The 132,897-nt window shown below is 41.6% G+C and overlaps 11 protein-coding genes across 14 annotated transcripts; 6 read left to right on the top strand and 5 right to left on the bottom strand.

The window, feature by feature from the left end:
- Nucleotides 1-19,441: 19,441 nt before the first annotated feature.
- LOC308288832 (C3a anaphylatoxin chemotactic receptor) lies at nucleotides 19,442-20,767 on the top strand (the record flags this gene model as incomplete). The annotated part of the gene is made up of 2 exons (XM_080730309.1): nucleotides 19,442-19,576; nucleotides 19,805-20,767. 2 exons carry the CDS (start codon nucleotides 19,442-19,444, stop codon nucleotides 20,765-20,767), a joined length of 1,098 nt encoding a protein of 365 aa, XP_080586435.1.
- A 2,133-nt stretch (nucleotides 20,768-22,900) lies between these two features.
- On the bottom strand, nucleotides 22,901-27,262 carry cenpq (centromere protein Q). The gene is made up of 8 exons (XM_080729512.1): nucleotides 27,014-27,262; nucleotides 26,465-26,513; nucleotides 25,635-25,740; nucleotides 25,224-25,292; nucleotides 24,931-25,060; nucleotides 24,379-24,498; nucleotides 23,840-23,917; nucleotides 22,901-23,176 (listed from the first exon to the last, which is right to left on the bottom strand). The coding sequence occupies exons 1-8, from the start codon at nucleotides 27,116-27,118 to the stop codon at nucleotides 23,021-23,023; spliced, it is 813 nt and encodes a 270-aa protein (XP_080585638.1). The 5' UTR covers nucleotides 27,119-27,262; the 3' UTR covers nucleotides 22,901-23,020.
- A 4,760-nt stretch (nucleotides 27,263-32,022) lies between these two features.
- Nucleotides 32,023-40,575, bottom strand: mrpl16 (mitochondrial ribosomal protein L16). The gene is made up of 5 exons (XM_080729745.1): nucleotides 40,366-40,575; nucleotides 39,168-39,239; nucleotides 37,998-38,146; nucleotides 37,517-37,810; nucleotides 32,023-32,554 (listed from the first exon to the last, which is right to left on the bottom strand). Exons 1-5 carry the CDS (start codon nucleotides 40,433-40,435, stop codon nucleotides 32,363-32,365), a joined length of 777 nt encoding a protein of 258 aa, XP_080585871.1. The 5' UTR covers nucleotides 40,436-40,575; the 3' UTR covers nucleotides 32,023-32,362.
- Nucleotides 40,576-42,746: 2,171 nt separating this feature from the next.
- Nucleotides 42,747-48,772, top strand: LOC308288331 (tyrosinase-like). 3 transcript variants are annotated; one of them, XM_080729742.1, is made up of 7 exons: nucleotides 42,747-43,508; nucleotides 43,955-44,165; nucleotides 46,337-46,379; nucleotides 46,527-46,747; nucleotides 47,065-47,175; nucleotides 47,280-47,320; nucleotides 47,537-48,772. In XM_080729742.1, the coding sequence occupies exons 1-7, from the start codon at nucleotides 42,768-42,770 to the stop codon at nucleotides 47,711-47,713; spliced, it is 1,545 nt and encodes a 514-aa protein (XP_080585868.1). In that variant the 5' UTR covers nucleotides 42,747-42,767; the 3' UTR covers nucleotides 47,714-48,772. The 3 variants fall into 3 exon arrangements, with proteins under 3 accessions (XP_080585868.1, XP_080585867.1, XP_080585869.1); XM_080729741.1 differs by having other exon boundaries at nucleotides 46,238-46,379; XM_080729743.1 differs by lacking the exons at nucleotides 46,337-46,379; nucleotides 46,527-46,747.
- A 223-nt stretch (nucleotides 48,773-48,995) lies between these two features.
- Nucleotides 48,996-51,518, bottom strand: txnl4b (thioredoxin-like 4B). The gene is made up of 3 exons (XM_080729932.1): nucleotides 51,335-51,518; nucleotides 51,076-51,227; nucleotides 48,996-50,412 (listed from the first exon to the last, which is right to left on the bottom strand). Exons 1-3 carry the CDS (start codon nucleotides 51,464-51,466, stop codon nucleotides 50,247-50,249), a joined length of 450 nt encoding a protein of 149 aa, XP_080586058.1. The 5' UTR covers nucleotides 51,467-51,518; the 3' UTR covers nucleotides 48,996-50,246.
- A 470-nt stretch (nucleotides 51,519-51,988) lies between these two features.
- On the top strand, nucleotides 51,989-53,708 carry trmt10c (tRNA methyltransferase 10C, mitochondrial RNase P subunit; the record flags this gene model as incomplete). Its single annotated transcript, XM_080730308.1, has 1 exon — nucleotides 51,989-53,708. Exon 1 carries the CDS (start codon nucleotides 52,092-52,094, stop codon nucleotides 53,706-53,708), a length of 1,617 nt encoding a protein of 538 aa, XP_080586434.1. The 5' UTR covers nucleotides 51,989-52,091.
- A 265-nt stretch (nucleotides 53,709-53,973) lies between these two features.
- On the bottom strand, nucleotides 53,974-62,715 carry blzf1 (basic leucine zipper nuclear factor 1). Its single transcript, XM_080729575.1, has 7 exons — nucleotides 62,658-62,715; nucleotides 59,856-59,943; nucleotides 59,040-59,530; nucleotides 57,837-58,036; nucleotides 57,162-57,290; nucleotides 56,363-56,585; nucleotides 53,974-55,357 (listed from the first exon to the last, which is right to left on the bottom strand). Exons 2-7 carry the CDS (start codon nucleotides 59,878-59,880, stop codon nucleotides 55,172-55,174), a joined length of 1,254 nt encoding a protein of 417 aa, XP_080585701.1. The 5' UTR covers nucleotides 59,881-59,943; nucleotides 62,658-62,715; the 3' UTR covers nucleotides 53,974-55,171.
- A 478-nt stretch (nucleotides 62,716-63,193) lies between these two features.
- Nucleotides 63,194-79,741, top strand: ercc5 (excision repair cross-complementation group 5; the record flags this gene model as incomplete). Its single annotated transcript, XM_080730306.1, has 15 exons — nucleotides 63,194-63,294; nucleotides 63,985-64,160; nucleotides 65,147-65,262; nucleotides 65,366-65,467; nucleotides 65,602-65,662; nucleotides 66,794-66,937; nucleotides 67,324-67,534; nucleotides 67,687-68,619; nucleotides 69,045-69,268; nucleotides 70,476-70,595; nucleotides 71,162-71,375; nucleotides 74,209-74,353; nucleotides 75,831-76,031; nucleotides 76,478-76,562; nucleotides 79,169-79,741. Exons 1-15 carry the CDS (start codon nucleotides 63,207-63,209, stop codon nucleotides 79,739-79,741), a joined length of 3,393 nt encoding a protein of 1,130 aa, XP_080586432.1. The 5' UTR covers nucleotides 63,194-63,206.
- A 1,167-nt stretch (nucleotides 79,742-80,908) lies between these two features.
- Nucleotides 80,909-89,169, top strand: mettl21e (methyltransferase like 21e; the record flags this gene model as incomplete). Its single annotated transcript, XM_080730305.1, has 5 exons — nucleotides 80,909-80,954; nucleotides 81,605-81,762; nucleotides 81,899-82,016; nucleotides 82,114-82,211; nucleotides 88,828-89,169. The coding sequence occupies 5 exons, from the start codon at nucleotides 80,909-80,911 to the stop codon at nucleotides 89,167-89,169; spliced, it is 762 nt and encodes a 253-aa protein (XP_080586431.1).
- Nucleotides 89,170-94,787: 5,618 nt separating this feature from the next.
- Nucleotides 94,788-103,612, top strand: mettl21ca (methyltransferase 21C, AARS1 lysine a; the record flags this gene model as incomplete). The annotated part of the gene is made up of 13 exons (XM_080730304.1): nucleotides 94,788-94,881; nucleotides 94,980-95,128; nucleotides 95,255-95,366; nucleotides 95,513-96,283; nucleotides 96,418-96,575; nucleotides 96,702-96,822; nucleotides 97,278-98,102; nucleotides 99,773-99,909; nucleotides 100,042-100,159; nucleotides 100,530-101,357; nucleotides 102,369-102,526; nucleotides 102,667-102,787; nucleotides 103,176-103,612. 13 exons carry the CDS (start codon nucleotides 94,788-94,790, stop codon nucleotides 103,610-103,612), a joined length of 4,029 nt encoding a protein of 1,342 aa, XP_080586430.1.
- Nucleotides 103,613-104,256: 644 nt separating this feature from the next.
- On the bottom strand, nucleotides 104,257-126,404 carry tpp2 (tripeptidyl peptidase 2). Of its 2 annotated transcripts, XM_080729739.1 has the most exons (29): nucleotides 126,230-126,404; nucleotides 124,605-124,733; nucleotides 124,109-124,204; nucleotides 122,757-122,861; nucleotides 122,510-122,634; nucleotides 121,721-121,884; nucleotides 121,444-121,598; nucleotides 121,222-121,298; nucleotides 120,981-121,108; nucleotides 120,455-120,703; nucleotides 119,913-120,028; nucleotides 119,583-119,754; nucleotides 118,640-118,797; nucleotides 117,988-118,064; nucleotides 117,716-117,822; nucleotides 116,810-116,964; nucleotides 116,459-116,575; nucleotides 116,262-116,362; nucleotides 115,251-115,347; nucleotides 115,027-115,164; nucleotides 114,549-114,793; nucleotides 113,259-113,337; nucleotides 111,078-111,116; nucleotides 110,530-110,681; nucleotides 110,335-110,431; nucleotides 109,695-109,825; nucleotides 108,877-109,141; nucleotides 107,980-108,099; nucleotides 104,257-107,787 (listed from the first exon to the last, which is right to left on the bottom strand). In XM_080729739.1, the coding sequence occupies exons 1-29, from the start codon at nucleotides 126,392-126,394 to the stop codon at nucleotides 107,698-107,700; spliced, it is 3,849 nt and encodes a 1,282-aa protein (XP_080585865.1). In that variant the 5' UTR covers nucleotides 126,395-126,404; the 3' UTR covers nucleotides 104,257-107,697. The 2 variants fall into 2 exon arrangements, with proteins under 2 accessions (XP_080585865.1, XP_080585866.1); XM_080729740.1 differs by lacking the exon at nucleotides 111,078-111,116.
- Nucleotides 126,405-132,897: the final 6,493 nt, after the last annotated feature.

Raw genomic sequence — 132,897 nt, 5'->3', positions numbered from 1 at the left:
ATTGAATATAACAAAAATACGAGCATATAGCCTAACGTAAAATTAAAGAAAAAATAGACAAACATTTTATAGGCGCCTATTAAGACAGACAAGAATGCATATAGGCTAGTTACAGGCTTACAACATGTCATTTTAGATTGACAGAACATGCTGTCAGAATTTCGTTTAAAATGGATCAACGCAGCTGCACTGGCACATCATCACCACCAGTCCAACACTAACCCCAGACAGTCCCCAACTGTCCCAATTCTAACCCACTCCTAATCCCTACCCATAACAGTGGGCACTGGGCACTGGGCCAAGAACTGGGCAGTTTTCAGAAGGAAATCGTGTAGCAGCATTAGTTGTAGCCAAGGACACCTCGTTATTAAGCTATCGTTTTTCTTTGGATAACTTCGTCCTCCCATTAGTGTCGAATTCCTATAATTGTTGAAAAACTCTGCTCTGATGTCTTTAACCCGGAGGATTTGTCTAATATATTTCTAAAATGGTAGGCCAGGCAGCCTAGCAAGTAGTAGCAACCAAATTTGGAACTGGAAAGCTTAAATAGTTTTATCCTATCTCCTGATTGGATGAACCACACTGGGGTGCGTTCGGATACGCACTGCGGCACTGGCCAATACAAACCTCCAGGTGCGCATATTATCCGAACGCACCACTGTGTCCAACCCTCTATGGTCCAACCTGGACATTATATTTTCTGTTTTAAGACAGAGATGGAGCTCTGTTACTGAACAAACATAGGCTATTAGCAATGATGATTGCTATCAGAATTAAAATATTTGAACCAAAAACAAATCACCGAAAAAGGCTGATCAATTTGGTGTTCTTTGGTGTAGGCTATTTTTTAAGTATAGCCTATCACCAGGCTAACCAGCACTGATTTGTCTCAATGTTATGTAGGCCTAATAGCCTACATTTAAGTTGACAATAAGAACACTTACTGTAAGTTTACCCCAATACCTTAATTTCTTCATACATTCAAGTTGTCTACATGTAATTTACTGATAGAAAACGTTTTTTTTTTTACATTAAGTAATCAGATAAATGTTATGTCATTTCATCATCATATTACCACTGACAAATTGGGAATTTGTTGCAGTAGGGTAGCAGAGGCTTATCAAGATCCATCAAATTAGCCTACACTTGCATAAGCTATGGCAGCTGCCATACCTTGGCTACAGGGGGAAAAATAAAATGTACTGTAATCGTGCCTTAATTGCTAAGGTATGGCAACATGACTGGTGCCCCACACCAGTCATGTTGCCATACCTTAGCTTTTTCTGAACTGACGCCGCTGTGCATACTGTACTGTTACAAAAAAAAAATTGATGCAGGAAAATCTTTCACAGGGGAAAATGAAATACACCTTGGGGATTGTTTGGTGATGCTCTGAATATGTAAGTGTTTCAATTCTATTGAACATTGGCCTAATATCTAATGCTTTTAATATACTGTAGTATAGTTTCATTTTGTTATGAAGTGTCATTTGTATATAGAGGGTATGCGCATGCATAAAGTGAATGGCAAATCGAGTGGCACATCGAGTGGCAAATTGAGTGGCAAAGTGAGTTCAACGTTGTTTAACGTTGCTTAATGCAATCAGATATGACTTTTCTGTATGGTGTATGGTCTGTCAAGTCCAGAAAGTAGTTTTTTTTGCCACTCAGTAGGCGTTCCCACATAACTTCCTGGTATGATGATGATGTCACGCGCATACCCTCTATTGACCCGTGTATCTTTGTATTGTTTCTGTATGTTTTTTTTTTTTTTTTTTTTTATTTCCAAAAGGAAAACAAAGTCATTTTAAGTTTGAAGTTCAAACCATTTATTTTGAGAGATGAAGATATTCATTATGGCTACATCTATGTTTAAAAAAATTGCACCTGACTTTTATTATGTTCATATTCATCATGTAGAATGAACTTTACAAAGATCACATCACAGATACGGACATGTCACAGACACAGGCACCTATAGATATCATCCCTTCATGTATCATCCATATGTTTACCTGTATACTTCTTGAAATTGGGAAACTATGGATATCGACAAAGAAAAGGTCTGGACAAAGTCTCAGTTGCATTAACAATGTATATACATTGAACATCTAAACACACATACATTCCCAAAGTCCCTTGGGAATACAGATACAGGTGCTCATTTAATGTTGAAAATACCAGTCCTTATTTCCAGTTTAGCTGCCATGCTTTCCATCATTTATGCATTTTAATAAAGTCTGAGGTGCACTATCAGTGTATACATTCAAAATCTAAACACACATACATTCACAAAGTCCCTTGGGAATACAGGTGCCCTTTTAATGTTGAAAATACCAGTCCTTATTTCCAGGTTAGCTGCCATGCTTTCCACCATTTGTATGCTTTTTAATCTCTCCCTCCATTGTTGGACAGTTCATCAACACTCCAAGAAAATATGTCTGTTTTTTTATTATCTGTTTCCTCTGGAGTCTCGCCAAGTATAAAGAATTCTGTCTCTAGAGAGGTAGCTACACTATTATATACTCCCATGATTTGTTTCATCTCCCCCTGATTGTATCTCCAATATTGATATAATTTGTAGTTCGCCGTGGATGCAATTAAAAGTTGCTATTTGTTTATTTCAGCGCTAACAAAAATCAAAACAAGGAAGAATTGAAACTGCATATAGTTGATTGTTTCTTGGTGTTGGTCTGTAGCTGCTGTGTTGTCTCCCAGAGTGAGGATAATGCTAACATGTTAGGTGTCTGTCAGAGAACAACCCCTATCACGATTAGCATTAACCTCAATGTGGGAGTAGATGATGCAGTGGTTTATTCAGCACTCTCCCACTCACTTTAGTGCTGGGCATTTCCATTGCTGAGGAAACACTGTTGGTAAAATGTCAGGTTATTTAAAAGGCCTGTAGGAGGTGACAAATCCAAGTATCACAGTTGCATTTAAGGAATGAACTAGTGTTCCAATCTTCACGCAATGGCACTATCCAATACACTAAGTTAACATTATTATAAACTCAGGATGATCCAGGGAAGTTAATATAACAACATAGGACTATTATAGGATGTATTTTATAAAGGAAAAAAGGATGAGAGAGACAACTTTTTGTTTATGTGTCAAACAAGTGAGGGCTTTCTCAAAGGACCAATTATGGTGTAGATTTACCACAGATTAATTTATAGCAGGCCTCTTAAGGGCCAAATGTGGTTAAAGCTGTTTAGTAAGCATGTGGTTTCCTTCAAAATGTATAACACCTGTATTGTGTATGCATTTCCTGTTTTCTTTCTAAATGTGTTGCCATTCTGAATCCATTGTATCACAGTATCAGACATACATTTTGCATTCACTAGCTACAGCATGTATTTGAGAAAACATAATAATAATATTATAAAATAATAAATAAGCCCAAAACACAAGGTGATGGGTAAATTACACTGGATATGACCACTCAATCGACCATACACCTTACAGCTATAAAGCAGAATAAACATGAAAGAACTGTGAAAGGCATTAAAGACACAAAACTCTGGATTTAGTTACCAAGTCTGTCTGTCTGAATGTGTGTGTATGTGTGTTATAATAGTTATGTGCCACGAACCTGCCTCAAGAACACTTCCTCTTTCGATGACTTTCTGCATGTGGCTGTGACACTCTCCCTCTTTTCTGTTCACTTTCCTCCGCCCTCTCTGTGTACGTCTCCCCACAAGTAGTAAGCTCAAGTGTTGCTTGGCGTGTCTTTTATATATTTGTATATGAGTCATGTAAAATCCCCTTCTAACAGAATGAGTATTAAACCAAAAAGAAAATCACGCAATCAATTTAATCTATTCCATAATGCTAATGCTATTTACAAGAAACAAAATATAGAAACTTCTTAGACACTTTATCAGGTTGTCATTATTTCAAATTTCAAAGGTGACGGTGGCATGGGGGAAGATCATTTGAAATACAATCAAGTTAAATTAGGTTAGATTTCCAAATCAAACATCTGGCATGATGTGATGACTCCTTTTTAACGTGATATTACCGGTATATGTTATTCGTCTCATTTCAAGTGATGCTAGATGAATCTAGGTTACAGGGGCAACCACAATATTAATGTAGCTATAAATCCTTAATTTAACTTAAATCAAAGCAGTTTTGTGCTAAAGTAATGTTTAAAATGCATTGTCCGTATTTAGCAGCTCAGTGGCCTTGTGAGTTAGGGTTACCCTCAGTCACCCTGAGATTGAGAGGTTGGGGTTCAATCCAATCCCTTGCATAGCAAAGACTATACAAATGGGACCCAGGATTAGTTCCCGCAACATAGTAGCATCATCGTGTGTTTAGATATCTGTCTCCAACATTCAGCTGGCTTTTTATTCAATTACTCTCAAAAAGACAGTCAGTGACCTTGAACTTTGACAGTTCATCTTTGAATCCGAGTGGACTTTATTGGTGCCAAATGTCATGACATGTGTCATTGAGAAAACACATTCACAAGGTTGGGAAGGACAGAAGGAAGGAAACAAAGTACTGAACACATGAACCCTTGATATCTACATAATATAGGCTAGTAGCCTACAGTTGTAGTATTTTTTCCAACCCCTCATTTTCTTTCATGAAGCTTCCTCCATCTGTTAATTTAGATTTAGGATTAGTTATTTAATCCTTGTATGGTTTACATATCTATCAACTACTAACATGATAAACTAATCGTCATGGGGCTAAATATGGCAAAGAAGAGGCTGCATATTTATGGTTTTGATCAGGTATGATCATTATTCTACAGAGTGAAGTTATGAAATAAATGTGCTTTCTGTTTCTGTCAGTTAGAGGTGTGACAACTCAAATCAACGACCCCTCACACTAAATGACTGTTCACTGTTGCATTTCTCAGTTGTTCTCTTGAACTGACCCAGAATCTACCACTGTTTTTTTGTGGTAAGCGGTAACCTAGTAACCCAATAAGAAAGAAATAGCCATATCTTCGGAGAAGATGAACGGTGCCTCCCCATCCCCAACACACCAGTCATCATATACAGCTTTGAGAATAGCACTCAGGCATAATGTACAGAATCAAGGGAAAACCAAACTGTGAATGAGTTTCGTCGAGTCAAATAATGCAACCAACCATTTCATTGTCATCTCTTGGGACTAAAATCGCATAGCATTCATATTCCAGTAAATGTGTTAAAAAGGAGAAGCTGGAAGGGAGAGACTGATTATACCAAGGGAAAAGACTGAAAGACTGACAGAAGGTGGGGGAAGGCACAGTGACATACAAAGCCATGGTGGGGAGCCCCCCCCATCAACTGGAAATTTTGAGGCAGTATTAAATGTCTCATGACTCTCATCCATCCCTGACTCCTTTCTGTTTGTCTCAAACATATGGTACAGTAGACTATATTAAAAACTATACTATGAGGTCAGTTACAGGTTATTAGGGGTTCAGAATATAATTATGACATAATGGGTGATTATGGTAACACAGAGTCTAATGATGGCAAGACTGTAAATCCTATTTTTATTCATCTTTCAATAAAGAATATCCTTTAAGGAGCATCCTGTCAACGATCACTAGAAGAAAATACACTTGTCCATACAGTCTTGCGAATAGTTAAAAACATACAAATTAATGTGAAATGTGTTATATAAAACAAATAAAGAATACGAAGCAAAATCATTAGGAAGACGGTGATTTTAGTTCACCTTTTACCCAGCTCTGTGATGGAAACTTTTGTCTGAAACAAATTGTTTTTATTTGTGCTGCTTCCTATATTTGCAGCAGATTTCCCTTGAAAAAGAGGTTGTTGATCTCAATGGGACTTTCCTGTTTGAACATTTTATTTTATTTTTGAATATACCCAAGTAAAGACTGATAAAACTGAATAATCTTTGAAAAATCTTCTTCACCCTATTATCAAGACTTTCGATTCTTTCATGATATTCTACAAAGGAAACTAGTAATGAAACCAACGTGAAAGCTCATTGTGTACTGTGTATTTTCTTTAAGTCACACAAAAAATGAACTTGTTTCTTTCTTTCTTTCTCTGTCCCACCTTTCACTGTCTGACGTGTTTCCACGTGGGCTCATTGAGTTAGACTTTCCTGTCACATGTGGGATGTGCAAGAGAGCAGAGACAGACATGATATTATCACACAGCATTTCCAGCTTCCTATGGCATCATACGTGTTCTTGATGAACGACAGTTGCAGTACCACAGGGACATTTTCAGAGATCAAAGCTGTGGCTTACTTTTACTCCACTCCCATAGCTTTTTTCCCACACAGAACACAGAAGGCATTTTTAGACTGAAGATATACAGTAGGTATATGATTTCAGTTTAAAGTGGAAACCTTCAAGGCATGTGCTTGAACCTGTGACTGTACAGTACAGTAGATATTACATAAATACGTTGGCATACCTGTGCAAATATACAGTGGCATTAGAAAGAAAACAATAGAAAAAACGTTTACCGAATCACAAGCAGTCACTAAAATTAGCAATGCGGTTAAGGGAAGTGTGGGTGGAGTTTAGAGGTGGAATTAGCAAGATTAGTTTTTGTTTTACAGTTTAGTGAAAATACTATTTTCTGTTCAAAGGAATATGGTCTACATGACCTTTCCCCACGAAAGCAATAGATAATGTTAATCAAGTTAAGGAGACAAAACAATTTAAGAGATGTATGATGCTTATTGTACTGATTGCCTGTTAATTATAAAACATATTAATATAAAGAAGTGTTTAAAGAATGTTTAAACTGGTTCATAAAAATCTGTTATACTATAACATTCATAATTTTACAGAAAACCACAAACATCTGTTGACCTATATCTATAATTTGTTAAATAAGTCATTTTAAGAGTTTGTTCCCAAAACAATATACTGTACACACAATATAAATTATTATCGGATACAAATTACTGCTTGAGTTTTGAGTTCAGTTTTTATAATATCTATAAAACATTATCACACAACCAAATAAAGACCTTTAATACCTTTAATGCACCATCATTAAACGTTTTATTCTTTTTTACAGTCAATGATTTTCATTTTATATAACTTTTTGAAAGGCAACTGTTCATTGTTCACCTCGACTGAACTATACAAATATTAACTATAAACTAGAACTCGCCTGTGTAAACTAAAAATAATCCACATAGTCCTATATTGTCATGAATCTGCATAGTCCTATATTGTCAACAGTTCATGGTATACTTGTATGCAAACTAAAAACATGTTTGCTAGTAGTTTTTTCTATATTCATGATTAACCAATTAAAGGTAGCTCTACTGTGTATTCCCATAGTAATCATGGAGTGTTTGTTCAGTAACATAGGTTTACTCTCCAGCTCTTCTGGAAGCAGAAAAATGCATTTTCAGGTCAGGTTACAAATTGTATCCATTCAGGAGAGAGAACTCATACAGGATACAGTATAAATGTGAAATTGGATTTGGAAGTGATGAAACAACACAATGAGAAGACAAAACTGTAGCATTACAACATTTAAAATAGCATTTCAGGAGATTTGGTATCCCGACCTGAAAATGTATTTTTTATTCACGAAAGGGCTGGAGAGATGGGGAGCAATGATTAGCCTGAATAGCTTTAACTCTAAACAAAAAGCTTTTGAGCGGTGGTTACACCGTCTCCTATACGTGGCCGTGTGTGTATGCGTGCGTGTGTGCGTGTGTGTCTGTATGTAGCCTGCAGGCCTGCAGTACCTTTTATATGGAGCCAGAACAGTCTCATAATTCACAAATGCGTACCTCCAGTTTTGTAATTTTTGAAATTTTGTGTTTCCACATTTTGAACTCACATGCCCAGATTTGAAACTCACAAGGTCAGATTCTTGTGTATTTTGTATCTGTGATTTGTATCTGTGTTTTGTATTTGTGTTTTGTATCTGTGATTTGTATTTGTAATTTGTATTTGTGTTTTGTATTTGTGATTTGTATCTGTGATTTGTATCTGTGATTTGTATTATTATTTGTTATTTGCATCTCTGATTTTTATCTGTGATTCAAATCCACAAAATACAAATCCACAAAACACAAATCACAGATACAAATCACAGATACAAATCACAAATACAAAACACAAACACAAAACACAGATACAAATCACAGATACAAATTACAAATACAAAACACAAATACAAATCACAAATACAAATCACAGATACAAAACACAAATACAAATCACAAATACAAAACACAGACACAAAACACAGACACAAAACACAGATACAAATCACAAATACAAAACACAATCACAAAACACAAATACAAATCACAAATACACATCATATAAATCCACAGATCATGCACGTCTGCTGTGAGGATTTTTTTTCCGCCACTAGGGGGAGCTGTTTTGCAGTGGATCTGTTTTACAGTGGATCTGTTTTGCAGTGACTTTATGAGACTCAGTCTGACGGTTGAGTGACAGGCCTCCCAGACCCAGTTGTTGCCATGTCTGCTTATTATAAGCGACTTTATTATTACCATTATTATTATTAATATTAATAGTAATTCTTCATCTCCAGAGGCGAGGGGCCGGCGGCCGACCGAGGGGCCTCTGGAGTCGGGGTCTGACCACCCGGGGACCCCCTGGAGCCCTGGGGACCCCCAGCGGACCCCCTGCTATCTAGTCCCATGTATTTAAAAAATGTTCGGCTCTACAATGGTTTCAATGGGAGGGCCGACATTTTTTTGGGGAAATCCGGGACTTAACCCGCACGGACACCCACCAGGGGGCCCAGGGACCCCCGCAAAATTATAGCGCCGCCACTGCAGCGCACATAAACTTCCATAACTCGGGCTAGGAGCGACCGTTCGAGACGGGACCGGTACCCACACGTCCGGCTCGGGGCCCCGGAGCCGGCCGTGCCACTGCGCCGCCTGGCGGCCGACGCCAAACAGGAAGTGCCTCTATATCTCATGAACCGTTTGTCGTACAGACGCGTGGGTGGCGTCATATGACTTGATTAAGAGTCCTTGACCTTAATTGGTGCAACAGGAAGTGCCCTTCGCCAAACAGGAAGTGCCTCTATATCTCATGAACCGTTTGTCGTACAGACGCGTGGGTGGCCTCATATTACTTGATTAGGAGTCCTTGACCTTAATTGGTGCAACAGGAAGTGCCCTTCGCCAAACAGGAAGTGCCTCTATATCTCATGAACCGTTTGTCGTACAGACGCGTGGGTGGCCTCATATTACTTGATTAAGAGTCCTTGACCTTAATTGGTGCAACAGGAAGTGCCCTTCGCCAAACAGGAAGTGCCTCTATATCTCATGAACCGTTTGTCGTACAGACGCGTGGGTGGCCTCATATTACTTGATTAGGAGTCCTTGACCTTAATTGGTGCAACAGGAAGTGCCCTTCGCCAAACAGGAAGTGCCTCTGTATCTCATGAACCGTTTGTCGTACAGACGTGTGGGTGGCCTCATATTACTTGATTAGGAGTTCTTGACCTTAATTGGTGCAACAGGAAGTGCCCTTCGCCAAACAGGAAGTGCCTCTGTATCTCATGAACCGTTTGTCGTACAGACGCGTGGGTGGCCTCATATTACTTGATTAGGAGTCCTTGACCTTAATTGGTGCAACAGGAAGTTCCCTTCGCCAAACAGGAAGTGCCTCTGTATCTCATGAACCGTTTGTCGTACAGACGCGTGGGTGGCCTCATATTACTTGATTAGGAGTCCTTGACCTTAATTGGTGCAACAGGAAGTGCCCTTCGCCAAACAGGAAGTGCCTCTATATCTCATGAACCGTTTGTCGTACAGACGCGTGGGTGGCCTCATATTACTTGATTGAGAGTCCTTAACCTTAATTGGTGCAACAGGAAGTGCCCTTCGCCAAACAGGAAGTGCCTCTGTATCTCATGAACCGTTTGTCGTACAGACGCGTGGGTGGCCTCATATTACTTGATTAGGAGTCCTTGACCTTAATTGGTGCAACAGGAAGTGCCCTTCGCCAAACAGGAAGTGCCTCTATATCTCATGAACCGTTTGTCGTACAGACGCGTGGGTGGCCTCATATTACTTGATTAGGAGTCCTTGACATTAATTGGTGCAACAGGAAGTGCCCTTTGCAAAACAGGAAGTACCTCTATATCTCATGAACCGTTTGTCATACATGTTTGGGTGGTGTCATATGACTTGATTAAGAGTCCTTCAGCTTAATTGGTTTAACTAGCCCTGCATCTCTTCTGATGGCTGCTGCCCCTTTTGACGTGGGTAGAGCTGCGAGGGCCCGGTCATCATTGCTGAAGGACTCTTAATCAAGTCATATGACACCACCCACACGTGTACGACAAACGGTTCATGAGGTATAGAGGTACTTTCTGTTTGGCAAAGGGCACTTCCTGTTTGACGAAGGAAACACCAATTAAGGTTAAGGACTCTCAATCAAGTAATATGAGGCCACCCACGCGTCTGTACGACAAACGGTTCATGAGATATAGAGGCACTTCCTGTTTGGCGAAGGGCACTTCCTGTTGCACCAATTAAGGTCAAGGACTCCTAATCAAGTAATATGAGGCCACCCACGCGTCTGTACGACAAACGGTTCATGAGATACAGAGGCACTTCCTGTTTGGCGAAGGGAACTTCCTGTTGCACCAATTAAGGTCAAGGACTCCTAATCAAGTAATATGAGGCCACCCACGCGTCTGTACGACAAACGGTTCATGAGATACAGAGGCACTTCCTGTTTGGCGAAGGGCACTTCCTGTTGCACCAATTAAGGTCAAGAACTCCTAATCAAGTAATATGAGGCCACCCACACGTCTGTACGACAAACGGTTCATGAGATACAGAGGCACTTCCTGTTTGGCGAAGGGCACTTCCTGTTGCACCAATTAAGGTCAAGGACTCCTAATCAAGTAATATGAGGCCACCCACGCGTCTGTACGACAAACGGTTCATGAGATATAGAGGCACTTCCTGTTTGGCGAAGGGCACTTCCTGTTGCACCAATTAAGGTCAAGGACTCTTAATCAAGTAATATGAGGCCACCCACGCGTCTGTACGACAAACGGTTCATGAGATATAGAGGCACTTCCTGTTTGGCGAAGGGCACTTCCTGTTGCACCAATTAAGGTCAAGGACTCTTAATCAAGTCATATGACGCCACCCACGCGTCTGTACGACAAACGGTTCATGAGATATATGTTTGGCGTCGGCCGCCAGGCGGCGCAGTGGCACGGCCGGCTCCGGGGCCCCGAGCCGGACGTGTGGGTACCGGTCCCGTCTCGAACGGTCGCTCCTAGCCCGAGTTATGGAAGTTTATGTGCGCTGCAGTGGCGGCGCTATAATTTTGCGGGGGTCCCTGGGCCCCCTGGAGGGTGTCCGTGCGGGTTAAGTCCCGGATTTCCCCAAAAAAATGTCGGCCCTCCCATTGAAACCATTGTAGAGCCGAACATTTTTTAAATACATGGGACTAGATAGCAGGGGGTCCGCTGGGGGTCCCCAGGGCTCCAGGGGGTCCCCGGGTGGTCAGACCCCGACTCCAGAGGCCCCTCGGTCGGCCGCCGGCCCCTCGCCTCTGGAGATGAAGAATTACTATTAATATTAATAATAATGGTAATAATAAAGTCGCTTATAATAAGCAGACATGGCAACAACTGGGTCTGGGAGGCCTGTCACTCAACCGTCAGACTGAGTCTCATAAAGTCACTGCAAAACAGATCCACTGTAAAACAGATCCACTGCAAAACAGCTCCCCCTAGTGGCGGAAAAAAAATCCTCACAGCAGACGTGCATGATCTGTGGATTTATATGATGTGTATTTGTGATTTGTATTTGTGTTTTGTGATTGTGTTTTGTATTTGTGATTTGTATCTGTGTTTTGTGTCTGTGTTTTGTGTCTGTGTTTTGTATTTGTGATTTGTATTTGTGTTTTGTATCTGTGATTTGTATTTGTGATTTGTATTTGTGTTTTGTATTTGTAATTTGTATCTGTGATTTGTATCTGTGTTTTGTGTTTGTGTTTTGTATTTGTGATTTGTATCTGTGATTTGTATCTGTGATTTGTGTTTTGTGGATTTGTATTTTGTGGATTTGAATCACAGATAAAAATCAGAGATGCAAATAACAAATAATAATACAAATCACAGATACAAATCACAGATACAAATCACAAATACAAAACACAAATACAAATTACAAATACAAATCACAGATACAAAACACAAATACAAAACACAGATACAAATCACAGATACAAAATACACAAGAATCTGACCTTGTGAGTTTCAAATCTGGGCATGTGAGTTCAAAATGTGGAAACACAAAATTTCAAAAATTACAAAACTGGAGGTACGCATTTGTGAATTATGAGACTGTTCTGGCTCCATACTTTTATGACCACACATGTTAAGGGAGGGGCGCTGTTGTTCAGGCCAGGCCAGACACACACACACACACACACACACACACACACACACACACACACACACACACACACACACACACACACACACACACACAGGGGGAGGGGGGGTGGTTGGTGGGTAAACCACCGCTCAGTTCACACGGGTGTGATTTTTTTTAACCAAAAGACACACCAGCTTTGATCTTTCAAACACTTTCTTTATCTACGTAACATGTATGAAACATTATGCCAAGTTTGCAAGGTATTCTTTTTTCTTTTCTCTTTTTTAACATCAATTCAAAGTCAAACTTTATTTGACACAGATGGTGAAACACCCTCTAGGCCTACTTTTGGCATTTGGCCTATGTTTTTTCTTTTTTTTAACTCCAAAATTGGAGGGGATATAACTAATTAAGTGATTCCCAGACTGTAAACATTTATTTAAATGCATATCATGCATGTCATATGTGTCTCAAAACGTATATGATATTTACTTAACTATTGTCTTGATGTTACATATTGGCTATTTGATTTCTTTGCCTTTATAGACCTAGGCTATAGAGCGAAATGATGGTCTTAATTTAGCTACTCAAGAATACCTTTTTAAGCCTGTTTTGTTTCACTGTCAAAATTATGATATACTTAAAAATAGTTTAATAAGCTTGTGGGTCTGCTATTTAGGCAAGTCACGCCAGTGAAAAGCAGAGCATAAATTAGGCTTAATAAACAACCAAACAATATGGTATAGTCAGAGTGCTTTCTGAGGGCACCTATATGGTAGCCTATAGGTAGTGATCGCAGGTGCAATAATAAAAAGAATATAATATGGAACTAAAATATGAGTATATAACATACTGTATAATATATAATATAACACTTTCTATGAAGCCCACATTTATAATGCATTATGAGGCGAGGGCATTATAATGCATTCATAATGCTTCATAACTACACTCATAAACATACATAATGCTTTATGATGCACTGGGGGGGCGAAACCATGTTATTTGACATTCATTCCCATAATAAAACAGATTGAGGCAGTGTTAAGTGCCCAGAGCAAACCAAATAGCCTACTAGAAGACCAGTATCGCCATCTACTGGTAGTAGTAATCAACACTCAAATGAGAGTCAAGTATTCACTAGCAAAATAAGGAAGGGAATAACCACCAATCCGTGGCCATTCTCTTTCTGGCTGCAGGCCAGAAAAGGTAAGGATTAATAAGTCAGAGTTGGAAAGGTAGTGTCTGTGTCTTTGCACCTGCACCTTCACAACCATGCTTGTTGCAATTCAATTCAGACACTAGGCTAGTTCACAAGCTATATTCCATGCATTAAGTTATTGGTTACTGGTAATACACTAAAATATGAATACAACTGTCTGTGCAGTACTCTATTCCAGTGCTTCTCAAACTTTTTTCATGTCAAGGACCCTCAAATTATGGCCACGGAGCCCCATCTTGCAGTGTGGTATTTGGTGGTTTATATGCATTTATCCATTGATTTTACATTTTGGTTGTGGAATAGGTTTAGGGTTTTTGGGCACCCTCACTTTCTCTGTTCTCTAGATTGAGTTGGTTTGGTTACTGCCACAATAAAACATCATCCCCTTTGAGAAATGTTGGAATGTTTATTAGTGTGGTTGCCCAACTGGGCAACACACTGTAGTCCTGGGGAAACTTTATGTATTCTAGATAAACTTTTATTGTGAATGGGTTTTTACCTTGAATAGGCAGGTACATGCATTTGTGGGCCATTGAGAGTGGTGCTAGCTCAAGTATTGGTTGAGCTTCACATGACAGTTAGCATGCTGCAAAATATAGTCACGTCGGCAACCACACTTGCAATTCCCAATTGCAACTTTCTAGTTAAACTCACTCTGGTGTCAGAAGTGGTGTCTTCTATCGAGGAAATCACTGCTGCTCCAGAAGCACCAGCGTAGCCCAAGAGCACCGGCAAGAGCGACTCAGCTAGTCAACTCACTGGAATCTCGCTCCTGACATATCCTGACCGGAATAAGAAGTACATTGTGGACATCGAAGCAGTTGACAGGGGCCTGGGTGTAATCCTGTTTCAGGAGGAGGAGAGCAGAGAGTGGTCAGCTGCTCCCTGAAATATGCTTAGAGGAACTACTGTGTGACCCAAATGAGGGCCGATGCAGGTGATTTGGACAATTGGGCGATGAATACTTTTCTGCAGTTCCTGCTCCAGACTGATCACACATCCCTGACTTTGTTCCTAGATTTTAAAGAATCCGTAGGAAGAGCTGGCCTGGTGGCCAGCTTTCCTATACGGACAGACGGCAGCCATGGTTTCAGAGCACAAACTGCTTGCCATGCCTTTCATGTAATATTTTGGTCGATAGCCACAAAAGCAAATAACATAAAAGGGCATGATAACCAACCTATCAACCTAAAACGTATCTGAATGTTTGTGGGGTTGGCTATTTCTTTGCTATTGTCTTCTAATGACTGCTATTTACTTGCACCAGCAGAGTGCGCAAGTACTGCGTTCAGCTGCATATGTGGTGTCTGCCCCTAGCCCAATCAGGGACGAGCAATTCTGGCAACGTCATCATTAACAGCCAATGAGGGACCAGCATTCCTGGTGATGCCAGTGGTGGGTGCACCTCATGGCACGCTCTGCAGTAGTAGGCCATAATTGGCCTACTTGTGCAAAAGTAGCAAGTTGGCACCTCGACAGAGTGCAGTTCTAGTTAATTCTACATTTATTGCCAGACCCATGAAATGGGTAGGCCTACATAAGCAAATGTCGGTCTGTCCGGGTTTTCTATATAAAGGGTATATATGATGATGACATGATGATGACATGCCTACAAAAGGCATGATGTCATAAATGATGATGACAGACAGGGGGTCTGGCACAACCAGGTTGACCTGGTCTAGTTTTTATTCTGTGTAAGTTTGAAATGTTTTATTATTATGACTCGTTTACATGCAAGTACATTAGGGCACCACCCTTCTGAAAGGCTTTGCACAGTTCATTACAGTATATTTAGATATGAGACTTCTACCATGGTAAAACAAGTTCACATCCTGCACATGGTATGGTATTGGTGGTTAGAGAAAGTGAAAGTGTTTGGTGTTACAGAGTCAGTGTGGCGTGTGGGTGTTCTGGTGGTGCAAGAGTAAAGTACCTGTCCACTACTACAGCTAGGTAGGTTAAAATCCCCCTTATGGTTTGGCAGAGTGTCTCCATGTGGAGGGAAGCCCGGCGGGGACCTATAGTCTGTGGGGGGTGTTGAACAGAAGGAGTTGGACGGAGGGCTCCTGAGAGGACTACTGTGAGCCTGTATGGCAGGGGTCTTCAACAGGGGGTCCAGGACCCCTATGGGGTCCTCAGAGTTACTACAGGGGGGCCGCCAAATCTTTGTGTGATACAGGATAATTCTTTTAAATTAACAACTTGAATCATCAAATCCCTATTCTGAGGAGAACTAGAAATAGCTGATCTACTGCGAGGCGTTGAGAGTATGTAGAATTGTAGATCGGCTATTTTCGGCAAATAGGTATGGTGCAGAGGTAAAAAAGAGCAGACCAAGTACAGAGTGAAAGGTCAGTTCACTAAGTATCAACGATTTAAGTGGTTAAATGTCTGAAAAAACACATTAACACAAATCCAACATAGACTGATGACAGTGCTGTCAAACAAGTCTATGAATCTATCTATGAAATCGATGAAAATCTGCATCACACATTTATACAATATGTAGAGGGTCCCTGCTTCATCTCTCTCTCAGCTAAGGGTTCCTTGGTCTGAAAACGTTGAAGACCCCTGCTGTAGGGTGCTGGGTGGATTATTTTGCATAACAACTGAATTAGGAGAAATAATTAAAGATTAGGGGCGCTTGGGTTACACAGTGGTAAAGTCCCTGCCCACCACCACCACAGAGGTTGTGGCTTCAAATCCCCCGTGGTGCATCTGGCTTTGTCTATGTGAAGACAATTTTCCCAGGCAGGGACTGCAATACTGGTCATTGCAAGTACTCTTATGAGCTGGGGCAGCATAACCTGACTCTGCCAGATGGTGGCAGCATCACTCCATGCTGCCACCATCTGGCAGAGTCAGGTTAGGGGCAGCACCTGTCAGCAGGGAGTGTTGCTAATGCTCTATGTCCTCCCGGTGGGGGCTCCTCAGTGGTGAGTAAATAAATAAAATCACACCTGTGTGAACTGAGCGGTGGTCGTGGAGGCTGCACAACAGCAAAACAAATATATATATATATGGGTAATAATAATAATAGTAATAATAATAATAAAAAAAAAAATGGGGGGGGGGGGGTGCGTGTGCGTGTGTGTCCCCTCCCTGCATGGGGCTCTACTCCCCGTGTGTGTGTGTGTGTGTGTGTGTGTGTGTGTGTGTGTGTGTGTGTGTGTGTGTGTGTGTGTGTGTGTGTGTGTGTGTGTTGCAGTTGATTTTCAGGCTAGACGCAACAGCACCCTCTTTGGTCAACCAGTGCCACTCCAGGCTACAGACCCACACACAGACCCACACACAGACATACATACATACATACACTGATACACACATGGCCGTGCGTGCGTGCGTGTGTGCGTGTGCGTGCGTGTTTGTTGCAATTGATGCTCAGGCTAGACTCAACATCAGGCTACAGACACATGGATACACACTCCTGCATACACCTCAGGCTACAGACACACACACACGGCCATTCTAAGGAGCGGCGTCACCACCGCTCAAAAATCACACCCAATGTGAAGTGAGCGGTGGTCGTGCTTGCATAACGTCTTCAATTGGTAATTGGTGATGTAATACAGGCTACACACACACACATTGCTATGGCAAAACGCTGAGGAAAAAGACTAGGATATAGACGGGTTTCTGGTCCACGTTACACTGATAAAACTAGATGCGTGCGCAGGGTCCGTACCAAAATTAGCCAATGAAACCAGCGCTCCCCAAAACAACAGGTTTGGGGATTGGACGGAATTGATTACATGATACAGTCAGCTGTGCATTTAGTCTCAATGTTTGTAAACAAGAAACCCGTCTATAGGTCTAGGATATAATTGGTGATGTAATATGGCTACACACACACATATTGCTATGGCAAAACGCTGAGGAAAACACATTGCTATGGCAAAACGCTGAGGAAAAGTGTCTACAGACAGGTCTAGGATGTAATTGGTGATGTAATATGGCCACACACACACACACACACACACACACACACACACACACACACACACACACACACACACACACACACACACACACAGTCACACACACACACACACACACACACACACACACACACACACACACACACATATTGCTATGGCAAAACGCTGAGGAAAACACATTGCTATGGCAAAACGCTGAGGAAAAGTGGCTACAGACACACGCACAGCCACTCTATGGAGCGGTTTACCACCGCTCAAATACAAAAATGTGTGTGGGAAGAAATTAATTGGCATAACAACTACATTGGTTAGAAAATTGGCTACTCTAAATTTAAGAAAGAAATCAATATTTAAAGATTGGAGGGGAAAAGAAGTGTGTGGACCACACTTCAGCTACTTTAAACATAGTAGAAAGTGGAAACAGTGAAAGGAGGAAGCAGTGTGCTCAAAGACTGAAAAAGGAAAACAGGTGTAGTTGAAGAAAGTGTTAAAGATCATCTCTTAAAAGACATACACGGTGGTGGAAAACGTACTCACATTAGTTACTTAAGTAAAAGTATCAATACTGCAATGTAGATATAGGCCTACAAGTAAAAGTCCGGAATTCAAAATGTACTTGAGTAAAAGAACGAAAGTGTTGGCATCCAAACGTACTTAAAGTACCAAAAGTAAAAGTACAAAAATGTTTTAAAATAGCAGATCTACAAGCTAACAACGCGTCCGAGATTGTAGATCAGCTATTTTTAAACAGCCAAGGTATAAAATAGGGCTAAAGACTGGTTTATGTTATACTATCAATTATAAAGTATCTGTAAAGTAAATTGCAACTAAAGTTTTCAATAAATGTAGTGGAGTAAAAGTACAATATGTGGAGTAGAAGTAAAAGTAAAAGTATTGGAAATTGGAAATACTCATGTAAAGTAGAAATACCTCAAAATTGTAATACTTAAGAAAAATGTACTTGGTTACTTTACACCACTGGACAAACTTTCGGTTCTTGCTCAGAGCAGGACAAAAATACTAGGAATTTAGTGATAGAAAACCTTTATTCTGACACGGCTAGTTATGGAAAAAGAAGAGTAAAAGTGAACCTTGGAGGACCAATTATGCCAGTAATCACCCATGTGTTGTTTGTGTGCTTGTTGCAACAACTGTTGCAATAAAAGAATTTCAGGAAACAGAGAGGTAAAAGAGAGAGAGAGAGAGAGAGAGAGAGAGAGGGGTAAAGAGAGAGAGTTTTTCTTAGAGCATTTACTCCTCCCTGTGTTCTCTCTCTAGTTCACCACTGTACAGGATCACAGGGCAGAGGTAAGCAGATATATGATTTATTTTCTTTTTTTACATAGTTATAAAGCAGCATACAGTAATGCTGACATAAGTTCTGCTCAATAAGACTTTATATCAATAATAATATTAATAAATAATCTCAAATAGAGATGTTTAAATGTGCGTTTCGCAATAAAGGAGTGCTTGGGTGTGTAAGTTCCTGGAGTGCCACTCAGCTCCATTGTGAGCATGTAGATAAGTGCAGGCATGGAGCCAGGTATGGAGCACTGTGATAATGGGCAACGCAGCATTCATTATTATGGCAGTAATGTGTGTAGGTGTGGGATATTGAGGGTAAGATCAATACCAAAAACGGTTATAAAACTCGACAAGGTTGGTTATAATGTACCGTATAATGCTACAAAAAGCAGGCACAGACGTATTCCAAACTCAATTATCATAAAAGGAACTATGTTACTGTTGCGTAATAAGTGGAAGGAAGAAAGTGTGTCTTAATGGTCTTTAAAAGTTGTGTAACATCTGCATGAACTGTCAAGTCAAAGCACAGTGTCAAGTCAAAGCACAGTGGGCCTCATTCTGTTGTGTTTCATGTTCCATTACCTTCCTTTTTCCTCAGCTCCAGCTAGACATCAAACGAAATGGCTGTTGAGCATGCTGGGACCAACAACCTGTCCAGTGCCAGTAACTCCAGTGGTTCTGTGGATTCACCGCCTTGGGAGTCGACAGAGGCAGGCAAAGGAGTCCAAATAGTAGTAATTCTCTTCATCTTCCTGGTAAGATTATCATTGACTTTGTCAGCTTTAAGATGACCTGAAACAAGTTAAGTTATGTGCCGTCTTCTATGCACATCAGTATTTGTATTAATATATATTATTATATTATCATAAACAAGCTGCATTTGAGGCACCTTACATTTGTAATATGTCTCTTTACTTTTTAGTTCAAAAGTGTTAAGTCTTCAGATTAAATTGCATCAGCTAAGAATTTACTTTTTCCTTTAGGTGGGCGTGCCTCTAAACGGGCTGGTTATTTGGGCGCTAGGCTGGCGATATAAAGGGCGCATGGCACGTCGAGGCAGCTGTGAAGAAAACCGTTCAGCCAACAACTTCCGTGTGTATGTGTTGAATCTCTCAGTGGCTGACCTGTTGCTGGTTCTACGTACACCCCTCATGCTAGGCTTTATTGCCAACAACTACAGTTGGCCATTTGGAGGTGGCATCTGTCGCCTCACTATGTTTCTCAGAGTCTTTGGTTTGTATGCATCTGCATTCCTGCTCTGTGCTGTCGCCTTTGAACGGTGCATGTGTCTACTGAGACCTGTCTGGTCGCGATTACGGCGTCCTGTCTGGGCGGTCCCTCTGACCTGTGGCCTGTTGTGGGTGGTAGCCACAGCGCTGTCTGCTCCATACCTCCACTTTGCCATCGTATACAAACACCCAGTGTTAGGAAACTTGCTGTGCATACAGAGTGATAATATTAAAACCATCAAGGGATTGTTCGTGACAGAGACTATAGCAGGGTTCTTTCTCCCCCTGGTTGTGTTCTTGGGAAGCAACACAGCCATCTTGCTGACAGCTAGGCAAGCAGGGGCCACAGTGCAGAACACGCCCAACTCCTCTCCCGCCACTGCCAGGAGGATGGTCAGACTGTACCAGGTGCTGTTTTTCACCATGCTTCTCTTCATCACCTGCTGGGTACCTTATTTTGTTATCCGTTTCCTTGCATCCTTACTGAAGGACGTTTCGAAGGAGTTGAAAGGCCAACTGCAAAGGGGCAGTTACATCTCTCTGTACCTGGTGTACATCAAGAGTGCTCTTAACCCTGTACTGTATGTATTTGCTGGCCGGGGCTTGGGCCGTACTGTCCGAGCATCTGTCGTCTCCACCATTGGGAGAGTTTTCAATGAAGACTCGGCAGGGTCAATACGAAGGAAGTCGCTTGCGGCTAACAACTCGCTAATCTAGCCTAGATAAGGAAGTAGATGTGATCATAATTCCCTTCAGACCAATGTGAGACAAGGCGGGAGTTGGATTCGAACTCGGTTCCTCACACTCACAAGCCAGGAGGCCAAGCCACAAGGCACCCCAATATACTGTACACGATAAAATGTTTTAATAAGAAATACATCATCATTGGGTTACTTAAAGGGGAAGACCACCCATTTTCAATATTGAACTATGTCATTAATATACCTTAGAGGAGTTGTGTGGAAATAGAAAAAAAGTTCCCCCCCCTTCTGATTTTGGGGTTTGTATTGTAAAGTACAATGTGATGACATCACACCGTTGTACTTTACAATACAAACCCCAAAATCAATCCTCCAGTTCTAGGCAACACAGAAGGGGGGGGGGGGGGGGGGGACTTTTTTTCTATTTCCACACAACTCCTCTAAGGTATATTAATGACAATATTGAAAATGGGTAGTCTTCCCCTTTAAGTTGGAGGAACATGTTTTAGGTTTCTATAGGTACGGTACATCCATCTTATTTTGTGCCCAAGCAGGCACACTGGTTTAATGATAAACCCTAATTATTAAGGACCACTTTGCCCTGTTTTAAACCGACCTTCATATAATTGGTCCTCACTAGTCCTCATCATAATTATAATATGGTACATTGTTTTCCTACTCAGTCTGTGTCTCAGAGGAGGGCTGTACTGTGGACAGTTCAAAAACCTGTCTACCAGTGACATCATCGATTGGGGATCCGAGCCCTCATCTGAGACACAGACCAAATAGAAATAAAATGGTACCAATGGCGTTTACACAAACCACTGTGAAAGGTTCTAGTATTACTGTATGGATTGTTTGAAGAGCAAAACAGTACTGATAAAAGTATGAAACAAACCTCACATTTACAACATAATTCTCAAAGGAAACGGTTAACTGGGATGTATATACGGCGACCTTGAGTGCCTTGAAAAGTGCCTTATAAATAAAACATATTATTATTATTATGTGTGTATTACTAATGGATTATTTGTATCAAATTATCAATTATTTTTAAAATCGACTACATTAATTATTTCAATTAACTGTTGCACCCCTAACAATAAGTTACACCCCTGTGCTGGGGTTTCTCTTTTTTTCTTCAAGGTATGGTCATTTACTTTAAAATCGGAAGTTAAAACTGTTTTGACTTGTACATTGTGAAAATGTTACAGCTTTAGAAAAAGGAACCTGCATTATGCTTGCACAGGTTTTTACACAAGCTGTTAGGCAAGCAAAAAAAGGTGAGGACCAGGTATAGAGCCCTGGGGGACCCTGGTCAACAAAGTATATAACTTTGACTTCCCCGTCCTCATTGCGAGATGGTTCTCAGAAATTAACAGTTGTGTTCCTCTTGAAAAGATTTCTTATCTTTTGAGAATTCAATCAGGGTTTGATACTTTCTTGAAAATGTGGCAACCCTATTTAGACCATATGGAAACATTGTCATTACCTGTGTCAGAGATGTTATCTACAACAGTGGTTCTCAACCTTTTCAGGCCGCGACCCCCAAAATAATCATATTTTAACTGGGGACCTCCCCACCCTGACGAGCACTAAGAGTTGAGGCATTATATTTTGTAGAACACGGTTCTATTGTGTTCTATTCTATTATAGCCGATCTACATGTAGAGCTGCTATTTTCACCATTTCTGCCTTGATATTTGACAAATTGGACAATGTTTAATTTGTCATTTTAGAAGAATTAAAGTCCTTAAATTGTCACTTGCACTAGAAATGTACAGACATCCTCTATACACTTAAACGTTATTGTGGTTTGTTTACTGTTGAGTGAGAAAACAATGTTGCACATTAAGTTAATCATCTGGGGACCCGACCCACAGGTTGAGAACCACTGCTCTACAGCTACCTCAGTCTGGTCTGTTTTTTTTTTCTTCTTCTTGAAGCTACTTAATGTCTATACAGTATATTTGTCTCTTCTTGTTTTTTTGTTTGTTTTTTGGACCTTTATCTTTATTATGTTTTAATGTGCTGTTTTGTATGTATGTGGGAAGGGAGGGGGGATTTATGTATGTGTGCTTTTTTGAAAACTGAAAATAAAAACAGAATATAAAAAAGAAATAGCCACACAATGTTTTAGCCAAGTTATTCAGGTATATTTGGTAACGTTTTAATGACTTTAGAGAAAATATAAACCAGTCTAAAAATAAATCCATTATTAACAGGAAAATGTTCCGGGCAATCCAAATGCACTGCTGTACATGGTTTGCTAAACGCTACCGATCATCAACTGATCAGCATGTTTGTGCGCATGAATCAGCAAAGCCTGAGCATCCTGGAGCTGAGCTGATTTCAGGAGGATTCTTCCCAACTGGCGAGCAGTGGTCTCCGATTCTGTGTTTGGTATCATTCTCATCATCTGCTCCTAAGTGAGACATTGGCATGCAATACTACTGTATTATTTATTGCAACCAATTCCTTGTGAAAGCATAAGATAAGCATAATTAGGCTTGTGGTCACTTGTACCATGCCACAGAACAGTAATAGTGTTATGAAACATGTATCATGCTTCAACATATCTCTGACTAAAGGCTTGAGTTAAAGAACATCCCTAATTAGACACACAATATTGTAGTAATCCCATGAACCGGAGGCAGAGACGTGATCCACGGTTTAGTGTTACGTTTATTAAAGGCACATTTCCAGCGTAAACGTACATGTGTAGCTCTCATATCATAGTCCCAACAGCTCACACAGCAATACCACAACAACAACGTCACTTCCCCCAAAACCCAGGAAAACGCTTACGTCACAAGACATCCGGCCACACTTAAAGGGGCCGTTACAATATCATTGTGCCTTTTACAAAATAGCTTTAGTTGGTTTGAAATATAGTATTTCATAATGATGTTGCATTATTGAGAATCAGAATGTATGTGTGAAACTCTTCCTCTGAGGAGGAAGTGTCTGGCTAGCCATTTTAACCACATCCTGTTCTCAGTAAAACTCCAGACCAGAACCAATCACAACACTGCCAAGTGATATCACTATATGGAGTAAATGCCTGGGTGTGTTGTGCTCAAATCACCTGTAACGTTGCTTCTTTGGGTTTGAGTGGAGGCAGAGAAGGCAGCTTGAGGAGTCCTTGCTCTGGTATGTGGAATACCTGGAGAAGATAAAGAGACATACAGATGAGTAAATGTATTGCACAAGTCAGCATGATTACGAAGATTTCAGCCAAACAAAAGTCATTTCCCGTTGCTACAGAGACAGCAAATTTGTTTCCAGATGTTCCTAAGAATTAACAGTCATGAAATCCCTTACACGTTCACACATATCAATGTGAGCACAAGCTCAAACAGGAAAGAATGCGTTCAAATGAGAAAGTGTTCCAGTGAAATCTACAGGAGTTAGAGGTAACCTGTAGAACTATCATCCCGACAGAGCTTCTTTTTACCTTTTACCTTAATTATTTGATAAATAATTTGTCTTCCTTGCACACCAGGATGTGACAAATAAACTATCCAAAGATGAGCCTGCGAATATTTCACATCCAACTATTAATCTGGTTCTATTCATCTACAAACGTTGGCCAGCCTGGTGGAAACCCTGAAAAGCCCACTGTACCTCTTTTGCCCTCTCCTCTTCCTCCTCCAGCTGTTCTAACAAGTTACTACATTTGTGATCCAGAGAAACCTTTTCCTCTTCCATTGTCTCCAGAGTGCTGATCACCGTCTCCACGCCCCTCTGGAAACACAGAGGTCACACATCAAACTAGAAGCCATTACACAATTGTCTAAATCTTGTGTGTACTTGTAATAGTGAGCAAAACAAATTTTGGCACTGCAATGTATTTTATTTAAAGAAATGTTATCTTATGAAGACTTTGTGCTACGTTATTCATATAGCTAATTCCATATGGAATTGTGACGAGCAATTTTGTGGCACCATTCATCATATCATTTCTACCCTTGTAAGCTACTACCACTAGTAAAAGATTACTTGTTAAAACTTTTCAAATGTGCCTGTATTCACCCCACTTTCTGTGACTAAACTGTCACTTAATATAACTTTTTACAGGTGATTGTAATGTTAATGATACAAGTTACAACTAATCCAAATCTCAGTTTGAGTAAACCAATGGATCATTTGAACATTAAGGACATTTCTGTCTCCCACCTTTAGCAAGCTCAGATTACTCTTGTTAGCCAATGATTTGTTGGTATGTTCCTGGTGCTGACGAGAAGAACAAGAAAAGTCCCTTGGTGTCTGGATCGGGACTTTGAGCTGCTTACATTCAGCAAGAAACCTGGAATTTGGACAAAACAGCCAGGTTACTGACCCACTCCCCACTTGACGTAGCTCATACTTACATATAAATAAATAGCAAAAATCTTCAGAGAATAATTTGGAGTTAACCATTATGTTACATGTAGCCGAAATGTGAAAAATATAACTGTAGTCATTTTTACCCATTTTTAACCGCATTCAGATGTTTCTGGATGTCTTTCACATCAGTCTTCCTTGTGTAAAGGGCAGATCTGTGATAATATATCAGAACAGAGGGTAGGTTTATCATTAGCCTACAAAGCCAATGACAGTATTAAGAAGCTCCTGTCGCAATTCTCCTAGAAAAGTTGTTTTACCAAAAATAGCATACCTCAGTATACAGACAAACATGCAAACATGTAAGCAGCTTCTGCATTCAATTCAAGGTCCCATCTCATATGGTAAAAATTACATTTTTACACTCAGAGGGGTTTAGAAACATGCAACAAATAGATAGTCGGGAACAGGACTCGAATCCGTGATGAACTGTCAGGCTACATTTAGAGCCTTCCTGTGGCCAAATTTCAAAGTGCACTGCAGGCCAGATCACTCACAGTATTGACATGTCCAGTATGCTGTCCAGAGCACTGATGGAGGATGCAGGTATTGGCTTCCATCCTTTCTGACCTGTTATCTTTCTAGGGGCTGATGACGCATCTCCTAATGTTCAACACACAAACACATTTATTATGAAGACTGACATGAAGACTGACCAGGGACGTGCTGAGAATGTTAGAGAGGCAGGGTCTAACATTTCCAAAAGGGCCTTTTGGTGAACCTCCAAGCTCCAAGCGACGCTCACAACGCGTCGCAGCGCGACGCATTATGAGCTTGGAGGTCGGCTATTTTCAGTACTTGATACCACACTAAACTAAGCATAGAAAAGGCAACATGGCGTACGGCATGGATTTCTACAGAGAGAGGGCAATTATTTCAACATAAGATGCTGCATTCAAGTTCAGGAGAGGTTGAACAATTCTCTTGAATGCTGCTTTCAGGTATGGCATGGAAAGATACCATAGTGAAAACTGAATTCATGGTCTGGAGAGGGCACCTTTTACAGACGGATAAAAGGGCAGGAGCCTTTGATGTCTATGTGTGCACGTGCCTGAGACTGACATATTCTGAACATAGCAATGAAAATATTTCTGTCAAATCCTAAATGGATGTTCTCTCTCTCTCTCTCTCTCTCACACACACATAGTTTTATTTGAATCTATAATATCCTCTAACTATCCTTATATGTATTATGTTGCCTAAAATGTTCATTCTTGCTGAGTTTTGCAACCTCAATTCCTCAAGATGCCCATGTTCAAAAACAACACAATAACTTAACATTCCTTTAATATGTGTACGGATTAAGACACTTAAACCCATTCCCCACCTTCTTTCCTCTTTCTCTTCGTGGGTTTGAGAGTGCTGGGTCCTGGTTCCTGAAATAGTCAGGAAGATTAATACATGAATAAAGTGAACGATAATACCGATGTTATTGCCATGCAGTGGTGTAAAGTAACTGTACTGTACTTAATTACAATTTTGAGGTATTTGTACTTTACTTGAGTTACTTTACATTTACTTCTACTCCACTACATCTAGGAGGCAAATATTATACTTTTACTCCACTACAATTTGTATTTGTTAACTTTAGTTACTGGTTACTTTGTAGATATTATTATTACGAAATATACAGTATACAAAATATACTACCAGATTTCAAAAGATTTGTATACATTTGAAAACTTGAAATGGGACATTCTGCACAAAAAGAGTACTTTCGAATACTTTTGGTACTTTAAGTACATTTTGATGCCAACACTGTCATACCTTTACTGAATTAACCCCTGGACTTGTACTTGTAATAGAGTATTTCTACATTGCAGTACTGATACTTTTACATAAGTAAAGCATTTGAGTACTTTCCCCACCACTGCACCTGAGTCGCTGTGTTGTGTTGTTTATTCTTTTGACTCTTCTTGCTGGTGTTCTTCACGCTGGGCTGTTTGGACGAGGCCCGCGCAGAGCCTCGTTTGGGACCCATGGTGGCTGAACAAACTGGAAGAACTGCCGCTAGAAGCAAGACATGGAATGCAAACAACAAGGGAAATCCTAGTATTTATTATATTACGTTAAACGACTTGTTTGTTTACTTCTCGCGGGAGACGTTTGAAAATGACGCGTGATTCCTAAACCCACCAGGATTGAGTTAAGACCCGCCTCGCAGAAACGCAAGGACTTCCAGGAGTGGCTGAAATCCTCTTGGAGATCCCTGCCTGACTGACACATGGAGGGTGGATAAAGTCAGAGGCATGAAGAGTTGTACTTGAGAAAAGCCTGCATTTGCACAATGCACAACTATTAATTTCTCACTACAGTGCTCAAAATAAACTGTGCTAAAAAAAACTTGAAACAGACTGTGCTTAATAAAGGGAAAACTTTGTAACTTTGCTAAAGAGAAAAACGTACTGAGAAAGCTATTAATTTGTCACTACTGTGCTCAAAATAAAAACTCTTTACTGATTATCAGTTACATTGTTATGGTTTGGATATGGCTTTGGGCCTATTATGCTGCGTGTATTATTGTAATGGATCAGTACTAGGTAGTAGGTACTTTGCACTTGAGCGAATAACGTTCATGCCACTTGCATACTTAAGATTAAGATCCCCACCCCCTTAAGATCCCCACCCCCACCCCCGCTCCCCCACTTCAGCCTCAACTACAACCGGACTATGATGACCACCTCCCCCCCACGACAAACTTTCCTGTCTCGGTCATAGACAATGAGCCCCCCAGCTACGACGATGGCTCGATTACTACAGAGAACATGCACTCTGTTGTTTTTGCCAAACCAGGACTTCATCATGTCCATTTGAACATCAATAGCTTGAATCCCAAAAAACTGGAGTTAATTAAGGGAATGTTTCATGACGGTAAGGCAAAGATTTTATCCTTCTCTGAAACTAAACTTGATGACTCGTTTACGGATGCTAGCATTGAAATTGCCAACTATACTGTAATCAGGAATGATAGAAACAGGTATGGAGGCGGAGTTTGCATGTATGTACACAATGATGTCAATTTTGTCCCCCGTCCAGACTTACACCACAGTTCACTTGAAACTGTATGGATTGAGGTAATCTTTGAACATGCCAAAAACATACTAATATGCGCTGTCTATAGACCACCTGATCAGAATGATTTCTTTGAGCTGTTTGATGAGAGCTTAGCAAAGGTGGACGGTACCGAGTGTCACATTTTGGGCGACTGGAATGTGGACATTTTGCGTAAAGACGCACCCATGTTCAAGTCCTTTGATGGGTTATGCAAGCAATACAGCCTCACTCAGCTTGTCACAGTACCCACCAGGGTGACAGAGCACTCTCAAACCCTCATAGATCTCGTCGTAACCACTGACAAGTCCAAAGTCACCGCTAGCGGGGCTATTGTATGCGGTCTTAGTGATCATTATATGATCTACTCTACCCGAAAAATACACAAACCCAAAGCTAGTGGCCACAGAACTGTCGTTGCTAGAAGCCTGAAGAACTACTCCAGTGAGGCTTTTAATCTCAAACTAGCGGGTGTAGACTTTTCCCCAGAGCTGCAGTGTACAGATGTCGAGGAAGCATGGTGCGGTTTTAAAACCAAATTGACCGATGCTCTAGACGACGTGGCCCCCTTGAATACCACCAGGGTTAAAGCCCGCCAAGAGCCATGGTATAACTCAGATATTGCAGAATCAGCTAGACTCAGAGACAAAAAATACGATGAAAAACGAAAGTGCTGCAAAAAGCTCAAGAAAAAATTCAACCATGACCTCAAAAAACACATTGAGCATCTTACTGCTCAATGCAAGAGACTTAGAAACCAGACAACCGCCCTAGTTAGATCCGCCAAAAAAAACTACATCGACGACAAAATCGATGAATACAAAAACAACCCACGAGACCTATGGAAGTTGCTTAACAACCAATTAGGCTTAAAATCAAAAACCATATGCCACAACATAAACATCAAAACGGACGCCGCTCTCATTTCTGACAAAGGTGAAGTGGCTACCCATTTTAACAAAACCTTTACCACCACAGCCCGTTCACTGGTCAAAAGACTGGTCGCCCCATCTGGGCGGTATGGTGAAGAATTTGTTAATACATTCTACAAAAAACTGGGCGTCAGTAAAGACAGCTTTAAACTTTCCACAGTGACAACTGATGAAGTGTTTAAAAAATTGAGCGCCCTACCTCAACACAAGGCCACTGGCCTTGATAAAATCCCAGCTAGATTTCTCAGAGATTCAGCCGCCACCATTGCTCCAATCATTACCCACATAATTAACCTTTCCATCGAACAGGGTCATGTCCCCCAGGACTTCAAACTAGCAAAAGTAACCCCCCTACATAAAAAAGGTAGCAAACTAGACCCTGGAAACTACCGCCCCGTTTCCATTCTTAGCTCCATATCCAAAGTCATGGAGAAAATAGTCTACGAACAGATTGCAAGATATCTCGATGAGAATAATCTGATTTACGAGTTCCAATCTGGATTCAGAAAATCCCATTCCACTGACACATGCCTTCTCTATTTGACTGACCAAATCAAACGCGAAGCGGATCAGGGCAAGTATAGTGGCATGGTCATGATGGACCTCCAGAAGGCATTTGACACCGTGGATCATGCTATTCTGATTGAGAAACTAAAAGCCATCGGTCTTGACAGCGCAGCAGTGAGCTGGATGCAATCTTACCTGGTGGGGAGGGAACAGGTGGTGGAGATTAACGGTACCCTGTCCCCCCCCCTCCCAGTAAGCTGTGGAGTTCCCCAAGGTAGCATACTGGGACCTCTGTTGTTCCTAATATACGTGAACGACATGGCATCTGCTTGCGACTGCAACCTGTTCCTGTTCGCGGATGACTCGGCTCTCCTAGTCTCGGGCAAGGACCACTTGCAGGTTGAAAAGACACTTAACTCTGAACTGAGTAAGATCTGCACATGGCTTAACGACAACAAATTATCAATTCACCTGGGCAAAACCGAGTCCATCCTCTTTGGATCAAATCATAACCTCAAAAAGGTAGAGAACTTCACAATCAAAGTGGGTGACAAGGTCATAACACGAAAAAACGAAATCTCCTACTTAGGATGTATCCTTGAAGCTAATCTTTCCAGCGAAAAGATGACTTCAAAAGTAATACAAAAAATCAACCAACGAACTCGTTTCCTACAGAGGATCGCCCCAATGGTCAACTTCAACACACTGAAGACCATAGCTGGTGCAATAATCCAGCCCCTCTTTGACTATGGAGTCCACGTATGGTATCGTGACGCCCCACAAGCCCTAAAAACTAAACTCCAAACAGCCCAAAATAAACTAATTAGGGTCCTGCTTAACCTTCCCAATCAGACTCACCTCACCGCTACTCACCAGTTAAGAGTGGGGTGGCTCAGAGTAGATGACAGAGTACAGCAACTTGCAATGGGCCTGGTGTACAAGATACACTACACCACTATGATACCCAAGTACCTGTCAAAATACTTTAAAAACGTTAAGGATGTCCATAATTACAACACCAGAGGCAGTGCCACAGATCACGTTCAACCCAGAGTCAACTCAAAGAAAGGGTCGAACTCGTTCTTCTGCTACACCACAAAAATGTGGAATGCCTTACCGAAGGCCATAAAGGAGTGTGGATCACTAGCATCCTTTAAAATTGCCCTAAAAAACCACTTACAGGCAGCAGCCGTTCACAACTGGTAAAAACCTAGCCCAACCCTACCCTCCCTGCCCCTTCCTTGTATATACTGTACATACTGATTGTTTAGACTTACTGTTACCTGCCCCTTCCTTGTATATATTGTATATACTGTACTTACTGATTGTATAGACCTACTGTTTTCTTTTTTTCTTTACATATCTACTGCATAGTACTGTGTTCTATTTGTCTGTCATTCAATGTTATATGAGATACTTTAATGGTTTCCTGTTGAAATAAGCTTAGTCTTTTCATGGATCTCCTTTTAGTAGACCTTGTACCAGTGAACTGTACCGTCATGAATCTGTACATTTTCCTATGCAAACTTCTAATAAAGCCTTCAATCAATCAATCAAAGATTATCGAGAGGAGGCGGGTCTTAACTCAATCCTGGTGGGTTTAAGAATCACGCGAAAATGACACTAGAGCTGGACGTGACGTCAGTGGTTTGTTGTTCTTCCTGGTTGGCGTCAAGGAATTGGTTGGCGTCCAAAGGACAAAGTTGGCGTTACCGCCACCTACTGTAGCCTTACGACTGTAGCTGACAGCATAGACCTGTAATGAATTGTGAAAATTGGGGTTAGTAATACATTTTTATTTATGCTTTAACTTCTTGTCTGGTGTCCACACAAAGGGTTCAGCGCAGCATGTCTCCAATTAACCAGTGCATGGTTGGAGCTGGAGTCTGGACGCAAAAGGAAATTCTTAAAATTCATAATAAATATTCATAATAATGGCCCAGGGGGTAAAATTTCAAGAAGCTTTGAAATGAAATTTGTCATTTCGTATTCCTCAGATACATTTTTGATATCCGACCAATTTTGGTCATTGTAGTTTTTGCATTGTGCATCGATCATGAGAAAGCTAAAAAGAGAACTTCTGGCGACTCAAATTATGAGAAAGCAGGTGTGTTTCTGCAAAGAAAGTGTCTCTGTTTCTGACCTATTTTAAGTGTGTTGAAATATCAACATTTGAGGAACTGTGGCAACGTTTATTCCCAAAGCTTGTTGCGTAAACAAGCAGCATATGTCACAACATCATCCGTGCTTACTTCAGTTTGTCCTTGAGGCAAACAACGGTTCCCCTTTACTGACCCAGAGAGCATTTAGATGTCAATCTTCATTGATACAGAGACGTGGTGTATACACATGCAACCCCAATGGGTTCAGGAGCAGGGTAAAAAACAAAATAATGATGTATCACAGAAATTATTTTTATTCCAGTATCAGTACAGTATGGTACATTGCGTGAGAGAGTTTTAACCCCTGAATACAAGACAAAACTGCAATGTATTTGTTCAAATTAATTTTTCATTTGGAAGCAGTAAGAATTCAAGAAATCCACAAAAAAAAGTCAAATATTTGAGTAAAAAACAAACAAAAAAAAGGATTTTCATACTGCATACTGTACACTTTGAATGATATTTTCCCCATTTTCAAGAAGAGGAAACAAATAATTTACACTCAACATAATTATAATATGGGGATGGCACAGGTTGATAGATACACTGTATCAACTTTCCTAATGTCCTTCGTCACACCCTCCAAGGAAGGTGAAATTTTCCTGTGAAGCGTCCATTGGTTTTCATTTCATAGGGGCTAAGCACCTTCCTGATGCCCAACATGTTGCCCTGTACAATCTGCTTGTAGGTCCAAGGATTCTGGTTGTTCTCTTCCCTCTCTGCCTGCTCCTTCTGCATGGCTGCAAAGCTTTCTCTGCTTACCACCTGACAGACAACAAAGCAGAAATAACAGAAGTTTTCCCCTCCAAAGTTAGATAACTGTTTACAATTATCGATTATTGTCTAAGTGATTATTTTACAGATTACTTTTTCGATTAAACAAAACATTTTATACATCAACAAATTGATTCACATACTTCGACACCCAACTGTGTCATGCAACAACTGTGAAAATAGCAGAACTACAAGCTCACAACGTGTTGCATCGCTTCATTTGTAGTTATTTTCCCAAAAGTCTAACACTTAAACCAGTAAGACTCCCTAATCGGGAGATAAGCGACCGTTGGTCGCTTATCTCCACAAATAGGCCAAAAGTTTGTTTTACCAATTATCAAGACATACGGGCAGTTGACAGTTTGCCATGGTTACTCATTGAAGTTGAATCTCCATATATGGAGATAACCTACGCATCACACTAAGTCTGACCTCACCAGCCCATATTTGGGCATGAGCAACTTATGTCTCCATATATGGAGATATGATGACATCACACAGTCCTCAGCCGATGATGTGGCGTGATGTCATACAATACACAAACAAGCCCTACAGTATAAAGGGGCAATTCTTGCCAGGAAAGAAGCATTTCTTCGACTCAGACCTTATCGCCAGGGTTGGCTTATAGCAGCTGTCGGTAGGACCATATATGGATTCTGTTAGTGTGGATCTCCTAACAGGGCATCATCTGGGATACAATCCCTTTTATGCCCATATATGTAGATCCCTAACAGAATCCCTTTCATGCCCATATATGGAGATCCCTAACAGAATCCCTTTTATGCCCATATATGGAGATCCCTAACAGCATCCCTTTTATGCCCATATATGGAGATCACTAACAGCTAACAGAATCCCTTTTATGCCCATATATGGAGATCCCTAACAGAATCCCTTTTATGCCCATATATGGAGATCCCTAACAGAATCCCTTTTATGCCCATATATGGAGATCCCTAACAGAATCCCTTGTATGCCCATATATGGAGATCCCTAACAGAATCCCTTTTATGCCCATATATGGAGATCCCTAACAGAATCCCTTTTATGCCCATATATTATGGAGAAATCCCTGCTCTGAGTATCTGACATCAGTGTGATGTCACCTGTTTATGCCCATATATGGAGATCCCTGCTCTGCGTATCTGGTTGCTATGGTAAACAGTTGGTTGCTAGAGTAAAAAAACATGGTTGCTATGGTAAACAGTTGGTTGCTAGGGTAAACAGTTGGTTGCTAGGGTAAAACCATGGTTGCTAAGGTGGTTGCTAACGTACACTAACAGACCAGCAACAACAGACTGTTGCCACAGCAACGTACACAAAGGTTTGTGTACACATGTGGTGTGATGTCATACTGATGCGGAGATATGAGCAGGGCAAAGGTGTGACGTGTGACCGACGGACGGACGGACGGACGGCCGGTGGAGGTTTTCATAGTAAACTGCTCCCTGACGGTCGCAATAACACATTTAAATTCATTTGGGTCGGTCTGGTGCCTTTCAAATCTCTATCAAAAATGTCCCTGTGGGGGGCAGTGGACGGACGATTGGGTGGACGTCACAAACGCAACATGCCTAATTGCCCATATATGGAGAACACTTAAAACTAGAATTGTAGGCTGCGTGGCGTCCTGAAAATCAAGTAATTAGTGTGGTGTGGTTGCTAAAACCTTTTAACTGAAGTTATCTGGGTTGTAAGACCAGATACTGTATCTTGGACAATATAATGTCCAATCAGACAGGATTGGTAATGCTTCACTTGACATCACAATATAGTACTGTACCAGTAAGACTCCCTAATCGGGAGATAAGCGACCGTTGGTCGCTTATCTCCACAAATAGGCCAAAAGTTTGTTTTACCAATTATTACACTCTATGTGAACATTTACATCAACAAATCCCAAGTACTATGCAGAACGACCCATTTCAAGTTTTTAATGTACAACAATATTTAGAAAATAGATCTACAAGCTCACAATGCTACGCATTGTCCTCGTCCCTTATATTCCCATAGGTTATATGGAGATCTCAGTGTTTGTCAGTCCTTGTTCATGTATGCCCATATATGGACATCTCTATATCTACTGTAACAGTCCTTGTCCCTTTATGCCCATAGATGGAGATCTCTTAACTGTAAGTCCTTGTCCCTTTTATGCCCATATATGGATATTCCTGATGTCATCAGTATATGAACATATATGGGCTTTCTGATATGCCCATATATGGAGATCTCTTAACTGTAAGCCCTTGTCCCTTTTATGCCCATATATGGATATCCCTGATGTCATCCGTATATGCCCATATATGGGCTTTCTAATATGCCCATATATGGAGATCTCTGTATCTCCATATATGGGTATAAAAGGATACTTCAGGTCTGACATCAGGTTTGTTTATATTGGGTTGCTAGGTTTGACATCACAAACTCCATGGGCCATCTGACCTAGTAATCTATATTTGGGCATAGATGACTCATCGTGACCTCATCATGATTTCAATCGCTATAAAAGGACTCTCAGTGACATACACTCTCCACAGATAAAGCAGTCAACCAGCCTACCAGTCAACCCATTCTTTGATTACTTTGTACAACTAGATTAACTTTTCAATGGCATCCCCACTGGAATTGACCGAAATGTACGACAGACAATGCCGGTCTTATATAGGGGTCATTTGTGTACGGTGTGATGTCATACTGATGTCAGCAGTGTGATTGCGACCGTTAGGGAGCAGTTTACTACCAAAACCTCCACCGGCCGTCCGTCGGTCACACGTCACACGTCACACCTTTGTTTGTGTACGGTGTGATGTCATATATCTTCAGTATGACATCACACCACATGTGTACACAAACCTTTGTGTACGTTGCTGTGGCAGCAGTCTATTGTTGCTGGTCTGTTAGTGTACGTTAGCAACCACCTTAGCAACCATGGTTTTACCCTAGCAACCAACTGTTTACCCTAGCAACCAACTGTTTACCATAGCAACCATGTTTTTTTACCCTAGCAACCAACTGGGCATAAAAGGGATTCTGTTAGGGATCTCCATATATGGGCATAAAAGGGATTCTGTTAGGGATCTCCATATATGGGCATAAAAGGGATTCTGTTAGGGATCTCCATATATGGGCATAAAAGGGATTCTGTTAGGGATCTCCATATATGGGCATAAAAGGGATTCTGTTAGCTGTTAGTGATCTCCATATATGGGCATAAAAGGGATGCTGTTAGGGATCTCCATATATGGGCATAAAAGGGATTCTGTTAGGGATCTCCATATATGGGCATGAAAGGGATTCTGTTAGGGATCTCCATATATGGGCATAAAAGGGATTGTATCCCAGATGATGCCCTGTTAGGAGATCCACACTAACAGAATCCATATATGGTCCTACCGACAGCTGCTATAAGCCAACCCTGGCGATAAGGTCTGAGTCGAAGAAATGCTTCTTTCCTGGCAAGAATTGCCCCTTTATACTGTAGGGCTCGTTTGTGTATTGTATGACATCACGCCACATCATCGGCTGAGGACTGTGTGATGTCATCATATCTCCATATATGGAGACATAAGTTGCTCATGCCCAAATATGGGCTGGTGAGGTCAGACTTAGTGTGATGCGTAGGTTATCTCCATATATGGAGATTCAACTTCAATGAGTAACCATGGCAAACTGTCAACTGCCCGTATGTCTTGATAATTGGTAAAACAAACTTTTGGCCTATTTGTGGAGATAAGCGACCAACGGTCGCTTATCTCCCGATTAGGGAGTCTTACTGGTGTCATACTGATGCGGAGATATGAGCAGGGCAAAGGTGTGACGTGTGACGTGTGACGTGTGACTCAGGGACGGACGGCCGGTGGAGGTTTTGATACTAAACTGCGACCTTACGGTCGCAATAATATAAATCATCACAATATACTGAAGGCTTAGGCCGGGGGTCAGCAACCCGCGGCTCTAGAGCCGCATGTGGCTCTTTAGCTCTACCCAAGTGGCTCCCTGGAGCTTTTTCAAAAATGTATTAAGGGAAAAATATATATTTTTTGTTTTAATATGGTTTCTGTAGGAGGACAAACATGACACAAACAATCTTAACGCTTTCCAATGCTGTAAAAGTGTGTAGAATAAATATTAAATGTAATGCTCATTATGTATTTGTAGCCTACTTAGTCATTTTGACAGTAGGCTAATATAGCTAATGTAGACTTTTAATATATTGTCACTGTCGGGCAGAAACCTTGTATCTCCAAGTTTCAAATTTGTATGTTTTATTTTCTCGCAAAGTAAAGTCCTGCTTCATCATACAAGACTGATGCACAAAAGTAGTGAAAACAGCTGATCTACAAGCACACAATGCCTCGCAGAGCGAGGCGTTGTGTGCTTGTAGATCGGCTGTTTTCACTAGTTTAGTTCATTTTGTAAATGATAAATACAAAACGAAGTTTTGGACATACAAGTTTCCACCCGACAACGACGATGTATAAGGCTTTTATAATTTTTTGCGGCTCCAGACAGATTTGTTTTTAGTTTCTTTGGTCCAATATGGCTCTTTCAACATTTTGGGTTGCCGACCCCTGGCTTAGGCTATAATATAAATGTAAGACAGAATTCATTTCTCAGTGGATTCCTCAGGACTTGCATCAGTGCAACCTCCACAATTGCAATTTCTCAGAATTGAACCTTTCTAGTTAATACTTGTGGTGAGGCCGAATACATGGAGATGTTTTAATGCATCAAATTCTCCCACCTTCAAAGTAAAAAAATGTCCTAACTTGACACATAATTGACACGCCATTGAGGCTTTCCATCAGTCAGGGCCTTGAGAGTATACATAATTATGTAACCAAATGGACCTGTACACTCTTGGAGTTAATTAAGACTCATTTTATATCCATAGTGTCTTTACACATGGTTGCTAGGATGGACAAGGTATGAATGAATGATCTGTAATCTCACCTTGGCAGGGAATGGCAGCTTCTTCGCCACCTCCTTCAAGATAGGCTCCACTTCTCCAAACTCCACCTTCCCTCCCACTTCCACAATAAAACGGCCATAGCGGACAGGCGTCACATAGTGGTCAATAGCACCCTTCCCGCCACCCATGCGCTGACCTAGGCCTTTACGGGTTATGGGCTTGTAAGGGCCATTGATGCGCCAGCGGGCAAATGTTGTGCGGGGGTCCATCTTGCGATTGACGGTCAGACGCATCATCTCTATGTGACCCCAATGTATGAAGCCCCCTCCCATGGCCTGAGGAACAAACACAAACCACACTGAAAAGTTAAAACTAAATCATGTAGATGACTTTCCTTAAGTTGTGTTTATCGTTACATCTTGGGTATACACACACACGCACACACACACACAGCTGGGATTCAAACTGGCGTCTCCCGGCAGCCAGCCATCAACGGACCGCAGGGTTAAAAGAGCTACTTACCACAATAGCATACTCTCCAGTAGTGAAGGCATTTGCTGCATTAGCTGGACCCTGGATATCACGCAGTCTCTTTCCCTCCTTTTTAGGCTTCTTAAGGTTGGGTATCTTGTTCAGGAACTTGAGCTTGGGACGTTGAGGGAGAACCACATCTTCAGCAGAGGAATGAAGAGAACAAGGGTGAGATGAAATGAATGAAGAATGTGGGAATAACTCAAAGTACAGACAGTATTTACTGTAAATATTAAACATGCAGCCCAACATAAGCATATAAAATAGAGATTTATCCAGATTCGAATTGCAACAGATGTAAGTCATACTGTATATAGGCTCCCTTATCGACAATTTTTGGAATTGTCCAAGACTGGCTCCTCATTGGAACTCTGTATTTGAGACTTTTACTGAGATATTTCAATTTGGAGTATCCTTCTCCTCTAAAACAGTAATTTTTGGGGTGGTTCCAAAAGATTTATCTTTATCCAAACAACAGTACGTAGCGTTTGCTTCATTGAATGCCAGATGTCTAATTCTGTTCAATGGAAGCAGGAATTGTCCCCCTCACACTCTCAGTAGATTAGCAATCTTATGCAATTTCTCCAACCCAGAAAGAATTAAGTAGACTCTTAAGAGGCTCATCTGATATATTCTTCAAGCTATGAGAGCCATTAGATTCAAGCTTAATTAATTCCTTACTTTGAGGGAGTTTTTGCTGATCTCCTGTTGAACTGTGTAAAACATATTGATTAGGACTATAGGAATATAGATGGATGCATGTTCTCTTACTATTGCAATCTCTTCAGCTATTTTGTCTTTGTTTTCCTTTTAGTGTTTAATGTCGATTGCCATTTTATGGTTTTTAATTAATTATTATTACGTTCAATGTTGGATTTATCAGTCTGAATTATTATTTTCACAAGAAATTAATTTAATTTTGTCACTTGGCATTTGGCTTGGCTCTGTGAAATCTTGCCTCCATATCTTGTGCACTATGGCAACACCCATAGAACGGTTCAACCACAGAATGTCTTGTGGGGGTGGGGGGGAATAATGTGACACCTAGATCAATGATTGTGTTGATGAGTGTTGATGATTTTGTCCCTCAATAGAAACATTTTATTTCTATTGAAAAAAAAGTAAATGTAAAGAAGGTTCGGTATTTAAAAGAATGATTACCACTGTAGTCTGGGGGTATCTCAAATGACTTCAGTCCAGCTGACAAAACCTTCAGGTGGGACTGCAAAGTACCTACAGAGAACAGAGAACATTTCACAGCTTTGCTTTAGTTAATCGTGCTTATTCCAAGTGTGCTTGTGTACCCGGGTCGAACCCGGGTCTCCCGCGCGAAAGTCCAATATCTTAACCATTACTCCAAAGGGATATCCCTATGGAACGAGGGCAGATACTAGACTTTTGAGGCTTCAGGCTGGGGCTGCGACTCTCTCTGCCACACTTGTACAATATCTTTGTCAAGCATCAGCAGTTATGTTACCAATATTGTGAGGATTATAGGATATTATACTGACTGCCTGATCCTGCCCCAAAACATTAGGTCAAGGTTACACAATGAATCAAAGCTAGTCTGAAAATGTCATAGAACAACAACCTGTTGGTAAATGGTGCTTCTTACAGACCTACAGACGAAAGTAGGCACAAGAAGCAAGAAATGTGACTGCATGTCAGTCTGTATAACAACACTAATATCTCAACTAACGTGCAGTGGTGTAAAGTAACTAAATACATGTATTTAGTTACTTTACAAGTACTGTAAAATGTTGAGGTTTTTGTACTTTAATTGAGTATTTCCATTTTCCAATTTTCAGTACTTTTACTTCTACTCCACTACATTTCAGAGGAAATAATATTGTACTTTTACTCCACTACATTGATTGATTGATTGATTGATTGAAGACTTTATTAGAACAGTTTCATGACGGTACAGTTCACTGGTACACGGTCAACCAAAAGGAGATCCTAGAAAAGCACTTGGCTTATTTACACAGGAAACCATTGAAGTATCTCATATAACATTGAATGACAGACGGATAGAGCACAGTACATTTATCTGAAAACTTTAGTTGATTGTTACAAAACATGTATTAGCCACTACTTTTCGGCCATTTGATAATAGCACATGTACAAAATCGCATTTTATACACTTGAAAACGGGTGAAATAGGACATTCTAGTGATTCTACAAAGTGAGTACTTTCTACTTTTGGTACTTTACTTAAAGTACATTTTGATACAAATACTGTTTAACAACGGACTTGGGACTTGTATTGTAACAGAGTATTTCTACATGACAGTATAGATAATTTAACTTCCACCATAGCTAACGTCCACCACTGCTCATTCTAACCAGAGGAGGCTACCTTGTAGATGTCCGCTGGCTCTACAGATGCTGGCAAACCCACCGACGCTGTACTTGATCAATGAAATCATGGCTGTGCCTTAAAATAAGAAAAATGTGGACACCAACCAACCCGCAACCACGAAAACATTCATTTACAACATGTTAGGCATAGAAACGGGAGGTTACATATTCACACGCTAGAAAAGGTCGCCGCCATGACAGCTTAGCATCAACATCCGGTTCACTGGTTTGTGTCCTCCGTCTGACTACAAAGATGTGTTTTTCAATAGTTCCTCTTGACGCACGGGCGGAGGGTTACAACCATGGTTACAAATTACAGAAGGTCCAAAGAAGCTAAAATGATAAACTGGCTATAGGCTCCAAAAGGATCCTTACGGATCTGTAACTCAGAGAGTGTTTGTTTGATTCAATGTTATATGAGATACTTTAATGGTTTCCTGTGGAAATAGGCTTAGTCTTTTCATGGATCTCCTTTTAGTAGACCTTGTACCAGTGAACTGTACCGTCATGAAACTGTACCTTTTCCTATGCAAACTTCTAATAAAGTCTTCAATCAAATTGATTGATTGATTGATTGATTGATTGATTGATTGATTGATTGAAGAATTTATTAGAAGGTTGCATAGGAAAAGGTACAGTTTCATGACAGTACAGTTCACTTATATGAAATATATAAAGTGGTTCCAGTGTATATAAGCCGAAAAGCTTACTAGCATAAGCATCCCCTTTTAATTGACCTAGGTCAACTAAAAGGACATCCTAGTAAGCTTTTCAGCTTATTTACACTGGAACGACTTTATGTATCTCATATAACATTGACAGACGGTTAGAACACAGTACTATGCATAGGATATCATCAATAACAAAAGGGGGAAAAAGCAGTCATAAAGAAGAAAAGAAAAGGAAAATAAAATAAACTAGTCCTTACCCGTTCAAAGATATGAGCTCTGAAATGATGTGCAGTGTGTGGGTTATGGGTAGCCCCATATAGAACCTCACCCGTCGCTGCGTCCTGTTGTGCTCCGAGATGAGGTCCTAGAAAGGTGGCCACCGGAATCTTGCGACAGCCTCCACATCACAGTTGGAAAACACACAAAACGAAATTTTGTCCAAAAAGTAACGGCAGTTCCGGGCTCCCAGGTTGTGAAAACCTAACAGCGGTACATAAAACTTGAACCGCGGCATGAAACAACCCCTTAAAATCGCTAGTTTTGTCAGCCGGTAATGTTTACAAGCCTGGAAGTTGCAGCCGGAATGGCAGCATTAGCGCCCTCTCTGGTCGAACGTAGCCCCAACCGTCGCTGCATTCGAACAGACATTCGACCAGAGAGGGCGCTAATGCTGCCATTCCGGCTGCAACTTCCAGGCTTGTAAACATTACCGGCTGACAAAACTAGCGATTTTAAGGGGTTGTTTCATGCCGCGGTTCAAGTTTTATGTACCGCTGTTAGGTTTTCACAACCTGGGAGCTCGGAACTGCCGTTACTTTTTGGACAAAATTTCGTTTTGTGTGTTTTCCAACTGTGATGTGGAGGCTGTCGCAAGATTCCGGTGGCCATCTTTCTAGGACCTCATCTCGGAGCACAACAGGACGCAGCGACGGGTGAGGTTCTATATGGGGCTAGGTTATGGGATGTGCACTGTGCACACAGTATATGAGGGATGGAAAGTAACTTTAACTGGTGCTTGCATGATAATATGTAGGAGCATCAATGTAAGAAATACCTGTTTCGTTTAATGGCTACAGAGATACTGTGTACCGATCTGCATGATTTTTGGACAAAATATGTAACAGGGCCAGACAACAGACCCCCCCCCCCCCCCCCCCAATTACTCAATGTATTTGAGTAAAAGTACAAAAGTATTGGTATCAAAATGTACTTAAAGCACCAAAAGAAGAAAGTACTCATTGTGCAGAATGACCGATTTGGAATTACTCAAGTACAAATAACTCAAAATTGTACTTACAGTACTTGAGTAAATGTTTCTTACATCACTGTAAACAGGCAATGGCCTACACTAAAGGACAATGATCTATAGCCTACCCAGTTGAACTTTGGGATCATTATTTTGGCTCTGTTCAGTGTTGACACAGCCTGTCTCTACAGGCATCAGTTGATAAACCTATACTCTGACATTTTTTCAAGCTGCAAAATATTGAACACTAAGTGTTCTAAACACTAATTCCAGTTAGACAAATATTGCAAAATCAAGATGAACCCAGGAGCCTTTTTACAATTACGTCACTTAATATTTAAAAGGCAGCTTGCAAGTGGTTTGCAGTGGCTTCCCAGAGAATCCCACTCAAATGTCTTTCAAATGTAAGTGATCTGTCTGTCTCACTGTACAATGCTGCTGTCACATCACTGCAGAGTCCCACTGTGGTCTTGGCTGTTTTCCATGCTGTGTCTGTTTCCAAGTGTCCTGGAGGCTCAATTTCCCCGGCCCTGCACCACTCCAGATACCCTTGAGAGACGAGAGTGTTGCCCCCTCTGGAAAGGTTCCCCTTGTGGCTTCAGCTCTGGGAGAGGAGTCTGTGCACCGCACCCCACTAAAGACCTCCCTATGCCAAATGACTACAGAGTTAACTGGCCCCGTGCGTTTTACGATTCGGTCTGCACATGCTGGGGGAACTTTGATGGATTTGACTGTGGACAATGTCTTCCCGGCTGGAAGGGACCCCTCTGCATGCAACGTCACCATGTGGAGAGGAAGGAAATAACAGATCTGACAGACCAGGAGAGGGACACCTTCCTCTCCAGGCTGCACATGGCCAAACATAGCATTAGTGAGCGTTACATGAGCCTTACCAGCAGTGACACCACTGTGGAAGATAACTATGATTTTCAGAACACAAGTTTGTATGACCTGTATGTCTGGATGCACTACTATTCAGCTAAGAGCTACAGTGGCTCTGAAGACAATGCAGCACACAGGGGCCCTGCTTTTGGCTTCTGGCATCGGGTGTTCCTGCTCTTCATTGAAAGGGAGGTGAGGGAACTCACTGGAGACCTGGGCTTCTACATTCCCTACTGGGATTGGACCAGAACCAATCACTGTAACATCTGCAACAACCAGTACTTTGGGGGAGTTGGACCAGATGGGCACATAGATGGTGCTTCGCCTTTCTCAAAGTGGAAGGTGAGACTGTGAGTGTGAGATGCAAGTATGATTGACAGTGAAGGAATAGCGATTCTGTCCAGAGGAGGTAAATAAACCATGTTAAAAGGATATTCCTTTTGTGCTGGCTATTATTCATGTCATTATTGAGCCGTGCACCATAAAGATATTAAAGATATTTAATCTGGAGTGTTGCAGGCTTTCTGCTGTATTGCATCTCTCTTTATTATGTGTGACTGTGACAACCTTATGAGCATTCAGACTGCAAGCTGCAGTTCAGTGAATCTAATAAGAGCTATTCAGAACGTTTAATTATAATTCTCATGAGTCACTATAAGCTTTTTTCTCCCATATTATGTTTACTTTCTGGTTCAAGGAATTATTTTACATTATACTTTGCAAAATGAAACTAATTATTTTCAAGCCCCTTTCTCTAATGTCTATGCTCCTCTCTCTTCACCACACAGACTATATGTCCATTCCAGGAATCACTTGGTCTAATCTGCATTCAGTCCAATAGCTCTAGACCTGAATATCTCACTCGCAACCCTGGCAAGGATCCAGCGTACGCAACACTTCCCACTGCTGAGGATGTCAAAAACATTATGTCAACAGAATCTTTTGACACCCCTCCATTTGGCAAAACGTCCAGCAACAGCTTCCGAAACAAGCTTGAAGGTACATGAAAGTGCATCAAATGTAATATTTAATAGTGCACTATATTTAATATTTCCTAATAAGACAAATCTGTCATTATGAGTTCAACAATTTAATATTTGAATATATATATCCACAACAACTTGTGCCAGCATCTATGCACATCTATCACAAAAGCTTTGTTTTAAACTCTTAGACCAGGGGTCTTCAACAGGGGGTCCAGGACCCCTAGGGGGTCCTCAGAGTTACTACAGGGGGGCTGCCAAATCTTTGTGTGATACAACTATACATAAATTAACAACTTGAATCCTTAAATCCCTATTCTGAGGAGAACTTTAGCCAAAAATAGCAGATCTACAAGCTCTCAACGCCATTCCCTAGTCAAAAAATCCTTTAGGACTCCGATAGAAAAATCCTATAGAAAATCCTTTAGGATTCCGATAGAAAAATCCTTTAGAAAATCCTATAGGATATCTTCTTATAGTATTATAAAATCCTTTAGAAAATCCCATTAAGAATCCTATAAGAATCCTTTACAGTTTTGGAACAGATCCTATTGGATATTTTCTTATAGGATAATAATCCTTTAGAAAATCCAATTAAGAATCCTATAAGAATCCTTTACAGTTTTGGAACAGATCCTATTGGATATTTTCTTATAGGATAGGTGCCTTGCCTGGCTGCCACCTACCAACAGGGGGTGGTGTTGTGCTGACTGATTCATCAGGCTATCAGTGTTAAGACATACAGTATTAGATTTGACATTATCATTGACATCTTGAGTGAGATTCGAATTTACGACCTCCCGTGCTTGAATCCTGCCCTGATCCTCTGCGCCACAGCTCCTGTTAGTAAGGATTGGTTTTTGGTCCTATTTGACATTTTATAGGATCCAATAGGATTTCCCCTACACAAATCCTATTGGATTTTTTCTTATAGGATTATTATCCTATAAGAAAATATCCAATAGGATCTGTTCCAAAACTGTAAAGGATTCTTATAGGATTCTTAATGGGATTTTCTAAAGGATTTTTCTATCCTATTGGATTTTTTTCTTATAGGATTATTATCCTATAAGAAAATATCCAATAGGATCTGTTCCAAAACTGTAAAGGATTCTTATAGGATTCTTAATGGGATTTTCTAAAGGATTTTTCTATCAGAAATCCTACAGTTCCAATAAAATCCTATTGGAACTTTGAAAAATCCTATTGGATTTCCAAAGTTAGATATAACCCGATAGGATCCTATTGGAACTTTACAAAATCCAATTGGATTTTGCAAAGTTCCAATAGGATCCTATTGGACTTTACAGAGTTAGATATAACCCAATAGGATCCTATTGGAACTTTGCAAAATCCAATAGGATTTTGCAAAGTTCCAATAGGATCCTATTGGACTTTCCAAAGTTAGATATAACCCAATAGGATCCTATTGGAAATTTGCAAAATCCTATTGGATTTTCTAAAGTACCGATAGAATCCTATAGGACTGTATTGGAAATTTGTGAAAAACCAATAAGATCCTATAGGATTTTCAAAATCCTATAGGATTATATTGGAAATTTCGAAGATCCTATAGGATTTTTTGACTATAGGGTTGTGAGAGCTTGTAGATCGGCTATTTTCGGCAAACAGGTTTGGAGTAGAGGTAAAAAAAGAGCAAACCAAGTACAGAGTATCAACGATTTAAGTGATTAAATGTCTGAAAAAACACAAATCCAACATAGACTGATGACAGTGCTGTCAAACAAGTCTATGAGTCTATCTATGAAAATCTGAATCACACATTTATACAATATATAGAGGAGGTCCCTGCTTCATCTCTCTCTCAGCTAAGGGGTCCTTGGTCTGAAAACGTTGAAGACCCCTGTCTTAGACTATAGGTAATGTTAATGTTAAGTTACAGCTTTTGCCAACTATAGGTCACAAAATATGGATGAATAGAATTGTAATATATAGGTTTAAATGATTATTGTACATTTTATTTAAATTCTAACTTTAATGATTTAATGAAAAGTAATTATATTTTTTAAAATACAAATATTTATACATTATTTAAATACATTCATTATTAGTATTATCGCCCTCTAGGGTTTGATATTCCTCGAGACTCCCGCCATCTGAATGCCTCTATGCACAACCTGATCCACAGATATCTGAATGGCACCATGTCTCTTGTCCCTACTGCAGCCAATGATCCTATATTCATGCTGCATCACAGCTTTATTGACAAGTAGGTTTGCGATTTTTAGTTTACAGGACTGCAGAACAAATAATGTTTTAAATGGTGAAGGTAGTACATAAATTCAAATAAAATAAAACATAAATATAATATTAATATGAATTCTGTTTGTCGCTTTTATGTTTGTTTGGGAGCCAGGCTTCTAGAGGACTGGTTAAAGGAGCACAGGGATTTTACCTATCCTGACAGTGATCAGGTCCCTCCAGCCCAGAGGTCCCAGGCCTACATGGCTCCTTTCTTCCCCCTCAGAGCAAATAGCTTCTACCAGAACAGGCCCACCAAGGACCTGGGATATTGGTACAAGGAACATAGCCTCAACAAGTTCAAAGCTGGGAAAAGCGCAGCAAGTGAGACTGCAGGTAGATAAAGCCTATCTATATTTGTTATGCAATGCTGATATAATGCTGATATATAGGAATACTTCTGTTGGTATAATAACAGGAGGTAGATCATTTGTTGTTGTCGGGTGGAAACCTTTGATGTCCAAAACCGTTTGTTTTGTATTATTTATCATTTTAAAATTATTTAAAATAGTGAAAATAGCCGATCTACAAGCACACAACGCCTCGCACCGCAAATTCGAAACAGGTTTCTGCCAGACAGTGACGATTATTGGTCATATCATGTATTTAGTATATATGCTATTATTCACACTATAAATCTATTTCACTGTTAGACTTTGTAGAAAGATCTACAGGCCATGATATCACATGGCTTTGGGCGGTTCTGGGCGTTATTGGTGTGGTGCTACTCTGTGTTGGCACGGTGGCTGCTGTGAAAAGTAAAGGTATGAGTTTGTCTGCATCTCGAAGGTTACCATGCATATGAATGTCTAAATCCATTCTGGTGATTGTGAAAGCTTCAGTGCCTCGTCTCTCTCTCTCTCTCTAGATAAAAGATCAGGAGACCAGAAACTGGACACAGAGAAAGATGTGAGTCATGACCTTTTGTGACATGTTTATGATGTATACACTTAAGAGGTGTACTTTAAGGGGGAAACCAGCCATTTTCAACATTGAACCATGTCAGAATATACCTTTAGAGCTGTTCTGTGGAAATAAGAACAATGTTTTTCACTGAATGTTTTAATATCGACTACCATATTCCAGAATATGACAGAATAGTGATACTTTGTCTTTGCTCTACAGTTGAGCCAAAGGACCAATGCCCTGTATGCAGTCTGGGTTGAAGAGAGGAACGGGGACAATGACAGATCATCAAGTTGTTCAGTGCGCTCTCTGGAGGCTACTGGTACAACTCCCATACCATCCTCACAAATAGGACACGCATTGGAGCACTCTGCAGATGTGGAAATACAGCTCTAGTCTTAAAAAGGGGTGGAAGATAATTATTGATCATAAAGCAGTCATTCTTAACCTTTTAAATTACAAGGACCCCCACACATACACACACTAAAGGACTAGTTCACCCCCAAACAGACTTTTCCCCCCCTATTGATTACTCAGACCACGGAGACTTGGGTTCAATAAAAAAAATTGTATTTGTCGCATCCCTAAGACAAAAATTAAGATTATAGTAAATTTACATTTATTGTAGTCACATTTTTGTCTTAGGAATTTAACAAAACCATGAATATATTATTGAACTCAAGTCTCTGTGGCCTGGGTAATCAATAGAAAAAGTCATTTTGGGGGTGAGCTACTCCTTTAAGGGCCCATTTGTATATTCTGAGTTCTAAACGCAAAAGGGTCCACTAGGTTCCTATCAATCTACAGGCATGAAAACAGCCCGGAGGTGAAAAAGGTGACTAAAGTTTTGGGGGGACTGTGTGCTGTAATGACAGCGTGCACGCAAAATGTTTTTCTTTTTTTTTTGCGTCGGGTTGGCTGATTCTAACTCAGTTATATGCAGATTGCAGGTACCAAACCATTTTGCAGAGTTGTATACAACACTTGAGTCAATCAGTACACATCTACTGTATAAGCTCATTATTGAGCAAGATATTAAAATGAATTACCTGATCATAGAAAGAAATTACAGATGCTTATGATAAATGAACGGCTCAACATTAGCATTCCAGCAAAAAAGTATAATCCCACTGCTGAACTGGCAGTGTGAGTTTTTTTTATTTTAAAATTAAATATTAAAAAAATATATAATCAGTTAAATCAAGTCCCCTTACATCTGTATGCAAATGACATCATGCACTTAATTCTACATACATTCAAACTCCTAACTCTGACTGGGGAGTAAGTCTGAGAGATAGGTGGGTTATTGCTCCAAGTCAATGATCATCATTACATCCTGGTGTAAAAGAAACTATTCTTAAAGAAGAAAAAATTAAAGTTATGTATACCCGGTCCCTATCTATTTTCTGTCATGTGTTCATAAGTAATAATGATCAAATAATTAACAAGACAATATTTCCATTGAATTATATTCTGAGAGAGAAATAAGGTACATTGTACTAATGTAATTTATTAAGATATTCTTCATCAATAAAAACACAAATTATTATAATTTAACAAAAAGTATTGTGAAAAATAAAAATAAGTAAATCAGCATCAGATGCATTCTAATGTATCACTTTATTTCCATGGGAAACATAACACTGAATTGTATTCAAAAGGCCAGTAAAAAGGTTGAATAATGGATATGACTGCAGTAAGACTTCCAAACTTAGCATTCTTATAGTAATGAGTGACATCAAGTGGCAAGGCAGTAGAACTACAAATTGGAAACACCTAAATGAATCCATCTTATAATAAAACTAGTCCTTTACCCGGGGGTGTGCGATCAGGGGTTGAATGTAGGAGTCTCAGAAGTAATGTTGGAGAACCCAGAGCGGTGCCCGCTGGGCAGAATAGTCACCATTGATGTCCAGTTGTGCAATACCTTTTGTATCCGTCTGTCTGGCTGGTACTCTTTTATGCCCATATATGGATTTCCGTGTCCAGGCCAGTCTGTGATGTCATCTCCAAATGTGGGCACTGTAGTGATCTCAGTCAGTGATGTCAGTTGGGCATTGTTACCATGGTGGCAACACTGTTTGTTTAGTATCAGTGAAGTCAGCATGCAGACAGACGGACAGCGGACAGACATTCGCTAAATTAAGATTAGATAATACATAAATAAAAACAAAATCCATGTTTTAACATTTAAATCAGACATACACATTTCTGAGCATTTTGGGTGAATAGGATTCTGCAGCACATATTCTGACAAGGACCGGAAAATGACAAATCATAATATAGTCTTATCTATGCAGGCAGCCAGGCACCTAGCATGAGAGTGCAGTCTGCATATTGCTTCCTAGAGAATTAGGAAGTCAAAAGCAACAAGTAAACAATGAGGTCACAGTGTTATGTGGGAGCTCAAAATGTTTAACCACTTTCAACCTGCATCCCTATTTTGGGCAAACATTTTGCAAAGACACACAGATCAATAAAAAAAAATGAATATTGTGTAAAAAAGCATTGCAATGCCATAGAACCCCAAATCATAACTGACAGCAGAAACCTCCCACTGGACTTCAAGCTACTCTGACTTCAGAAGGTTGACATTTCTCTATTATAAATCCTTGTTTTGAGTGGTCTCGTGTAATATTGTAATATTTTGAAAGATGACTTTTGACTTTGAGCTCTATGCCATATAAATTCAAAATTTAAACAAAAAAGGTTTGAAATAATTCACTGAATGTGCAATGTATCTAGAATATATGAAAGTTTCAACTTTTCTACTTTTACACAATATTCTAAATATTCTTCTTTTTTAGATTGATCTGTAAGCCTAAAATAGGGCTCAAGTGGTCAAATTGGTTTTGTCAACAGATCATTATGATCAGCAGTCATATCATGGAAGTAATCTGTAACCTCACACAGTGATAAAAGGTCCAAACTAAATTCCATGGTAGAGGAGGTCAAATTTGGGAATATTTTGAGGATCAATAGGACTCTGGACAATCATCTTCCCCCTCATGGCTCCTCTGTATATGACCTCAATCAGATCCATGAAGTCCTGTTTGGTCTTAAAACTGCCCACAAATTTGGTGTGATCTGGTGAGCTGAGAGAGAAAAAAAAACAGTACATTAGGAGATGTTGGTGGAGAATTATGTGTGGAAAATGTACTGGAGTAGCCTATGAACAATTGTTGCCCACGATAACAGGAGGAGTGGGCACCAAGTTAGAGCGGGCACATCGATGTTAAAATTGGCAATTCTTTTCCAAAATATATATATATATTTAACAGAATTGGTTTTAACTAAAGTACACTGACTGGCGAAGGGTCGCACTTAGAATGACATGATCAAAGTTTCTTTACTTTTGATATCCGAAATCATTGACTGTTGATTTTTGAGGAAGGAAACCACCAGATTAGTCAGAGCGCAATGGTAACAAAAACAATTTGTTTAAAGTAAGTAATGTAAAAGTATACATGATTAGAACATGATTTAACTTAATTAAAGGCCTAAGATGTCTACAATTGCTACAATATATAGCCAGTCATTTTGGGCATAAACAAGTTGAAGGGTCAATTTAAGATAATGATGTACCATGCCTGTTAAAATCAAAATCATGTATAATTTATATTACTTAAAACCAATTTCCTTCCATTCTTGGTATGTGAATTATGAGTGACTATTAAAAAAGCCAGGTTTCTTCATACATGTCAGAACCAGGCAGAAGTGAACAGAAAGGTGCTCAACATTACATTAGAATTTCTCACCCATAATCCACTTTCATATGCTGTCCATTGAAGAAGAAGACTGTGGAGGGGATGTAGCTGATGTCGAAGTATCTGGTGTAGATGGGAGCTTTATCAACGTCCACGATGTAGATTGATGCCATGTTACTCAAGTCATGAATGGTTTTGGACAACTGGCAGAGGAGGAAGACAACAAATACATGAATAATGACAAAACTATCTTAATCGTGTGTTTGTTGAGATCACTGACAGACCACTGGTTGTTAAGAAAGTGACTTACTATTTCGTCAAGCTGGAGACAAACGGAATCCTCATCTCTCCCAAATCTCAAAACTAAAACCTTCTCCGCGACGGCCTTGATAACCTCATCTATGTCTTTTTTGCACGACAATTTAGGCAAAAATAAACTCATTTTTCAAAGAACGAATAAAGAGTAATAACACAGAAAAGTCCGTTTTGCTCTCGAAAGCAGGAAACGCATACATACGTACTTGTGCAACAATTTTAAGCGTCCGTCTGGAAACAAACAACAAATCTCATAAATCGTCGGCTATTTTCACTACTTCTTTTTTTTAATTCATGGATTTTTTAGATTAGTTTTTTTTTATTGTCTTAAAGTATATACAATATATATCTTTTTGAATTATTACAAAAATGGGTCCCGAACTCTATGGTCCCGAACCACTGTTTGGGAACCAGTGCTCTAGTCGCACTTCACTACGACATATTAAGATGTCCCACCATTGTACACAACGTGACCTTCCTGAAAACCAAACAATCATGGATGTTAAAGTGGTGTAAAGCAAGCTTATTTTCCTTCTGCTTTCATACGACGGTTTCTCGGATGTTACCGCAGCAAGTGAATGTTCACCACTCCTTTTAACAAACACAGAAAGAGTCGAGACTGTGCCAGTGAACAAGAAGGAAACCTGCCTGCGTTTGCCCCATGTTGGTGCGACAGGAACACAACGTCACATCACGTCAGACTGTCCAGAGGTGATATATTGACTTATTAGTTTGCTTAAATCTTTTTAGCGATGATACGCGTGTTCTCCACGTCGGTTTTCTCTAAGCTGTGCAGACACAGCCTTCCTTTGCTACCCACTGCTGTCAAGGAAGGAGCGATCAGACGTCTCCCATTCAGCCTCCATGGCTGTAGATTGTTCAGTGCTGGGTGTCCTGCGAGGAAAGATGTGCCCCCAAAACCAGAACAGCCGGAGGAGGGGAGAGAGAAATTAGATCTGGATGTATGGAAGTCTCTGATGAGATCCCAAGTCACTGCAGATGAAAAACAAGAGGATGATGGAGAGGGAGCAGAGGGTGTTGTAACTCCCGGAGGAGCGCCACCACCAGGTGATGCTACAGAGGAGTCCACACTTGAGGCTACCCGTGAACTGGTCCTGATGTGGCGAGAGGCCGGGAAGTCTGTCCCAGCTCAGATGACTGACGAGCAGCTTCAGGAGCTGACAAAGCTCACCACCAAGTCTGCAAAGAAAAAGTACCTTAAATTCCTGGCCATAAAAGAGGGCCTCAAGAAGAACTTTAAGGAAAAGCAGCAGAAGAGGCGGGCTGAACGGGAATCCATGAAGGATGCGGAGGATGAGGAAGGGGAACAGCAACTGAAAAACACTTTCCTCCTCCAGTTCTGGAACCGCTCCCTGGACAAGTTGCTGGGCTGGAGAAGTGCCCAGGCCATGATCTTTGGCCAGCCACTTGTCTTTGATTTGAGCTATGAGCAAAACATGACCCCGCGTGAGATCACCAACACGGTGGCCCAGCTGATGGAGGTGGAGGCGTGGAATCGTCGTGCTGTTGAGCCCTTCCATCTTCACTTCTGCAATTTGCAGCCAGACGGGGCCTACATGAAGGAGTTGCATAAACGCTACGGTGCAGAGTCTTGGGATCGCCTGCTAATGACCTCAACAAACCAACGACACGTTGATGTCTTCCCCCGCGAGCGTCTTGTGTACCTCACCGCAGACTCCCCTAACATCCTCCGCACCATTGATCACACCAAAGTCTACATCGTTGGAGCCCTTGTGGACCGCAGTATCCAGAAAGGCGTGTCGTTGGCCAATGCCAAGCGTCTGAATCTAGCCACAGCCCGACTACCACTCGACGAGTTTCTCCACTGGGACATTGGGGCAAAGAACCTGACTTTGGACCAGATGATTCGTATCCTGCTGACACTTAAGGACACAGGGAAGTGGGAAGACGCTTTGTCATTTGTGCCGAAGAGGAAGCATGATGGATTCCACCAACAGCAGCCAGAGAAACGGTTCTCATTCAAGGGGGGCTACAAGGATAAGAAGGCTTCTGGTGCCAAGTCAACACACATGGTTTACAATGAGAGTTCATTTGCCCCAGGCTCACGTCCAGCGGTTTACAATGAGAGTTCAGAAGCTAATAGAGGGGCCTACAGAATGAGGGATTCTGAGTTCACAGGTATTGTCAGAGAGAGGAATGGTGACAGAATTGCAGTGAACAGGATGGCAGGATCAACTCAAGGCGACAGAATTGCGGTGAACAGGATGGCAGGATCAACTCAAGATAACAAATCAGCTGTGACCAGGCTACGGACATCATTAAAAAGACAGCTAGAAGAGGCCAAAACGACACGCAAGAACAAGAACAACTGGTGGGAGCAAGAGTAATCTCAACAACTGACATCCACACTCATTGAAGGATGTGAGCCTGGTTTAGAATGTACAGGGAGAAAATGAAAAATGTTCGTTGCTTATTTTGAATTAAACCTTTGTTATATTAAATAACTTGGCACTGAGTAAATGTTGAATCGTGTTCATATTCCCGTCAAAAGACATCAATGCTTTTTAGTTCAGGTGTTAAAACATGAAATAGAAGTTTTGAAAATAGAAACGTTTATTTTGGTCTCAGACATTGTTTTAAAGTTATATTAGAAAGATAAAAAGCCATTAACATCTTTCTTTTGATTTCAAGTTTGAAACATGGGTACCACAATGTTAACAGCATCTTTGATAATAATCACCCAAAATAGTGTGCAGTATGATTTCAGGAAATCTCAACAAATGGCAGATACAAAGTAACAAAAGTTAATCCAAATCAAGGATACAGTATAGCAGTGCAAAATGCAAATACAGTAATATAAGCTCTCCATCCAGCATCCTTTAAACATATTAAAGATATGAGTGGGTACTTTTGTATTGCTTATGATCTCTGCACTCAATCACATCAAAGCATCCATTAAATATACAATTGTCTTGAAGAAAATGATAATTTCTCTGAAAATCAGAATATAAATCTCACACCAACAAAAGAAATATAATAAATAAAACACTCAAGCATAATTAAAGCCTAAACAATTATTTGTCAAGAATACAATTCAATGTACATTACACATTTAATTAGAATCGCATCTAAAATATAAATTATACTGTTCAAAATATTGCTATTGTGGACCACACGTGACAATACCATGGCCTTTTTACGTGTATAGTTGTCTAGACACTATAGTTGACCAATTGTACCACCACCAATTAACAGTCAACCACTCAGGTATGTGGTAACAACGCATGATTGTTTCATGCTGGCATTTCACCTAGGTTAAAGTATATTGTGCAGCCCAAGTACAGACCAGTTTTGGAGTTATAGAAATAATACAAATGCAGCAATTTTGATGAAACACAGCTTGCATGTCTTTTAACACTTGAACAAAAACAATAGCACTTCCTGTTTAAAATATTAAAATAGCCCTCAACAGGCTCTCCATCACAACCATTATGATTAAATGGAAGGCCACTACCATGAGCAGTAGAATTCAAAAATACAATTCAAAACACAAGAAAATAATCTAATTGTTAGTAATCTCTGTCTTGCTGAACACTGAAATGTTTTATCCTCAACCCCAGGCAGGCATGAACACTGTAAATGCATGCATGTGCGAGTGGCTGTCTTTTGGTGTTGACTGTAGTAATCACCTCACACACAACCCATGTCCCCCAAAGAACATGATTTGTCAAATATAAATTGAACAGCTGTGTGTTCAAAGCATTTGACATGAACTTTGAAATGACATGGATGACTGGAGGTTATGTAGCCTCTCTTTGACCCCTACAGCAGCAGGATGTCCCCATGACGCCTACAGCACCAGGATGTCCCCAGTGCAACGTTCACAGCAGTTGAAGGTAATGTTCTCATAGCGGGTGTATGGGTGGAACCGGCCAATACTCTTCTTACTGTTCAGAAAGGTAGAAGGCGAAGAGTCGCTGAGTGGAGACTCAACCTCGTCTGGACAAGAAGTAGTAGGGTGTAAACTCTTCAGTACCTAGCATGGATTTGCAAGGGAGAGAGAAGAAAAGAGAAGAATTTCTGGGTTATAGGTCGAGATGAATATTCCAGGGTAGAAAGGTACATGGACAAATCTTGAGTGTTAATTTAACTGAGTGAACAGTTGGTTCACTCCGAGGCTGCACACTCAAAGAATTAAACAACTAGCATCCAGGATTTTACTAGCAATATATTTTGTTTAAGGCTAGTACACACTGCAAGATATTTGCACCGATTATGCTCTCGCCGACCATTTTTGGCGCTCACCGACAAACCCACCCTCCCTCCCCCCAAAATCGGGCTTTGCTCGCTGTGTGAAAGTCCCTGCAAGAAGATCATTGCGCGATTCCAGCACTCGGCGAGAACTTTCCGAGCATTTCTGAATATCTGTCAGGTTTGGTATTTGGCTCTATTGCAGACTGGGCTGCGATAACCACTGCGAGAAGCGAGTAGCGAGCATCAGTTTCAACCAGTGAGAGAACAGTACCAGACGACCCTCCTTTCCTTGGGTCCATGTGTTGTAGTGTTGTGCATCAACACAAAACAAAAAGCAGAGACGATAACAGTATGCTGCCCTACAAAGGAGTGCTGTAACTATGTACGTTTCACACACAAAAAAGAATTGTTACAACTGATCAGCCAAATGAGATAAAGGAATACAAGTGATATTACACTGATTGTATATCTGTTCTTGAGCTAATTGTTCATCCCCCAATATCATGAAGACTAATTTGACCTTTGGGCGACACAAATAACTTGGTGTGTCCGAAAACATAGTTACTGCACTCTGCCTTTGTAGGGCAGTATGGCTCTAAAGAAAGCGATACAGAAAACAAATTGCTCAACACAATAACACATGGACCTAATAAAAGGAGGATCAACTGGTTGACCTCTGGCGGAGACATAATCCTCTGTGTATCGTTCTAAATTTAACGATCCGGTGACTCCAGACACTTATCTTGTGGTTGGCTTGGAGTAAACAATGTGCTGACTAATACCACACCTTCTCAGCCATCTTCTCAGCTGGCGTGTTGCACAATTCTGAGGGTGTGCTGCTGCCACTCTTCACCACACTGTTGTTCACTTTGCCCAGCAGGTGGGAGTTGATGGACTCGGCCAGCTTCTGGTTGGCTATAGCCAGCTCACCCGTGCTAAGGGACTGTGCACTGGGGTAGTAGGTTTGCTGTCTTCCCCACTGCAGGGACACTAAAAGCTGCTCAAGTAACCTGTCAAATGGAATTGAAAGCATGTGAGGATACAGGGTCAACTGTGCTTACAGCAGGGGTCTTCAACGTTTTCAGGCCAAGGACCCCTTAGCTGAGAGAGAGCAGGGACCCCCTCTATATATTGTATAAAATTGTGTTGAAGATTAAAAATGTTCATAGATTTCTTAGACAGCACTGTCGTCATGTTGGAGTAATGTGTAATTTCAGACATTTAACCACTTGTCTTGAACCGTCAAATACTTAGTCTGACCTTCTTTTCCCTCTACAAACCTATTTGCCCAAAATAGCCGCTCTACAAGCTTACAACGCCTCGCAGCGCGAGGCATTGTAAGCTTGCAGATCTGCTATTTTTGGCTAACGTTCCACTCAGAATAGGGATGCTAGGGTTCAAATGGTTAATGTAAAAACATGATCATACAGTATCACACAATGATTTGGCAGCCCCCCTATAGTAACTCTGAGGACCCCCTGTTGAAGACCCCTGGCTTACAGCATATTGGTGCAAGTCAAGATGCAGCTTTTTAATGTGCTTCTTTTAGTGGCAGTCCTATTTGAGTTCTGCTACGGTGCACGTACCTGTGTGTGAGCATCATGTCCCTGTAGAAGTCTTCTCTCTCTGACAGAAGGTCCTGAATAGCACCTTGGGCTTCTCTGGTCTGGCGTTGCAGAGCTGCTCTGGCATTGGTCAACTCCTCTGCCATGACTCTGGACAGACAAGTTCAATTCAACTACCGGTATCCACTCATCATCATTATATAACTGGTGCCTTCATGTAGAACAATAGTTGATCAAGTATTATTACTATTTCTCAAATACAAACAGCTATACACAGTACAATCTACAGCATGGGTTTTCAACCGGAGGTATTGCAGGTGGTCCCTGGCCATTCATTCAGAAGATTTATTTTTTCCCCCAAGGAGTAATTTTCCTTTGTGTATGTAAATATTATAATACTATTTTGACAGAGGACTTGGGCTGTCTTGCAAAAAATACTTTTGTAAATAGTTGATGCATTCAATTGTGTCAAATGTTGGATAAAAACAAAATCCCTGCACTTTACTGGTAATGAAATGCTTTGAAAACTGACACCATTGTGTAATTTGGGTCTATCATGGACCCACCGACACAATGGTGGTGGTCCCCAGTTTGCTTGTAGTCAGGATGGTGGTCCCTACATCACAAACTCTTGAAAAACCCTGATCTACAGTTTTAAAGTAACACTATAAATCTTGCTGTCCATTCAAACTGTACCTGCTAGCCAGGAACTTGCTCCTCCAAACGTCACACTGGATGCTCATGCGTTCCAGTTGCTCAGCAGTGTGTGCCCAGTTCCTGCCCAAAGCTTCATTCTCCAAAATCAACTGGTTCTTCTCCCGTGACAGACGTTCAAAATGGTACTGCAGGTCATCACCCACTGAAGCCACCAGCAGCTTCTTTAGTTCACGATTCACCTAGAAAAATGGAAGAAGGGTAGAAGATTTTACTGATGAATGTCAAATGTTTGCAAACATTACCTACATAAACCTTATTTTAGCAAAGATACAGCAAATATAGTTTAAAACAAGTTTATCTATTCTTCTAAGCTCAGTCAATCAACTATACAATAAAAAACATGTCTCCACAAGACCACTGCTATTTTTAATGACATGGCTCCTAGGAGGCAAGCCATCTAGAAGAGGGTCTGTGTGGCTAATCTCCCAAAACCACTGAAGTGAACAGAGCCAATTTTCTTGTGCACTCTGAGACTGCCAGTAGGCCAAGAAAATAAATCCCTTAATATTTTACAAATATTGTGTTTTTTTACGCTGTGGCTCTGAAAGAAGGTAGATTTCTGTGAGTATGTGTGAGAGACGTGTCTCTCTATGGGAGAGAATCTCACAAACCAAAACCACTCGACCAGTCAGCAACAGATTTCTTGTACACGCTGCCACTAAGCTAAAATACCACATATTTGTTTTCATGTGTTCTATTCACTTTTTGTTTATATTTCACTTAAGTTTATAAAGGGAACTCAAAGGGTCTCGGACTGCATGGATTATACTGAATACTGTATATGACGACGTCAATACTTAATTTGTATAATCTCAGTATCAACAAGTATTATGTCCTGATGAAGGTCTGTTAAGATTGAAACGTTGACAACACTAAAATACAGCAGAGCTTTTTTATCATTACCAATGTGCTTTTTTATGATACTTTTGCTTGTCTTGCACCTGGACCACAGATGTGCATGCAATACCGTCTTCATGTTTTCAAGCATAAAGAGCCTGCATCTTCTGCTAACATCTTTCAGAGCCAACTGTTTATAAGAGGACCATGAAGCCAGAAATCCTTGTAAAACCACACCGTTATTATCAACCCCCATCTTGGTTTAGGTTAAAAGGATAACACAAAAACGTTGTGGGGAATTGATTCCATTGTGGTCCTATAATGACAACTTTATTGGGGTCTTACCTCAGTCTGGACACGAAGCTGATTGGAAAGGCCTTCTTTGTCCTGCAGTAGCCTGCGTTCAGAGTTCTGTAACTTCTCTAATGCTCCTCTCCAGTCCTCCACCAGAGGCGGGGAGTGTGAAGGGTGGTCCTCAGCCTGCTGCCCAGCCTCCCCTTTGGCCTCAGCAGGTACTGCACGTCCATGGCGGCTAATAGCAGCACGTGGGACTACAATCCTCACGACCTCCAACTCGGTGCAGGCCTCTCGGCTCACCTTGCCCAGGTGAAGCACGCCTGGAGGCTGGGGAACCGTGTGAGCCGACCTGGAGCCGTGTTTGGGGCTCACCATCTTCAGCAAGGGAACTACAGCAGTCTCCGGGGGGCTCACCATCTTCAGCAGGGGAACTACAGCGGGCTCTGGGGGAAGTGCGTCCGCCACAATCTCGACTGCGACTGGTGGTTTATCCGTTTCCATTCCATCTCCAGGGCCCCTGACAGGCCTATAGGCAGAATCTGGAAGAGGGAACAAAGCGCTGAGTATTCTCTGGATAACTATCTTTGCTCCACAGCAGTCTGCACTCTCACTCTCAAAATCAAGCTGGATCAAGAGGAATTCAAATTCCTGCTCACTCACCTCCCCATCAATGGTATTGTGAGCACAAGACATGAAAAAGAGAATAAAAGGTATGGGGGACATGGCTACTGGAAGTCTTCAGAGACTGTTTTGGCTAGAGTTTTATCATAACTGCTCATCAGTGCGCTGTGACTGGCTGAAAGGTTATGGAGAATGTAAACACAAAGTGTTTGTGTAGCGTTTCAGATACTGTGCATTACATACCTCTTACAGCTACTGCAGTAGTCATGATCGAAGTGGCTTAGAGTAGCAAGAAGGTAAAGACAAAGTCGTGTCAGTCGTTTTCTTTTCCCTAAAAAAAATACAAATGTACATTTACATATACAAATGAACAGTTCGTCCCAAAGCCAGACACCAACACAGACTATTATAACGCTCCTGTCATCTAGATACCTCTGGAGCTGATCAGAGACAAACAAGCAACTCCTCACCAACAAACTGTAAGGTATTTAACACGACGAAGACAATGGCAACAATGCACATTGTGTTCTTACAAAATGTCCAAATATTGACCCTTGTCACTTTGATGATACAGACTGATTGTTGCAATAAAGCACTTATTTACGGATTTACGCTTCATATATCTGAGGACCAAAGGTCCTTCCATGGATTAGCATCCAGTGGTGTAAATAAGTAACTACTAAGTACATTTACTCAATTACTGTACTTTGGTCATTTGGCTTTAGATGAGTATTTCCAGTACTTTTACTTATATTCCACCACATCTAGGCAAATACTGTACTTTTACTCCACTACAATAATTTGAAAACTTTAGTTCCTTTGTCGGTTTTGAGTAGTATTACATAACATACATCAATCATACATCAATCAACGAATTCGCTTCTTGCAAAGAGTTGCCCCGCTGATCAATATTAAATCCCGAAAGACACTAGGAGGTGCTCTTATTGGGCCCCTCATTGATTACGGAGTCCTTGTCTGGTATCGCGACGCCCCAGCTGCCTTAAAGCTAAAGCTCCAAACAGCCCAAAACAAACTAATTAGGGTTGTGCTTGGTCTCCCTCCTCTGACCCACCTTACCGAGCATCACCACGAAAGCGTGGGGTGGCTCAAAGTAGCTGACAGAGTACAGCATCTTGCAATGGGCCTGGTGTACAAGATACACTACACCTCCAAGATTCCCATGTACCTGACAAACTACTTCTTAAAGGTCAAGGATGTTCACGATCATAACACCAGAGGCAGCTCCACTAATCATCATCAGCGTAGATTTAACACTAAACAAGGCGCTAACTCGTTCTCCTGCTATACCATCAACATGTGGAACGCCCTTCCACAAGCCCTAAAGGAGAGCAAATCCCTAGCCTCCTTCAAAATTGGTATGAAAAGTCACCTTCAGACAGCAGCTACCCGTGACTTGTAAATAGACTAAGCCCCCATGCTCCCCCCCCCCCCCTTTTCTTTGTATTCTGCCTTTTGTATTTGATGTTATGCTTTTGAAACTGATATTATCCTAGATAAAGTACTATTCTATCCGTCTGTCTTTCAATGTTATATGAGATACTTAAAGTGTGGTTCCTGTGGAAATGGTGTCAGGCATAATCGCCTATAACATTTTCGCCAGGTCTTTTCGCGGGGCACTTTTGCCGTGGAGGAGAGTCTTTTCACCTACCTGTCTGAGCCATTTCGCCTACCCTCAATTCTGCTGTCAGACTGTCCATGTTTTCATATTATCTCTTTGTCATTTAAATATTATAGTGACTGTGACAGTGGTGTTACATGTCAAACCTACACACGGCTATCCTATGCACTCCATAGTAATCACATACAGAGCTATTGGAATCAGGTGCGCCCAAATAATTAATTAATCCATGTCCCGATACTATACATTCTTTGGTGCAGTATTGAACAGTATTGTAAAATGAACAGTGTTAGGTCTATTGTTGTTTTAACATTAGGATATACAAGATATATATGTAGGCTATTAGCCTATATAGGTCTATATAAGATATGCTACACATAAATAGCCTATAGAATCAACCTTGCCTGTCAACAGGCATAAAAAACTATTTTGCCATATTTTAGGAATAAAATGTGATGTAAATAATAAATGTCAAGTAAACTGTTAGATTCACTTGAAACCACAGTCACAGTCACTATAATATTTAAATGACAAAGAGATAATTTGCAAACATGGACAGTCTGACAGCAGAATTGAGGGTAGGCGAAATGTCTCAGACAGGTAGGTGAAAAGACTCTCCTCCAAGGCGAAAATGCCAGGCGAAAGGACCAAATGCGTGTAGGCGAATATGTTATAGGCGAAAGTGCTGGTGACCGTGGAAATAAGCCTCGGCTTTCTAGGATCTCCTTTTAGTTGACCTTGTACCAGTGATTTGTACTGTCATGAAACTGTACTTTTTTCTATTGCAAACTTCTAATAAATTCTTCAATCAATCAATACATTAACCACTTCAGCACTATTACATTTCAGCCATTTGAAAATAGCAGATCTTCAAGCTCACAATGCGATGCATTGAAATGAGACATTCTGCATAAAGAGTACTACTTTTTGTACTTTATGGTACACTTTTATGCCAATACCTGGGTACTTTTACTCGAGTAAACTTTGAATTCCAATACCTGGGTACTTTTACTCGAGTAAATTTTGAATTCCAGACATTTGCTTATAACAGAGTATTTCTACATTGCAGTATTAGTACTTTTACTTAAGTCGAACAAAAGGGAGTACTTTTCCCACCACTGGAAATCACTAAGTATTTACGCTTCATATCTGAGGACCAAAGTATCCCAGACCGTTATGTTTCAGCCTTTCAGAACTAAGAAACAAAGGTCTTTCCATGGAATATCATCGACGCTGTTTAACTGTGTAAATTCAACGAGTTGGTTACAGTTTAGAGTGTATGGACCAGCTAGCAACAAACAAGATTCCATTTCATTCAAAACGGTAACAACGCGTCAGCCAAATGATTTGAGTTCCGATAAGCTAATAATAAATACGGAGAAAGGATAAGTTCGCAGCAAACATACCGACAGGGAGTGCGTCCTCCTGATGTCACCAACAACACTACTCTACTGATGGTTTTCCTTTTCCTTAGCTATTGTTCACTGCTTCTATTTGGTGTTGTCGTCGCCATCTTGTCTCTAATCTGTTCTGTGCCCGGACAGGATGTTGTTGGCTAAAAAACGCCGACAGTTCCTGTCTGGACTGAGAACAAAACCCTACTGGTCTGGGATCAGTTGCTGTTGTTTTCTTCAACATGTTGTTTGAGCCACGAGACGTTTTGTCATCTGATCTGAGTTCAGATTAAAGAGCGTGCTCGAGCACAAGGTGTAACACGTTAATACAACCGGTCTACTCAATTGCACACGGATCGGAACCATAGAGATTGGAACCTTCGATTGTAGTGTCTGTCTGCGGACATACATAACAGTTACAGCACCATTGTGGAGCTGAGCTGGACCAGTAAACGTTAATTTCCAGTCGTCTCCTTTTGAAGTGACAATAAGTATTAGATAAATAGCTCAAAGAAGCGATAAAAGTCCGGGCTAGACAGTTACTGCTGTGCAACAATAACCATGGGAGTGCAGGGACTGTGGAGGCTCCTGGAAAGCACTGGGAAACCCATCAACCCAGAGACACTGGAGGGAAAGATCCTGGCTGTTGGTATCCTTGGTTGACTCAGACCGATGATTAATAATTGTTTCTGTAATATAATATACACATACATGATTGATCGAATACTTTATCAGTCAGAAATGTGCACAGCACGTGATACAGTCATTATAATGTCAGACACTATTAAGGATTAAAGGATAACACAGAAACTTCAGAAAGTCCTGGGGACTTGTTTCCACTGTGGTCATTTGAGTGCAAATGTGTACACGTAAGCTTTTTGATTGATTGATTGATTGATTGATTGAATACTTTTTTTGAAGTTTGCATAGGAAAATGTACAGTACAGTTCACTGATACAAGGTCAACTAAAAGGATAAAGACCACAAGAAAGCTGTTAGGCTTGTTTGCATTACACGACAGACAAATAAAACAGTACAATGCAAAGAAAAACCATCATAAGACAGTCGGAAAACAGACTAGAAAATAAATGGTATTTACAGTAAAAAAGGGTCTGAAAAGCAGAGTGCCTTTATGTTGCTAGAGGGGTGGAGGTAGCAGTACCCCTCTCTCTCTCCCTGTCCATAGTTATAGTATATTGTACTTTTGCTGTTATTTATAGCTCTGTACATGGTCTTACTATTGTTTATGGACAGAAATCATATACTCCCATGTATTGATTTGCTTTCACTTGAGTGGTTATGTATATGTGTAAAGTTATATTCTTAACCAAGTGTCCAGACATCAGCATTTGGCTCAATCAGGCCGTGAAGGGAGTCAGGGACCGGCAAGGAAACAGTGTTCAGAATGCCCACCTCCTCACTCTCTTCCACCGCATCTGCAAGTTGCTCTTCTTCCGCATAAAGCCAGTGTTTGTGTTTGATGGAGATGCACCGCTACTGAAGAAGCAGACTCTGGTACGTGTCTACGTGGAGATGATGTCTATATTTCAGTGGTTCTCAAACCTTTTAATTTCGGGGGGCGCCGATGGCGTGGTTAATGGGCTGTGATGCCCGGCGGCATGTCCCGGGTTTGATTCCTGAGCATGGTGGCAGATTTGATGCATTTTTCTCCCAGACTCTTCCCACATGTCTCCTGTCTCTCTCCACTGCTAGAGAAAAAAATTGTGAAAAGCCCCCAAACAAAACAAAAAAATGATAGAACCCCCAGTTAATGCATTAGCCTATGGACCCCCACAACTTCAAGAGTGTGCAAATGGAACCAAATGGACCCGGTTCTATTTGTACATTCTCAGAGTTACAGACCTTTAAGGGTCCATTTGGTTCCTAAAGGGCCGTTCACACCAAGCACTGTAACTATAATGATTACTATATTGTTCATCTATAACAACACTATAACAATGTGTTATAGTTGTGGTGTGGACTCTGTCATCCTCTTAATAATGATAAAAGAAAACAAACTATATAGTTGTAGTGCTTTGTGTGAACAGTGTTATTTTTGTTGACTTTAGACAAAAAAAAAACTAAGATTTGGGTATTTAGTCGACTAAGACTAAACAATTTCAGATGACTAAATGGTGTGGTGTTCAAAAGACCAAGACTAAATCTTTACTGTCAAAATTAACACTGCATTAAGACTAAGACTAAAAGACTAAGATTTTGATAAAGTCGTCTAAGACTAAACCATTTCAGATGACTAAAACTAAATTGTGTATTATTTGACCCTTTACTATCAATAAGTTAGCTGGATCCCCTGAAACCTCCCTAAGGACCCCACTTTTAAAACCATCGTCTATTTTAGTTTGTGTCCTGCTTCTGGTCACAGAGAGATCTTTGTTTGTGACTGTCTAAATTGTCAATTTACACCACACTAGAGGTGACTACGCAGCTATAAATGCTGCTGCGCGTGTGATGAGGATTCTTGCGGGATGTCCTTCCTACAGGCCCTGAGGAGACAGAGGAAGGAAGAGTTGAGTCGTGAGTCCAAACAAACCAACGAGAAACTCATCAAGACGTTCTTGAAGAGACAAGCCATCAAAGCTGCACTTGGAGACCGCAGGTAGGGGGCACATGAAAATCAGCAGGAATAGAAGAATGAAAAGACACAGAAGAACTAGTCTTGTCTGAAGTCTGAACCGTGGCTTTTATTTTTTCTCCAACAGTAAAGACCCTCTACCCAGCATCTCCGATGTCAGGAGAGATGAGGTGGATGACATTTATGTTCTACCAGCCCTGCCACCTGCAGAGGAGAAAGAGAGGAACAGGTCAGTGATGCATGTGTGTGCAAGAGATAGAGTGTGAGGCTGCTTGTTATATTTCTGGATGACGTATAGAGAAACATTAAGAACAACCAAGGTTACCGGCTCCATCCTTTCCTTATCCCTATCCCTGCCTACAGCTCAGAGGAGGAAGAAGAGCGAGAGCGGGAAGAGATGACTGAAAACTACCTCATGTATCAGGTAACATTACAATCACCGCATAGCAAGTGCCCGGTTCAATTCCCGGCCCTGGCGGACCTTAGCTGCATGTCACTCTCCAACTCTCTGCCTGTTTCCTGCTTCTCTACACGCTACATCTATTGTATGACGTTTATATTTTTAGTGTGGTTGCCTCTGCAGGGGAACTATAGACTATAGTACTTGTCCGTCTTTCCAGATAAACATTTTTTTGCCGCGCTACTCCTACCACAGTTAACTCATTCCCTGCTAGGCCCGATAGTCCAGAGAATATTCTAATGTCCCTCCCCGCCAGGCCCGGTAGTCCCGAGAATTTCCAGTTTTTGAAAAAAAAAATGTTTTGAAATGTAGTAGGCATGATAGCAATCGCGAAATTGCATGTTTAACCCCCATAGCAACCCCATCTTTCAAACATGGCAGCCATCTTTGTTTAAATTTTAGGAAAACATAATGGCTGCTAGTTCATGAATGCCTGAACGGTTTTCCATTCTGATTATTTTTTTGAAAGCTGTGAGCAATGTGGACACACGTGGTGCATGATCTAGGCATGGGTGTGCATGATCCGTGCACTATGAATTACATGGAAGTCTATGGAGACGAATGGCAAATGGGAGTTCGAAGGTATTTTAAAAGACGGGGAATGAGTTAAGGTGGCACGCACTTGGGCCATATATTTAAAATCGACCGGCTTCATCAGGTCACGTAGTGGTGCATTTTCCTAAGAGATACGTTATAGTTAAATTTATATGAATGTATTCGTGAATAGATTTTCTCCATTGATGTAACCTTTCCCAAATATGGAGATGACTGACATCATAGACCACATTAGACTGACACAGTATGTCAATTCCAAGATATGTGATTAATATTGATGACATCAAGGATCTCCATATATGGGCATGAAAGGGACAAGGATTGACACAGAGATCTCCATATATGGCCAGTCATTTATTAGTGAATTAATTTTCCCCATTGTCTTGAATGGGGAAAATTCAAATGGTAAGACGGAATTAATTTGCAAGTGTGACTCGCGTCATGGCAACCACACTTGCAACTTTCTAGTTTATATGGTAGAACAGTGTGAATAATATATATCTGAATCCAGATGCCTTCTTTCTTTTCTTTTCTCCTCAGGAGGAACTGTATGAGCGTCCCAACTCAGTGGACATCAACTCAGAAGAGTTTACCAGCCTGCCTCCTGAAATGAAACACGAGATACTCAAAGACATGAAGGAGTTTAGCAAAAGACGCCGAACCATGTACCACAAGCCTCCAGAGGTGAAACAAACATTGCACGCACGCACAGACAGGATCTGAACCGGACAATAAACAAACACATGGTGTCTCTATGACCTCATGCACACCGAATCTCTATGACCTCATGCACTCCGAATTTGTCCAAATTCTGACAATATTGTAGTTTTTTTTCTGCATGACAATTCGCACCCTGTCTGTGCATTAACACACTTTTTTGTGAACCCCAGACAGTTTTTAAGTTGCTTGATTCAATATTTAGATATTTGATATTCACTTTATGAGTCACGTTCCTATATAAACCCATTGTAACTTCAAACTCCATTTGAACCATGTTTAGGTCTCGAGCAGGAAACGTTTAAGAACCCCTGCCCTAGTTAATCCAGGGAATTCCCATACTGTTCTCTCAGCAATCAGGAGACTTCTCCCAGTACCAACTGGCAGGTCTGCTGCAGAGGAACCATCTGAACAAGCGTCTTGAGGAGGTGGAACGAGAGATGGGCCAGCAGAGTGCTGGCTGGGCTCCACAGAACTTTGGACAGGATGGAGATCAGGGGGAGCAGACTGTGGAGTCACGTAGGGTCCTCTCCGAGGACTCGTCCCACTATATTCTCATTAAAGGTGACGCCGTTCTTTCTGATTCAGTGATAATGCAATGTGCTGCTCTAGTATCTAAAGGTAGTGAAAACACAGAAAGCAAACGCCTGCACGTTGGTTTCACCTTTATAGCAAGACGATTAGCTTTGTTTTTTGTTTTTGTTTCTTTCTCTCAGGTTCTAAGAAGAGTGAAAGGGCTCCAGAGAGCCAGCCGGCAGCCCAGCCCTGGTCTGGGGGACCCCTGTCGCGGGGCAGGAGAGAACGACCCGAGCCCCTGTGGCGTCCTGTCGCCGAGGAGGACGAAGAACAGGGTCCCTCTTCATCCCCCAAGCCATCCGCACTGAAACCTCCCCTCTCTCCTCAGAGGAACGCTGACCCCCCTTCACCGCGTACTCTGAAGGCCATCCAGGCTGCTATGGATGACAGTTCAGATGAGGAAATGGGTGTCAGTGAGAAGAGGAGCGGCAGTGTGTCCCCTCGCACCCTGCTGGCCATCCAACGAGCGATGGCAGAGGACGACGATGGCACGAGTGAAAGAGAGGCTCCCATTAGAGCGCCTAATGAGTCCCTGCCAACGAGTCGACATCCTGCACCACGACTGATCATAAGCAGTTCAGAGGAAGAGAAAGAAGCCGATGACCTTCAGTGTATTAATCATCAACACACTGAGAACAAATCGGACCAAAATGTTCACACAAGAGACAGGTTGTTGGACAGTAGTTCTGAAGACGAGTTGGATGAGGCAGTTGGACAGCGGAATAGAGCACTGACACATAGTGGCGGACACCCTAACAGAGAAGAGACATTAATTCTTCTGGGGAGTGGAGGAGAGAAAGACAGGAAGGAACACAAAGAAAGAGGCGTACTGGAATCCGAATGGACAGGAGAGGACATGGGACATGATCAAAAGGACCTTTCAGGTCAGTCCCAGAGAGTTGCCTCGGATCAAAAGGACATGTCCATGATCCTCTCTCCTCGACTGCTGCAGGGGCCTCTGAATGCACGTCCTTTGCCGTCACATAACAGGAGTGAAGACAGCATTGAAGTGTTGGAGGAGAGGCATGGAACGCTACTGGAGAAGAAAGACAACAAGGGGAGCGATTCAGAAGGTGTGTCCTTTTGGATCGCTGTCACAGGACGGAATCCATGATTAGTTCTTTAATTTACTGTATCCAAATCAGGCTTTTATATCGTCACTGTCAGGCAGAAACCTTGTATCTCCAAGTTTCAAATGTATATATTTTTTCGTAAAGTAAAGCCCTACTTCATCATACAAGAAGGTCACACAAAAGTAGTCAAAATAGCCAATCTACAAGCACCTACAATCTACAACACCTCACATTGGCTATTTTCACTATTTTAAATCGTTTTTAAAATAATTTCAAAATAAGGAAGGTTTTAGACATAAGGTTTTCACCCGACAACGACATTATGCTTTCTATATTTGTGTCCTTTTTGATTTGAAGAAAAATATTGTTTTGATGTCTTTGAAAATCTCAAGTCAATGTTGTGGTTTTATCATCTGCTCTGCCAGAAAGCTTCATCGAGGTGTCCGAGGGTGAGGAATCAACAGAGGAGGATGCAGGTGATTCCCTCATCCAGGATCAGGGACCTCCAGCTGAGGAAGAGGAAGAGGAGGAGGCTCTCAGCAGCCCAGCTGATGGTTTGGAAGGCGTGGAGGAAGAGGAGAACAGTATGGAGGAGGGGAAGGAGGACAGCTCCACACCAGTCACCAATGAATGGGAACACATTGATGCTGTAAGTATGAAATTAGATCCCAACCGATGCCAGATTTTGGGTTCCGATGACGATCCCGAGTTTGGAGAGTCCTAAACCACAGACTACCAATGTCTCTTGACTGATATTTGGTCAAAGAGTGCAACGTTTTCTTATCAATTGGAAAGATTTTACTTATAAGCAAATAAATGAATAAAAATTACTTTTTGATAGATAGAAAATCAACACAAACAGAACTTTATTTTATTGAACCACCTAAGCCCTATTTGAGAAGAAAAGGTCCCAGCGCATCACAACGAAATTCCAAGACAATTTCATACATAAATGTGGAGCCCTCATTGTATACAGTATGTCATAGAGGCACAGACACAATGCATTCCACTCGTGCATTTCCTGCTTTGTGCAGCTTGCCTTTTTAGAATCCCAAACAGAAAAGAAAAATCAAACCTCGGTTCGAATTGAAGCGGTGGACAGATAAAACTTCTATTCTGAATGTATTTGGAGAGCTGGTATGACAGTTGGTATAATAGGTTTAAAGAATAAAATAGATTAAAACACATACATTAAAATAAGAATTTGTAATTAAATAAATACATAAATAAATATAAAGTGTTTAAATAAGACAGATAAACCCTGAAGGCCAAATTATCATGTGAAGCTTGACAATCCTCAAAGTATCCATTCATCTGACCGGGAGGGACACCGCACACATATTCTAGATGTACAGGACATATAAAGCCTATTCATTCTGAACTGAAATGACCATATATGGACATGGGACACACATTTTGCTTTTTGAAAAAGCCTATTCATTCTGGACTGATATTTTACACGTACGGGACAGGAAAAACCTGTTCATTCTGGCCTGGAGTGACCATATATGGACATAAGGTAACGGACATTCTGTTTTTGAAAAACCCTGTTCATTCTGGACTGAGATCACCATATATGGTAATTAAACGGACATTCTGTTTTTGAAAAAGCCTGTTCATTCTGGACTGAAATGACCATATATGGGCGTGATACACACAAAGCCATTCATTGGAAGCGGTTTCCACCGCTTCAAAAACACATCAAATTAGCCCATAATGTTACTGAGATCTTGATTTCACAAAGCACTGAAGGGCCATATTGTAAAGAAAGAAATGCAGATGATGGTTGCAGAGCTTTAACATGTTGGGTCATAGTTTCCGGTGTGTGGTGATGTAGTACCCGTGTCCTCCTGCAGGAGGAGCTGGAGGCACTGGAGAGCTCCCTGCAGGTGCAGCAGAGCAGCCTGAAGGAGCAGAAACAGCAGCAGGAGAGGATGGCTGCCACCGTCACTGGACAGATGTGCCTGGAGAGCCAGGTGATTCAATGCTAACCCCATAGACAAATGCACTGCATCAGTGCGTACAGGTGTGTGTGACACGTGACGCACACAGTTACAAGCATCTCTAGTTTTCCCCCCTGAATTTCATTTCATGTTTTATTGTACTCTATTTGATGATTTGAGGGTCCCTTTGTTTGATGTAATGCAAAATGAAAACCTGAGCTGTTCTGGGAAGATGATGGACAGAGTTTGGAATGGTTGTTTAATTATGAAGTCTTTAAGACGGCACATTTTATTTCTAGAGCCTAGAGTAGAAGACACTCTCAGCTTTTCAAATAGTTGCTTGAGTGTTAAAGTTGGTTATTTGTATGATCATTGTTTGTGTGAATTGATGTGTTGGTAAATTGTTTATGTCAAATGAAATGTAAAAGTGTCCTATAAGTCCATATGGGCCGGGCTTCCTTGGAAGCACGACACTTTAATAAAGAAAAATCAATCAATCATCAGTAGCAAAAGAAAATGCATTCTACAATCTCACAATGCGTACCATATGTTGCTGCAGTGTGTAACCGCCATATGAATGTTGTGTGCCTTCATGAAAGGAGCTGCTGAGGCTGTTTGGTGTTCCCTACGTGGTGGCTCCCATGGAGGCTGAAGCTCAGTGTGCGGCCCTGGACCGCTCCGACCACACCCACGGGACCATCACAGACGACTCTGACGTCTGGCTGTTCGGAGGGAGACACGTCTACAGGAACTTCTTCAGTCAGAACAAATACGTTCAGCACTACCAGTACATTGACCTTCAGAACCAGCTGGGTCAGTGTCAGCGATCCACCGTGTCTGTCTGTGACAACAATTTACAATTTGGGCATTTAATTAATCCAGAGCGACTTACAATAAGCAAGGTAATACATCAATACATCACAAATGCATAGAAATAATCAAGAAAAAAAGAAGAGAATGTAGGTAGACCAAACACCTATTCAGTAAAGAAACGTTATACTCCTATCTAGCTTTTATGAATGGTCATTGAGGGTAGGCGAGTGCTACCGTAATTGCTATGAGCTTAGGTGGAGTCTAAATAGGTGAGTCTTCAAGCCACGGCGGAAGCTGTGTCTCCTGTCTGTTGTTCTAAGTGCGACAGGGAGTTTATTCCACAGTTTTGGGGCCAGGAGGGCGAATTGTCTAGGACAAGTGGATTTTTGTCCTGGGGTTTTTAGCGAGGGTTCTGTCAACATCCCTGTGTTAGCTGATCTAAGTGAACGGGTGGGGTTGTAGGGGTTGATCAGGCTTTGGAGGTATGGAGGTGCCATACCTTTGGCTGCTTTGAAGGCCAGCATCAGTGTTTTGTATTCTGTGTGGGCAGCAACCAGGGGAGGGAGCGGAGAAGGGGGGAGACTTGAGAATTTTTTCTGGTTGAAGACCAATCGTGCCGCAGCATTTTGGATCTGTTGGAGAGGCTTAAGTGCACATACCGGGAGGCAAGTGAGTTACTGTACAATAGTCAAGTTTTGATATGACAGATGTCTGGATGAGGAGCTGGGCTGACTCCTGGGTGAGGAATGGTCTGATTCTACGGATGTTATAGAGTGTGAACCTACAGGACCGGGTGACTGATGCAATGTGTGCCTTGGACCACACCAAGTTTTTTAGCAGTTGGAGCCTAAGTCATCAGACAGCGCCTTTCTAAGCTACGTATCTAATGACAAATTTCAAATATGATGCCAAGTTCAGACTCGGTCTAATGTTTCTCGTTGAAGTTTTAACACCTCGGATCAACACCACTGCAGGGTGCTAATCTGATATGTTTATCCGGCACGTAGCAGGGACAGGTGTTGAAGCCGGTGATGACTGACAGGCAGTCTGAGAGCACACCGCGCTACCTGGAACTCTTGAGTACTCAAAGCTCTAACGTTTGGAGTCTTGGGTGCTCAGAGTTCTCAAATGATTCATTCACACAGCTGTCAGTAGAACAGTGGTTCTACAAATACCCTAACTATGATGTTGGTGTGCAAATGGACCCCCATTTGTACACTCTCAGAGTTACAAACATGTAAGGCTCTATTTAATTAAGGGGGTGGGGCAACCTTGTGGTTAAAGCCTGTATATACAGTAGGCTCTGATGTAGCCTGACGGTGGGACCTTTGCTGTGTGTTACTCCCTCACTCTTTCCCTGTTTCCTCTAAAATCTCCACTGTTCTATCAAGGCAGAAAAGCCCAAACAAATCCTTTAAGGGATCCTTTAAGGAACCCACTCTACAAGGATCCCTGTGGGTCCCTGGACACCACATCTATACTATAATTTTGCGAATGTCTGTCTGAGTGAGTGAGTGTCTGTCTGTCTGTCTGTCTGTCTGTCTGTCTGTCTGTCTGTCACAGCGTTTCTCCTCAGTGGCTGGAGCAATTGATCTGAAATCGCATCACCATTAGCATATGAACACACCTGACATAACTGTGAAGCCCGTTTGTCACTTTCACAAATCATATGCTGTATATTAGCATTTTTATGGTGTAACTACTATCTATTCTGCATCTAGCATGAGGCATATCTATTCTGCATCTAGCATGGGGCAACATGTTTAACCAGCTCTGTGTGTGTGTGTGTGTGTGTGTGTGTGCGTGCGTGCGTGTGTGTGTGTGTGTGTGTGTGTGTGTGTGTGTGTGTGTGTGTGTGTGTGTGTGTGTGTGTGTGTGTGTGTGTGTGTGTGTGTGTGTGTGTGTGTGTGTGTGGGGGGGGGGGGGGGGGTGTTGGCTGGCCCTCTTTCAGATGTTGTCATGTAGATCGGTACACAGTATCTCTGTAGCCTTTAAACGAAACGGGTATTTCTTACATTGATGCTCCTACATATTATCATGTAAGCACCAGAAAGTTACTTTCCATCCATCATATACTGTGTGCACAGTGCACACCCCATAACCCACACACTGCACATCATTTCGGAGCTCATATCTTTGAACGGGTAAGGACTAGTTGATACAATTTAGGCATTTAGCAGGTGCTCTTAATCCAGAGCGATTCATGCAAGGTCAATACATCAATACATTAACATCAATACATCAAATGCATAGAAATAGTCATCTAAGAAAAAGAACGTAGGTAGACCACTAAACCAAGCAACTTTATATAAAACCTAAACAAATGCTATCTAGCTTTCATGTATGTTAATTGAGGGTAGGCGAGTGCTACGGTAAGTGCTATGCGCTAAGGTGGAGTCTGAAGACTTCAGACCACAGCGGAAGCTGGAGAGTGAGTACGAATTACAAAGGGAGTTTATTCCACAGTTTTGGAGCCAGGAGTGCAAATTGTCTAGGATGAATGGTTTTTAGCGAGGGTTCTGTGACAGCATCCCTGTGTTAGCTGATCTGAGTGAACGGGTGGGGTTGTAGGGGTCGATCAGGCTTTGGAGGTATGCAGGTGCCATTTGCTGCTTTGAAGGCCAGCATCAGTGTTTTGTATTCTGTGTGGGCAGCAACCGGGAGCGGAGAAGAGGGAGACGTGAGAATTTTGGCCAGTTGGAGACCAGTCGTGCCGCGGCATTTTGGATCAGTTGGAGAGGCTTAAGTGCACATGCCGGGAGCCATTGATAAGCCCTGCAGTAAGCTAAAGTCACAGTTCACTCACCACATCCTGTCCTTCCTCTGCCCCCAGGTCTGGACAGGAGCAAGCTCATCAACCTGGCCTACCTGCTGGGTAGCGACTACACGGAAGGAATCCCAGGAGTGGGTTATGTCACTGGTATGGAGATCCTCAACGAATTCCCTGGGCCAAGCATGGAACCACTCACAAATTTTAGGTTTGTGCACATGTGCTTGTGTGTTCAGTAAATTCACAAATCTCATTGTATCAGACTGGTATTCAAAATGCTGTGGTAGACCTTTTAGTCCAGGGTGCAAGTCGCAGACTCTTGCCTACAGCAAAGGATCCCCAGACCGTCATGATTCCTCCTCTATGTTTGAAAGTCAGTGTCACACACCGAGGACCACACCACCCTTTCTCCTTCTCAATGGCGAACAAAAACCCTGTGTGATTAAACAAATGTGTACTTTTAAGACCTTCTTTAGAATCAATGTCATTGTCACATCACAGGTTTACAGGTGGAAAGAAGTGGCTGAAATTGGTTCTTCTTCAGTAGGCCAGTGGCTGTGCTTCATTGTCTTTTTCTTATTTTTGACATCTTAGTAATGACTTTCTTACTGCCACTCGACCTGTCAAACCTGCTGCTTGAAATTTAGAAACTTGCCAGGCCTCTTACTGTCAGCGTTTCCTCCAGTTTCCAAGGACCTTTTTCATGGTGTAGCAAACTGTACTCACTGACACCTTGGCTTTCTTTCTCTAAAAGCAAGACCAACATATTTAATGGTTATAATGGTCTGTCTCTCTTCCTTTGTTTATTGTAGTTTTTTTTTCCTTCTTTTTTTTGCCATCATGTTGGCAATATACTACTTTCTGCCGTGCAATATTGCCTAAATAATGCTTCAGTGGGTGTAATACTATAACACAGTCTGTTCCAAAATTGCTTTATAAAGAGTGTTTGTATGTAATTAACACAATTTTCTAGCTTTTATGAATGGATAGGGCCACCCAATTGCCCTTTTACTTACTTAACCTGCCATTTCAGGTTATACACTGGAATTCAACTGCTTAAAGAGGTGTTGCCATAGTTTTGTACGTTTTCTGTTTTCTATGTGACTATGGAGTTAACATTACTCTAATAGAACCCCAGGTTTGGTTATAATGTGCAAAATGTGCCTTCCCTGTGTATGTTGGGTTTCTTCCTGAAAGACCTGATCAAAAAACACAGATTTAATGACATCATACAATCAGCCCCTCCCATTTTACCATACACCCAACACTGTGGGTGTGGCTAACCTCAGCTTGGTCACCACCCACCTGACAACCAGGCATACTTAACGAGCAGGTGGGTGTAGCCACATAAAAACATATTTTTAACACTTTCTGTAGAAATTTTTTGGAAAATATATTCCTCCTAATATAATCATAATACCTGATTATCATGTTTTAGGGTGGAAATAAATCATGGCACCCCATCGTTACATTTCAACAACAGGCTGTAATGGAAAAATTCTAAAATGTTTGGCATGATGATTGTATGCAATCTTGTACAGTTTATACATCCATTGTGGTGCCACTCAGAATCCATACACTTTATTGACAATCATATGTTAGTGTTTTCTATATTTTTTTGTGTACAGGTTTGTATTTTTAAAAGGCTTTCTTGTATCTGTCCGTTTGCTCTTTCTGCCTTCCAGTGAATGGTGGTCAGAAGCCCAGAAGAACAAGCGTTTGGTATCTGATCCACGGGACTCCAAGGTTAAGAAAAAACTGCAGGCCTTGAAACTGCAGCCTGGCTTTCCCAACCCTGTTGTCGCACAGGCCTACCTGCATCCAGCTGTCGAACAGTCAGAGAGCTCGTTTAGCTGGGGATTCCCAGACCTCCACCTTATAAAAGAATATCCTTTATTTGTATGTGTGAGACGGGTGGGTGTTCCTGACATAGGACACATTACTGTGTACTGGGATATTGAATGAATGTAAGTCAATGAAATTGATTGATTGATTACTTTATTAACAAGGCTGTAAAACGACAGGTACTGCAGTCAAAGGTTAAGCTAAAAGGATAGCATTTGTGACCCAAAAGAAAGAATAAGACGTTTGCACGGGACACAAACTAGTGAAAATAGCAGATCTACACCATTTTTCTTTCTAATTTATGGAATTTCGTAGATGTTTCTTTTATTTATTCATGAAATAACTTAGAAGATATGTTTTTAATCATGAAAATTGTTGCTTTTATGGGAATGTTTCTTTTTTTAATGTTTTGAAATAATAATTAAAATAATGAAAGAATTACATTTAATTCTTAAATAATAATAATAATTTCCTTAAGCATTGTTACATTCTGTCAAAGTCGTTTTGGTTGGAGCAGTAAGAGGGCAGAGGAGACACTTCAGCCTGTACTTAAACAGCTCAATGTTCACCAGGTACTTGGAAGAGAAACGCATTATGTTACTAAGGAAATGGGGTTTATTTAGCAAAGATGACGATGTCCCTGTACATTATCACGCTTATTACATGGCTGCAAAAATTGCAACAATTTGACAAACTAGCCCTTACCCGTTCAAAGATATGAGCTCCAAAATGATGTGCAGTGTGTGGGTTATGGGATGTGCACTGTGCATACAGTATATGAGGGATGGAAAGTAACTTTAACTGGTGCTTGCATGATAATATGTAGGAGCATCAATGTAAGAAATACCCGTTTCGTTTAATGGCTAACCCCCCCCACCCCCCCCCCCCCGCCCGCCCGCCCGCCTGCCCGCCTGCACACACACACACACTCCCCCCCCCCCCCCCCCCCCCCCCGTGTGTGTGTGTGTGTGTGTGTGTGTGTGGGTTTGTGTGTGATTGTGCATGGCCTGAACAACAGCGCCCCTCCCTTAACATGTGTGGTCACAAAAGGTACTGTAGGCTAAATAGATATAGATACACCATAAAAATGCTATTATACGGCATACGATTTGTGAAAGTGACAAACGGGCTTCACAGTTATGTCAGGTGTGTTCATATGCTGATGGTGATGCGATTTCAGATCAATTGCTCCAGCCACCGAGGAGAAACGCTGGGACAGACACTCACTCACTCACTCACTCAGTCAGACATTCGCAAAATTATAGTATAAATAGCCTACACTAAAAACAAGACAACTTAAAGGGTCTGAAAGCCCTGCTAGCGGTCCTTAGAGGCTGTGTTGCAACCAACACCGCCATCCTTAATCCTAGCTCACATTAGAGGAGAATTAAGGAGATGTTGGGAAACCCTGAAACCCACCTTCCGGTGATCAGGAGGGACGTTCTCCTCTCAAGGCTGTTGGGAAGCGAATATCTGACCAAATTATCCTGTAGTGTGAGGGGTTCAAATATCCAATCTTAAACCTACCCTGATCTACTGCGGGGCTGCCTCAATCATTATCAAGCATGTTGGATTTTTATCTGGATGATACTGTTTCCCCTTTCAAAGTGTTGAAAGAGGTGGTAACCAGTGTTGAAATAGTCCGGGGTCGCACAACCCTGCCGCCCCATATCTTTTCTGAGCAGGGGTCACGCCTCTCACACAAACGGACATGCATTGATGCAAAAACCCCCCAAGTTCACACCTCGCCAACGCTTTAGTGTCACAACGGGGTGTTTTAACAAAGAAACAAGCCTGTATGCATATCAAAAGACCTGTATAGTAGAGTCTCTAGATAAGCAACCTCCCAAACATTGAATCACCAATGCACCACTGGTGGTAGTATTATTAGTAGTATTGTAGTTTTATCAAAATGTAGTACTACTCATTATGCAGAATGTCCCATTTGAAGTTTTCAAATGTATTCAAATCAAATAAAGCTCACAATGCGTCACAGTCGCAACGCATTGTGAGCTTGTAGATCGGCTATTTTCAAATGGCCGAAATGTATATAAAGGCTGAAGTGGTTAATGTATATTTTGTAGCTATTAACTCGTTTTCAAATAATTGTAGTGGAGTAGTAAAAGTACAATATTTGTCTCTGAGATTGTAGTGGAGTAGCAGTAAAAGTACAGAAAACTGGAAATACAAATACTGGAAAGTACAAATACAAATACCTCAAAATTGTAAATGTACTTATTTCAAGGGTCTTCAACAGGGGTCTGGGGCCCCTAGTGGGTACTCAGAGTTTCTACGGGGGGTTCTCCAAATCGTTGTGTGATAGAAACTTAGTTTTTTCTCCATTTTTATATTAACCATTTGAACCCTAGTGTCCATATTCTGAGAACTTTAGCCAAACACAGTAGATCTACAAACTCACAACGCCTCGAGAGCTTGTAGATCTGCTATTTTCGGCAAAAAGGTTCTGTGTAGAGGGGAAAAAGAGCAGACTTAAGCACATAGTGAAAGGTCACGTTTATTAAAGGTGATACACCATGAAAATTCACTTTTCCTATTTTAGGGTCCCACTAGCACCTTCTATCCTCACAAAGTCCCATTTCAGACCGTTGTGTCTTTCTCTGGTTTTGGGAAGGTGGAGGTTAAAAGCATCCCACGGGTTCTCAAAACAGGCTTTCCAGATTTGCTGCCGTTTGTGATGTCATAAACGGCCGTTTTTGAAGAAAAGTTTTTTCAAAAAGATTTTTGGGGGGGGGTGGCGCAGTTCAGGCCAAAGGTGGTACTGCAGCTAAAAATGCTCTGAGAGCCATTCAAAAATGAGAGGCTCTCTATTCAGGAGTGGTAATTTAGCCTCAAACCTTTTGAAAAACGTGTTTGGGACATAAACAATATGACATAAATACTTTTTAAATGCATGGTGTATCACCTTTAAAGTTTTGATGGTTCAAGTGGTTAAATATCTGAAAACACAAATTGACATGAATCCAAAATACGCTGATGATCGTGCTGTCAAATGATGAAACTATATGGAATCTATGAAAAGGTTGTGGGGGTCCCTGCTTCATCTCTCTCTCAACTAAGGGGTCCTTCTTGGCCTGAAAACGTTGAAGACCCCTGACTTAGTTACTTTACTCCACTGTAACTAACATTACTAAACATTCTTTCCGCTGTTCGTCCACAGACCCAGTTGCGGATCGACTCGTTCTTCCGCATGGAGCAGCAGGAGAGACAGGCCATCCGCAGCCAGCGTCTCCGCCGCGCCGTCACCTGCCTGAAGCGCAAGGAGAGAGAGGGAGGAGGGATGGAGGGAGACGAGGAGGAGGAGGATGGAGAAGGCGACGAGGAAGAGACGATCTCCCCGTCGAAATTGAGGAAAGGGAAGCCGGTGGAGCAAAAAAAGAAGCCGGGAGGGGAAAAGGAGCGAGACACGACAGGGTCCGTGACGGGAGGAGGGTTCTTGGGGTCTGCAACGCCGGTCAATGCCGAGTCTCCTCTTGGTTCTCTAAAAGATGTGCCCAGTGGCAGCGACATAATGGAGTCCCTCTCCATAACTCACAAGCACATTCCCCAACCCGAGAGCCTTCCAAAGGTAACAGGGCAAAGCAGCAGCGGCTCCTCTGATGAGGACAGCGACGGGGGCGGTGACATTCCCATGGTGACTGCACGGTCCGTGTTTGAGGGCCAGCGGCGAGGTCGAGGTGCGACGCGTGTCAGAGGGAGGGGGAGGGGGAATGGCCGGGTAAAGAAACTGTGAAAGACTATGATCTCCAGTCTGTTCATTGGGTGTTGGATCAGCATTGGAACCAAAGGCCGTAAAAATGAATGGACAAAGCGACACCATTGGTTTCTACAGAACGTCAATGAAGCCTATTTTTCTGCGATTTTGAAATCCGCCATGTTTCAATATCCAGTCCAAAATGATAACGGGAATGAATGCTATTGGCTGCAACCGCAGCGAGGGCGGGTCTTCACTCGGTTGAACCATTAGAATCCCTAGAAACATACCCTACGTTATCTTTCATTTTAAAATGAATGGGACCATAATTTACTAAACGCATTTCATGATGATTTAAAAAAGACTTAAAACTAGCGATTGAGAACAAAGTGAAAGTTTGCCCAGACCCTCATTGACTCTTGAGATTATAATTATAATGTTGATTGGAACATTGGATGATTACCGGTGATTTATTGCCAGTTGGTTGATAATATCTATTTTTGTACGATTGGTGTCCAGCTCCAGACCAGATCACTTGTGTTGACATTGTAAAATAATCTGACTGAGGCGGTCGGTGACTCTGCATCCCTTTCATTGTCTGGACGTTTTCTTTTTTCATAAGTTCTATTTCAGTCGCCTTCTTATCACATCTCTCTATAACCACTCATCCACATACTGTACATTCAAACACACCAACTGAATAAATACTGTATACCAATGCTCTCATTATGCCAGGTATCTGTCTGATTTGAATCTAAATCAGTATTCTAATTCTGTATTCTCATTCTGCATGGTATGCTATTCTTCTTCTTATATGTTACTCCCCAGTTCAGCCTGTTGAATGTGCAGCTGCTGTTGTCTGTCAAGCAGAAATAGCTGAGCGGTGCCTGCAGCATGCCCAGCATGCAGCATGCTCAGAGCGAGAGACGGATACGCAGAGAGCGAGAGAAAAAACGCTGTAGGTTACATGTGGGGTTAATTGGAGTATGATAAAACTACAAGTGTCTGTGTTTGTTGTGGAGGGTGTGATGGGGGCTTACCTCTTGCCTCTTACCAAGCCACTGGAGACCCAGAATTTGTACCATTTCCAGAGGCCTTTTTCTGGGACTACAAACCAAGAGTGGCGATATGTTTTAGCTGCTAAAAATATGCTGTAACTCATACTGTTTGTGCTGTTAATGCTCTGCTCCTTGGACCCTGTCAGACATGGAGCCGCCGTCTGTAATGGAGGACTCGAAGAACGTGGAAAACAGTGAGTGTTTCACTTAAGAGTGGGTAATACACTAATACAAGCAAATACAACATGTGTTTTCTTGTGTGGGACTTGCAAATTAGAGTAAATTGTTTTAAATTATGGTGGTGTCTCCTCTTTCAAACGTTTAAAAGTGAACATTTTGAAGTTTAGGTTCTTTCTACCGTTGAAATGTTCCTACAGTACATAGCCCTGTTGCTATAATAAATAGCAATAGAACATGCATATGTGTGCAGTATCAAGTTCCTGCTCTGCCAGGACAGAGATTGTAGTCAGTTAACACTCATACATAGACTATAAAACCAGTTTATGAGACCCCTAACCCTACTTAACTTTGCATGGCCCCTCGTGCTTACTCCTCTGACCTTCTCGTAGCTCCCTGCTAGTGAATACCTGGGGGCACCAGAAAACCAATGTTTGAGAAGTAGTGAAAATAGCCGATCTACAAGCACACAACGTGGCGCGACGCGTTGTGAGCTTGTAGATTTGCTGTTTTCACTAGTTTGGGTCCCAGGAAAACATCTCATTTCTCTTTTGGGTCACGGGCTAATAAGCTGGGGGAACCACTGGTTGACATTATGTTCATTCAAAGTAGCCTACATGAAATAGCCAACTAATTATTCTAGCCGTGCCTCTCTGGTTCGTTGCAGGTGTTGCTGAGGATGCAGACCTTGCCAACGCCATCATGTCACGGCACTTCCGCCAGTCTCTCATTACAACAGAGGCCTGGGAAGGCTACACCTTTGCTAACCTAGAGATCCGCATCAAAGAGTCTACAGACCTCTATGGATGTGTGCTCTGGCCCTCGGTAAAAACAACCTCCTATACTACACTATCATCATACAACTGCAGTAGTATCTAGTATGTCATCTTTGTAGTAATGTATCTTTTTGATGATGACAGGCAAAAACCAATGCTACTGAATTGTAACATCCCCACAACAGGCTTCAGTGCTGTGTTATTTCCTCGATACCAACCGTGACAAGTACGACCTGGCAGACAGAAATGTTATTGAACTAGGAGCCGGAACTGGATTGGTCACCATAGTATCCAGTCTGCTAGGTATGGAAAATAATTACAGAATGTTTTGTTTCTAAGGCTTGCTGTCTTTCTCTCTCCTTGCTAGTCCTTCCCTCCTAACTGTACTACATCTTGGCAGGTGCCAAGGTAACCTCCACAGACATACCAGAAGTGTTGGGGAACCTCCAGTTCAATGTGATCCGGAACGCCAGAGGGCGATGCAAGTACATTCCTGTGGTATGTTTATAAATAACTTTGTGTGTGTGCGACTGTGCATGCATGTTTAAACAGAACAGTAGAATGACAGAAAACTGAGGAAAGAACAACATGCACCACAGGTCTCCCGCCAAAATGGAACCGGGGATGTTGCGATAACACTCTACTGGTGTGGAATAATTGACATGGTGTGAGATAATTAACCATATAGATATATTACTGATATGGCTGCTCTGCCAGAATATATCTTCATTTTCATTCTTGCTTCAAGGCGTACAAAATAAACCACTTAAAGGGATATTACACTTTCAAAAAAACTTTTAGGTCTAATCAGGCTTGTATGAACACCCTGAACAGTTTTTAATTTGCTTCATTCAGTATTTAGATATTTGATGTAAATGTTACCAGCTCCAACACGCCCAGGCCCTCTCCACATACACACCCATTGTAACTTCAAACTCCATTTTAACCATGATAGATTCATTAAAAACACACATTATTTTTTCTGGTGACTCATAATACCCTCCTAATACGTGAGCAGACCGTGTTTTTTCAATAACCTTTTTCTTTTATTTTTAATAATTCTTTGGGAAAATGGAAAACATTAAATACAATAATATTTTATTGAAAATAAATGAAAAAAGTTATTGAAAAAACACGGTCTGCTCACGTATTAGGAGGGTATTATGAGTCACCAGAAAAAATAATGTGTGTTTTTAATGAATCTATCATGGTTAAAATGGAGTTTGAAGTTACAATGGGTGTGTGTGGGGAGAGGGCCTGGGCGTGTTGGAGCTGGTAACATTTACATCAAATATCTAAATACTGAATGAAGCAAATTAAAAACTGTTCAGGGTGTTCATACAAGCCTGATTAGACCTAAAAGTTTTTTTGAAAGTGTAATATCCCTTTAAGCCCTACCTTGTAGATCGCCTATTTCTGAAAAATATCAAAAATAATAATAATTGTTATAAAAGTGTTATAACATGCCCAAATAAAGATTCCATGTTAAAAAGTGGTTAAAACTTGGGGCACAGGCCTACTGGTCAAGGCGCATACCACATAGGCGCATACCACATAGGCATTGCCACATAGGCATGGATGCCTGGCGGCGTCGTCGGTTTGATTCCCGATCCGGACAACCTTTGCCGCATGTCACTCCCCATCTCTCCCCCCATTTCCTGTCAGTCTAGTGTCCTATCAATAAAGGCATACAAGCCCCAAAACAAATCTTAAAAAAAAAAGAAAAGAAAAAAAACTTGGGGCACGGTGTCTAGCTCACAGCTAGAAGGTCCTGGGTTCGATTCCCATTGAGGACACTGTGGGTGTGTTCTTTCCTCTGTGTCATCAGTGCCCATACCCTAGGTGGGGTTGGAAAAAGGTGTACCCCGTGTCTCCTAGGGTACTGTAGAGGTACCCTCACAAAAAAACATGCAGTAATCCTGGTCTCTATACTACCTCCTCCTGGCCAGCTGGGGTGCCTGATGGAGGGGAAAGGAACTGGTTGGAATAACGTGTTCCTTCCACACACTACGTCCAACTAGAGGAGGAAAAAATCCTAAAAAAGAGCCTTAGTTTTTGAGGTACCCCTACCCGGGGTAGAACAAAACGCGACATAGTTTTTTCATATCTTTAGGATGTCCCCTTCATGAAATGGATTGTCCCAAGTTTTACTTTGACTGCAAAAGTCATGAAATTGATCCATGAAGGGACTCATCACATAGGCAAAAAAACGCCTATCCTGAAAGATGGAGTTCCAAGTCAATCCTTTGTCATTTTCTACCTGCAGGTTGTTTTTACCTCATACTTGCACAGATGGTCCACAGGTAGTGTCCTTACATCCCAGAACAATCAGAATGCAAAAATATGGTTCTGTTTTGAATCTGCAGCCTTTTATATAAGGACTTTCTATAGGCGGAAATTACATTTCTAAGGAATGTTCCCCTGTAAGTCTGGTGATAATCTTCTATAAGGGGTAGAACAAAACGCGACATAGTTTTTTCATATCTTTAGGATGTCCCCTTCATGAAATGCACTGTCCCGAGTTTTACTTTTACTGCCAAAGTCATGAAATTGTTCCATGAAGGGACTCACCACATACTGTAGGCAAAAATCGCCTACCCTGAAAGATGGGGTTCCAATTCAATCCTTTGTCATTTTCTACCTGCAGGTTGCTTTTACCTCATACTTGCACAGATGGTCTACAAGTAGTGTCCTTACATCCCAGAACAATCAGAATGCAAAAATATGGTTCTGTTTTGAATCTGCAGCCTTTAATATAAGGACTTTCTATAGGCGGAAATGACATTCCTAAGGAAGAATCCCCTGTGATCCTGGAGATAATCTTCTATAAGCGGTAGTACAAACCCTGACAGTGTTTTTACTTGTCCTCTTCATGAAATGGATGGTCAGTAGTTTTACTTTTACTGCAGAAGTCATGAAATTGATCCATAAAGGTACCCACCATAAAAAAGCCTACCCTGAAAGATGGAGTTCCAAGTCAATCCTTTGTCATTTTCTACCTGCTGGTTGTTTCATCTCATATTGCACAGATGGTCTACAGGTAGTGTCCCTACATCCCAAGGGGGGGGCTCTCTCCATTCCGACATGTCGCCACTCCGAAATGGACTTCTTATTGTCGGAGTGGCGACACTCCCATGGGCCTAAGGTTTAGGGTTAGGGGTAGAGATAGGGTTAGTGTCGGAATGCAGACATGTCGGAAAGGAGTAGGGTTGGGTATCGTCGACGATACTTTTAATGGTATCGATTCACTGACTTCGATACTATCGGTATCGGTTCACGTAAAAACAAACGATACCTTGTTTCGGTACTTTTGAATGCACCCCTTGCCGGTCGCATCTGTAACAGTTGGGCTACTGAAAGTTTAATGACTGCTTTAGTAGGCTATACTCGTTACTGTGAAAATAGAAGAGAATAGCCTATAATGTTTATTATTATGATAATGATCCAACGTCTATAAAATAGCCCATAGAAAAAGGAAAATAATAATTATAATAATAATAATTAATAAAAAGTATCGAAAATGGTATCGAAAAAGGTATCGTATCGATTCCCAGGTATCGAAAAAGGTATCGTATCGATTAAAAGGTGAACGATACCCATCCCTAGAAAGGAGACATGTCGGAGTGGAGAGATGCACCCATCCCAAGGCCTAATTCTCTTCACCTCAAAAGCAGCAAACATATTGTTCTATAAGCAGTCTATGGTATTCAGACTTAAATGCAGTACATTATATATGTAAGCCTATATTCAGTAGAATACACTACACTTTGTGCGCCATTCTTAATGCCAAATAATCAGCAGCCTTTTCTCATTTTCATTTATTTCTTTTTCAATCAACAACTATTTTGAGCAGTGTAAGGGAGACTGACCAATGTTTGATTATTTGGCATGCAGTAAGCCAAAGATTCTCAGATCCTGAAGTTCATGAATGTGCTTCGCCAGCTTGTTGAAAGCTGTATTATTGCTTATTCTGAACAGGCTGCTTGTTGCATTGCATCCAGTCAATGCGTGCCATGCTAGAAGACTCTCACACAAAGCCACTCCCAATGTATTTGTAATATCAGACATTGGGATGTATCGTTGTCTATCCCATGACCAGCATGCATGAAAATGGCAGCTATTCCAAGGAGTTGTTGACTGACATAGTAGGCGAGCAACACAAGTATATCCATAGTACTGTACATATAAATTAGGTCAGGGTCTGAGAACCTTTGGCTTGACAGATAGTCTACCAGAGGCTTCAGGATGTTCAAGACAATATGCCCTCACTCTCTATGGCCTAAAAAAGAAGGCAAAGGGCCAGGTGTGTTCTAGTCTTGATGAGCTCCGTTGTATTCTTGCATCAACGACAGACATGCCAGTCTCACACCTGCCTCCCACTGAGGATATTTTTGAATGTTCAACAGGCTATGTACCAAACTGGTACAGTATATGGCGCCACAATCATGTCCCCAAACCCCTTTTGTGGAATCCAGTTGGGAAGGGTTGGATGCTAAAGGATACATCACTAAAGCCTGTCCTGTTCAAAAAATAGCCTGCACCAAGCAGTAAGAGGGAGACCTCACCCAACTCTACTGCTATGATAAGGATTGTTGCAGTCAAAGTAGTACGTGCCTCAATGTCTCTCTGTGGGATTGTGTTGTACATAATATTGCTCCTGTATTTACAGTACATTGCCTGTAAACTAAAATAAACAAGAAATGAGACAATCCTTTTATACCAGCTTGTGCCTTGTGGACCAGCCTTGACTGTAGAGCATTGTAGTGGCCCTTGGTTGTAATCCACTGGGAACTGAATTCCTTCTTACCGTTTATATTATAATAATATATACCATCATACCATATTTATTACCATAACATAAATAGTAAGACTGAATTCAATTAATCCATTGACCAGCCATTGACCAATAGATACACAGCCGATTACGTCACGAACAAACTCCTGACAAAATTATGTCTGAATTTGGGAGATCACAGCTTTGTATCCATTGACCAGCTTTGCAAATTGGTCAGTCCCCCTCACACTCAAATTAGTTGTTGATATGAAAATATTGAAAAAGAAATAAACGAAATAAATTAAAATGAGAAAAAGCTGCTGTTTGATTATTTGGCATGCAGTAAGAATGGCACACATATATAGAAAAACTCCTGATTCACAATACAAGCATATTATGACATATTCTTCTGGTTTATTTTGGTTGTTGGTGTATTCCCTATTGACAATCTGAATGGAGTTTGTTAATTTGTATTGATAATGAGCACCTTATCGATCCTGCTTATTGACCCATGGGCTTTTATCGAGCCCACTGTTGAGCGCTTTATAATATTTTGTGGGAAGATGTGAGATGTGAGATTCTGAACAGAACTGGTATCTTTTTGCATTGGCCAGTTGTTGTGAGTCTGAGTTTGTCTATGAGAATGAGAATTGACAAAAGTAAAAAATATTGTCATTTAATATCTTTAGAAAATCATTCATTAGTGTGCAGTAAGTGTTAAATGGCTATATATTATGAATAGTACTGTAACAATGTATTAATCGCCTCTTGTCTTGATTATTTAAACATGATGTCATGGGCCGCTATGCTTAATAACAAGCTTGATAAGCCAAAGCTTATTGATACCGGGATATCAAGTTTGTAGTAGGCCCTTGTTTCCAGCTCCTTCCCTACCAGTAAGTGGAATGATTAACTTGTGGGGATATTTCTGCACTTTCTTGGTAAATCACTTTTTTGCATTCGGGTTAGGGTTAGGGTTAGGGTTAGGGTTGGGTTAGGGTTAGGGTTAGGGTTAGGGTTAACCCTAACCCTAACCCTAACCCTACCTGTAGACCATCTGTGCAAGAATGAGGTAAAAACAACCAGCAATAGAAAATTACAAAGGATTGACTTGGAACTCCATCTTTCAGGGTAGGCGTATTTTTTGCCTATGTGGTGAGTCCCTTCATGGATCAATTTCATGACTTTTGCAGTAAAAGCAAAACTACTGATCATCCATTTCATGAAGAGGACAAGTAAAAGTTATGAAAAAACTTTGTCATAGTTTGTACTACCCCTTATAGAAGGATTACAGGGGAATTTTCCTTAGGAATGTCATTTCCGCCTATAGAAGGTCCTTATATAAAAGGCAGCAGATTCAAAACAGAACCATATTTTTTCATTCTGATTGTTCTGGGATGTAAGGACACTACCTGTAGACCTTCTGTGCAAGTATGAGGTGAAAACAACCTGCAGGTAGAAAATGACAAAGGTTTGACTTGGAACTCCATCTTTCAGGATAGGCGTTTTTTTGCTTATGTGATGAGACCCTTCATGGATCAATTTCATGACTTTTGCAGTAAAAGCAAAACTCGGGACAATCCATTTCATGAAAGGGACATCCTAAAGATGTGAAAAAACTATGTCGCGTTTTGTTCTACCCCGGGTAGGGGTATGGTCAACTTCTGGCCTATTTTTTCCTCTACTAAACCGTGGAAACTCCCCCCTGTCAGGTGAAAAGAAGCGACTTGGACTCCTCATGCATAGAAGGAACCATGAGGTCAGTCCATTGCTCTCCCCATGTTGGCAGAGGGAATGTAGCGCCCAGGATTACACATTAGACAATTGACACCGGGTGAAAAAAATGGGTTACAATAATCGTGGGATAAAGCAATTTTAAGAAAAAATAAGTGTCTAAAACAAAATGTGAATCACTACAATCTTGTGCGAATGTAGCACCCAGCCATGAACCAGCGACAACAGCCCTGCTAATCGGGCTCAGCCCTATTAGCACGACTGGTTGTGCGTTGGACTGGCGAGTGGGAGTCCCGGGTTCAATCCCCGCTTCCGCGTATCACTACATCTGGCGTTGTCGGCAGGATGAGGAGCGTGATGTCCTCGCGTGAGGGACTAGTGCCACGTCGTGTGCGGCGGTCCGCGGCGTGATGTGTGAAGCGCGAGGGCGCGCTCCAAAAGACCAGGGGGGTGAATGTAGCACCCAGCCATGAACCAGCGACAACAGCCCTGCTAATCGGGCTCAGCCCTATTAGCACGACTGGTTGTGCGTTGGACTGGCGAGTGGGAGTCCCGGGTTCAATCCCCGCTTCCGCGTATCACTACACTAACAAAATCTATTTTCAGGTCACAGAGCTTACCTGGGGCCCACAAGTGGAGCAGAGGTTCCCAGGCGCCACCCATTGTTTTGACTACATCCTGGCAGCTGACGTGGTCTATGGACACAATTACCTGGAAGAGCTGATGGACACCTTTGACTACCTGTGCCAGGACGACACACAGATCCTGTGGGCAATGCGCTTCCGCCTCGACAAAGAGAACAGCTTTGTGGGCCGTTTCCAAAAGCGCTTCAACATGGAGGAGCTGTATGATCTTCCTAGTCTCAGCATTAAGCTCTACCGAGCCTGGAGGAAAGACAAATGGACCACCCGTCACGCATTAGAACGTCCTTCTAATGGATCTCTCTAACCAGCCACCTACCACTACCATATAAACACTCAAACACTCCATGTCATGAGCAGTGTTGGGCAATATTACCCAGGAGAGTAATATGTTACTTATTACCTATTACTCCTTAAAAAAGTAATATTATATTACTTATTTCTTGGAATCAAGAGATGTATATTATATTACATATTACCCCCCCAACAACCGCAAGAGAAATAGATGTACAACAACACGTGTTGTTTAGCCAGCTCCTTTTAGAACTACATCCAATTTTTTTTAATAATAATAAGAGTAAACAACCAGCCAAAAATGCTCTAAAATAAAGCAGCAATCTCTCTTGACCTTTTAAACTAAATATTTTCAAAAGGCATCAAAACAAACCGGTATAATATTACTGTTTTAGCAGAGTAATAAGTTATCCTGCCTACTCGTTACTGGGTAAAGTAATAGCTTAAAGCTATACTGTGTAAGATTCTCAACTAGTGGTCAGTAGCCATATAGCAAACCGCGGTCGCGTTCGCGTCTTTTGCCCGTTTTTCGTACCTTCACACCCCCGCGTCTGCCTCCACAACGCCGAGAGCTATCTTTAGAGGGGTCCCTGGTTCCTGTGCGTTCAGGCATTCCGGAGAAACGGACTACTTCACCCTGCCTGGTAGGCGAGATTACCTTTTGAGTAAAGAGACACACGGGTGACTACAAATATGGCGACCCCACTTCAAGATGCGCTGTGATTGGCCGGTAGTGTACCATGTGTGCATGATCGGCGATGTGATTGGGCAACGTATACACAACGTATACAGATGATGCAGATTACGTCTTTATGGCGCGAAATCCGGTCCACGGCCAGGATCATAGAAAACATATAAAGAGAAGGCTTCAGAAGCTGAAAATAACGGAGTGGGTGTTCTAAAACTTTAGCGATTTAACAGTTAGGACAATTTTAAGATTTGTTTTATAAAAAAAGTTACATGGTACAACTTTAATATTACAGTAAGATATTACTAAGTAATAAGTTACTGTCCAACACTGGTCACGAGCAACTGTGAATAAATACCACTGCACTCATTATGTCTGATTTCTGATTCAGTATTAAGTATTCTAATTCTGTATTCTCATCGTTGTCTCATGTTTATTTTATTTGAAAGTGAAATTTCTTTTAAATATTTGATTTAGCAAGTAGGCTAAATATATAAAATTTTGCTCAATGTTAATACTCAACCGAAATGTTGTATTAAATCCTTTTGAAGACAGTGCGGGAGTTTTTCTTTTTAGATTTGTTTTGAGCAATCATATTCATTACCCATTTTCATGAACATACTCTGCTTTCAAAACGTATTCATGGCTTATAACGATTATTTCAGTTTCCACCCTCAAAACCCACCTCTTCCATATTGCTTTCCCCAGCTAACACATTCCACTGTCCTTCTTATCTTTAATGTTTTTTTGTTTATTCTTAGTTTTCTCTTGCCCCCCCATGTTAAGGGTCTTTGGGTACTTAGAAAAGCGCTATATAACTCTGAGTTGTTATTATTATTTGATCTTTAGAGTTAACAATTGCTATAGGCATTCAAAATCATCACAACCTTATCCTGTAGTTGGACAATTTCACTGTTCATTTCTGATCAGTTTGTGTCATAATTGGCACATTATATTGATTAACTTTAAGTATTAGGCTAATGGTATTTTGTAAAATCATGCTTGTACATGAATAATATGGACAATTTAAAGTAGTAGCTCATACATTTAATTGTGTCTGTATTCCTTGGATTGTACACAAAAAACAGCCTTAGTGTCCTGCACTAACTACAACATGGACACTCGTTGCAGCTATTGTACACTCATCCATTTCTTCCATGACAGGTCACATTTCAATTTGGCTTTCTGCTCCTCATAGAATGACATGCCTTGAGGTCACAGTGGCCTTAATGCCCTGCCCACACATAGCCACAGCTGATTAGACTGTTTTTTCCTGGCTTCTGGTCAATATTTATTTTAGATGCCAATCAATGTCAAATGAGTCCAGTTACTCTGGTTGGGCCAGTAGTTCATATAAATATCCTACCAGTAATTTGTATCCCATTATGTGAAATAAAAAGCATTATTATTTACATATTTCATAGAAGGTAATGCAACGTATTGAAACATTTATCAATTGAATTACTCGTGCCAGCATAGCGCGCAAGTAGGGTGATGATGCTCTGCTGGTCGCACTTGTGTTCTTCGGAAAGTGACTATGAGTGCACAAGGCGCAAGTTGGCACCTCCACAGAGTGCAGTCTAGTCATTTCTGTGGACAAATAATTGTTTTATTTTATGGCCTTCCTGCCCTGGCATTTGACCTTTGTACCCCCCAATGTACACCACCAAAGGCCAGTGGCCTTGCCCATAAAATGACAAGATTCCAGGCGGGCCTACTACCTTACCTACCTGCTGCTATTAATAGAGCTCCTAAAATCTTAAATGACACCTACAGTATAGTCAAATATCTGTTACATGTTTGGCTGTGCTTCATTTGGCCATAGTAAGAAGACAGAGGAGTCTAGAGGTGGATTATTAGGTTACTGTTACTGAAGCCAAAGATGTAACGCACCTGCTGCCATGCTCATGCACTTTTATATCTTATCTTAGTTAGGTACTATGTGTAAATATGTAGATCATTTGTTTGTTTTCTTAGATTTTCTCCTTTCCCTCTTGCAAAAAAGAAAGAAAGGGAAGAAGAAGGGGGGGGGGGGGGGGGGGGCTCCGACTCTTCTTCTTCCCTTTCTTTCTTTCTTTCTTTCTTTCTTTCTTTCTTTCTTTCTATGGAAATAACACAATGGGAACTACCGGTATGCACGAAAACAAATTTCACACACCGTTTACTTCTGTAAACCTGTACTATGATTCTAAAGTTGATTCTGATCACTGCCAAGACAAACCTCAATCAATCAATCAATCAAGCCTTATTTATATAGCACAATTCAGACACTAAGTGCAGTTTCACAGGAAAAGACAAAAAAAGCAGATATATGCATATATTATATATATACAATTACATATAAATGCATTAATAAATAATAATGTGAAACAGGAAGAGAAATCCAGCTATCTGAATAAAAGCGATGCTATTTTTGATATTGGTCTATGGTCTCTGCTCAACCTTTCAGGCCGCGACCCCCGCGACCCCAAAATAATCATGTTTTAACTGGGGATCTGGGACCCAAATGCATTCGGGTCCCCATCCGGAATCAATGTGGGTAAATTTACTATAATCAAATTGTTGTCTTAGGAATGTCACAAATACAAAACAAAAAATAATAATCATTTGGGGGGTGAACTACTCCTTTAAAATCTATTCTAAAACTGACAGGCAACCAACAATGCTCCACTGTATCAGTAGGATGTGGAAACAAAATGATGTCATGTCATAAGAAGGAGTGCTGGCCTGGCATGCGCACTTGCAAGATGTTTCCGAGATGAAGTTCAGTCACAGCACTTCATTCTTTTATCCTGATAAGGCTGCTCCACGGCAACAATGAGTATAAGAGAACTGGCCAGTGACCTGAGCTCATCCATCACATTTCTGGCAATTCTGAACAAGATGGTCTCACGTCCCTTTTGCAAATCATCTGTCAGAAATAGATTACCACGCAGAATACCCAGGAGCTTAGAGAGGGTGTCAAGGTCTATGGGACGGAGGAGAGGGTTCTGTAAAATGACACTTGTATTCCAAATACTGGCTAAATGTAATGGAGTGTGCTTATTTGAGTTTGTGTTGCAGTAGCTCATGGTTTTCTTAGGGTTTGCAAACTTTGCATGGCACAACATGCATGTTAAACCTATCGTGTTACTATATGTGCTAAAGTAATTGGGGTCATGGCAGCTAAGTGGGGGACCAGGCACTCCACAGATATGTTTCAAACTATCTGGTTTATTTTTAAATAGTCATGGAAGCCATTGGCTTTTTTGCATTAAATTAAATACCTTTGATTTTCCTTTCAGCATTTCACGAGACCACGATGATGCAATACAGTGAAATAATAAGAAGTCAATGCAGGTTTCAAGGTTTTATCTTTTTAAATCATCCGTTCTGGACAAGAAATCAGATATAGAGTATGACTTTTGCTTACAAATGCTGCTTAACATCTGAAACTAATATACCAGGCAGGCTGGCCAAAAAAGATATTCAGTCATAATTTATAACTATAAATCAACCTGGCTCCATCCTCAGTGAGCTCACTTGTCTCTCTGCATCTATTTGTGGACAAAGATGTAAGCAGCAGAGACTTTGTAGTTTCATATACTGACAGTGAAAATGACATATAGGCCTACTGTAAATGTAAACAATTGTAAACAATGTGCAACAACATCGATACAATTATTTCATATTGTTAGCATCAAGTCATGTAATGCATTTAGAATGGAACAGAAGGCATTCATTCTTTGGCACATGTTGATATTACAGTCAACATGGCATTGCACAAACCACAGAAGCTTCTCGGACATCAGTACAGGACAGCCCATCTATCTGCAGACTGTGGTATTGAGTATCCCAGCTATTGGTATTGTGACATTTCGGTATTTCTCTTTCTCTCTCTCTCTCTTACTGCTACTTTATTCCGTATGTCTGCCTGTGGGTGGTCCTTGTGTTTACTTCACCTCTCTAAAAATAGCTTTTGCCCTTGTGATGATGATGGGAGTGTCCTGCAGGATGCTGTTTCTATCCAGAATCTTGTGGACCGTGGTCCCATTTTCTGGAAATTAAAGCAGCAGGTTACAGGTAGGTTACTTCATCTGAGACTTCTACTTGAGAGTTGTGGAGTTGTGAGCTAACAGGAAACTAAAGGTGTAAATCTGAGAAGAGAGCATGTTTGCTGTGGTCTAACACAATTTTGAGACTTGAACCATAACTGTTTGGAGGATACATTCGCAAATGGAAAAACTGGAGTGAGAACAGAGATAGCAATATGTAAAATTATTGTATAATTGTTTTAGCAACAGTAGGCTATAAGTGTTTTGCTCAATAAAAGAATAATACCAAGTGCTTGTATTTCTGGTTAGAAGTAAATAAATGTCAGAATTATTTTATGCTCATTTCCCTGGGTCAAAAATTAAAGGAGCTATAGTCAACTTTTTCTTGAAAAACGGACGCTAAAATAAAAATAATGTTTCTATTAAAAAATGACCACAAAAAGCGTAAAATAATGATAAAATAATCATTTTGGCCGTTGTCAGGCTGACTTTGTTTACATCCCTTATCAATCCATAGAAGAGGGATATAAACAAAGCAGTCTGACAATGACCAGATTGCTTCTCCTGGGATTCTGCTTGGGCTGGATGAATACTTGGACGTGCTGAACATGGAACAAACAGACTGCCTGTTCACATAATTTGATAAGAGCAAGGACACAATCCACTTAAGGTTGAATCATGTAGTGCCTGTTACATTTGGCCTAGCATGTAAGAACTGTTGAGTGTTGGCCTTTGGATGTCACTGTCACCCCCTGACCCTGTCATCTTGTTGTTTTGTTGTCCTTTTTTGTGTTGTCTTAATACATTTTCTTATTTATTGTGTTGGGTAAAAATGTAATCAAAAATCTAACACTATTAATGTTAAAAGAAAATGTTTTATTACACCTATGACAATCCTGTCAACAGGTCATGGCTGCATTCTTCACATCATACGCTGTGGGGGAGAGCAATGGCATGACAAAGGAGGAGACTGAGGAAGATGGGGTGAAGGCTAGAAAAGAAGGTCAAATGACCATTCTAAAGTGAACACCAATGCACAATCTTTTTTTCCCCCTTCCAGATATGCATGACTTGTGGTTTCAAATTCATTTCTGATTTTAGTTTTTGACAGCAACAAATCTACTGTCCAGAGACCAGACAGGGCTCCCGGTTTCTACTTCCTGGCTGATAAAGAGGTTTACAGCTATGCAGGACATAAGATCCCCATCACTAGCTCTCTTGACTCCTATGCAGGCATGGTATGGCCAGCGGTGAGTAGCATTTCCTACCAGTACTTATAAAATATAAAATGTACATTTCATATATGCATTATTTCTGTCCAGATTTATGAATAAAATCCTTATAACTGGTGATAAAAATAATCTTGTTACCCACAGGCACTGGCATTCTGTCGGTACCTTGAGACACAACAGCTGAATCTTCGGGACAAGGCAGTCCTGGAGATTGGTGCTGGGACTGGCCTGGTGTCTGTTTTAGCGACGCTCCTTGGTGAGTAGAAGGAATGCATTGCACACCCAAAAAGCCCACCTCACCTCACATGACATGACATGACATGACATGACATGAAATGACATTACATAACATGTAATTTCTGAGACGCTGTGTGCTATGAGACCGCTAACCTTGGTTTGCAGGTGCTTGGGTGACAGCCACAGACCTTGAAGATACCCTGAGCAGTCTGGGATACAACCTATCCAGGAACACCAGGGGACGATGCAGATACACACCCCAAGTGGCAGTCCTGTCCTGGGGTTATGACACGGAGAGCACCTACCCTAAATCAGTCTATCACTATGACTACGTACTGGCGACTGATGTGGTCTATCATCATGACTACCTGGATGAACTGCTGGCCACCATGAAACATTTCTGTCAACCAGGAACCACTCTGATCTGGGCCAATCAGATGAGGTTTGAGACTGATCTGACCTTCACAGAGGAGTTTAAAAAGGCCTTCCACACAGAACTGCTGTTTGAAGACGGGGAGATGAAGATCTTCATGGCAACATGCCGGGAGGGAGAGACGGAAGAGAACCTGGTTGAGGAAACACAAGGCAGTCTTCATGAGGAGCAGAGAGGGGAAGAAGAAGAAGAGGAACTGGGTCAGAATCTATTAATCAACGGCATGGAAAAGTGTCCCGAATGGCTTCACTGTGTCAGTACAGCAGAGAATATGGCTGATGAAGCAGTACGAAACAGTGTAAACGAACAAAGAACAGAAAATAACTCAAAGCAGGCCCAGGAGAGAATTGACTATAAAGAACAAGATGCAGAGAAAGATGAGTGTAGCCAGGCATCTGTGCAGAACCTGGAACCAGAGGAAGAACGCTGCAAAGACACTGAGACAGAAAACAATGACTCAACATGTGGCACTCAGACAAATCAGGATGAAGACACAGGCAGAGGTGAGTCATCATCCACATAACATGTAAACACGTCACAAACCATGCAATACATTCTATAAATCTACATATTCAACTGCAGGCAAAGCCTCCACTTGAAAAGAACTATTGTGATTTTATCAATCTGATCTGTGCAGCAAAGGACACAGAGCAGGTGGCTGTGCAACAGCAGAGTAAACCAGTCTGGGTTCCCACGGTCCACACCAAATGGGGGAATGACATCTACTACTATGTAGAAGAGAAAATTGCCATTCATGAGACCATAGATTTCTACGGAGCAGTAATGTGGCCAGCAGTGAGTGTCTCTGCCAGCATGAAAACAGACAATACAGATTACACAGTGTTGGGTTCCAAAGATATGATACTGTGTTGACATTGCAGGGTTATATCATCAGTCCTCCTGGTTCCCTCTGTCTCATAGGCCTTGGCTTTGTGTTACTGCCTGGATAACAAGATCTGGCAGAATGTGAACCTGATGGGGAAAGCGGTTCTGGAGTTGGGAGCAGGAACGGGGCTGGTTACCATTGTGGCCAGTCTACTGGGTATGACTCACGAACAAACGTTTAACAGCTTTAACAGTTAGAAACAACAGAATCAATATCATGCATGGAAAAGGAATTTGGACTTGACAGTGGGACCACAGCACGACACACAAGCCAAAAGTATTAATCATTTCAAATGATAGCCTGTTGTGCTATTCTGGTAAAGCTGGCCTTACACCAGCTGACATTCAAATGATTTCATGGTTACAGGCAAGTCGTAATAAAATCAAGGCGAGTCAAGGCGCACTCCCGTCATTAAGTTGTCACTCGATCATTAGGTATGAGGTGGTTTGATATTCTCAAAAGTCACAAGTCAAATCTTTAGAGGCATCTCACATCTAAAGACTGAGATCTTTGAAAAAACATTATAAAGTCTTTGAAAAGTATTTTTAAAATCTTAGTGTGAGAACCTTTCCAAAATCTTGCTTAAGATAATCATGATCATGTCTTTTCAGGGGCCAGAGTAACAGCTACTGATTTGCCTGATGTGTTGGGTAACCTGAGAGACAACGTGAAGAGGAACACCAAGGACCGATGCAGGTACACACCCGAGGTGTCAGTCCTGTCCTGGGGTTACAACCTGCAGCGCACCCATCCTAAATCTGTCTATCACTATGACTACGTACTGGCGACTGACGTGGTTTATCATCATGACTACCTGGAGGAGCTGCTGGCCACCATGAAACATTTCTGTCAACCAGGAACCACTCTTATCTGGGCCAATAAGGTGAGGTATGAGGCTGATCAGACCTTCACTGAGAAGTTTAAAAAGGCCTTCCACACAGACCTGTTGTTTGAAGACGGGGAGATGAAGATCTTCATGGCAACATGCCGGGAGGGAGAGACGGAAGAGAACCTGGTTGAGGAAACACAAGGCAGTCTTCATGAGGAGCAGAGAAGGGAAGAAGATGAAGGGAAGATGGAGGGCACTGGGGGAGAGGAGAACAAAGAATATTGTGTGAAGTATGTAAAGGAACTGGGTCCGAATCTATTAATCAACGGCATGGAAAAGTGTCCCGAATGGCTTCACTGTGTCAGTACAGCAGAGAATATGGCTGATGAAGCAGTACGAAACAGTCTAAACGAACGCAGAACAGAAAATAACTCAAAGCAGGCCCAGGAGAGAATTGACTATAAAGAACAAGATGAGGAGGAAGATGAGTGTATCCAGGCATCTGTGCAGAACCTGGAACCAGAGAAAGAACGCTGCAAAGACACTGAGACAGAAAACAATGACTCAACATGTGGCACACTGACCAATCAGGATGAAGACACCGGAGGTGAGTCTCTGTCTGCATGAATGAAAACAGTGGTGGAAAGTAGCAAAGTACATTTATTTACACAAACTGTATGTATCTACAATCTTGAGGTATTTTTCAGTTTTTTTTTTCTTTTTTACTTTATACTCCTACTCAACTGCAATATTTAGATTTTGTGCTTTTTACTGCACTCTGATTATTTGACAGCTATTACTAGTTACTTTGCAGATTTAGATGATTGATTCAAAACATACATTAACTGTTAAATTATTATGTGAAACATGCACACATAGCTGATCTACAACCTCATAGCTCATTGCATCGTGAGCTTGTATAGAGCCCTGGTGGACTCCGGTCAATGAAGTATACTAGCCCTTACCCGTTCAAAGATATGAGCTCCGAAATGATGTGCAGTGTGTGGATTATGGGATGTGCACTGTGCACACAGTATATGAGGGATGGAAAGTAACTTTAACTGGTGCTTGCATGCTAATATGTAGGAGCATCAATGTAAGAAATACCCGTTCCATTTAACGGCTACAGAGATACTGTGTACCGATCTGCATGATTTTGGACAACATCTGTAACAGGGCCAGAACCACCCCCCCCCCCCCCCCCCCGCCCGCCCGCCCGCCCGCCTGCACACACACACACTCCCCCCCCCCCCCCCCCCCGTGTGTGTGTGTGTGTGTGTGTGTGTGTGGGTTTGTGTGTGATTGTGCATGGCCTGAACAACAGCGCCCCTCCCTTAACATGTGTGGTCACAAAAGGTACTGTAGGCTAAATAGATATAGATACACCATAAAAATGCAATTATACAGCATACGATTTGTGAAAGTGACAAACGGGCTTCACAGTTATGTCAGGTGTGTTCATATGCTGATGGTGATGCGATTTCAGATCAATTGCTCCAGCCACTGAGGAGAAACGCGGTTTCAGACAGACAGACACTCAGACAGACAGACAGACATTCGGAAAATTATATGTTAGATAAGGTAGGGCTCAAGTGGTTAAGCTACAGTATAGTCCTACCCCTTATTAGCACATGAAGTAATTACAGTTATGCCCACCTTGATCAGCTGCAACATTAAGGTATTTAACACATTAATGCATTTTACCAATTACAATTATGATTGTGAAATTTGCTTCTGCATAATGTTTGGTACTATATAAGTTTATTTTGATCAATTGTCATTTTACTCAAATACAATTTTGAATACAGGACAGGATTCTTGTAACATAGTATTTTTACATTGTTTGTGGTATTGATACTTTTACTTAAAAATCACACCTAGTGTGAAGTGAGCGGTGCTATTTCTGAGCTAATTTCATCAAGCGTCCCACTAGCCAATCACAGCGCGTCTTGCGAAGCTTGGCCAATGGGACCATGGGCATACGACAAACTTTGCGCCGTTTGTGCCAAGCTGTAGGCCATATCTAGGCCAGATGTAGGCCACGCTTCAGTTTGCTTAAGCCCCGGATTTTTTTTTACACGTTTTTCCTACCAGTTTTTAACCGGACAAAACCAGGTGTTGGAGCTTAGCTCCTGTTCCAGGAGCACCGCTCAAAATATCGGAGTACTCCCATCACTGACCATGAAATATGTTTTATAAATCGACATCTACTATAATATCGACTGCAGTCTCCATTTATAGGAAACAATTGTGATTTGATCAATTTGTTCTGTGCAGCAAAGGCCACAGAGCACAAACTACCCTGGTCTCCCACGTTCTACACCACATTTGGAAAAGACATCTACTACTATGTAGGAGAGAAGATCACCATTCATGAGTCCATAGACTCCTATGGAGCAGTAATGTGGCCAGCGGTGAGTGTCTCTGCTAGCATGAAAACAGACAATACAGATTACACAGTGTTGGGTTCATAATATCATACTGCATGGTTCACATATTGTCACATGATGTGTTACTCAGTCCTCCTGGTTCCCTCTGTCTCATAGGCCTTGGCTTTGTGTTACTACCTGGATAACAACAGGCAGAAGGTGAACCTGATGGGGAAAGAGGTTCTGGAGCTGGCAGCAGGAACAGGCCTGGTTACCATTGTGGCCATTCTGCTGGGTATGACTGACAAACACACATTTAATTAACAGCTTAAAACAATAGAATCAATATCATGCATGGAAAATACATTTGGACTTGACGATGGGATCGTGTACAGCCTCCATAATGCATGATATGTGGGAATCCAAACACATACTACTAGTAGTACTCAGCTAAAGGAGAAAAACAAAACATGGCCAAGAGAGATATTAGGCTACTCTGCTACAACTACACCATCTCAGTTTAAACTGTGTTTTACCCGTGAATCTTGACTTCACCTGCATGTGCATCGGCCTGAGTTATTATAAACCATAACTTGAATTACTGAACATTTCAAATGATAGCCATTTGTGCAATTCTGTGTACTGTCATGATCATATCTTTTCAGGGGCCTCAGCAACAGCTACTGATTTACCTGATGTGTTGGGTAACCTGAAGTACAATGTGATGAGGAACACAAAGCGATGCAGGTACACACCCCAGGTTGCAGTCCTGTCCTGGGGTTACGATCTGGAGAGCACTCACCCTAAATCTGTCCATCACTATGACTACGTACTGGCGGCTGACGTGGTCTATCATCATGACTACCTGGAGGAGCTGCTGGCCACCATGAAACATTTCTGTCAACCAGGAACCACTCTGATCTGGGCCAATAAGATGAGGTATGAGGCTGATCTGACCTTCACAGAGAAGTTTAAAAAGGCCTTCCACACAGAATTACTGGTTGAAGACGGGGAGATGAAGATCTTCATGGCAACATGCCGAGAGGGAGAGACGGAAGAGAACCTGGTTGAGGAAACACAAGGCAGTCTTCATGAGGAGCAGAGAAGGGAAGAAGAAGAGGAAGGAGAGATGGAGGGCACTCGGGGGGAGGAGAACAAAGAATATTGTGAGAAGTATGTAAAGGAACTGGGTCAGAATCTATTAATCAACGGCATGGAAACATGTCCCGAATGGCTTCAATGTGTCAGTACAGCAGAGAATATGTCTGATGAAGCAGTACGAAACAGTCTAAACGAACACAGAACAGAAAATAACTCAAAGCAGGCCCAGGAGAGAATTGACTATAAAGAACAAGATGAGGAGAAAGATGAGTGTAGCCAGGCATCTGTGCAGAACCTGGAACCAGAGGAAGAACGCTGCAAAGACACTGAGACAGAAAACAATGACTCAACATGTGGCACTCAGACCAATCAGGATGAAGACACAGGAAGAGGTGAGTTGTCATCCACATGACATGTTAACACAAACCAAGCAATACATTCTATAAATCTACATATTTGTTTATTTGAAAAGGATTCCCATTAGCTGATGCCGTAGCAATCCGCTAGTCTTCCTGGGGTCCATACAAAGACATATTACAAATACATTTTTAAAAAGCAATACAATAAAATAAAATAACACAATAAAACTACAACAACATTAAATAGCAGGAAATAACTTTTACAAATTAATTTATCATGAAGCTATTCCTAACTGCTTTCCAGTAAATACCTCAGTACTTTTTTCTTAAAGGCTGATTTATTTTGCGTTAGACGAATGTTCAGTGGTAATTTGTTCCAATAGTCAATGGCTCTATAAATTACATTTTTTTTCATTGAATTAGTGTTTGAACTAGGTACAACAATATGCTCATTAGCAGCATATCTAGTATTGTAATCACAAATCACAAACATCATCTCTGCTGTCGGGCAGAAACCAGCTACTGTATGTCCAAAATATTAACTTTTTACTAAATGAAAATAACCATGTTTTTAGAACAACACAATTCTGCCTCATCAAAGGTGGTATGGTGACTTACGTTATACATTGTTAGATACTTGAATGTTTCCTTATATCATCATCACCAAATACAGCTTGAGTGGAGTTAGTCGAGGTTTTTGACCGTTAATGTAATGTTTTCTTCACGCCTGATCATTCTAATCAATGATAGAAAGATCTTTCAGAAGTTGGAGTTGGGAGGTTTGACTGACAGTTTGAGGATCCAGTGGAGTTAGGTTTAGCCAGAAGCGCAGGGCTTTTGAATACTTTTCACTGGTTCAATATTTGTAAAACCCACACACAGAAGTAAAGGGTGTTCAATAGCACTGATTTATTCAAGAAAGATAAAAGGTATAAAATGGAGATAGCTGGTTTCTGCCCGACAGCGACGATATCGATCATATTTCAACATCAACTTCAAACAAAGAAGAAAACAATTGTGATTTTATCAATCTGATCTGTGCAGCAAAGGACACAGAGCAGGTGGCTGTGCAACAGCAGAGTAAACCAGTCTGGGTTCCCACGGTCCACACCAAATGGGGATTTGACATCTACTACTATGTAGGAGAGAAGATCAACATTCATGAGTCCATAGACTCCTATGGAGCAGTAATGTGGCCAGCGGTGAGTGTATCTGCCAGCATGAAAACAGACAATACAGATTACACAGTGTTGGGTTCATAATATCATACTGCATGGTTCACATATTGTCACATGAACAAGTGATGTGTTACTCAGTCCTCCTGGTTCCCTCTGTCTCATAGGCCTTGGCTTTGTGTTACTGCCTGGATAACAACATCTGGCAGAAGGTGAATCTGATGGGGAAGCAGGTTCTGGAGTTGGGAGCAGGAACGGGCCTGGTTACCATTGTGGCCAGTCTACTGGGTATGACTCACGAACAAACATTAGAAACAGCTTAGAAACAATTAACAGAATCAATATCATGCATGGAAAAGGAATTTGGACTTGACAAAGGGATCATAGCACACATAACTTAAATTATTGAACATTTCAAATGATAGCCTATTGTGCTATGATTTAAGATATCCTTTGGACCTTTTCTGCCTTTGATGATAGATGTACAGTAGACTGACAGAAATGGGTAAGAGAGATATGGGGGTGACAAGCAGCAAAGGTCGTCAGGATCGGGACTCAAATGCGACACACTGTCAGGCTGGATTAACAGCCTAGGTGTCCAGATTGCTGCACCAGCCGTCCAGGGCCGGCCACTTGTTCTATTCTGGGTATGATAATCATGATCATGTCTTTCCAGGGGCCAGAGTAACAGCTACTGATTTGCCTGATGTGTTGGGTAACCTGAGAGACAACGTGAAGAGGAACACCAAGGACCGATGCAGGTACACACCCGAGGTGTCAGTCCTGTCCTGGGGTTACAACCTGCAGCGCACCCATCCTAAATCAGTCCATCACTATGACTACGTACTGGCGGCTGATGTGGTTTATCATCATGACTACCTGAAGGAGCTGCTGGCCACCATGAAACATTTCTGTCAACCAGGAACCACTCTTATCTGGGCCAATAAGGTGAGGTATGAGGCTGATCTGACCTTCACAGAGAATTTTAAAAAGGCCTTCCCTACAGACCTGTTGTTTGAAGACGGGGAGATGAAGATCTTCATGGCAACATGCCGGCCTGGACTAAAAAACACCAGTGGGATCGGGTTCAGAAGTGGATCTGACTTTTACTGAACTACTAGAAAACACTTCTCACATACAGCTGCTGACTCGGTAGAAAACACTTCTCACATACACCCGCTGACTCGGTTTCTTAAAGCTAAAGATTTGATGTGCTCTCATATTAAGAGAGCATTAAAGAGTCACTAAGCTTAATTTAAATAGTGTGAAGTGACTTCCCATCATCCTGAATGAGCCTCCCAAGTATAGGGAAACACAATAATCTTCGGGTTGCAAAAGAAACAAACACAAATATAACTAAATCCCAGTAACAAATGGGGGTTCAGTACAAAGCCTGTCATTGTACAACATGCAGAAGCACTGTAATTTGGAAGATGTTTAATCTTCTTTTTCCCTTTGCCATTAGACAGTGTTGTATTTAATATTGAAAGTACGTGCCTCTGATGGCCTCACTGGTGGTAGGACAATTTAAAACTATATGAAATTGAACAGAATTAATGTGATTGGTTACAGAATTAATAAACTCTTTTTTACTACATACAAAGGGCTTCTCTAAAAATCTTTAATAGCTTGATATGTTACACAATAGATTAACAAACACATGGCCAAGAATATCCGTTATAGAAGGGCCGATATAAACCTGCAGGCCATATAAAGTCTTGCTATACATGAAAATAAATAAAAACCAGGGCATCAAATTCTCTCAAATCCTTTTATTGTCATTTTCCTTGTGTGTGACATAGTTCCATACATGTGATCACAAAATAGTGTGACATAGATAGGGTTCTTCTTTCCATATGTCATTGAGGAATAATGGTTATAAAATATTACTATGAACATACAACCTTAAACTCGTAACATTCCTTAAAATATTGGCATTTTACTAGATTTTTAGAATACTACATATAAATACAAGACATCAGAAGTACTTCTGAAATCTTTGTTTGGACACCAGCAGAGAGGGAGCAGTAAAGATATGAGAATTCTGCTAGGTGTCCACAATGGACGGTAGTCCTGTGGTGAAAAAAGAAAAGTTAAGGCCATTTCCGGCTGTCATTGGCAACATGTAGACAGCTGAACCCTGAACATAATGCCTCATTTAAGCCTGATTTACGTCGTACACCAGGGTTGTGCACTTATAGCCTATCTACAGTAAAAGCTCCCAATGTGCTGTGAGCTTCTAGAGCTGATATTGTCAGCAGGCGACACTTTTACTCGCGATCTGTTCTGACAAAAATAACAGATCCTGAGCAACGCATTGTTAGCTTGAAGATCAGTTCTTGTCGGCAAGCAACACAGTCATGCGACGGCATATACATTTGAGTTTAATTTAGGTCTGACATTTAAAAAAATGGACACCTCATTCTGGGTTAAGAGGTACAGATTACTGACTCTTTGACCTTTGGAGGGATATGAGCAATAACTCAACTGAAAACCTGACTCCAAGAAATCCTTGTGCACTTGTGGATATTGGTGAACATCTCAAGTGTCCCAACTAAGCAGTGTGGTGACACTGTAGCTCCACCTACACTACCAAGTGGCATATGCAATGTTTTCTACTACATACAGGTTAAATACAGGTTACTGCCAAAAACTAAACAAGAAAAAGCGAACATCAACAAAGGAGACGGTATCTCAATGTGCTTGGCATAAATTCTACAAGCGTCTAGGGGTCTTGTGGAGGAATACAACAGGAAAGGTTCCACCATCTGTTGGGTTGATGATGGAAACGGGAAAACCATCACGATTCCAGATTTCCCATAAGTGTTCATTCAAGTTGAGATCTGATCTGGTGAATACATACAAGCTACACATTGCGGTCATGCAGAAAACACCGTTCAGCAACAGCGCATTCCCTTGGGGATGTGAATCTAACTAGAATAGAACAGGCCAAAAGGGAGGACTAATTGGCTTTGCCAGAAGAATGTACCCCACTGCCTAGTCTCACGTAGCCAGAAAACTATTCCACAATCTCTAAATGCTATATGGAAGCATTTGGAAATTGTGGGAGGCAACAGTCTGGCCATACGAGACCACCCGCCTAACACAGGGACATAAATAAAACGACATTTGAGGCTGGGCAGAACTACTCTGAAAATCAGTAGTCAGTTCAACTTCATTACATCAACTGGCACACACCAAGCCCCTCTAGCATACGTACATGCTATAGCAAGTTAACAGAATCCACATTCTTTACAGTATTCAGGTCAGGTTTTTGTAATAATAGGTACAAGATGTCCATGGTCCTGCACAGGGACCATAGAATACTTCCAAACTACATGGACATTCGTTGTGGGGAAAAGAAAAAAAAAGGGGAAAAAAAAGAAAAACGTGCTTTATCAAAGAAAAAGATAGATCTGACAGCAGACTTGCTAATGACACTTTCACTGAAACATTCTTTTACACAAATACACTCTCTAGTATGCATACAGTCATTCACTAACTCTCACCCATGAAAATAATGACATTGGGAAATTCTGCAATTTCTAAGTAAAAATCTCTTCCAAATTGAGATAAAACTAAAATCTGCTTCCAAATAAATCCAAATTTTACATATATCCAAGAAGACATGCATATATTCAAAATATGTTAAAGGAGAATATTTGTTTTGTATACTTATATTGCCTCTTTATAATTGTGTTACAATGTGTGTATGTACATAGTTTTTTTCTGACATTGTGTACAATTGCAACATTTAATGTTGCAGAGAAATGGCTCCAATACCGTGTTGTTCACGATCAAATCAAAAGTGAACATACAACAACCAACCATGTTTAGTACAGGTCTGCCTCGTTGTCATGACAAAATGCACATGGTCAAAATTGCTTTTGGTTTCCCAACAGAATCTTCTGTTGGGGCACATCAGAGGATGAGGTGCTGATCCTAGTTCAGCAGCCATTCAGGTCTGCCTTTTGGATATAGTGACAAGACAATGCATACTGCGTAAATGGCTCTAAACCCACATGCCAAAGGCTTATGGTTGCAATGACTGAATGCATCTTAACCACATTCACCCTGGTCAGTGGTGTCCCCAGTTTGGGCATAGGCGAAGATGTACTATTTGGATAACCGGGATTAAGTGGTTATACTGGTGTATGGACAACCTTCTGCTTCTTATGGACAATGCCCATGTGTCATTAAACGTGGTAAGGGTATAAAAGGCACCTCAAATGGTCTTGTCCTTTGAGACGATGAGTAAATATATTAGCAATAAGTGTGGACAAGACTGAAGACAATGAGTAAATAGTAAATAGTGTGTACTAGCTTTAAGTGTGGACAAGACTGAGTGGAGAGGATGAGTAAATAAGTGTGGACAAGACAAAGACGAGAATAAAAAGACCATCTTGTGTCGGGAGACCTGGCTATGACGACATACTGATATCACACCCAGAAGCATCTGAAGGTGTTCTTTCACCAAGTGTGAAATTTCAGTTCAAAATCAGTTTGGTGAACGACTGAGTACAATTTAGGCTTATAAGCCAGGGATGGATTGTCAGAAGAATAAAACCAGTCAGAAGAAGCATGACCAGAAAGTTGGTATATTATCGGTGCAATAATCTGAAGGGAGTGGGGGGGGGGGGGGGAGTGAGGGCATGTAGATTGATATTAGGGTCTTCGTTGGCCCTTGTATTGCATTAATGATATGAGGTTACTTCTAGAGATGAGGCATGGTGTCTGAACAGGTTGAAAACCTTCAGCTCTACAAGAAACTACCAAGATAATAGGAAACCCTGAAGCATTGAGCCACTATCTCCAGATCATGAATTCAGATTTGTTCATACTGGGCTCCAGTTGGAGATCTGGCAACCGCTTCTGACGGCCAACAAACCATTCAGCGCCCACCAAGTGACTGAAAGAAAGCTCCACTTTCTGCATAATCAACTCAGAAGAGACCATTCTGCTTCACCATAGTAGTAGGTCAAGATGATCACCAAAAGGATGCACCCAAATGTACTGGGGTCCTTCACATACTCTGCCGTTTCCTTTATTTTGGTGATTGCTTGTGTGTTATTGTTCTTTAAAGAGGCAGCCGGGAGGCCAGATGGGTAGACGATGTGATCCTGAGGAATATGAAATATGAGCGACCATGTGTGAACCCATAATGGCCGTGTTGCTGTGTGTTTGCGTGTGACGCTTGTCTAGAACGGTGTGTAGTCTACAGGGTACATGATAGGAAGCCAGTTCTCAGTGAAGGTGGCACAGTGCGTCCATCCAAGATGACGCATCAACTGGAAAATAAAAAAGGCAAGTGAGAGGAAGTGATGTTAAGAGTCTGCATCTAGAATTAGCATTTTATGTTTGTTTCTTCGCTGGTATGGTTAAGTTACTGCAACAAGCAACTAAAACAAAAGACACATTTAGAGATACAGTAAAAGAGGGGGGAAAAAAGAGAGGAAAGGGTAGTAATTTCTGCTTCATACCTGAATGCAGTTCTTCATGTTTTCTTTGCTGGGCTTGTCCTCGACTGTCTTGGAGGCGTATTTCAAGGCTCGTCCATACATCTTAGTAGCCAGAGCATGCTTATAGGAAAATGTCAAGACCTGAACAGTGAAGAGACCAGACCAACAAACCCATAAGCCACTATAGCATGGTTCTTCAGAATGAGTTAGTATGGACATGTGGCTGACCACGCAAGACAGACATTCATGTCATGATTCATATCTTTAAAAAATGGCTAAACTCGACAGTGGGGTGATAAACTGTCCATCGCAGAGAGGGCTGGGATTATAAACCAGTAACCACGTAAATGAGCTGTGACCGGGTAGTAAACACATAGCAACCATTTGTCAGTGACACAGGACTCCAGTTCATTTTGACAGAAATTAACTGGTGTCCTTCATGGACCGTGTTTCCCACACATATGCTTTATGAGGGTGGGCCGCCCACGTATATTAATCCCAACAACTGAAATTGGTCGGGATGGCAAACTCCTACAAACTCCTACAGAACAAGTGAAATTGGAAGTGATGAAGAAGTGAGCACATACAATTGGAATTTGAAAACAACTGAAACTGATAAATGGGTACTCTCTCCTGATTGGCTGAAATTAGTGACCCACCTGATAAAGTATTATCTGTTTAACTAAGAGGTGGAGAGATGGAGACACCTGTTATATACTATAGCAACAATTACTATCAGAATATAGAGCTTTCATGTTTTAACAATAAAACGTTTTGATTTAGTAAAAGAATATATATCAATAACTTAAGCCTACTCAAAAAAATATATTTCTTTTGTCAAGCACGACACATTTTTGCCAAAGTATAATCATTAATAAATAATTGAATTCTGTTTATGTGAGGTTGTTTTTTTTTTACCTTGGTGTCAGTCAGCTCCGCCCACTTCTGCACCTCCCAGAATGTGTCTGTGAGGGCTTTGGTAACAGATTCCTGGGTCTCGTCAGAGCTGCTGCCCACCGGTTCCCCCTCTGTCTCCGTCTCTGTCTCTGGCGGCGCCGGTCCTCCTGAGCCCTCAGCGCTGGCCCCATCCTGGGGCTCAGGGGGAAGCAGGAGCTGGTCAGCCAGAGCACAGCCCTTCCTGCACAACGCATCCAGCAGCGAGGACTTCTGCTTCTCCATGTCACTGCAACACAGCAATGCCAGTGTCAGCCCCAACTCTATAACCCTGGTCTTAGTGAATGCATTTTCCCCATTGACTTGAATGGGGAAAATTCAAATGGCGAAACTGACGTCACGGCAACCACACGTGCAATTTCCAATTGCATCTTTCTAGTTATTATCGTTTATCGTGGTAAAAAACACTCACAATAATCGTATGGTGGAGATTTAAATTTATCGTGAAATTAGCCTCCGCCAAGCTGCATATCCGGCACCGTTTAACCCTCTATGATTGGTAAAAATGGACCTGGAAGTAACGTACAAGATAGTTACTTCTGTATCCGTTTCTGTTGCGACACGTTTTGAGCTTGTAGATTAGCTATTTTTTTCAAAATGTTCCACCCCAGGATAATAGATGTTGATGATATTTTGATTATCGTGATAATATAATAAATGACTATTTCTTTGGTCACAATAATCGTGACATGAAATTGTCATATCGTCCCATCCCTAGTCTGCATGTAAAACGTACTCGTCTCATCAGCCAGTTCAAAACGATTCAACAAACCGGTGGGTACCTCTTGATAGACGCAGCGTCCGGCCGGGGGTCCGTCTTCATGGTGAGGTAGACGGCCAGGGCCGTCTGGTCGATGTTGGACATTACTATGTCAGCGGCTGACACTACCTCAGGAAGACGTTTTAAACGCTCCTGCAGAGAAACAGTAGGCTAGTGTTAAAGAGATCAAACAAGGAGGAAATTTTAGCACAACTTCAGTCATAAATGATCGATACAACACATTTTTTGCCTGTCTTACTTTAAATTAAAGTACTTGAAGTACGGAAGGTGAGTGCTGGCGTCATTCTCTTTAGAGCAGGGGGTCCGGGACCCCTAGGGGGGTCCTTAAGAGTTACTACAGGGGGGCTGCCAAATCCTTGTGTGATAGGATAATTATTTTAAATTAACAACTTGAACCCTCACATCCCTATTCCAAGGAGAACTTGAATCCAACATACACTGATGACAATGCTGTCAAACAAGTCTATAAATCTATCTATGAAATCGAGGAAAATCTTCATCACACATTTATACAATATGTAGAGGGGGTCCCTGCTTCATCTCTCTCTCAGCTAAGGGGTCCTTGGCCTGAAAACATTGAAGACCCCTGCTTTAGAGCTAGAGAAATGTCAGCACAAATGTAGTGTGTGTGTGTTATAAACCTTTTCCAAGTCCAACTGATGCAGTCTTTGCACATGCAGAGGGAGGTAAGAGGAATGTGTGTCCTTCAGTTCATCGTAGAGGGAGCTGCATTCCAACCTGAGGACCACAGAGATACCACCGGATAAAGAATGGCTCAGACACAAACACAGCTAGAAACACAGGACAGGACATGTAAAAGAGAAGAGAATTCTCACTTGGTCATCCACTGAATCTTCAGGTCTCTCAGAGCCTCCGAGTACTCCTCTTTCACATCCTTCTCTTTCTCCACCTCCTTGTCTTTCTCCTTCCCCCCATTCTTGGCCTTGTTGGGCGCAGGGATCAAGTGGTAGACAACTGGAACAATGTCCTGCGCGAACACACACACAAAAAATACTGTGGTCAAAACAAATGAATATCCAAGCATCTATGCACAAACCACAGTCCTTTTTTTTATCTCTATTTACGTATAGCAATTGAGATTCAGAATATGCCAGCACACATGGAGGTAGAACAGATGAAGTGCTAACTATCATTGTCATTAGAGAAACATTCTAAATTGTCAAATTTGATTCTTAAAAGTTGTGCCATTTTGCTGACCACCAGAAAACACATTGCACCTTTTTAATGGTTACATGGTCTTTACATCATTAAGAGAGATATAACAAGTCCATCATCTCCCCAGGGTGATTTCCCCTCTAAAGCCAGGTGGTGGCAGAGCATACGATGCTCTGTGTTGAACAGTGAATGCTAGCTCATCCAGTACCTTTTTAAACTTTCCTTGTCGTTTTGCAGAAGCCTGCCCCTGGTGGTCAGAATAACACACAGTAAGGAATAGAAAGACACAAACACACCATAAGGATTCTCTTCATTTATCTTTCGTCCCATCAAGTGGATCATCATCTATTCACCTACCTTTCAAATGTTTTACAGTTTACCATATCCCCATATTTATGTGCTCATATTGGCCATTGCGGCTGAGATTGAATGACTATATGCCCTCCTGTGGCCATGTGTCACAGGTTTTACCTCTCTATGCACTCTGCCACAAAGGTCAATTCTGCACCTCTGGTGCCACCACAGTAGTTCCAACACTAGTAGTAAAATCTTGAAACACATAATTGGTAGCAGTGTGACAGACAGACAGACAGACAGACAGACAGACAGACAGACAGACACATAGAACCATCATGTCTTTGTAGAATAGTCAATACAATGTTGTAAGAAACTTAAGCATCCCTATTCTGGGTAACATTTACCAAAAACAGCCCATCTGCAAGCTCAAAGCGCGTTGCGTTTGCAACACGTTGTGAGCTTGTAGATCGGATATCTTTGGCAAAGAGATTTAGTGTAGAGAGGGACAAAAGAGCAGTCCAAGTACAAACCAAACTCCGGACAAGTCTACCACATATAAAAACGATTTAATGGTTAATGGGAATGACTTTGCAATGGCTACTTGAGAAACTGCCAGAAGCACAAAATAGCAACTGTTGGACAGCGCTTTTACACAGCCCATTGCTTTGGTTTCTTTGAAGCAGGCAAGTGAGACAAAGCAGAGATAAGTAGATTAAACAAATTCAAATATTTGGTACGATGGACGTAATCAAATAATTGCAAGTTGTAATAAGCATTTGCAACCCTTGAAATAGAGCAAATGTGGTGGTTGTTAGTTTTGATGTCTTCATTTAAAGTGATATTTCACTTTGACTTGATTGACATTTCATTAAAATGTGCTGGTTTTGGCACACAAATCCCCCTTCAAGTGTAAGGATCATACATTTTGAGACTTCTACAAGCAACTTTACAGAAATAAAAGCCTCACATAGCTTATAATAGTCAGACCTGGCAACACTGCATGTTATTTCCTCTAACCTAGCACAACATGGCTTATATTATCAGACCTGGCAACTGCATGTTGTTAATTTCTCCACCCCACACAGTAGGCTAGGTTGCTTGCTAACAGACACAAACTGCACATGTAGCCATAAGCCCCTTTCCACTGCAAGTTGGAAACAGAACTTTCAGGAACCTGAACATATTTTTTATTTATTTTTTGTTCTGGTTTTGTTTCCATTGCATACGGCCCGGTTCCAGACAAGGTTCCTGGAACCTTTTTTAGGTCCTGCTCCTGAGGTAGAACTAAACTTTAGTTCTGGGAACCTATGGGAGGGGCCAGCAGCGCTGCTGGTCTTTTTTTGGGACCTTCCCGGTTAGTTCTGGTTATATGGAAATGTAAGCAGAACTTGGTCCCGGGAACTTCACAGGTTCTTGAAAGTTCTTGTTTCTGGAAAGTTCTGGTTCTGGGTTGGCCCTACAGTGGAAATGGGGCTACAGACAACCACAAACCACACCACTCTAAAATCAATTTGTTTTTAAATTAATCTTGAGAAATGTACAGCTAAGCTGTAATGATGTATGGGACAACAAGTAAACTTCTGTTCCATAATACAATAGTGCCTGTGGGTCGCGACGCTTGTTTGCACTCGGTGCGCAGACTGAGAGCGGTTTCTCCATCCAATCATAGATTTTGGATTTTAAGGGGCGGCGGCCGGCCTCTCTTTAATGCATTAGGGAAACACTGCTGGTGGTGACTGGACTGGAGTAGTATTTCTTGAAAGTCAAGTGTTGAATATATACAGTATTCCATTGACTACGTGTTCAGGTCACCAGCATTGATGCCAGTGTGAAATATCACTTTAAGATCCAGTGAATTATGGTGGATACAATTAACAGAATAAGTTAAGAGTATGATGAGATCTGACAGAGGTGATGATGGGATCCTTAAACGTGACACCGTCCGCAAAGATACGGACAGGGCAGGAATATAATGTAACAAGAAGATAACATAACATTGAACCCAAGCCCCAGCTGTAATGGAAAAAAGGAGTATAGAACATAAAGAGTGGAAACCAATAAAAGCCTTTGGAGGGCAGAGATTTACACTTACGGCTTTCTTGCCAAATTCACCCTTGGGCACAACAAGAGAACCCGTCATATAGCATCCTGGACACGTGCCCTTAGGGATCCTGCAGGAATGGAAATGACAGATGAGTGAGATTAAAAAGAGGGAGACAACAGGGGAATAGAATAGGACAGAGTTAGACACATCCAAAATCTCATTAATGGGTCGTTCATAGGGGTGTAACGATACATTTTAACAATGATACGATACGCATCAAGATACATGGTTAATGATACGATACATGGAGGACATTGGTTAATTCATGGCGATATGATTCGATTCAATGATTTAAAATCGATATAGTAACTATTTAGCAAAGAAATTGAATCTGTGTAAAACGTGTAAAAATAATTTATTATTATGGAGGTAAACAGTGTGATTATCTAGCAAATACATGGACATTATATTTCAACACATATGGACAAACCCACCTTGACATGAACACAGAGATTACACACATTTATCGATAGACCAAGAGTAGCTATATGGAATGGAAAACTTAAGTAATTAGACCCCTCTTTTTCATTTTCCCTCTTAAAATTGCTAAATACAAGGCACGAATACTTAGTTTCCATACAATCAATTATTTGCATTGCAAAACGATTCGATACCGATTACCACATTTTAAAACGATACGATACAAAGCCAAAACGGTACGATATTTTGCTTTTGCAAACAATATAGTAGATTATTGCAAATTAAAATCGATGTTTTCAATTCAGTTACTATATCGTTACACCCCTAGTCGTTCATCTCAATCCCCCCCCATTAAAACCCTTCAGAGAGATGTTTTTTGCCATGCCAATGACGTCATGACACATTTGAGTATGGCACTTATGTTGCAAGGCTCTCTATGCAATGGGTCCCGGGACCCCAGGAGTGGTCTTTTACAGTAGATGGGTCCCAGGGACATTCTATGTCATGACAATTCATTTTGAACAAAGTGCAGCATTTAACTTGTGTTTGATCTTACATGGTTATACAGGTTACATTACGTTTGTGTAGGCCCAAATAGCACCAAAATAAGGACATAGCTAAATTAATTACTTTGGTGGCATTATAATATGGTGACATTTTACACCAATATAACAACAATCACTATGTTTTTAATTGACAAGAAAATTACAATTTGGTGACTGCCCATGGCAAAGAGACAGGACAAAGTCCTACTGTACCAGCATCACTGCACTTAAAATAAGCCCAGCTACGGTGAATCTACGTAAACGATTCAGAGGTAAATCTAAAAGAATCACCTCTAGTCAACTCTCCACTTACTTGTCATCTGGCAGGGCTGTGACGTAGAAGGGCTGAGTGGCCCCTGGATTCAGGGTGATAGAGTTGGCCTTCTTCTTGGACATGAGGGCAGCGCGGTGGGTCTCATAAATGTCCAGACTCAGTGTGGTGGACAGACGGTGGGAGACCACAAATGGCAGGTCCTTGAGGCGCTCCAGTTCACTGGACTGCTCGTGACGCACCTGCAGTCGCAACGTGTAATCACCCTTCTCTAGCTTCAGAGAGTACTGAGAGAGAGACAGCATTGAGCTTGTTAGGATCAAGTTACTCTAGAAGTTAAAGAAGTGTGTCATCTTTCCAAATGTGCCTGTTCTCAGACTTTAAAGTAAACAGCTGGTGCAAATGCACATTGTCAAAAGTTAATTCACATACTTGAACGAAGACATAACTTTATCTGAGCCTAAGTCATGTGTCAGCCAAGAAAGGGACATTTGCATTGTCCTAAAGGTTGAGGTTGTACCTGGTGTGGGTAGGCATCCCCTGAGCCCAGTAGCCTCTTGTTCTGGTCAAAGAGCATCCAGAGCTGACTGTCAAACTCAGACTCATAGAGTAGCTCACAGAGCATGGGACAGCTAGGCGTAACCTCACCACTCTTGGGCTGAAAACAGAGAGATGGAAATTAAATTACACAAAAGAAGAAAATCCCACCGTTTGCCTAGTATGCATGTGATGTGCCAACATTACCTGGTGAAAGCTGTAGGTGAGCACGATCTCATACAGCTGTCTATTGTTAGGGAGAACATCCCGCAATCCTAAGGCTTTAATCTTAGAATTTATAGGTCTATGAAAACAGACAGAACACATAGTTAGCATTAGTATGATACAGTACATAGCAAGACAATCTGTGTGTGTGTGTGTGTGTGTGTGTGTGTGTGTGTGTGTGTGTGTGTGTGTGTGTGTGTGTGTGTGTGTGTGTGTGTGTGTGTATAGTTTCAATGTACATATTATTTTTCTTGTTATACTACTGCTAAACTGATGATAGATTCTTGGTTTACCAACTATCCTAGATTACTATCGCTATGCATTTGATGTATTACCATGTGCTGTCCTTGCTTATTGTAAATCGCTCTGGATTAGGCGCGTCTGCTAAATGCTTAGATCAAGGGTCTTCAACAGGGGGTCCGTGACCCCTAGGGGGTCCTCAGAGTTACTACAGGGGGTCCTCCAAATAGTTGTGTAATAGAAACTTTATTTCTCCTTTTTTATATCAACCACTTGAACCCTAGCGTCCATATTCTGAGAACTTTAGCCAAAAATAGCAGATCTACAAGCTCACAACGCCGTGAGCTTATAGATCTGCTATTTTCGGCAAAGAGGTTTGGTTTAGAGGGAGGAAAAGAGCAGACTAAATACAGAGTGAAAGGTCAAGTTTATTAAGTATTAACGGTTCAAGTGCATCTGAAAACACAAATTGACATGAATCCAAAATACACTGATGTTGTCAAACGATGAAACTACAGTATATGGAATCTATGAAAAGGCTGTGAGGGTCCTTGCTTCATCTCTCTCTCTCAACTAAGGGGTCCTTGGCCTGAAAACATTGAGGACCCCTGGCCTAGATTGTATATTGATTGTAAATTGTGTGTGTGTGTGTGTGTGTGTGTGTGTGTGTGTGTGTGTGTGTGTGTGTGTGTGTGTGTGTGTGTGTGTGTGTGTGTGTGTGTGTGTGTGTGTGTGTGTGTGTGCGTGCGTTACCTGAGGGGCTGGACCCAGGACTTTAGGGTAATGCTAGGGGAAACATCCTCATATCTCAGAGGAGAAGACACCTCAAAGCTTGTCACACCTTCTGATGCATTCTGGGAGGAGGAAGGCAAACATGGGATTACAGACAACACCTGTGTTAAGCATTAATTCACTGTGTTCGTGCACTGCTGTGTTCATGCACTGCTTACTATATGCATGGGAGAGGGAGACGTGTTGAGGCCATGGAAGGAGATGCTGTAGTCGACTGTGACATCACCGAGGCTTGCCCACCAGCGTGCGATGCACAACTCTACTATCTTACCTGACTGCAAGGAGAGAGAACACATACAGTACACTTATTTCAATCATTCAATCAGTGGATAAACCCCTTGAGATGCACCATCTACTGTTTAAAGGGGTCCAACATTACTTTGCTCGCAACACCTTTCAAACCATCATCAAATAAGTACATTTAAATGGCTTGCCCTGCAATGTCATAAATAATATGAAACAATACTGAGTGTATATACAGTATAAGTATATACAGTAAATTCATGTACCAGCACAGGGAAAGCCTCGGTCAACGAGCCCCTCTCCAGTAGCGAAGAGAACTTGTAAAATTCATTGGCTCTATAGGCTTTCTGCTTGACCAGGTGCACTGCATGAAGAACAAACTTAGAAGACACGTCCCCAGAGTGAGAGGTCAATGTGATCTCTGCAAGACAGAGACAGAGACAGAGGTAGGAGATGAGTGACAAAAATATATATATACTTTTAAAATGTACGGTAAGACAGCAGAACAAAGGGAGTCAAGTAAACAAGTAGAGGTGAGTAAAAAACAAAACACATGACCAAAGGCAAGACAAGACACTAAACAGTACTTATCCTGCAACAGGTCAGGTACCTGACGGTTACCCTTCAACCTTCAAATCCAAATCATCAGACAATGTAAACAATGACACGTACATACTGCGTGTATGCACGTTCTCGCACGTGGCTATATTATAGAAACGAACCTGACCACTGACTATTGTTGAAGGCTGCTATCTTGTGTTAAAAGCATTTAACACACTTTTAGATTGAGTGACTGTCTGTAGACTATTTACTGCATGTAATCACGGGTAACAGGCGGATAATGGTTCCACTTTTTGACAGAAGGGTCTGGTTTGTATTTTGATATAATCACAGGTGACGGGTTGGTTTACGGATCTAATTATTGACGGGCGAAATTGGACCCATGTAGGACCCTGTCTTGTTTTGGGCATGTATGTGAAGATGTTCAACATTTTTTAAATGTTATTGTGAGTTGTACTGTATATTGTGAGTTGTAGATTGTTGATTGTTGATCTATAAGCTCGCCATATGTTGTGATACATTGAGTTGTGAGCTTGTAGATCTGCTATTTCATACCATAAATAAAACGAATAGATTGTTGAAATGGAGATACAAGGTAGGTAGACACAAACCTGCCCAGGAGGCTCCCTGAGGAACAGTGAGGAAGTGGCGTCTGATCTGCCCTGGTCTGAAGTGGACGTCTGTGAAACATACCTCCTGGTTACGACTGTCAGCCACTCTGCCAGAGGGAAGAAGACACAGCGGTCACACAGAGACCACCTCAACAACACCCTATCTATCCTATCTATCTATCTATCTAGCTATCTATAGATATCACCCTATCTATCTATCTATCTATCTACCCTGAAAGAAAGACACCTGGCAAAGCAGTGTGGGTACTCACTTGGTTGGAATGATGACGGTGATGGGGACTCTGAACAAAGGACCAGAGGTGGGAGCAGCAGTATCGTAACCACACACCTAACCATACACATAAGACATTCAACATCAACACAAGGGATGCCAACAAACTGAACAAGATGGTAATAATTATAATAATAGCATAATATACGGTACATATATTAATTCATATATTCATTGTTGATAGACTGCACAGTTTATTACCCGGATACTAACTGTTGAAGGCCTGTTGTTGATACTGTACATAATATAAATTACTGTTGATAGGCTGCACAAAGCACATATAATCATTTATTGTAATCCAACTTTATTTTGTATTTTATTGATGAATATCTGATTGCCAGAATCTAATTCAAACTAACCAGCTTAACGCTTCATTGTGTCGATAAAACGCTAAGAAAAGTGAAGTGTCTGGCATCGTGTCACCGATTTCCACTGAAAATAGCATGTAGCCTGTCACTTTATAATTGCTATTGTGAACGCAGCACAAGTGACCTTTCATCTTTATCTTGGCTCTTGACTCTAACCTGTTCCTGAAACACCTGAATAGTCCCGGATTATCTTACTCAATAATTTCACATCATCACACGTGAAAAAACAACTTTATCATGTCAACTCCTCATCATCCCTCATACCTCTGTATGATGCAGTCCCTCTCTCAGTCCCACGGGGTCAATGCGGACATTGACATGACGACACTGGTTCATGAGCTCTAGATGGGAAGGACACTGGACCCAGGACGCGGAGCACGTAAGGGCCAAGTGTAACTGAAGGGATATTCGCTCAGAGTTGTCTGGAGTAGATTAGTAGAGAAAAGAGAGAGCAATAGGAGAGGCAAGAATGTCTGGTCAACACCTAAATACAGTTTAGGACTGCAACTATTGATCACGATCACGTTTTCGATCAATCGAACAGCGTGTTTTCTTCATTCGTTTATTTTTATATTAAAAGAAAATGGAACAGATTCTTTTATGAATCGATAACTTAATTTCAGCCTATTTTATACCTCGTTGTACAAAGGTGTATTGTGACTAATAGTAAAAATAGCCACAATACAATCTCACAACACATCCCAGACACGTGAGCTTGTAGATTGGACTTTTTTTGTGACATTTTTACATTTTGAAAGAAAAGAAAAATACAATTCTTTTTAATTATTATTTTATATTGTTTACGTGGTGTCATGGCGGATCGGATCGATGCTTTTCAACATGTGTTTTATAAGCGAGCATCTATTGCCATCTTCGCTTCTAAAGTCTTGTTTTGAGATAATGGACATTAAAGATGAGATCCCCCGTCTGCCTCAATGTTATGGGATTACTATTTTGTGCTCGTGGATCCGTGATGATGATAAATCAGCGACGGAGATCGGCTCGGAACCTTCCGCCATTGTACCCGGTAGGATAACCGCCCTTACAGTAATATATTACTTTTCGCGAGATATCTCGGGAATGGCACTCGAGATACTCGAGTACATTTCGCGAGATATCTCGGGAATGGCACTAAATCGGTTAACTGTTGCACCCCTAAAGCAATTCTGGACTGTCTGTACTATGTTGTGTTTGAGCGTGTGCATACCTGCGTTCTCAGGGAAGATGGGTTCGATGCCCACTCCGTGATCCGAGGGTGCCACAACTTGGGCAGGGTCCCTGAGGTAGATGCCCCTCTGGGTTCCCACAGTTACAGAGAAGCCCAGGGTGCTTGTGGGTAAAGAGGCATGTTGAGTGAGGTAGTCTAATGCCCTGTCCACCTGACAGAAATGAAGACCACACAATAAAGCAAGGACGTTATACGGAAAGTAACAAAAAAGGCAGTGAAAGGGAAACCAAGTTATGCTGCATTAATAATAGAATGAAATTCATAACAAATTGAGAATATGGCCCATGATGACACCCATAGTTCAGCTACCTGGATGATTCCGTGTCCCTGTGCAAACACCTCGATGTCTTGCACCTTCTGAGCTGTGTTCTCCAATGCTCTCCTCACAGCAGGAACAGATGGAAGGATCCCGTTCTGCTTCAGACCTGCATCACGTGAATGGTAAATGGTGCATTTATATAGCGCCTTTATCCAAGGCGCTTTACAGAGATTGTGCATTGCATTCACCCATTCACACACACATTCATACACCGATGGTGGAGGAAACCATGCATTGCACCGACCAGCTCACCGGAAGCAACTAGGGGTTCAGAGTCTTGCTTAAGGACTCTTCGACACCAACTCTGGGGGAGCCCGGGATCGAACTGGGAACCCTTCGGGAACCTCCGTGTTCTAATGACGGTTTCTCTACCCCTGAGCCACTACCGTCCCACGTACATGTGCACATATTAGCGACGCAAACAAATTACAGCGAGGAACGAAGGAACACAATCCTGCACAAACACTCACATAATAATATACATACACACAATCTTATCCCACTGCATGTGAAAACCCCACAACCCACACACCTGAGAGCACAAGTGCGATGCCTCCACAGGCGTTAGGAGATGACATGGACGTTCCGTTCATCAGCTGTGTACCGCGGAGTGTCCAGTTGGGTACGGATGCGATGGCCCCTCCAGGGGCACTGATGCTGACTCCGAGGGCCCCGTCTGTACTGGGGCCCCTGGAGGACCAGGTGTACTGGTTTGGAGGCAGCTTCTCCCTTAGCGAGTACTCCGCCACCATCATGTCTGGGGTCACATAAGCTCCTACACCTGTGGATAGTTAGATAGATGGTTATTTGTGTGCTACTATGGAAACTTGGTCTAATTTCCACTCTGGAACGAGTACATATATTAAATTAATCTAATAACGAGGGGGTTCCACCACGCCTCAAGCCAAATTCAGGCTCGTCCGGTGCATCTCAGGAGGTCATGACCTGATGAAGATCTAATATTGTAGGCTAATCAGTTCCTATAACAATACTTTACTGATGAAGTCAGGCATGTACACAGCTCAACTAGTGTGATATGCATGCACGTATGTGTGTACCTATTACACTGCTGGTGGTTCCTCCAGGACAGCCAACAGTGGAGAGACAGGGGCCGTTGTTTCCTGCACTCGATACAAACATCACATTGTGCTTCTGCACAGCCTCTGTTATCACTTCACAGATCCTCCTAGAAGAAAGGATATATATTAATTTGTCACTGCTTGTACCTGTATGAGTAAGTGACAAATGAACCCCTTTGATACATATATACTGCAGACTAAACACAAGATAGACACTTACCCTGAATTGGGCCAGTGTGTGGCTTCACCATAGCTGTAGTTTACCAAGTCACACTTATGGTTGATTACTTCAATCATCTTCAATGAAGATAAGAGACAGAGAGGGAGAAAGTAAATGAAAGAACACAAAAAGACATCAGTGAGCAAGGCAGATGTGTCAATGGCAGAGACGAATTGTTGTTTTTAATATTATTTTTTTTAACTAAGAACTTCTGTCGCATACAGCGCGGATGAGGCCGGTGCCCGTTTCCATGGTACTGAGGCGTGTGTCTCCAATCTTCAGAGCTAGGATTTGGGCACCAGGGGCGACGCCGTTACGCTCCGGCTCTTCTGGGAAGTAGCCAGCCGCGATGCTCGCCACGTGTGTCCCGTGAGCCCCTTGAAAAAATAACACGCAAAAGAAATGATGTTAAATGTCTGCAACACAGGATGAGTTTCTTATGCATTCGAGAGGAGCTGTAAAACAATGAATCTGCATGTTTACACTGGAGATAGCTCACCTCCGCTTGTGACGATGCAGAGTGTGTTTCCCTCATCATAAACATTGATCGAGTAGTTAAGCATCTCGGCACTTCCCAGCGAGGCATACTCCTGAGTTTCTCTGTAGGAGCACAGCACTGTGCACTGGGAAAGCTCGCCTGTCTCTGAGGTATCCACAACAGCCCTGAAGGGTGCATACAACAGTGGAAAATGTACAGGTGAGAATAAACAAGCTCTAGAGCAGAGGTCTTCAAAGAGGTTCCGGGACCCCTAGGGGGTCCTCAGAGTTACTACAGGGGGGCCACCAAATTTTGGGATAGGATCATTCTTTTAAATTAACAACTCTCGCACCCTCACATCCATATTCTGAGGAGAAAAATAGCAAATCTACAAGCTCTCAACGCCTCGCAGCGCGAGGCGTTGAGAGCTTGTAGATCGGCTATTTTCAGCAAATAGGTTTGGTGTAGCGGTAAAAAAGATCAGAACAAGTACAGAGTGAAAGGTCAAGTTAACTAAAAACACGAATCCAACATATCGTAGACTGATGACAGTGCCGTCAAACAAGTCTATGAAATCGATGAAAATCTGCATTACACATTTATAAAATATGTAGAGGGGGTCCCTGCTTCATCCCTAGTCTCTCAGCTAAGGGGTCCCTGGCCTGAAAACTTTGAAGACCCCTGCTCTAGAGGTAAAAGATAATCACTTTGTCTCAGAAACAAGACTGCAAGCATATTTTGTTTTTGTTTTTTCATAGAAGAGCATAACCAGGCAGAAGAGGGATCGGGAGGGGGGCCTAATGTACTAACCTCCAAGTGATGCCGTCGTGCCAAAGTACACAATCATAGACAGGCCCTGGGTCACTGTACTTCTTCTCTAGAGATGCTAACGCCTCAGCTTGACTCTGAAACTCTTCCTTCTGCAGCTTTTCAATCTAAAGAAGGGAAGCAAATTGTGGCGGAGGGGAGTAGAGAGAGATGAGACCATTTGGGAATAGGATACAATAGAATATGCCTCCAGTTAATGACTGCACAGAATCATTTGCAGTTCAGTGACCTGTGAGGGGGAGGGGTGAGCGAGATCAAACTCTTCCGTCCGGCGGCTGACTTCAGCGAGGGCTGCTCTGTGTGCCGGGTCCCATGTCTTCTCTTTACGCTCTTTCTATTGGTGCAAAGAAACAGCCGCTTACAAGACCATCCAGTGGGTTGACATATTTAGCCCAACTAAAACTCACAGTATACTTGACATTATTGCTGACCCATATTCATCCATTCATTTCACTACAGCAGGGGTCTTCAACAGGGGCTCCTCAGAGTTACTACAGGGGGGGCCGCCAAATCTTTGTATGATAGAAACTTTATTTCTCCTTTTTACGGTAGATTAACCACTTACCCTAGCGCCACATTCTGAGAACTTTAGTCAAAAATAGCAGATCTACAAGCTCACAACGCCTCGCAGCGCGAGGCGTTGTGAGCTTGTAGATTGGCTATTTTTCGGCAAAGAGGATTGGTGTAGAGGGGAAAAAGAGCAGACTAAGTACAGAGTGAAAGGTCAAGTCTTGTCAAATTGTTGTGTTAATGCTTTTTAAGTCGCCCATTGATTTGAAAAGTCTAGCTGAAACTAGATCCTGGAAAAAAGATTGATTCCTTCCCCCATATATTTTTTACAGTATATGGCAGAGCTGTCAACAAATGTCTCTGTCTGTCTGGAACTAGTCTCGCAAACTGCCGGACCGGTCAAAGCAGCATCAACTTCTTGTGCACACCGGCAGGAGGTCAATGCCATTATGCAGTTTTATTTTTAACATATGTATTGACAAGACATCAAAAAGAAATCTGCTCAGGAGACATTAATTGCAAGTACTTTCACTCCATTTAATTGCAAGTACTTTCACTCCATTTCTTCACATTCTTCAAAAGGTGGGTCATCATTAATTCATAGCCACATGTGCTAGCTGTGGTTACCACTTGCAACTTTAAAGCTAAATGTAGTCAGGTGTACTTTGATTCAGGTATCAGGGAAAATTGGGGTAATGAGCTGTATTGGGCTGTAGATAATGAGATATAGAGCAGATAGTATATATGGATAGCGTTGTTGTTTTTTTAATACTTTATTGAATCGTAGCCAATGTTTTGTGATATTGCCAGATTCTTGCCAATACATAGCCCTTATTGACACAGGGCACAGGCATATGTTCTTTTTTTAATTTCTGTACAGTATAACTAATCTTACAGAGACTTCAAACTTGCTTTGGATTGTTAATCCAACACACTAAATGGTCCATTAAATACAGGCTATTAAATACAATTTATATTGTAAGAACGTTAATAATCTATTTACATGTAGTAGTTTTCTTCTATCATTCATATCTACCATAACAAATATGAATGAATGAAATGCCCTCCTACCTGTATTCTCTCTTTCAGTGCTTTAGGGAAGAACTCATAGCCATTTTTAACTCCAATGCGATACTTCCCTGATGGATTGACCCAGGAAGGAGGGATCTGGGGGATGAACATATTAATAACAGAGCAAATGAGTAAGTCAGAGAGACAGAGAGAGAGAGAGAGAGAGAGAGAGAGAGAGAGAGAGAGAGAGAGAGAGAGAGAGAGAGAGAGAGAGAGAGAGAGAGATTAAAACAGGAGACAATTACAAAGAGGCAGAATGTAAGAGAAGCAGCTTATATTTCCAATCCTCTGAATTTGCAGCAATATGCTGTACATACAGTATATCTATGAAAGTACAATAAAATGATCAATTAAAATCATCAGGCTCCTTCCCGTCAAGCAAAGGCTTAAGGACTTCCTAGCATCTTAAGCATTTAAGCAACCGCAGTAACTGAATCGGTTGACATTTTGATGTATCTGTTGTTTTCTTTATCAATAAGGAAAGAGGACTGCAGACCTTAAGTGTTCTACCAGAGAGACCAGCGACTGTTCCGTCTTTTGGCTCCACCGATGTGGCCATGTTCACGTCCCCGCTTCCTGTCGTGTCAATGATGTCAATGATCTTTGGCTTGCCTTCAGTTGTGGTCTAAAGGAAGGAATACAAGATAATGAGCTGCAAACAACTGAAAGTATGTGAGGAACACTGAAGTGGATGTGTTTAATACATTATAGCACAGCAATTGTATTAATAATAACTAGAACTGCACTCTGTCGAGGTGCCAACTTGCGCCTCACGCTCAAGCAGGCCACACATCGCCTACTTGTGCACAAGCAGAGCGCGCCACGAGGTGTGCGCTGCTGGCCTCATGTCAAGAATCAATGTATTATTAACTGTCGCCTATTGGATGTGATTACACGTATTGGAATGGAGACACTAAAGCAGGGGTTTTCAAAGTGGGTGACGGGGCACCCTGGGGTGCCGTGACGGCAGTCCAGGGGTGCCGCAAGATAATTTTATAATATTCCAAATTTATTTGGACACTTAAAAAAAATATATTTAGTATAATTTTAGACTTGAAGTACAAAGTTATTTTCAGACAGTTCTAACCAAAATGGCTATTATCACAATGTTTTCCTCGCTACATGATTGCTAAAATATGCCATAAATATAAGTGAAAATTATGAATATAATGTAGGGGTGCCTCGGATGCAAAAAATATGTATGGGTGCCCTGAGCCAAAAAGGTTTGGGAACCCCTGCACTAAAGGACTGTCATTTGAGCAAGAGATTATTATTTTCAGCTCACCCTTAAGTTAAGTCAACCCTCACCCATCACAAGTTGACAGTGAGCCAAATGTGACTTGGCAGTTGGCTGTCATGTGTCCAGCTCACCTAAGCAAACATCATTATGCACCTATAAAGGAGTTTCAACAACATGCTGTGTGCTTGGTAACAGTGGTAGGGACGACTAGGGAGCTAGATGACAGACTGCTGATACTAATGACAACTACAAAGTAACTGGTTGAATCTCGATATACTACAACTCTATGGTTGAAAATCCTGTATTCTCCCAAATTATTCACACAATGTTACCCAACTCCCCTGCTAGAGTAAAGCTCAACCTGCAGCCCAGACATATAAACAGACACAATCCTTGGTTCGTGCCAGTTTCGTGTGGCATTAACCCAAATACAGGTGTTGTTGTTTTTGCTTGCCACCCATGACAATGTCAGGGTCAACGTTAGGTCTGTGGTTCTCAAACTTTTTCATGTCAAGGGACCCCCAAATTGACACTTATTAGCCCACGGACCCCCATTTGAAAAGACATGCCACTGATGCCAGGGACCTCCATAGGGGAAGATTTTTACGGCAAATGGAACAATTTGTTTTTCCCATTTTGTACACTCTCTGCGTTATACAGAACTATAAGGGTCCATTTGGTTCCTAACTATCATTTAGCTGGGATGGGATGGGACCCCCTGAAACCCCCCTTCGAGGACCCCTGGGGGTCCCCGGACCCCACTTTGAGAACCAATGCGTTAGTTTAGCCTAAAGCTAGCCTAGCTCCCCGTGCTAACTGTCTGAATGAGTCAGGCCTATTCCTAGATAACGATACCCAAACCGGTTGTGTTTTTTTTTTACCTGCATGCCAGGAGCCCCGGGGTCCACGCCGGTGTCCAGGACGGCGATAAGGACGCCTCGTCCGTCGTACTCGGGGAAGCGGGTGAGATAAGACGCGGCACCGGTCTCCTTCTTGGGCAGCAGCCCGTGGAAGGGGAACGGTTCCTCGGTGGCGTGAGCAGCCATGATCAACAGTGTAGCGATGAAAACAAAGCTGCGAAATGGGGAAGAGACGGTCCGGTCTGCTCACGCGAGATTTTAGAACGTGAGCGTCTCAACGAGAGGGAGGGAAACACGAGGAGGAGGCTATGGGAGGAGGAGATTCTCTTAAAGGCACGAGACACACTCCTCCTGGTAAACTATACTTTACTTTTACCAGAGCCCTAGAATGGAGAGTTGCGTCACTCCCGTTCACTTCATGGGACCAGGTCTTCTACGCACACATCTATTGGCGTATAGTGACAAACGGCGAACCGGAAGTTTACAAAATGCATTGAAGTCTATGAGGTGTAAAGTGACAATGAACCACGTGACCAGCGCTGTTTCTGACCCCGCGGTGACACCACTCTCTGATTATACTGCTCTGACTTTTACTAAGTAGTAAGTAGTAAAAAAAAAAAAAAAAAAAAATGTATAATATAATATAACCCTTTAACATTTGCTCAATCGCCAACACATTCCATTCAGCAGTGCTGCCTGTCAGCTTGTCAAGACTCAAAACTAGTACACACCAGTGGAAATAAAAGAGAACAAACACTAGATGGTGCTATAACACTACAGTGAGACTACTATGTGCCTTGCTTGATCCTCGATGAACACCTATCACTCTTCATCCAATTCAATTCAATTCAATTGAATGGAGCAAAGGAGCTTTATTGGCATGAGAAAACATACGTTTACATTGCCAAAGCAAGTGTCACAAATAAAATAAAAACAGTTGAAAATAGGGAACATAAATACAGTTGGAGGGGGTAGGCTACAGCATTGTATAAACAGAGCTATGTCGCATTGTGACATTTTATATATATATATATGTTACAGGATGTTTGGGTAACCCAGGACGTTCATTGTAAGAGCGCTCGTTTTGTAGTTCACCACACACTAATCACCACCAGGTGGCGTACGACAGCCATTCACTCATACTCTATGCATTTACTAGTGAAGGCGCTGACGTCACTCGTTTGCGACTATATTTGCGACGTTGTTTACGTAGCCTAGCCTAGCCTAGCCTAGCCTAGCCTAGCTTAGCCATTATCGTGCGCTTGCCCAGGCCTTACGGCCTGGGCAAATATTAATATAACGATTGCGTCCACCACGGCTTCGTAACTCGCGCGGCGCTCCGCCGGCCGCGCGGCCCTGGCCCGCTCTTCGCGGCCACTCGCGCCTACGGCGCTCGGGGGCGAAGAGCAGGACCAAGGACCGCTGGCCTTCGCGCCGCTTGGGGCTTCGTGGATACAGGGGGGCTTCGTAACTCGGTTGGGCTTCGTGTCTGGGGCTCCGCCAGGCTCCGCCTGGAACACGTTGCTGTGGGTGCCCCGGCGCCGCCCCGGCGCCGCCCCGGCACCGCACGGCGAACGCTCCGCGTCTTGAACGTGCTGGTTCTCTATTAGACTATGACATATATATATATATATATATATACAGGGTAGAAAGATTTTGGAACAAATAGCAGTATTATTTTTTCTCAAAATGCATTAAACAAAATGTCAGTTTATCTTTTCTTGTAAAAATCACACCTAGTGTGAAGTGAGCAGCGCTGTTTTTTAGTTAATTTCATGAAGCGCCCCGCTGGCCTATCACAGCGCGTCCTGCGAAGCTTGGCCAATGGGACCGTAGCCTCGCGTAGCCAGGCTTACTCATCTGCGAAGAGAAAAGCCTGGTCAAGATATAAGGCAGAGACCGTTCTAGGATGGGGCTGAATTTTCCCGGAAGTTGTATTTTTTTCACGGTGCGTCGTCCCTGCAAACGTATTCCTCGCTGGGAAAACTCTGGTCTACGTCTCCTGCTCCGTCGGTTACGCTCGCAATAAACAATATAGCCTACTAACAAAAACATTGATTCAAGACCGAGTTAAAAGCTACAGTCTATTTTAGTTTTTTCGCTGGGGAATGTAAACAGATCCGCAACGCATGACGTAACGTCCGCTAAACGCAGCACTCCATAGGATTTAGGCCAGATGTAGGCCATGCTTCTCATGCATTTTTGGAGGCCCGGACATTTTTGGGGGACCGGACAAAGCGGGGGGCGCTCTCCATTCCGACATGTCGCCACTCCGACATTGACTTCTTATTGTCGGAGTGGCAACACTTCCATAGAGGTTATGGTTAGGATTAGGTATAGGGTTAGTGTCGGAATGGAGACATGTCGAAATGGAGACATGTCGGAATGGAGACATGCAACCGGACAAAGCCAGATGTTGGAGCTTATAGCTCCTTTCAGGAGCCCCGCTCAAAAGACATTGTTAATAGCAACAGCGGTTTAGGAAATCAGGGGGACTGGGGCAGGAGGAACATAGGCTGCTATTTCATAATTTGTCTTACCTTAGGCTTGTTGGGCTTCTCTGATGTTTGATTGGAGTTTATATAAATCTTGGGAATGCAATGGACCATGGGTCAACAGAAAGGCTGTAGGAAACATACCAGATAATCATTATAATTAATAGTGTAATAATAACAACACTAAAATGACTTCTTATATGAATTATCATGTTGCTATGGCTGAACCACAAGAAACCTAATAGCATCCCTATTCTGGGCATGTTAGCCTATAATCTTTTTCTTCTTTTTATTTTTATTTAATTTTTTTGTTGAACCAGAAGGTAAAGCTCTCTGTCTACTGAGCAATCTTCGTCCCTACTCTCACCTATGGTCATGAAGTGTGGGTCATGACCAAAAGTTTAAGGTTGCAGGTAAGCGGCCGAAATGAGTTTTCTCAGACGTGGTCACGGGTGGCTGGCATCTCTAGGCCAGATGTAGTCCATGTAGTATTCTGCTCAGTTTTTTCTCTTTTCCTTTATTTGGCCATCTCTGTCTCCCTCAAACACACAGACATATAAAGTTGATGTACTGTATACCTGTGTATGTAATACAGTGTGGTTGCCCCTGCAGAGCAACCTGACTATTAGTATTTGTCCGACTTTATTCTTTCCATCCACGTCAGATAAATGTGCTACTCCTCCCACAGTTTTGGTGGCACGCACTTGGGCCATATATGTCAAATTGACCGGCTTCATCTGGACACGCAGGGGTGCATTTTGCTAAGAGATACGTTATATATTATTATAGTTTAATTTATATAAATGTATTTGTGAATTAGGCTAATTTTCTCCATTGACTTGAATGGGAAAATGCATAGAAAATGACTTTTCCCAAATATGGAGATGACTGGCGTCTGACATCGTAGATGTCTGACGTCATAGACCACATGAGACTGACACAATATGTCCATATATGGCAGGGCTGTCCAAAGTGCGGCCACGGGGGCCAAATGTACAAAAGTACATTTTGTCATTTTTGGAGATAGTCGCCCCTTGGGTGTTTTAATATTTTCTAATGTGGCCCCCTTTGAAAAAAGTTTGGACACCCCTGATATATGGGCATTCCCAGATACCGTATGGGCTTAATATTGATGACATCAGGGATCTCCATATTTGGGCATAAAAAGGACACAGGACAAGGACTCACCCAGAGATCTCCATATATGGCCATTAATGTATTAGTGAATACATTTTCCACATTGACCACTAGGTAAGACAGAATTCAGTTACAAGTGTGACTCGCGTCACAGCAACCACACTAGACCCTATTCACGGCCCGCCCACGCACGCGCACTCAGCTAATTTCTCAGCAACTTCCTGGTGCTGACGTCAGCTTTGAAGGGTAAATTAATACAGAAATTGCTGGACTTAAAGCCAACAAATCATTATTTCGAACGGTAAAGTAGATTATAACACTTTGTGCCTTTTACTATCTTGTGTTCTTGATCATGCTAGCCGTATTTTATACTGTACTATTCGGAAATTGCGATTGCGATTTCTGTGTTAACTCTGTAGGCTTTTAGTAACCCTAACCCTAACCCTAGGCAATTTCCAATTGCAGCTTTCTAGTCATATTCAGTATGTTGCCCTCATATGTCCCCTTGTCCATCCTGTGGTAGTTGGCTTGTGTGAAAACAGTATTGAGCATCCTTTCACTAATCTGCATAGAATCAACATCTGCCTCTCTTGCTGGAGGTTTCGACATTGCCCACACCCTTCCTCCCCCGCCACACCCACCCACACACACACATACACATGTACACCTACACGTACACTTCCACTTCCACACGCATTACGCACACACACAGTCTCACACTCATGGGTACACACACACACACACACACACACACACACACACACACACACACACACACACACACACACACACACACACAAACACAGTTACACACACGTTTTGCAACATATAATAATGAAGAAATCTTCATTAGTCAACATATAAATCTCCAAAAACCAAAGATTTCCCTTTTGTCTCTATGCTAAACACACTCACGCGCGTGCACGTGCACGTACACGCACGCACGCACGCACGCACGCACGCACGCACACACACACACACACACACACACACACACACACACACACACACACACGCACACACACGCATATACAGTACACACAGGCTCTGTGGTTTACCACAGGGTGTAGCCATCCTGGCTAAGATGAAGTAAATGCATGTCATAAATGTATTTCAAACATTATTTCCCTATGTGCTGCTATAAATTCAGCTCGAAGCATTCTACACCTCTCCACCCACTTGAAAGCAAATCCTGACTAAACTTGTCATATCTCTCATAATTATGTTACTCTTTGCTGCTATAAGCTGCAACTTCAGAGACATTTAAAATGCATTTTCTTTGTTGCTTTTTTCCCCCAAAGTTTTGGCTCTCATGACAGTACATACAGTACATAATTTGAGTTATTGTATACAAATTAAAATTTTCAATTTAATTGAACAGCTTAAGTAAAGAATGTTGAAAGTAGGAACCACACCCAAACTGTAGTATTGCTACAAATACCACATTAACCCAGCTGCTGCAGGATGTGGTAAAGGCATACAATATCACTGTTTCAGCTTTGCTTTGCTTTGCTATTAAATCCACATTTTGGTTTTCTTTAACCACTCATGTTTTCAGAAACATACAAGGTCTGAAAGCCTATGTAGATATACTTATCTACATAGGCATAGCCTACTTATAGGCCTCCAGTAATGTGCTGTGTAAGCCACAGTTGTTTATGTGGGGAAAGTGTTAGTTGAGGAGAATGTTGTAACAGGTTGACAAGAGAGATGAGACATATAGCCTAATTAGATTTAGGGCTGTTCTAAAAAAGTCACAGCTAATCCTAAGGCCAGGGCCACCGGAAGTGCTGTGGCCAACTAACTTTCTTGGTATAGAGGAACTGTCAGCCGCTCCGTTGTCCCACATCACTGCTGGGTTGGGCTTGCAGTGCAGTGCTATTTTGAGGAATGTGGTCATAATGTTGGGCTGTTTTCAGAGTCCTGGACCAATGAGCTTAAGCATGGACTGATGATGAACCTTCGCCTATTTCTTAGGTGGCTCTTAAATCCAGCCCAGACATGCGCTATCCTTAGTTAACTTACCATCACACCATTACAAGGCTTACTCTCCATTCATCCCATCTTTTAGATTAGACCCAAGTTCAGTGTCAAAGGGGTAACAAGGTCTGTTGTGATATCTTTCTGCTGTACGTGTATTTGGTGAATTTGACTGGATTTTTTAATTTAATTTTAACATAGTTCAGCTGATTAAATCAGTTATTGTAATTATTATTAATAATCATGAAGATAATGGATTAGAAGTGAAAGGGTTTCTTTGGTGGTATTATAGCGGAAGTTATCTAAAGATCATTTATTTTATAATTGGTGGTATATATTATTTATTTTTTGGACCTTTAGACTTCCATATTTGTGTTATACTGTTTGATGATATGAAACAATGAAGGTGTAGCCAGCACACAAGGAATATCCTTTTCACATGGTTTATTTACCTCTTCTGGACAGAATCAACAACGGACGCGTTTCGACCTGAACACGTTTCCGCTCATCAATGCACAAGTGGGGCTTGGCCCCTAGTGTGACTTGCGAGTGTGGTGCAGTCAGAGGAACAGACGGCAGACCATGTAATTCTGGAATGCCCCATGTATCGGGCTCCCAATGGGATGCATGGCCTGCTGTCTGTGGACGACGATACAGTGACGTGGGTGCTGGAGGTGTGCCCAGAAATATAGCCTGGGGGGGTTCAAAGGATAGCCCCTTGGCCCTGTACCTGGGGGAGCAGAGATAAAAACACCTAACCCAAACGACAGAGAGAATTCCGAACATTGTTGGCCCACAATAATCTACCTGACCTGGCAGGGCCCTTTGGTCTGAGGAGCACTTTTTCTAGTTTCACTATAATTTCACCATCTAGAAGGTAATCAAATGACAGAATGTCTAATCTAATTGTACAAATCTAATTGAATCTAATCTAACAGATAACTTCTCTTATGGGGCCCCTGGCACACTTCTTTTCAAATGGGAGGTCTACTGCAGCGCGGCTATCAATTTGGGTGTCCTTGACATGAAAATGTCACCACTGCTGTATGTGACTATCAATGTGACTATCAACCTTAA

This window comes from Nannobrachium achirus, assembly GCF_963921795.1.
Source record: "Nannobrachium achirus genome assembly, chromosome: 7".
Lineage (NCBI taxonomy): Eukaryota > Metazoa > Chordata > Actinopteri > Myctophiformes > Myctophidae > Nannobrachium > Nannobrachium achirus.
Note: the sequence above shows the minus strand (reverse complement) of the source record. Positions and strands in the feature narration are given on the sequence as shown.

Bases quoted from the DNA above. Each gene is read 5' to 3' on its own strand.
- LOC308288331 (XM_080729741.1), top strand. From the start codon at position 42,768: ATGCTGTGTCTGTTTCCAAGTGTCCTGGAGGCTCAATTTCCCCGGCCC. The intron at 43,509-43,954 runs GTGAGACTGTGA...TTCACCACACAG, and splicing joins CGCCTTTCTCAAAGTGGAAG to ACTATATGTCCATTCCAGGA. The intron at 46,380-46,526 runs GTAGGTTTGCGA...TTTGGGAGCCAG, and splicing joins CATCACAGCTTTATTGACAA to GCTTCTAGAGGACTGGTTAA.
- blzf1 (XM_080729575.1), bottom strand. From the start codon at position 59,880: ATGACTACTGCAGTAGCTGTAAGAG. The intron at 59,531-59,855 runs GTATGTAATGCA...TCCCTCTTCCAG, and splicing joins TACTGCAGTAGCTGTAAGAG to ATTCTGCCTATAGGCCTGTC. The intron at 57,291-57,836 runs GTACAGTTTGAA...TTGTCTGTCCAG, and splicing joins AGCAAGTTCCTGGCTAGCAG to AGTCATGGCAGAGGAGTTGA.
- tpp2 (XM_080729739.1), bottom strand. From the start codon at position 126,394: ATGGCTGCTCACGCCACCGAGGAACCGTTCCCCTTCCACGGGCTGCTG. The intron at 111,117-113,258 runs GTAAGTGTAAAT...TCTGACCACCAG, and splicing joins GTGAATTTGGCAAGAAAGCC to GGGCAGGCTTCTGCAAAACG. The intron at 110,682-111,077 runs GTACTGGATGAG...GTGTTCGCGCAG, and splicing joins GACAAGGAAAGTTTAAAAAG to GACATTGTTCCAGTTGTCTA.
- txnl4b (XM_080729932.1), bottom strand. From the start codon at position 51,466: ATGAGTTTATTTTTGCCTAAATTGTCGTGCAAAAAAGACATAGATGAG. The intron at 51,228-51,334 runs GTAAGTCACTTT...CTCCTCTGCCAG, and splicing joins GTCTCCAGCTTGACGAAATA to TTGTCCAAAACCATTCATGA. The intron at 50,413-51,075 runs GTGAGAAATTCT...TTTCTCTCTCAG, and splicing joins CATATGAAAGTGGATTATGG to CTCACCAGATCACACCAAAT.
- cenpq (XM_080729512.1), bottom strand. From the start codon at position 27,118: ATGGGTCCCAAACGAGGCTCTGCGCGGGCCTCGTCCAAACAGCCCAGC. The intron at 26,514-27,013 runs GTGCAGTGGTGG...TGACTATTTCAG, and splicing joins AACACAACACAGCGACTCAG to GAACCAGGACCCAGCACTCT. The intron at 23,918-24,378 runs GTACAGTGGGCT...TATCTTCTCCAG, and splicing joins AAGAGGAGAGGGCAAAAGAG to GTATTCCACATACCAGAGCA.
- mrpl16 (XM_080729745.1), bottom strand. From the start codon at position 40,435: ATGATTTCATTGATCAAGTACAGCGTCGGTGGGTTTGCCAGCATCTGT. The intron at 38,147-39,167 runs GTAATCATTCTT...CCTCTGCTGAAG, and splicing joins GATACCCCCAGACTACAGTG to ATGTGGTTCTCCCTCAACGT. The intron at 32,555-37,516 runs GTGAGATTACAG...GTTGTCTGTCAG, and splicing joins AGCTGCCATTCCCTGCCAAG to GTGGTAAGCAGAGAAAGCTT.